Consider the following 110928-nt stretch of genomic DNA (forward strand, 5'->3'; position numbering starts at 1 on the left):
AGGTTTATGACCTTTTTGCAGGATCTGGGAGTTGGAAAACATTTGGTTTGTCCCAGGAAAAGCTCTTTTCCATCTGGGTAGTATCTGGCTAAGGATGAGAGGGAGCGCTGGCCTTTCGCTTCTGCTGCAGCCTGGGCTCTGGGCTCTGCCTTGCCTTTTCTCTTCATCACGTCAAGAATGACAAGGACCGGGCTTTTTTCTGATGTCCCTTGTGAGTAGGACAGAATCAGGCACCCAGCAGGATAAATAGAATCCTCCCAGGAGAGCAAATCCTCTAGCTTGGAGTGGGGGATGAGTTTCTGGTGGCAAAGCTCAGCAAGAGCTTCAGCCAGAGTGGGGTGGCCCAGGGCCAGAGCCTGCGCTGGGGTCACTGGGGTGGCCCTTCAGTGGCCCTCCTGAGGCTCTGAAACCCAAACTGGCCTGACCGGGCTCTGAGCAGCATCCGTCGGTGTCAGCCACGGCAGCACAGATGGGAAGAGCAGGACTTGATCGTCCCCATTCCCCATCCTGCCTCCCGTCCAACCTGCTTCCCAGGAACGAGGCTGTTTCCGAGCAATTAAAACAGCAGCTTATTTTGATGTGTTTTCATTAGCTTTTTAACTTGACCGGGAAAATGGATCTCAAAGAAAAACGTACAGTTATCATTCAATTATGGTTAAATCAGGCCCCTTTGATGCACTTTATGAACAAATGAAAACAAATCAATGCTGTTATTGCACTGTATCTCTATTGTGTACAATATTATACATTCATCTGTAAGAGTAATTTATTTTTATTACTGTAAATAAAACTGTTAAAGTGATTTGTCAAGAGGATATCCAAAAATAGAGGGAGGGGGGGTTAAAATTAAAACATTTGAAGATCTGGGCTCCTGTCCCAGGTATGTGCCATATTGTGCGTGCCTGTGTTTTTATTTCAGCTGAAGCGAGCCTAGTGCAGGTTTCTGTTTTCCCTCACCCAAGGTCTGTGTTTCCACTTGGATCACGATGAGCTGGGTGAGGATAAAACCTGCTTGAGACATTGATCGTACGGGTTGGAAAGGAACGGCTCCATGCAAAACGATAGAGGCTTCTCCATCAGCAAGTGATTCTGCCCTCTAAGCGACCAGGCGGTCAGGGATTAAATACCCATGGGAATGAACTGATCTTTGAGAGCTGGCTTCTCCAAATGAAGGGTTCTAGAGATATCACAGCTTTCTGCTGCTGCTTTTGTGCCCTGACTCTAATAGGCGTATCACAGGGCTGATAACTCACAGCAAAGGGACTCAGTGAGGGCAAGCCGACAAAAAGCCGAACCCAAATCTACTTTAACCTCTTAAAATCTTTATTATTATTTTTTAAATTATCACATGCATAAAGTGTCAACAGTTTGGGATTAAGATGACATTTTTGGAATGAATGTAGTTACAAGCGGTGCTTCGGATTGTTCCAGGTTTCCTCTCTACACTGTACAGAAGAAAGCTCGTGTTGCAACGGACGTAGTCCCTACCTTTCCGTCATCGTGTCACGATAGGCAGAACCCACAACACTGGGAAGAAACACACTTGTTCACATGTAGCAACTGGGTACGGTAAATAGATACAAGCAGCAACATCTACTCACCTATTGACTAAGTGCACATGGTTAAAAGACCCCACTAGACAGTGAACATCTCCTTCTTTTTCAGTGTCAACTATATAATAATGGAAATCAAATTATGGCCTGTAACGGGTGACCCTCCCATGGGAGAGATGCCCGTCTCCCATCAGCCGATTCTGTCAAACAGCAAGTTGAAATACAGGTAATACTTCCGCCGGTATTAAAAAATGAGCCTTTTGCAGGAGCATCGGGGTAGCCCCATCGATGCTGGGAAGCAAACCACAAGGTGCCACCAGGCTGGCACCTCCCTGTCCCCACCATGCAACCCCTGCAGAGCCAGAGCCAACCTCCGTGAAGATCAGCCTCAGCTCCAGGCTGTACCTATGAAAGGCCAGCGCTAGAAGGGGAGAAAACTGCTTTGAAAGTGCTCGGCTCGAGCCGGCCTCTCACAGATTTTATTTTAGGAGGACCAGCTGCCCCAGGGGTTCTCCCTACCTCGTAGCTGCTGCGTTTGGGTAGCGCAGAGGGTTTTTTGGGGTATCTGAGGTGCTCCCAGCCCGGGCTAGCCTGGAACCCCAGGCTGGTGGGTGCATGGCACAGGAGATGATGCTCACCTGGCTTCAGTGCCTGCCAAAATAACACTCCTGCGGTACGCGGCCTTGCCCAGGGTGCTGCTGCTCCTGCTCACTCTGACGGCCATGGAAGCCTGGCAGGGAGCTGGCTCCTGTCCTGCTGCGGCAGCTGGCATCCTGTCCTGCTGCAATCCTGGCCCTGGGCTGAGGCAGGAGGAGGAGGAGGAAGGCTCTCCAGCCTGAATGCTTGTCCCATGGTGGCAGCGGCGCAAACGCTCTGGAGCAAACCTACCAGCATGTGCGTGTCCCACAGCAAAGTGGTGACAGGGTTTGTCTCCTCCTGCTTGCCCTCCATGTCCCCGTGCAAGTTTTCCCCTGGGTTGGCCAAGATCAGAGTAAAAGCTGCTCCCAAAACTACCTGTGCACAGCCAGGGGTGTAAAACCCCCTGCGTGGGGAAGGAGGAATCCCAGCGGATACCTCAGGGTCTGGGCAGGTCCACATTTCCACCCAGGTGAGGACAGGCTGAGCTTCAGAAATACTTGGAAATGCTCTGCCCTCCCCCAGCTCGGCCAACCCGCCCACCCCGGGAAGCTCTGCAAAGCCCCGCGCTCCTTGGCCACGCAATGGGGACCTCCAGAAAAGGCACGAGGGACACGGCACAGCCAAAAGCGGAGGGGAACAAAGCGCCAGCAACGCTTCAGCATCAACGCAAACTCACGCTGGGGATATCCTGGTTCAGATTCCCCCCGGCAAGTCAAGTAGCCCCAGAATGAAGCAAATGAGGAGCCATCAGCCCCAAAACACTCCTAAAAATGCATTTTGGAGAAAAAGTTTTCTTTTTAGTGGGGATTTTCTTTCTTTTTCCTAATCTGCTTTGAGATGAAAGGCACCACAAAGAGAGGTCCCATTTGTGGAAAACTGGCCAGAACTAAAGGTAGATCTGAAACATCTCAGTATTAAAATAACTTTGGCGGTGGTGGTGGTGAGGGAGGTTGTCGATGCTCATAACAGTATGATTTTCAGAGACCTGGCAGGATCACGCCAAAGATGCTCCTGCTGCCAGCAGGAAACAAGCAAGTCCTCAACGTGTGTCACAGTAACATCAGCAGGCTCAAAGTCCTCTTCATTTCTTATGCAAGATTTTTATGAGGTTTTTTTCACACCAAGAAGTGACTTTCTATGGCAGTAAGTGTTCCCAGCTGAGGCATCAGGCATACACAAGCACTGGTAATGGGTGAAAATCAACAGGATTTGAAACACTTGAGCTGGGGTGGGACCTCCAGGGACAAAAGCACTTCCTACAGTAGCAGGAGCCCTGTCTCTTTGTTGCCCTGTGGGCCAATGTGCTGCTTGCTCTGTTCTCAAGCACCAGTTTCTTAGAGAACTGATAGCTGCTCCGTTTTTTGGTGGCTAGCTGGGAAGCAATGCCAGGTCTGACTCTTCCTCAAGGTCCAGGGGAAGGAGACAGAACAGATTTTTCCTTTTGGAAATCACATTTAAGTTACTTCTTGCTTGCTTGTTTGTTTTCAGTTTGGTGTTTGTTTTTAGATTCCTGAACTGAGCTACCCCAAATCAAAGGGTAACTTTAAAATTGCTCGCCTTGATGTACCAGCATGGTTTACACAATACAGTCTGTGGACCATGAATGGTCTGAAGGAGCAGGCTGCTGGAGCTGTTGCCTTCTCACTATTGAAATACAGTGGTAACAGCTGTGTCCCCTGGTTTTCTGTGGTTACTTCACATCCTTCCCTCTCAGGTGTTTATTCTGCAGTACATTTTATCTTTATTGTATTTAAGGCTCAACACCTAAATCAGAAAAGGGGCAGCAAAGCTAAGGGAGAGCACAAGCAGCCTGCCCTGGCCGATGGGCAATGTTTTGGGACTGTAACCTGCCAGGACAGATCTACAAGTAGTGGTGCTGCTGAAGGAGGGGATGAGGCAGAACTACAAACACACCAAGCTGGAAGAGATGCCCTGTGGGCACCTCCACCATCCACGGGGCCAACACGGGCTCCTCTCTGGTCTTTGCCTGCCTGCTTCTCCAAGACCTCCCATGGTTGAGTCCCTGTGAGCCATTTCAGGGTTTCTTCATCCTTACCTTGAGAAAGCTTGCCCTGAGACCTGATTTTACCCCTTTCTGTCACAACTCAAGCGTATGCTTTCTACTCTAGTCCAACACACGCACAGAAAAATGGGTTTATTCTCCCCACTGTCCTTTGTGGCTTTGCACAGGTTTTTGCCAACCTGAGATTTTTCCCATATGGAGTGGTGGGAGCACAACCAACCTAAAATGCCAGGCTATTTTCTTTCTGTCTTGTTTCTTCCTCTCTGCACTCTGAACACTTTCTGCACAGCTAAGCACTAGAGCTACCTTTGGGCTGAAAGTCCCCCAGGACCAACGCAGTCCCCTGGTACTGCCATCATGGGAGAGGGGTGCAGGGAAAAGCTCATATCAAGCACTCTTGGGCTTGCAAGCTCCCAAACACAATGACCAACAGCAGATTTAAGCCTGTTCCTGCTAAAAGACCACAGAGGGGTCTGTGGGTGCAGCTCTGCAAGAAGATGTCTATTAGGAGATATGCCCATGGGAGGGTGAAGCATCGGTGACCTACCATCATGTAGTTCTATGGAGATGTCTGTGACCTCAGGGCCCTGTACCAACATAAGACAGATAATAGTGATAATGTCACATCAGCATAGCCTTCAGGGGACACCATGGCCAAGCATGGCCAATCCAGGTCTCAGCTGGGGATTTCCTGCAGCAAGGGCCCATCCCTTGCTGCAGGCTGTGCCTCAGCCTAGGGACACCACCAGGATGCTGTCCTCCTTTGGGAACACCTCGGTGCCCTCCTCCCAGACTGCCTGTGGGCGCAGTACAGAAGGCTTTGGGACAAACCCCTCACTGAAGTTTGTGACTCTGGTTATTTCTTTCACTCCCCCAGCAAAATGCAGGTGCAGTTCTCACCTGGAGAAAGCAGAACTTGAGAGAGTGATCCTAGAAAACGTGGAGTCTGTTAAAAGAAGACCAGTTTCACACACACGCACACCAAAGCAAAAAAACCCTTTGACTCTCAAAAAAGATTGAAATACTTCCAAACCTAGGCTTATGTACAGGTGCTTGAAGGAGGACACTTTCTATGAGCTAGTAGGGCATCGTATATGTTGTGTGCAGCTCTAAGTGTTGGCAGGTAGCTGCAATGGTGCCCCTGGGCATGTTTCCTATCACATGCACGGACATCCCAGAGGAGCAGAGCCCTGAGTGACACGTGTGGACCATCCTGAGGGCATGGCGACCCGTTCAGAGACAAAACCAGCATGTCTTGGTGCTCCTGTAGTTTGCTCAGGCACTTTTGTGTGGGGATAGTGGAGAGGGGCAGGAGAGCCCCACCGCTGCCACCAGCAGGGGGATGCGGTCATGGTGCTGGTCGTGGGGTCACCTAAGGAAGGGACAACAGTCCTCAACGTGCTGCTGCCCAGTTGGGGGTAAATTCATGGGTGGGTGAGCGTTTGAGGCTTCTAAAGTGCAGTGCAGGTTATATGGTCTTTGATGTAAACTCCTCAGGACAAAGTCCTTGCCCGCCCTTTTATTTTTTTATCTGTAAAGTGACACGCCAGCTGAGAAAACCTTACCCCTAAATAACAACCACTACTACAGGAAAAACAGGAATCATGGTAGAAGGAACAGCCTGTGCTCTCCTGGCCAGCATTTCACGATGGGGAACGCTTCCCACAGCCCTCCATGGTCTGTCCCTAAGAGACTGGCATGGTGCTCCTGCCAGCCATGCACCTCCAGAAAGCACCCTCCAAAACACCACCTCCAGTGCTACAACCTGCCTCCCCACAAGCAAAACTTCCATTCGCCCTTAAAGCTGAGGTGTTAATTCAGGCTCTGTTTCCAGGGGAGTCTGCAAAGCTTCTGCTCAGGCTGTTTCGTGTCTTGAAAGGGAGATAGAGATGGAAAAATTGCTGGGTGGAAATTTGAGGGCTCTTAGGTGACGGGAGCTCTCTGGAGAAGCTGTGTTCAGTCTTAAATTCTCACTAGAGTAAAACCTTCCTGAGATCAAGTAGCTGCAAAAACAGGCCCTCTCATAGGATACGACGCTCACACCTCTATAGATCACTGCCCAGGGTGGAAAGTTAGAAACTACCCAATTCCTTTTTCCTTCAGGACAACGACCCTCTAAGAGCCACCAGTGCCAACTGCCAGCTCCAATGTCCACTCAAAATCAAGGAGACACTGAGAGTGCAATGCCAGGACGTGAACACTGCTAGACTTCCGCCAACCTTCACGAAACTTAAGCAAGACCAGACTTCACATTTGGTGTAGCATTCACAGGCAATAACTGGTATATAATGTGCCCAGTGGTGCCCATAGCGTTCCTTTTCAGATAAATCGGAGATGTCCAAGAGGTTCCTAATGGACCCCAAGGACTATAGCCTTCTGTTAATTTATCTAAGCAGAATCAAACTGGCTTATTTACTCTTCCACTGCCTCTGACCCAATTCATTTGTATGCACACAGAATATACTTCCTCCTATTTGCAGTCATATTTATTATTTTCAATCTATGCCCATAAATTGGCAAGTAGGAGAAAGCAGATAAAATGGTAAGAGAAACTCTCAGGAGATCAGTTGGGCTCATTAAATGTTTGGCACTCTGTGATTATCTGTTGGCAATGAAATACCGCTGCTATATTTTAACATGGAATGGGATGCCTTAATGTACAAGAGAATCTCCTCAGCCTGATTCCGGTATGCTTGAGAAAGAAGAAATTAAATCATCTGTGACCTGGATTGTATTTTTAATGGCTGCCAAGCTAGATAAAATATTTAAATATTCACTTTTATATCAGCCCACGTGGGGATTTGAGCATTTCAGGTTGTGTAACGCACCATGGCCTACTTTTGGAAGAGTACAAGGAAATAGGCACATATATACAAAATATTGAGTACACAGCATATGGGTCAGCCAGCCAATGTTAATTAGTATGGCTCAACCAATTCCAGCAGCACTAACCCAGCCCAGACCAACCAAGGAGTTGGTGTCGCTTGTGTTGGATTTCAGAGGTCACCCGGGCAAAAAATAGATGAATGCGCCTAAAGTAAGATGTTCATCCTCAAACATGGCCGAGTCCATCAAGCAAAGGCACTACGGATGTTGACCAGCAGAGCTGGCCTTGCAGGAATGGCTGTATCATGACACTGGGGCTCTTGGTGCCACCGTGTGCTTGCCCACCTTGTGATGTTGTCAGGAGAGTTGGGAAGCAAAAGGTGCACCACGATCAGATCAGAAATGAGTGTCTACAGCCCACACTGACTACACGTTACTTCTCTCTGCCAGCTACACAAGAGACCTGAGCAATGAGCTCTGATGTAGACATCTCACTGTGGGGAGGCTACCCGTGGATCAGCCCCATCCGGGGTATCAAGACAGCTTCAGTGGAGCCGAAGCAGTTCAGATCCCTGGAAGAGCTGGATCGTGATGTCTTTAAGCAATGGGCAACACCAGGAGGTTATGGTCCTGCTGACTTGCTTTGGAGTTGAGTGTTTGAAATGGGTTTGTGTTACAGGGGCTGGGAATTTCCTTAAGCAGACTGTAAATGGTGAGGATGTGCTGGGATGTCCAAAGGGGAGAGGATGGCGTAAGAATGTCAAGGTGTGAGGAAATGGCGATGAGCCTTGCTCCCTGCATCCCCAAGGCTCCCAGCTGTGCATCTGCTCTGCAGATGTGGCTGGTGCACAGGGCGGGAGAGGCTGGAGTTCCGTGATTGTCAGGCGCTTTGCCATGCAACGGCATTGACCCTGCTAGCGGCAGGGCTTGACTGACTGCTGCCAATCCCAAGCAGAGCAAAGCTGCTGAGAGGTGACAGGGAAGTGGGAGGCTACAAGGACAATCCTGACACACCAACGGAGTCCTACCAGAATTATTGCAGATTCACGTGACACACACAAAGCAACTAGTGCATGAGAAGAAGGGACCCAGTCTTCTAGGGGCACTGGGCTCCTCTCCAGTTCCCATCAGGATCAGCTCAGCTTTGCAGAACTGGGACACTCACAGACCCAAGGGACAAACCAGCTCTGCATGTCCTACAGCTCCTTCACGTGCCGGTGGGACTCACCGGCTCTGTCCAAACCCCAGCTGGGTCCCTGCAGTCAACTGCAGCCCTTCGACCACTCTAACAGGTAACAGCAGCTCCGAGAGCCCACTGTTAGTCTCTCTTTCTCACAAAGCACCGTTACTGTTTCTAAATTATCCACATAAACCAAATTTCTCTTCACATACAAACAGTATTGTGATTGCGTCTATATTAATAACACCCCACAATAAATACCACGAGATGACTCTCAAATGTTACTCTAAATTTTTGCAAGCCTTTCTTCTGAACTTGGTCCAGCTCCAACCCCAGCTGCCTGGCCAAGGACAGCCCATTGTGGGCACCGCAGGGGCTCTCTGCCTGCGTGGGGACACCAGGCTTTGGCCAAAAGCTTTTGCAGGCAGTTCTCTACATCTCAGAGGGTTGATGTCAGAACTGACAACTCTTGGTGGGCACCAAGAAGCAGGAATTCCCTGGGTACCTACAGGACAGCATGTGTCCCTGCCTCCTTCGGTCAGTCCTGTTGCCTTGGGGTTTGCAGATGAGCTATTCGGTGGGAGCTGGGTGAAACGGGAGGCACAGACCCCCCCCCGCCAGACTCCCGGGATGCTGACGTGGGAATTGGGATGGATCCGTACAGCTCATCCCGTACTGCTGGGTCTTCCTCACGCTGGGAGAGGCTGCTGGAGCAGGACGAGCACCCGAGCAGCTTGAACAGCATCAGCGCTGCCAAGATGAGGAATTCTGGGCTTGAATCCGAGGATTTTATTTGCAGTTCCTGCTCCAACAATCAACACCGCTGAAGGTAAGAGGAGCTTTCCCTAAGGGGGACCCAAGCCAGGGATACGGCCCATGGTAGAACACTCCCTCCCGAACCCTTCCCCAGCCACCCCTGCTCTATCCCACATCACGCTGCTCCTTCATTCCAGCCTCCCACTCAGCACCACAGCTCACAGCCCAGATGCAGAGATGGAGGAGGTGTCACATCCAAGGGACAGAGACCATTTTGTATCAGTCAGGAGAAGGGAGGGGACCTGGGGACACCTCTCAGCAGCTGGGCAGGGGCTTCATCGCATCTCGCCATGAGGAGTTTCTCACCACGGGGAAAACAAACAAATACTTTGGGCATCATTCAACACTGGCATTTCTCAGGGTGAATTTAAGCATCAGCATTTGAGCCTTTTGGCTCCCAGCCGTATCCTCCCACCTCCTTTACAGGTCTGGTCACTCCTAGATAGTCAAAATACTATTTTTGCAGCCATCACACACATGGCTACTGGGAGGGCCGGAGAGGTGGGCTCAGAGCCCAGTTTCTCCCCAGAAGAGATGCTACATGGGGTTTCAGTTTTCCCCCATTCAGGGACTTGTGGTATATGGGAACACAAGAGAGAACCTCAGGACAGCATGTTGGGCAAGTCCATGGCTGATCCTGGCCCATTTTCTGCTGGTGGGGAACCTCTCCCAGCTCTCTGAAGGCTTTGACTTTGACTGCGATATTTTCAGCATTCCCCACCCCTCTGCTCTGCCTTCTCGTGCTTCCTCCCTTCGTAACTGTGTAAAAAGCCTTTGATGAATCACGCTCTATTTTGATGAGCAAAGCAGAATTTTTGGCACTGTGGCGGGGGACCAGCTCTCCAGGACCCCCCCTCAGCACTCACTTGCGGGGTAAGGGATGGGGCAGGGTCAGGCCAGGAGGCATTAGTGCCTGGGTCCAAGCTGATCCTAACTGTACAGGCGCAGTTCGTGGGGCTGCAAAGTGCAAATCGAGAGTTTACCTAAAAGCAGCATTTTGTATAATTGTTTGGTTTTGTTTGTTTGTTTGTTTTTTCTCAAATAACACTGAAATGGTGTAGCACTAAGGCCAAGGAGAGTTTGGCTTGGGGAAGCTCCCTGAACAGCTATTCTCCCTTGCTGGCAGCCCCTTTCCCCCCGCCGAGGACAGCCCACATTGCATCTAAGTGTCTAAGCCAAGACAAGCACTGCATCTCCCTGCCAGCTGCACAAGCCTTGCCTTTACCCTTTTGTCCCATAAAACCAGCCCTAAGAATGGAAATGGGCTCAGGTCACCAACACCTTGGTCGTCTCCAAGGAGTGACAGCACGATGGTGACCATCCCTACGCAACTGCTGCGAAATGCGGTGCATTCCTTTGCGGGAAGGAGACTCCTGCCCACACACAGCTTTTGGATCTGCTGATATTACAAACACAGGCAGCAAAGTGTCCCCAAACCCAGTGCACGGCCACCTCTGCGCACCTGTGCCGGCACTGGCTGTGCAAACAGGCTTCTTCCCCAGGAGCTCCTCATTAACACAATTAACACCTAGCTGAAAAAGCACCACTGCCTCTGGGCTTCCCTTTCCTAGTAAAGTACACTCAGGGCCAGCCTCTGGTCTTGCTGTAGGTGTAAATCTGGAGTAATCCTATTAACCTGCCTTCGGAGTATTTTTTGAAGTCATTAAACATGAAGGTGCTGCTAATTTCTGGTCTCACTGCCTCCGAGGTGTATCCTACCAGTGCTGCCGCCGCCTGAAGGGTTTTCAACGTAGTGTAAAAGCAAAGCTCCTGAATGAGCGGGGCCGCCCGCGCTTGTTGGCATCGACGTTGGGGAAGGCGCCTGTACACACCTGGGACGGAGCTGGGGAGCTCCGCGCCAGCCCAGCCCTGGGGCCCCTCAGTCTGACCACTCGTTATCGTCCAGCTCGGAGTCATCGTCGGACTCGCTGTACTCCACCGCGATCCGGCGAGACAGGATCGTTGCCACGTCATTGCCCACGGGCTCTTTTTTGGCCTCTTGTTCCCATTGCTCCTGGACTTTCCGGAGTTGGATTCCTGCAGTAGGGAGGGGGAAAAGGCTTTAGGGGGCAATGTGCCCAGCACCCATGGGTGCACCCAAGGTGCAGCATCACCCCCTACTTAAAAGTATTGGCTCAAAGGGAGTGCCTGCAGCCCCTTGCAGGAGGATGCACACAGTTATAAAGCTATATGAGACAATAATGTAATGCATGTGATTATAAAGCTATATAGCACAACAAAGCTCCTCCTCCGCTTGACCTGAAGAGGCTGAACTTTCCTGAAGGTTAAATCTGCCATTTGACCTGAAGATTTGCAGGAAGGAGAAATGGGAGAGACCTTGGAGCACATTCTCTGCTACGGCCTGGAAGGAAGCTACGCACACAAGAGCTGCCAGGCATCCCTGTGGGGCTCCATCCCGCCTCCAGCCGTGGATTCCTCCCTCCAACACCCTGCATTACTTTTCTTTCCCTCCCCAGGTCCCACCTGGATGCCACCATCTTCATGCACCACCTGGCCACTTGAGGCTTGTCTTATACTCAACAAAGCCAATGCCACACAATGCCACACCGAGAGGTATTTTGCCACCACGATGGCAGTGCTGGGGACCCGTGCCCCCCCTTCCCGCTGCCACCAGCCCTGCTCACCCCTGCGGATGGCTGCCAGCAGGTCGCTGCGGGCGTCGCTCATGGGCATCAGCGGGATTTGCGGTTTGCGGGGCTCCACGGTGGGGGCCGGTGGCGACGCCGAGTGCGCCGGCGAGGCGGCGATGGCGGGGGGTCCCGGTGGCGGGGGTGGCGGTGCCACCGGGGGTCCCATGGGGCCAGCCTGTGGCGGGGAAGCGGAGTAGGGGCCGGGGGGTGCAGGGGGCGGTGAGGGCGCGTAGGATGGGGGGGCGGCCGAGCTGGGGGCCAGCGCAGGGGGAGCCGAGATGGGGCTGTCGAAGGCCGTCTGTGCAGAGGGGATGACGGGCGGTGGGGGCGGCGGGGCGGGCGGCACAAAGTACTCGGCCATCGGCACCGGCTGCGGGCTGCAACGGGAGGGCAAAGCCGTGTCAGCAGCATGAGGAACAACAGCACCCACCACCCATCCCAGGCACCCACACCCATCCTGGGCAGCGACCGGCTGAGCTGTGGCTTGGTTTGCTCTGGACTCCCGTGTGAGTTCTGTCCCACGGTCATGGAGATGGGGGGCTCTGCCAGCGTGATGAGCCACGGGGCACACGGTGGTGGGAAAGCAGCCAACATCCCAGGGGAAAACAGTCCCCTCCATCTGCCTTGTCCCCTTATCTGGGATGAGGTTACCCCAAAAGTGCTCCTCACTGACGTGGCCTCAGGTCTCACTAGTAGTTTCAGACCACGGCAGCTGCAGAGGAGGGCTCTCCCTGCTACATCAGCCCAGAAATGGGGGTCAGCCCCCAACCAAGCTCCCCTTCCCATGGGCAAGAGCCAGGCTGAAGCCCTACCCGTAATCCTTGACTAAGTGAGGTCTCGGCCCGTTGAGGATCGCCTCGGGGGGCTGCGGCACGTGGGGCTGCTGGAGGCGGTTGAGGCTGTTCTGCCGGCTGCCCGCTGCCGGCGCCGGGCGGTAGACGTGCTCCTGGGGGGCGACGGCCGCCAGCACCCCCTCCTTGTGCTCTGCCGGGGCCAGGTGGGACGTCGGGGCCAGGAGCTGCGCGGGGTGGTTGGGGCTCGCGGGGTACGAGTGGTCGGCTGCGTCTGATGCGTAAGATCTACGGCACAGGAAAACTCAGTGGTCGTACTCCTGGGAGGGGGGGTCAGCTGGGTGGGAGGGTTGGGGGGACATGGGTTTGAGGTTATTTTGGGGTTAAGACAACAGAACAAAAAATGGCCTCAAAAATATAGACGTACAAGAAAGCAGAGGGATAGCGGAGGGGAGGAGGACGCCAACACAGCTGGCCCAGTCTCGTCCCTTAACTGCTAAATGGAAAGCGCTCCGAATTTATCCCAACACCGGGGCTGCTCCTGAGGTCCAGGACGCAACCCTGGGGGCACCAGCTGCCCATGAAGCTACCATGGGTTTATGGCTTAACATCCCGACCCTGCTGCAAGCAGCACATCCCCCAAAGACGGAGAAGAATAGAAAAGCAAAGTAGAGCCGGTGAGCTAACACGTAGTAGGTAAAACCTGCCTATTATCTGGGGACAGTGATCCTTCCGATGATGCCATGTGATAGGGGGATGGTGAGAACCTGTTATCGGGTCGGAACTCTTTATCATACGCCATCATATTCCACTCCAGGCGCCGGTTGCGGGCTTTCCTCACTTTCTTCACCTCCCGGGTGGAGTCCTCCACCAGCCGCTGCTCCTGGGGGCACACACAAGCTGCAGCTGCATCTCCAGCCCAGCTCCTCTGGACCATGAGCAGTACCCAGGGAGCATCACCCAGCCCTGCGAGATGCACCCACCACAACAAGGGGGAGCAGCCGGTGTCCCCCGCCTGCCCGTTACCTTCTGCCTGCGCTTCTCCTTTCTCTTGTCTTCTGTCGCCTGCAACATTTTCTCCTTCCATAAGTTGAAGAAGTAGGAGGGGTCAGTGTAGAACTTGAGGCCATCCTTTTTGTCATCCCTGGGGAGTTGGGGAGGGGGGAGAGGGGGTTATCAGCCACAGGATAAGATCCCCTTCCCCTGCACAGTGGGGTTTGGTACAATCACAGCCATAAGCTGTTGCCCCACCATGAATACATCCAACAGAGCAGTCACTACCGCTGCATGGGGTCACGTCGTTCCTATGCAATGGGGATGGTGGCACAGCAACCAGACAGAACAGCCTCTCAGCTCTTGCCAAGCAGCAAATGGGGCGCACCCCCCCCATGCCTCTCCTGGAAAGGACCCCAAGACCCCCCTGGTCTGCCCAAGGAGCAATGCACCAGCTGCCCTACCTGTAGGGCGTGAGGATGTTGAGCGGCGGGGGCTTGTCACAGCGCTGGTACATCTCCATCACCGGGTTGGGGATGGAGTTGCGAGACACGACCTGCTGGTTCTGCACCGTGGAGCTCTTGAAGGCTTTCCGCATGTTGATGTCCTGCAGCGAAACTGGGGGCGTGGGAAGAAGACGGGATGTAGGGGTGGCCTCAGCTCTCTGAACCAGGCATGGCGGGTGGTCTGGCCCCAAGCACGTGTCTCCCACCCACTCACACCCCAAAATAGCATCAGCTCCTCACCTTCCTCCACAGTGGAGTCCAGCTGCGTCACCTTGATGACCAGTAGGTCCACCCTCTCCTGCAGCGAGTTCATCCGCATGTAGAAACTGTTGGCTTCATTGAACAGCTCGCCGAAGATGTCCTCCGCGTGCCTGCCTGGCAGAGGGCAACGTGCACCCGTCACGGGCAAGGCTGGCAGGCAGAGAGCCCTCGCCCAGCCCATCACCTGGACCACTCCATGGGGCCCTCTCCCCAGCCCTGGGTTTTTGGGAGCTGAGCCTCATCCTTTCCCAGACCTGACAAAGTGCTGAACGGAACGAGGAGAGCACAAACCACTCACCCTTCTCCTGCCCCCTCCTCTGTGCACGAGCATCCTTTTCAGTGAGAGCGGTACCCATGGGAGGCACTGAACCGCGGTGGCTTCTGCCCCAAAAAGCCTTTGGATACACCTGGGCAGATGCAGCCAAAGAAACTACCAAGACCTGCAGAAACCCAGCCCCGAAGGCAGCGAACCGAGAGCAGGGCAGCGAGGGGACTGCTACAGCAAGGAGAAGCCGCGATTTGTTTCACTTCAGCAGTTATTTTCCTGCAGCACTCAGTGCGTCGCTGCAACAGCTCTTTATTTGGGCTGTTACTGTCACAGGGCTGAGCGGGGCTGGCAGAGCATTGCTGACACCTGCAGGCTACAGCATCCATCCCGTCCCAGCGCCCACCCCTACCCAGCGCCCACCCCATACTGGCACAGCACCTCAGCTCCTCAGGATTTCCTCCAAAACCACATATCAAACGGCTCCCGAGATCAAGGCACTTTTGATATCTGCTTGGCCTGTCACCCACTTCAGCCTTGTGTATTTGATTGCCTTTTCCCCAGACGAAGCAGCCACAGCCTGAGCACCCATGGGTGCTGTTCACGCCGGCTGCGGCACTTTCAGCAGCTCCCTGAATATAAGGTTTATTTTTCTGAGAGTATTTTACAGAAGAATCTAGTTCTGGAGGAGGAAAACAGAGGGGGAGCCCTGAAGAGCCCATGCTTCTCTCTCTATTTTAAGTCAAAATGCAGCAGTGAAACAGGCTGCCCTTATCAAACCTTCACATTGGCATGTGCAACGCTCTCGTTTTCCCCTTTTCTACCAAAATCCATCCCAGGGCAGGAAGACAGACGTGGATTTAGACCTTTTATATAGACCTCACTTTCACATAAAGCTCTAAAGATGAAAAAGAATAGGTTGGGTTTTTTTAATCTTCACCTGACATTCCTATTTCTGGCCAAGCCCAGAAGCGAAAGGCTCACCAAGGCTTCCTGCCTCTCACTGCACAGACCGGCTACAGGAGGAAAACAGGTCTTAAAAATGTCACCAAGCCTCACTTTGAGCTTGGCCCTGAGCAACCTCCTTTTTTTATTAGCTGGATAATTTCCACTGAACTAGGGGTGGCTGCAGCCTGCACAGCTCTCACATAGCCCCTGTTTCTCTGGGACTGGAACCAGAGAAAGCAAGCGCAGCGTCCCACCAGCGTCCCACCAGCGTCCCACCAGCGTCCCACCAGCATCCCACCAGCATCCCACCGCCCTGTCGCTGTCTCATGCTGGGGTCACTGCGCCGTGACTTACTGAGGCTGCCCAGCTGCTTGATGATGGCGGCCAGCGTGCTGTTGGTGACACACTCCAGCTCACTCGTCACTCCCTCGGGAAGAGCCCCCCGGCAGAGGTGCCGGGGCTCGATATTCCTCTTCACCAGCGGCATGCTGCCGGCGAGCCCTCACGCCTCTCCTGGACAAAGGAAAAGGAAAGAAAAAAAGAAAATACACCCCTTTTGCCTGTTTTTTCTCCCCTTTCCTTCTGCACTTTCTCCAGGGGACTTGTCCTTCCCTCACCGGCATACGGAGGATGCAGCCCCCATGGTGGCAGCAGGGCTTTTTCACACAGGGGACACTCCATGGGTGCAAACCTCCGGAGGCTGGCGAGTACGGAGATGCCAGGATGGAGGTGAGGACCGTGCCGGGGCCCTGTCCCTACCCTTGTGTTCCGCTGACAAGCCACCGTGCCTGGGGAACATTTCCACTTACCTTCCCTTGCTGTACTCAAACCAACAGCAAACCCTCACGTGCTGCAGCCCTTCAGCCGGCCCCGAAAAGCCTCAGCCAACCCAAACAGCGGCCAGAAGCGAGCAAGCACTTGTAATGCCATTATTTCCAGCTCAGTGCAAAGCTCTCCAGGGTTTGATTTGCGCACATGCTGCACCAAGGCAAGCTGCCGCGGCCGGCTCGCCCCTGCTCTCTGCAGCATCCCTGCATGGCCCCCACTCCGCTGCCATCCCTGTCTGAATCAGGGATGGCTCATTTTCTGCGGGGCTCAAGGGAGATATCCGCACCAAACAGACCCATCTCCAGCGAGAGCACCCATGGGAGCTGGTGAGGGCGGACAAAGGATGGGCACAGCGGTTACCCCGGGCACAGGTTACTCCACTGGCATAAAGGGTGAGTGGTGTGAAACAGGCTGAGAGAGGAGAAAAAAAAGGAGCATTTATTAGCCAGGGTGGTGTCTCCTGGGGCGCTGCAGCCTGGGACAGGGACACCGACAGGCACAAAAAAGGCAGTGACCCGCAGGCTGGCACAAGGGGGTTTTCTGTGACACGAGTGCATTAGGCCTCAGCTCCGCTCCCAATGCAAAGGCTTTAGCATTGAAATCGCTGTGAATTGGATTCTGGTCTGATAAGGACCGGAGAGCAGAACAGCCTTCCCAGCTCCCGAATGCAGCGAGCTGAATCCCTCCCGTTTCACATCCCGGTCACCCCCACCCAGCCCATCTTTCACAGGACCCCGCTCTGCGTTGGCAGCGAAGGAAAAACAGCTTCCAAACGGGGCCATTAATAGCTGGGAGCGGAGCAGCCGGGCACCGACAACAGAGCCAGCAATTCTGACCACAAACGGAGCCAGAAATCTGCAGACTTCACATTTTTTAGCCCCGGGAGCATTAGACAGAACAGTTTCCCATTGATAGCACCCGGCCAGTGCTCCCGTCCCCCCGTCATCACCACCAGCTCCTCTGCAGTTTTCAAATGCAAATGCAAGCTCCCTCCATGAAGAGTCCAAAAATTGTTTCTAAATCATTAATATGGAACTTCCCAAAGGGCTGATTGTGCTCCCAGAGCTGTAAGCACAGCCCCAGGGGAATCGGCGCACCCTGGGAAGGACCCCAGCCCTGAACCCTCCTTAGGGCTGCATGATGCTTTGGGCTCAGAGCAAACTGTGTGTCCTCCGGTGCTTCCCAAAGTCACTGCACGTGGATGGTGGGGCTGGTACTGTCCCTGGCTCCCAAAAAAACCCAAGAGGCTCCTGTCAGCTGGTCATTTTTCAGCTGAGAAAACGTGATGGAGTTTGCGGGGGAGGCTGAGGATACCTGCTGATGGACAGCTGCTCTGGCCATGTACAACTCCCCTTTCTGAGCACCCCCTGAACCACCCCCCCAGGCTGTGTAGAGACAAGCAACGCCGGCAGCTTCACCCCAAGCTTGCTTTGAGCCTCAGTTTTCTGTGTCAACCCAAAATCTGAACACAGAGACTGAGCCTGGGCACATCCAAGCAGGGGGGGGTCCCCACCAAGTGGCAGCTGCAGGGACAGGGCACCGGGCAGAGCAGTTAATGAGCTGCTTGGGCCCAGCAATTAGAAACAGGGAACAAAGAGCCATTCTCAGCATCCGCCTGGGACACGGCCACCGGCACCCGGGGCTTTTTGTCCCCGTGCAGGGGACCTCCCTGTGCCTCCACCCCCCTGGGGACCCCAGAGGGGAATGAAGGAAAAAAGGATTTGAGGTCTGAAACTTCCTAGCAGGGAAAGACCTATGCGCTGGCAGAAGGTGGGTATGTGGTCTGATAACAGCATTTGAGACTATGCCGTGGGAAAGCACCCCTAGAGAAGAAAGATGCCTTTAATCTCCCCCCAGAAAAGCCCTAACAAGACTCAGGGCTTACAGGAGAAAAAAACACGGAGGAGTGAGGTACATACATTTAGGTTACTGTAGCTGGGACAGGCAGCTTTGGCTGAGCCACAGGAGAAGCTGCTTTTTAACCTCCCCAATTAATGGCTGCTAACAGGAACTCGCGGATCCCCTCCTGTGACAAGTGCCATCTCAGCCTGCTGTAACAGCATCCCTCGTGCACCAGTGGCACCAAACCTCTGATGTCTGGGTTGAAAAGCCGACTTCTGACCTAAACCCCACCATCTCAAGGGACCAAAACACTTTGTATGGTGATGGGCTACACATGACAGCAACTTAATTTCTGTCCTCGCAGGCATGTCTTGCTCACACCCACCAAGAGGCTGCAAATAAAGCCTGAGCGCTGGTGGCTTGGCCCAAGCCCCAGCAAAGGGATGCTCAGTTCCGTCCAGCACTGCTCCTGCTTCTGCTCATATTTTGGGCTATTTCCAAGCAATTTCCAGGGGGTGATTTTGGTTGCAAGTCGTCAGACCTTCCGGAAAGGGCTCCCAGGAGCAAGGATCCACTGGACCTGGAGATGACTCCCTGGTGCAACAGGGAGAAGCTCAAATGTGGACAGAGTTTGGCCAAGAATAATTCATGATTTCTTCCATACATATGGCCATATTGGACCCCACCTCAGTGCTCCACACCACGGGCCATCGCCAACATACAATGTGCGCCAGGGCTGGCAGTGACTGTTGTGGCACCCCCAGTACAGCCCAGCTGGGTATTGCCATGCAACCAGTAAAGCCGCATCTGTGCAGCTGCAGGGCCAAACTGGCATCTTACCATGAGCACTACTAGCCCTTGATGGCCCAGAGCAGCCTCACCTGGGACCCAGACCCCACCCATGGGCCCAGTAGGTTATTTAAGCTCAGCTGCTAGTCTGCTGCCCTGCTGGACCTCACCCCTGCAAGCAGCTCCTACCCCAGGTAGGTCCCTTGGGTGGGTGCTGGCACTGAGGTCAAATCCTGGGTTTGGCACGATCTTCAGGGTGAGTGTTGGATCTGTGTCGCAGCTGGTGGCTACATCAGCGCTGTTGGGGGGAGACTTGATCCAGGGCAGGTGGGATGTCCAGCCTTGGTGTCTGTGCTCAGGTTGGACATAAGGAAGAGTTTTCCACCTTGCCTGGCTGCTGTAGGTTTGGTGGAAGGTGTCTGACCTCATGCAGGCAGCCCTGGGCTGAGCTCTGCTGTGAAATGCCCGTTCTGGCACAGAGGGTGTGGAAAGGGGTTCCTAAAGCCCTCCCTTGGGATACACGTGTCTGTCTTGCTGGTGATGGATGCCTGTAGGTGGGCATGAGCTCTTCTCCTGCGCTGCTCCTGTCCTCTTCTCCGATGGCAGCTCAGAAGATGTGCCAGTCCTTGAGGGTTCAGGTATCTAGCGTGGTTCTAGGTTCAGGTATCTAGATGCAGCTGATGGCTTTGGGGCTGCAGGGAGACCCCTTTAGCTGTTTTGGGATAAATCCATGAGGCTTTGTTGTCTCCTGAGTGGAAGTGAGGAGCCCTCGGTGGGATAATGCCGGTGTCAGGCTGCAGGAGGAGGAAAATGGGAGCCACAAAACCAGCAGGAATTTCCTGGAAGTGGAAGGCAGGAGGAGTGGGACCAGCCAGGGGCTCCCCAGGAGCTGCTGCCACAGTATGGACACGCTGTGTGGGCTCTCCCACCACTCGTCTTCTCTCTCTGACTGCTGAAAGAGTCAATAACTTTAAATCTTGTTGCACTGGGCAATGTCGCAGGTGAAAGGCAGTGGTGACAGCCTCATGTGTCAGGCAAAGAGAAATGCGCTGCTGCTGATAGTAACTGGAAAGCGTTTGCTTCTCCACAGCACGTAGCTGCTTCCTCCCAGGGTAGGACGTTGCAGTTTCCATAATACATCTGTCAAACCTCCTGAGTGTCTTGCTGGGGCAGCAGCACTGACCCCCTGAGCTGCCCGTGCTCTGGGAGATGCTGCTCAGCCCAGTTCCTCCAACACTCTGTCTAGCGGGGGCAGCTCACTGCAGCCAGTGCATGGGACTGCAGCCAGTTCACAGCCCTCTGCAGCCTGCAATGAGCCTCGATGCCTCCCTATGGCCACAAATCCCCCCCAACATCTGCTGTGTCCTACCCAAGCTGGGAATCAGCTTGCAGAGGTGCAGCCTCCCACCTGCTTTCCAAGCCAAGCAAAGGAGCTTGGAAGGAAACTGCATCCAGCTCACCACTGCTTGAGCAAAGGCCAGATGAGATGCTCAGGCAGGGGAGGTGATGAGACAAGAAACAAGCTTTATCTTCCGCCCATACAAGCTGATTTCTCCCAAGGAACAATCAGCCAACTGACCACAGCATCCCAAACCCCGGAGCTGCTGGTCCTGCTGAAGAGGAGCCCCTGCTTTGCCAGACCATGCAGGAGAAGAGTGCAGGAGGGCTGGAGAATAAGCGCTGCCCCAGAGCACAACTGCCCAGTCCCTGCAGACCAGACTGGCAATGTGATGTGCCAATGCTGGCTCACAGGTGACCCCTACAGCTGGCTCCTTCCAGATGTCATCCTTCATCTCAGCAGCCATCGCATCTGGCAGCTTAAGTCCTTGCGGGCTGTTGGGGCAGAAAAGCAGCTCCCGTTTTGCAAGAGGGCCCAAAAAATGGAGTTTTGTGTCCAGCCATTGCTCCTTACATTCTTTGCAACAGCTTTTCATGTATGCAACTGCTGCACCCCCAAACACAACTCTCTCTCCCACTGGGCAGGGGATTGAGGCTGTGACTTGCCAAGCCAGGCTGGACTCTGCCAGAGGGGTTCAAAGTGGCCTGAAGGACCATGCATGCTCTGGATGGCCCTGCAAGGAGGGACAGGCTGGGTGACAACATGCTTCTCGGGTGCTGGCTAATCCCCATGACAGATGTTTGGTTTGGAAAGTGCCTGGTTAGCTGCCATCTCAGCCCCAGTGCCCTGCTTCATATGGCATGAGAGAGGAGAGAGAAGTCCCCCTGCTGCCACCCTCCTTCACTGGGCCAAGGTGGGACAGAAGGCAGTTCTGGGGGTTTCCATGACTGGGTGCTCCCTGCAGGAGAAACCTGGATTGGGAATGGAGCTGTAGCAGAGCTGGGAAGGATGTCTATGTTGCACACCACTGGCTTGCAAAAACACATCAGCCACACAGGTATCTTCAACACCTTTGCAAAGGTATCAAAACACGGCGCCCAGCCAGTTGGATGGCACGTGAAGCAGCAGCTGAGCTTGTACAAGGCGGCCACGGGAAACTTCATGCACCGTGTGTCAGACGGCTGAGACAAACCCTGAGCCTGGATTTGGGGAGAATGTGGGGGAGCGTGCAGTGAGCGCAGCCATGCCAAAGCCCTAAAAACTGGGAGTCTGGGTCACCCCCACTCAGCGAAGCTCAGTTCTGGGCCAAGCTTTGGGAACAGTCTGTTTGCCTGGCCCTTGTAATCAAATCTCTTACCCGAGCTGTGCTGCCCAGGGCACTGCTGAGCCCTGAGGGCCAGATGCTGCCAGTAACCAGAGGGTTTTGCAAGAGAGCAAAAGCTTTGGTCAAATGTCAGGAGCCAGAGTAGTGCAAAAAACCAAAAGTGGTATATTGAAAATCTATCATGCTTGAACAAAAGGCAAAAGAAGTTTACAAATGATTATCCAAAGAACGAGAAGCACCAGATCTTGCAATGCCTGTTCAGGACAGCAACCTGTGTCTTGGTGCAGATACCCTGGGAATGGCGAGGTGGGGAAGGGCTGCAGGGGCAGGAGGGAGAAGGAGATGCAAGGCAGTCCTGAAATATTGAAAGGAGGAAAAAAGAAAGCGGACTCTGGAGTAAGGAAAAGGACAAGAGGCAGAGGTGACAGTCAGCTGGGCTCATAGGTGCCTGAAGGAGCTTGTCCTGTGGAATTTGGCAGGACAGATCTGGCACAGGAGAGAGCTGGGAAGGATCTCTGGGGTGTGCAGCGTTTCTGAGCAGACAGAAATAAGTGGTAGCTGCAAAAGCAGCGAGCTTTTGAGCTGTTGATTTGTGGAGTTGTGCCACAGTGTGTGCTGGAAATTGGTGCAAGAGGGTTCAAGGAGCAACAGGACAAATATGCAGAGGACAGAAGGGGCCACCAGCAGCTACCTAATGGCTGAGAGGGCGAGCTAAGGCTCAGGTGGCCCAAAACTGCTTCTTGACCTCAGATGTTTGGCTGATGTGGGCCATGAACATCTTCAGGTGAGAGAGCAGAGTCTGTAGCCTATAGGGGCTGGAGCTTTGGTGTCTCTGAAAAAAATCAACCAGCAAAAACTCTGCAGGCAGCTCTCAGCAATGCGGAGAAACCTGCTTGCTAGAGCTGGACCAGATATGCTGATTGACTTCACACAAAATGAAGTGTGATCTGCACCGCAAGGACTCGTTGCTCTAATTTATGAAGTGCATCTGCGACCACTTTTTAATTTGTTGCTAGCCCAAATGATTGTGAACACTACCAGCATGACAAATGTCATTGTTTTGTGCAAAGCTGATAATCACTCCAGAGCTCTTGTCCAAAGGTTAATTAAATATATTAAAGCCAGCTGGATCTCAAGCATTCCCCTGGCTAAAAATAAACCAGAGGGCAGATCTTCAGTGAGACTAAATTCTCTTGATTGCACTGAGGCTGGTGGGCATGGGAAAAGCAATGCCACTGCCTGTTCCCTCCTTGAGACCTCTCCATCCAGAAGGAGTCTGGCTTTACAAATGTCTGGGGTCACAGAATGCATCCCAGTCCCATCCTGAGCACGAAGGGTTAGCACATTGCACAGCAAAGCATCAGGTAGCAAGACGCCTTGGGGATTGAAAATGCTGCTTCTTGTCCCCTATGTGTAGGCTATCAGATTGCAGGGGGGGATGGAAGTTGGGGCTGGGGACTGGCTGCTCCTGGAGCACATGTGAAATGAGTTGAGAGGTCTCAGCCCTGCTCCTGGGTGGCACAGGATATTTGCTGTTAGCCAAGAACTGATTGGGGCTGAGCTGCAGGGCCTCCAGCCAAAGGGAGGACGGAGCTGGACGTCCGGCTGGTCCTGGGGCAGAGCCGCATCGCTCTCTGGGTTGGGGCTGGACCGGTGACCGGTGTCCCACCAGGAAGGCACATCGCCCGCCCTGGCTGGGAGTGCTGCCCACGCCTCTCCTCCGGTCCATCTGCAGCTCTCCTCCTCTGCAAGCTCAGCCAAAGGCAGCTCTACCACAGCTAACAACTGCCAGGAGGCTTCAGCGAGCAAACACTTCACAGCAAAGTGCAACATAACGTGAAATCACAGCTAAAAATATTCCTAAAGAGTTTTATTAGTAAATGCCACGGTATTTTTTTTTAACTTCTACTGCAGAATGTTACAGCTCTAGGAACAGCACTTGACTAAATTGCCTCTAAATCACAAACGCCTCTGAAGGCTGGGCTCCGCAACACCAACCTTTGCCAAAAAGCCTGCTAAGGAGGATGCTGTAAATGCAACTGCCTCGCTACCTCGGGGTTAGTATAAAAAGCTTGTGCTGCTGCATGTCTGGTTTAAAACGAACAGGCTCCTTAATGTTTTTTATCTAAATGATGTTTCTTTACAGGTATGCAACTAGCAAACATGGTAAATTGGCAAGTGGGTTTTCAGGCAGTTGTTTCCCTTGGGTTTTAGTTGATGTGGGGTTTGGCTCAGTCCTTTGATTTCTCAGAAATCGGGAGGCCTCGGTGCTCCCCAGTGCTGGTCAGGGAGCTAAGGGCTATTTCATCAGGTCTTTCCCATCCCGCCAAAGCTGCTGCCAGCCCCCAGACAGACCTGCCACCACCACCACCTTCTGGCTTCACCTCTGCTTCTGACACAAGCTAAACCCATGCAAATGCAACACTGATACTCTAATGCTGATGGGAGAAAGGAGTGAAAAAAGGTGCAGATGAAACTACACGTGATCCTCCTCCGTCATCCCTCGGCTGCTCGGTGCGTGGTTCCTGTGCTAGGACCGCCTGGGAGCAGTGATGCCTTGATCTTCGGAGGAGGAGTCAGGGAATGGGGCAGTGGGAACAGCAGCACAGATCCCAGCTCTGTTTTGGCTGGAAAAGATCCCCGCTGGCCTGGAATCTGTGTTGTTTTTAATGACTCTCTGTTGCCAAAGGAAAATCTTCAATGACATTTTTTTCCTTTTTGTGCTCAGCTCATTAACAGAAGGATCTCTCTCACTTGCTGTGGAGGTTTGTGTGAGCAAGACACTGCTGAACAAACCGGCCTTTTTCTCCCTAATATAGAAGGCTCTTTGATAAACCCAGGAAACCCTCGGCGAGCAGCAAGGGGCCTTCTGGAAACCCGGTGCTCGCTGCCTTTGGGAACAGCTGCAGGACCAGCATCTCCAGCCACAGAGCGCTCCCAGCCAGCTCCAGTCGGTTCCCTGCCGGGGCTGCGCCGTGTGCCCGCGTGGTCCTTTCCCAGGCAGACAGCACGGCTTTGCCCACTGGTGCTGTATGTGCAGCCCTGCAAAATTCCGGGGGGACCTGGGGGAGCGAGGGCAGCTCCTGCCTGGGAGCTGGTTGCATCCCCTCTGCTCAGAGACCTGCAAAACGCTGCGGCTCTTGCCTAAGGGGTGCAGCCCAGAGGGTGGCTTTTTGGATGAGCAGCTCTGCAAAAAAAACATTATCGGGTTTTAGGTTCATGTCTTTTTTAAATTTTATTTTATTTTAACACTCTTGGCTTGAGGGCTGTTGTTCGTAACTTGTCAAGATCTTGGCATCCACGGCTGATTTGTCATCTACCATAAAATGGAGGATGAGTATCTTTAGTTCAGAACTGGGCCAAGGGAGATGACAGCTCGAAGCAAAATATGCTCCATCTTGAGTTTTCTCTGTGGGCTTCAGTTCCTCGGGAAAGGAGCGGACATTCGGGGTCTAAGTTGCATCACAGGCATTTTGTGTAAGAGCCCTTAGTGTGCTCTGCGTTTGCAGCAGAAGAGCACAGTGCATGTTAACCTTCTAGCTGGCAGATGAAGTTTTGCCAGACTGATGCTGTCTTCAACCTCCCCAAATCACCGAGCTGTTCAACCTGTCATAGTGGATGCTACTGAGATATAGAGATGCCATGAAAATACCTTTTTTTTTTTTTTTTTTTTTAAAATGAAACTAGCAGCATCTCTAAAATCCAGGCCATAAGATGCAGCAAATGAGGGGTGTGCCTTGGCACGCTGAAGTTTTGAAGATGAATTATTAATTCTGCCACTGCTGGTCTGCCCATACATCCAGGTCCTGCGCTCCCTTCCTCCGGCTCGTGTCCGACAGCGTATCCGGCAACCGGCTGCTGTGTGCCAGGCAGCCACAGACAAAGCAGCCACAAACTACACGAAAAAGCATCTTAATCCATAGGTATTTTATCGCGCTGACACCACCACGAGGCAGCAAGAACTCGAGTTCTAAGCAATAAAATTAAAGCTCCCTGTAAGTAGCTGAATCACCGAGCGCGGAGGCCCGGGCTCCACGCCTTTGGTGGGGGGGGTGTGCGCCTGCCTGCGAGGGTACCCTGGGCTGGGGGACACGGGGCAGGCTCCAAAGCCCAGAGCGGACCCTGGGCTGGGTGGGCGTTCTCGTATGGCAGATGCCACCAGGCTTCTGCCCTGCTTGGCCCTGTTCCCTCTGCCTTCCTGCTTCCTTCTGCTTCGCCAGCCTCATGCCAGGCTGCAGCACCCCATCCCCTCACGCCCCCCACATTCCCCAGCCAGGGCATGATGAGCCCTGCCCAATGCTGGGTAGAGGTGCCTCTCCCTGCACAGGTGACCGCAGGCCCTGCTTATCCTCCACAATGATCTAAAAATTAAAAGCAGCAAAGGATCCTCCCTCCCCAGGATGCAAGGGTGTAAAGTGATGCCCACCTCCTAGTGCAAGAGTGTGAAGCAGCCAGGTACCCCTCCCTCCATGCAGGAATGCAAAGTGACAGCACCCCCCTACACCATGTGAGTGTGCAAGGAGGCCTAACCCCCCCCACACACCTTGCAAGATTGTAAAGCTGCTAGGGCTCCCCCATACATCTGCAAAGCAATGCCCACCCCCATGCAAAGAGGCCCAGAGAACCGTGATGCAAATGTGCTAAGTGATTTGGGATTGCACACCCCCCCCCCCATGACTAGGTGCAAAGCAGCCTGACTCCCCTCCATGCATTGGTGTAAAACGGTGGAGGATCCCCCACACGCTCTGTGATGAATCAGTGCAAAGGGATGAGGGACTCCCCCCATGTAAGGATGCAAAGCAGCTTGGACAACCCCTTCCCAATGCAAGGATGCAAAGCGACATGCACCCACCCCCCCACATGCACAGATGCAAAGGTATGGGGGACACCCCTGCAATCCAGGGATGCAAAGCAGTGGAGACCCCCCCCCCTTTAGCAAGGATGCAAGCAGCCCGGCACCCCCTCCCCACCAATGCAAGGATGCAGAGCGGTGGGGTCTCCTTCTCCACGCAAGGATGCCTCCCCCGCAAAGGATGCAAAACCTTGGGGGACCCCAATAAAAAGCCTGCAAAACGCCGGGGACGCTCCGCGATGCCCCGCGATGGGGTTCCCCCCCCCAAACTCACACATTCCCGCATCCCCCCCTCCGCTCACCTCCGCCGGGTTTTTTTTTTGGAGAGTGGTCTCCCGGCGGCGGCCCCGCGGGGCGGTGCAGGGCTGCAGCGTCCGCTGCGCGCCTCTGCGCGCCTCTCCGCGCCGCTCCGCAGTGCGCGCACGGCGCATGTGCCCCCCCCTCCGCCGCCGCCTCCGCCCCGCTCCGCCCCGCTCCGCACGATCGGCCCCGGTGCGCGGGGTCGGAACGGCACCACGCACCGCGACCGCCTGTGCGGACCCCAGCTCCCTTCTTTATAACTCTGAGGGGTTTTTTTGTTATTTTTTTAATAAATAACTAATTTTCCATACTTTTGCAACCTGGTGCAACTGCTTGTAAGGGCTTAATCTCATCATTCGGGAGGGCGGGGTCTATGGGAATGGGGCTGGAGGTCTGACACTGCTGCTTCCAGAAGAGCTCCCCATTTTTCCATAGCCTATGGATGCCACTTGGTCTCGGACCAGCTCCAAACCTTCAGCAGGAGCTACCAGAAACCCAAGCCTGGGTGTCCAAAAACGACCCCACCCCAGGGTTCTGCCCTTCTCAGGCCACTCCAGCCCACCAAACCCCTTGGCTGGGCGCTCTCCACGCTCCAGCCCTGGATTTTCAGCAGTGATTTTCCAGGCTGGCCAAGGAGGGACACAAATGATTTGCTGGGGACTGTGGGAGAAGCGCACAGCTCTGCCCGTGCTGGCTGCGCATCTGTGCCAACTGTTAGAGAACAGGCTGCCCTTAGTTTATTGAATTATTTGATATACTATGTCTTATAGAACTTGTTTAGAAATTGCTTATATAGAACTTGCTTAGCATGACTTGCTTAGCATAAGTAGGTAACTTTGCTTAGGCCACAAGCTGTGAACTTTTGAAATTTCTGCCTCATTAAGCAAAGAAGGGCCCCAGAGTCTGTTCAAGCAAGAAAATAAGGGACCTTTTGATCATCAGCAGGAGCTGCATCCCTAGAGATAAGTAAAGGAACAGAATGGTGCATCTAAAAGAAGACAAGAAACAGAATGTTTTGGTTATTGCCAAGGAACAATTTTTCTCACCAGCTGTGGGTGCAAAATAGCAACCAATGGTCAAGACCTAGAACTGACATCCAGTCCGGTCAGTAAAACACAAACAACTATCTGCATAGGCAAGAAACAGCCCACCTGACAAAAATGAAGAGATTCAATGAAGAACAGGGAGACCATAGACTATAATTTTACAATTGGCCCAAATTGATGTGTGAGGGGTGGGAGGGTTAGACTGTAAGGGTGTAATTGCCCAGGGTTGTCTTTGCTCAGGGTCCCTCTTTTGGAGGTGCCCAACTCGAGCTGCTCTCTACACTGTGCTTCACAAGTTATTTATTTAAGAATTTCTGGAATCCATGCCTGAGTCAGTGCTGTGGGAAACCTGGTGGAAAAAAGAAAAAAACCCAAACAACTTCCTTAGTACAGGCATGGCTGTGGAGCCAGGGCAGGCTCTGGTGCCCCCCTACTCCCTCCCCAAACCCTTGGCTGTACCCCTGCCCAATGGGCAGCTCCAGGCTGGAGGTTGGCGGTGCAGCAGAGCAAGGCAGGACACAGAAATAGCACATCACCATAAATCCAGCCACTACTAGAGGGCAGAGTGAGCCAGGCGAGACAGGTTTTTTAGCTGTGCGAAGAGCTGGGATGTGGGAAACCGTGTTTGCTTCCCCTTCCTCTGAGGCATGTGGGGGAAGAGGGAGAAGTTCAGCAGATCAAGGGATGGTCTGTGACATGGTTTGAGGTTTGGAGTGGGATGACTCACGCTTTGATTTTTTTTTACAGAGTGCTCCAGGGCTGGATTAAGCTGTGTGTGTAAGGAAAGCACCGCAGTGAGCACTGTGGAGGCAGCCGGGCCAGCCTCTCTGTTCCCCAGCACATGATGCTGCTGCACCCTCAGCCCCAAGCGCTGCTGCGACTGCTCCTGGTCCTCGTCAAGAAGAGAAAACAAGAACAGATGCATGGTGAGTGCAGGATTGGCACAGCCTGTGTCAGCACCACCTCGTCACAGGGACAGGGATTCGGAGGACTCATCTTCAGCCAAGAGATGTGAGCAGCCCCCGTGCCACGGCCTGTTGTGTTTGAGTGGAGAGCTGCCCGCCCCCGCCTGCAGCCGTCAGTCACGTCCAGCCCTTGTTGGAGCAGCTCCGGGGCTCTTTGTGCTGCCAGGGCTCACAGAGCAGGTCAGCACATCATGAACCTGCAAACCGTCAGGAGCAAATCCAGCGGGTATCACAAGCTCCTCAAGCCTCAGCCCCAGGAGCCCCTGGACCACCTCCTGGGGGAGTGTGCTGACAGCCCGCCTGGGGTGCAGGCAGCGAGCAGGCAGCGTGCCTGGGCCGCCCCATGCAGCTTGGCCATCTGGTCCACACGCTGCAGGGATGGGCAGAGAAAGGCAGCGCGCTGCTCCTGACGGCAGACAGACGGAGAGCCAGGGAGCGTGAGCTCCGCTCCTGTGCGCGGGGACCTTTGCTGTCTCACCGCAGCCTTCAGGTGGTGGCCAGGCCACATGCTAAGGGACATTTTGGCAGATGGTCTGTCAATGAGAGGTCCTTGCAGCTCTTCTCTGCCTCTTTACTAACTCTAAAGATTAGGAACTTCTCTTTCCGTGCCTGCCCCGGAGCTGTGGGAGGAGATGCTTTGTGCCTGGTATCTCTGCCAGTGCCAGGGGTGCTGCCGCATGGTTTGGGCAGGGTGCAGGCAGGCAGCAGCACCCGTGGAGCTGAGCAGCACGCTCAGCCTGGAGCCAGCCTCTGCCCAGGCTCTCCCCGGCTCTGCGCAGCACGCGTGGGGGTTTTACCCAAGCTTTTTTCCTTTCCCTCTTGCAGGTTGGGTCTTAGACTGGCCGTGCTCTCCTGCTTGAGCTCAGCTGCACAAACCGGCTTCACCGATGCTCTTCTGCTGCCGGAGCGGCTCGCCCTGGAGATGTTTGCACTGACTTTGCCCTGGGCCGTGGGGCAGGAGCAGGCGGCCCTCCCGGCCGCACAGCTCATGGAGATGCTCCCGGCTTGCTGCAAACAGCGTGGGGCCAACCTTGTGCCATGCTGGAGCTGAGATGTGCCCCACAGCCTCCAAACCAAGGAGCTCATGGGGAATTCACTCTGCCCCTGGATAAACCATACAATTAACAGTTGCTACCACTAATTAAGGAATCGTGGGAACAACTTATCCTGGGGGCACATCCACAGACGTCTCTGCTAACAATGCCCTGAACACCTCAGGGTTTTAACCTACCTGGAGTCAACAATGGCTCCTGCATCAGTAGCACTGGGGACAAATAGGCACGCACTGGCGTAAGCACCCAGCCAAAAACCCTGCGACTCCAACTCCGCATCACACTCAACTTGGCAAACCAAGTGCCATGCATCTGGAGTCAGATGCCGGGAGGCTGCCAAAACCCAGCTGCTCCTTGGTTTGGGTCGTGGCCCCCCAGCCGGCGCAGGAGGAGGTGCCGGGTGCCGTGCCGCCGCACGCGCTCGCCTCCCGCGCAGGCTCCTGCAAGGGGTGAGGTAATCCTGGGTAATTCCTGACTTCCATGGAAATGCCTTCGGGCCACGATGATTATCACTGTAATTAGCTTCTCTGATTTTTCTTGGTGTTCTATAAAATATTAATTTACAGCTGGATCCTTGCCTCCTTTGTGCACCAGCTTGAGCTCTTCCCGTCAGCAGAGCATCTCTGGCACCTCTCGCCGAGGTCCTGCGGGGTTACGCAGCAGAGCTGGGTGGCCGCTGGCGGCTGGATGGTGGTTGGGGTTGGTGACTCTGGCCAGGAGCTCCCACTTCCTCGCAGGAACGTGTCCTTGTAGCTCTTATTTCAAAGGAAAGATGCAAACCCAGTGAAGCGCTCTCAGAAAGCACCCTTCACGCCTCTTCATCTGGACACTGAAGGTGAGCAGGCAGGTAAACCACTCCAGAAGCCCTTTAATACAACACAGATCCATCCTGTTGCTTTGTTTGGGCCAGAAATGGCGGTTTTGCTCAACTGCATGGTAAATCTGACAGGGCAGTGGCTGTGGCTGAGCCAGACCACGTTCCCCACCCAGCCTGCAGCCGCTGGAGTGAACACGGTGCTGTGATTTCCAGCACTGAAACAAAGCCAAACGCAGAGCTCGGTAGCACACCGTGGCCTGAAAACCCGCTGCTCACACCAGCACTTTTAAGTTGCCTCATTTTTCAGCCGAACTAAGTAGAATTGACTTTAATCTTGTTAACCAGGCAGAAAATGCCACCTCTAATATTTTGATCCCAGGCACTGGGAAGGTCAGGCAGAGAAAGGGTGCCGCGGTGTGCGTTTTGCCTTGGCCGAGTACAAGAGGCAGCAGTCCCGCAGTGCTGCCCGCGGGCTGGCTGCTGCCATCGGGGTTGCGATCTGTTGAAGGCAGTGCCGGCAGCACTGCGAGCCCCGGTACTCTCGCTGTCTTCTCACCATGACAATCCTTGGGTGCCAGACCCCGTGTCCCCGCATCCCTGCGGTGGGTGACTGCTGCCATGTCCCTTCAGGCTGCCCCCGAGTTGTTTATTCTTCTGGGATAATCTATTTATTGTCTTTGTCAGGCCAGATGTAACGGCTGTCTTAACTATGGCTGAAATCTGAAGAGAAAAGCGTTGCTAATGACGAGAAGGGGTTGTGCCCAGCACGTGAAAGTATTTGCCAGGAGTTGTCTTCCCGATGCTTTCAGCCAAGCAGCAGATGTTGTCAGCGATGTTATCTCCTCAGGACAGCCCTATGTGTCCCCATGCCACTGTGCAACACCCACCAAAACAAAGCCAGGTTGCAAACCTACCGGGAATTTGTGTTCTCCTCCGAGGCCGCATCCCACCATGACACTTCCCAAGGTGCTTGCATAAGATATTTCCATTCAGTCACTTGTCCCCTTCCACAAAACCAAACACACACATTTTGTAGCTGCCAATCCCTTTGGCAGAGGCGCTACATTTCGGAGACAAGCAACAAGCTGCTGACAGTCATTCTTTACCTGGGCAACGAGAGACCCATCAACTGCAACACAAGGCACTGCCAGCTCCCCAGGGACATCAGATGCAGGTCCTGGAGAGCCCAGCTTGGCCACAGCCATCCACCACATCCCTTACTGAGCTAGCAGGCTAGGGGCTTTGAGGTCAGCCAAGCCACAGACACAGAGGGATATTTCCTCATCAAGTGCAACCAGAGAAGAGCAGCTTTCTCTGTTTTTTTCTCTCAGTATTTTATTCAGCATGTGATTACAGAGCTGCAAACACTTTGGGTGTGATGCTTCAATCTAAATAAAAGCTGGTCTTACACCAGTGAGCAGAGCTGTTTCTGCCTGACGATGCCAGAGCTTTCCAGGTTGCAGCTCCCTCCTGGATGAAGCCTCCACCAGCTCACTCTTTATTCCCCCTTCACTTATTGTCTCCTCCATGATTTTACCCCCCCGCCCACTGGAGTTGTTCAGCCCAGCCCAGAAAGCTGCAGTGATGCCTGGCACAGCCAGCACCAGAAAATGCTCAGTCGAGACAGCGTGCAGCAACATCCAGGAGAGGTGCTGCCCAGTGGTTTTGTGTCTGGCTCAAGGTCCAAAGTAATATTAACTCCCCACTTCCCGCTCCACGAGAGCCTTCTGCCTCTCTGGAGGGGAAAGACCCTGTGAGATGATGTGTCTTACGGCAAAGGGCTCTCCTACCTCTCTCTCTGCTCTTTTTAATCCAGCCCCAGCTCTGCTGCTGTGAGGAATTAGCATTTCGAGGTGCAGCTCCCCTGTGCACAGCCCAGAGTACCCCAATCCCCTTCTCTCTCAGATCGCTGGGGTTTAACAAAATAAAATCAGCAGGCCAGCAAATCCAGTTGGCCCTATGGCAAAATGGTTGTTAAAATTCAGCGCTGTGGCTCTTCGTGTCGGCAGAGGGCAGTGGAAGATGCTCCCAAGCCTCTCCCAGCCGTGCTGCGGAGATGGGGATCCGGGGAGGAGACTCCACCAGAGAGGAAGAGAAATAAAAATGCAGTTCCTCCAGCAGCGAGGCTGACCAGAGTGCGGCGTTACCGCCGGCCACCCCGCCGGGTAGGGAGGATTTGGGCTCATCGATCAGCGTGGCAGCGAAGTGGGAAGGCGAGGGGAGGAGGCCACTTCTCTGCCTCCCACCATTGCACCCCTCTGGCTCGGGTCTCACCAACCCACACCCAGGCCGCTGGAAGCTGGGGAGAACCAACCACTGCTCATTCCCTGAGTGGGAGGAAGCGGATGGCAATGGAGTAGTCCCAGATCTGGCAGTGATTTGCAGTCAAGCACAAGCAGGCAGGCCAAGGAGAGGCTTTTCTGGCTGTAGCAATGTCCTAGAGGGTCTTCGCCAAGCCCGGCGAGCCACAGCACGTAGGCAAACGCATTCCGAGCCTGCCTGCCCATGGCTGGGTGCTGCTCTCCAGCGGCAGGAGAAGTGGGGAGAAGGTGCTGGCGTGGGGGCCCTGCCTGTCACCTCCCCTCCGGCTCCCCAGCCTGCCCTGCTTGGCGCTGGTAATTCATACCCCTGGAGGTAAAGAAAGAACAGCGTGAGGCTGGGATATATTATTTTACTCTGATAGGAATCTGACACTGACACAGCCATTAGGGTAAAGAAAGAATAATAGCTTAGACTTGGCATATACTAAAGTGTAAATACCTTCAGCGTGTGAAAAGACAGGCTTTAATATATTGGTGGGTTTGTAATTATTTATTGAAAGAAAAGGCAGAGCTTATTGCAAAACGTGAGAGAGGCGAGAGAGCAGCTCCCTGCCGAGTTTGTACGGCCACCACTAGCTCGCCCATCCTGCTCGGCGAACCCCAATGCCGAGGTGACATGGGGTGACCCACAGCCCTGGGGAACATCCTGCTGATGGGATTAAGCTGCAGGCTCCTCGCCTTGCCACCCCGCAGCAAGAAGCTTGTGTGGCTCTGGGCTGGTGTTACAAAAACGGTCTCAAAACTTTTCAGGATCGGGTATGCTGGTGAGCCAATAATCCCACCTGCGAAACCGGATGAAATGAAATAAAACGCCGCTCCTGGGCTGCGTTTTGCCACCGGCCCGGCCTGCTCCTGGTGCTTCGTTTACCTCGGCCGGGGCAGGGGGGGAGTAGCATCAGCATGAGCGCGCCGCGGCCATCGCGGGGCCCCCCTTGTCCGTCCCAGCGCTTCCCCGCCGGGCAGTTTCCCCCCGCGGGATGCTCCCGCAGCCGGGGAGCCGGAGCGCAGGGCCGGGGCTCTCCCGGACCGGGAGACAGCGGGGACGATCAGCGGGGACGATCAGCGGGGACGATCAGCGGGGACGATCAGCGGCTCCGGCGGCCCGGCCGGGCCCCGCGAGGGCGGTGCTGGCGGCGGCCCGCCCCGGGGCTGCGCCCGCTTGCAGGATGCGGCGGCGGTGCGGCGGCCCGGCGGGCGATGCGGGGCCGCGGCCGGGCCCGGGGACGCCTTTAAGGCCCGCGGGCGGGCGGCGAACGCCGTTGACGTCGGGGAAGCGCCGCCCGCGGCTGGCTCTGCCCGGCGGAGGGGGGGGGCACGGCGGGGGAAGGGGGGGTTTTGTGCGCGGGTGGCCCCCGCCGCAGGTAGGGACTGAGCGGCGCGATGGAGGAGGAGGAGGAGGATGGAGGCGGCGGAGGGGAGGCGGGGAGTGAGGCTGCGGCAGGAGGGGGCGGGAGGGGGGGCCGGCCGGGGGGGGCGGCGGGCATGTGGGACCGGCTGCGGGGCAGTCGGGCGGCGGGCGGCGGCGGGAGCGCGGCTGCGATGGCGCAGCGCGGCGAGAAGGGGCCGGCGGCGGGCGAGGGTGAGGGCGAGCCGCGGGATGGGGCCGGGGCAGAGCAGGGACCGAGCGGGGCTGCCGCGCCCTTCCAGCCCCCCGAGGGCGGCTTCGGCTGGGTGGTGGTCTTCGCCGCCGCTTGGTGCAACGGCTCCATCTTCGGCATCCACAACTCCTTCGGGATCATCTACATGATGCTGCAGAGCGACCTGGGCGACGGGGAGAAGGACCCGGCGCTGGAGTTCAAAACAGGTACGGGCTCCCCGGTCTCTTCTCGGCCCGAGCAGGGGGAACAAGGGGTGCCCGAGCACCGCTCGGGGCTTGTACAAGCGGAGCTGTCAGCCCCGGGGAGCCGCCCGGGGGAGCGGGGCCGCGGCGGGGGAAGGTGCAGCGGCTCGGCCGGCTCTGCCTCCCCGAGCGCACCGGGGAGCTGGTGCGGCTGGAAGCTCCTTCTCGGATGCGTTGAACCGCGATTACTCCCTGCCCCCTCCATCCTCGTAGTCGTGGCTATATTTATCTCCAACAGCATCATGTGTTTCTAAGCTCCTATGTACTCAATTAAAAGTAATTCATCTGAAAAGCATGCCCGTAGCTTGTCCTGCCTGGTGCGTTTTGGAGTAAGGAGAGCAACGCTGGTGAATTAGCTGACGTGTGTAAGCCACCCCCTTTATTTTTTATTATTATTGTTGTTTTGTTATGGGTTTTTCAAGCTGTATGTCTGTTTGTCTTATCTGCCGGCTCGCGCTCGGGGTGACTGCAGGAGAGCATGCCTGGCTGACATGCTTCCTCCGGGTTGTATCCATTTGGTGGGAAAGCCGAGGTAGGGCAAGTCTGGCAGCACTGCCTGCGTGGTCACACCGAGGGTGGAGCGGGGTCTTGAGCAGTCAACATCGTTTAGTAAACTGCACCCAGTTGTGTGTTTTGGTAGGACCTACAGGCTCAGGCAGGATTAAGACTGTGTAGTGTTAACATGGAGAAAAGGGACATTTCTTGCTGCAAAGACCTCACTGTTTCAGTAGACTTGGTGGAGGGACACCAACCTGCCAGGGTGGCAGTCCCAGTGGGTCCATGGCAGACACCGGAGTCAGGAGGCCCAGCCTTGTCCCAGGTCTTGGTATCTTCCCTGAGAAGATAGTGTCCATCCCCGTGATGGACACCCATGGCTGACCTTGCTTTTATCAGGCAGGTAGAAACAAGCACTTGGCACTGAGGGAACCTGCTTGTGGTGTTGTCCTGACTCCGGGTGGGATGTGGGCAGCAGTCAGAAACCCCAGTGGGGGTGTGCTGTGGAGAGAGGCAGTGCTGAGGGGTGCGGGGGGACCTGGAAGTCTCGTTTTGAGGACCGGCGTTGCCCACGTTCCCTCTGCTCAGCTGATGCATGACTGGTGATCGCGACAATGAGTGCACCAGGATGAAATCCATTATGAGGTACACTACATCTCCAGACCACTCATTAACTCCGCGATACTGTTACCGGAGAAATGATGTGATCGTGTAATCATGGGCAGTAACGGAGTGCCCCAGAGAGCTGTAGACATGTGGCCATTTGTAATTAGGATGATTGATGGGCTGTACGAGTGTGTGTGTGTGTGTGATCCCCAGGAAGCTCATCGTGTAGCTGTTTCCTGCTCCCTGTGATTATATCTAGAAAGCCTAAGGCAGAGCTCTAAAGGTAGAAGCGGCAACAAAAGAAATTAAATGCTGCAAGTTCTGGTGGTTTAAAGGCTCCGTGCCCAAGACAGAGGTGGTAGGAGTCAGCATCTGCCTCTTGTTCCTGCGATCTATTTATTTATGGCTATGACCGCACAGAGGCCTCAAAAAAGAAAGGCGTGTGGGTGTGTGAGGTGAACCTGGGCTCAGTAATTAAATTGCCTGGGTGACGAATATATGCATTTTGGTCAGGGCGCTTAACAAAGAGGCCGTTAATAACCCCTGCGCTGTACGACACGCCGGCTGAGCGCTGCCTTTATGCTGGGAGTTTGCGGTGCAGGGGCTCCGGCGGCAGCGGGGAGAGGCGGCGACAGGGATGGAGCCCATCTGCCGTGGGGAGCGCGGTACCTCGGGGGCTGCAGCTGTGCTGTCTGCGGCCAAGAGCAGCGGGGTGCAGTGCGGGGGCCCCCTCCAGCCCTTCCTCCCTCGCTCCCACCCCTCCCCGCTCAGGGTTGCATAATTTCCCCGCGGCACTCGTTTGCGTGCAAACATAATCAGGAAAATATTGTAGCTCCTTTCCAAGCGCTAAGTGATATGGCCTTCCTGAAAAGACCGGGTCTGTCTGCTTGTCCTCCGGTGTCGGTCTGCTCCTGCTGGCGGCAAGCAACGGCAGGACCCCAGGGTCCCCCTTGTCCTCCGCCAACCAGGAGAGCAGGCTGGGGGGACGAGGACCCGCTCCCGGCTCCGACACCAGCATTCAGCACGGCCATGGGCGCATCGCTTAGCCCTGTGGCTCTGCTCTTAAATCTCCCCTCTGTTCTCGGGAAGGTGGGTTTGTACCAAAGAGGGGGTTTGGAGGCAAAATGGGGAGTAACGTTGTAAGCCAGTCAGGTATCTCTTTAAAAATAGGGTTATGTTTATGCTGAAGTGGGTACTAGTGTGCACTAAACAATAGCCGCCCCAGCACACAGCTATAATTATCAAGGTTTATTTCTTGTTTGCATTGGTCACGTTTTCTTGCGTTTGATCTTGAGAAATGCAGGATCCGTGGAGTTCAGATTTGGGGTCAGGCTTTGAAAACAAACCCTCTCGCAACAATGCATTGAATGCATAGGCTCTTTTGTTTAAAGAAATATACTGTACTGCATATGTCAACGAGCAGCGCCGGGCTGAGGCGGGCTGGCTGCTGGGACCACCGCGTGCCCCTTCTCAGTGGGACGCCAGAGGCGGGACTTTTGCAAGGCACACTCTGTGCTTTCGGGTTTGTTTTCTTTCGGGGGAAGTGAAGGCCTAGGGGGGATTGCTGAGACTGGGATAAAAAAAAAATAATATACATATGAGCACTCAGCCAGGAAAAAAAATATCGGTCTCCTCTGCTGGAGAGGTGTTGAGTGATGCTTGAAAGTGTTTGCTGGGAGATGAATGGTGGCGTTTCCCTCCGGTTGTACAAGGCTTGTTCTGGTGCCAAGGGATCCGTGGGGCACGGCCGCTCCGGTGCCAGGCCTGCCAGGCATGGGCTGACACTGAGCCGAGGGACAGATGAGCCATCCCGGTGTGTGCTTGTCTTCCCCAGCTCCAAAAGCCAATTTGAGTGGCTGATCAGTCCTGGTAAGTATTAACTGAGCGCTGACCCTCTCAAATCGATATCTTCTCTGCCGCCGCTTGGATGCTCTCCCAGCCTCGGGAGAGGTGAGCGCAAGGTGAGCCTGTCCCCGGCCGGGGCTCTATGCCCAAGCCACCCGAGGGTCCCGGTGGGTGCTCCGGCTACCTGGGGAGAGCCAGGAGCGCAGCACTTCTCAGTGCATCTTGTTCCTCCAAATGCATCCTTGGTGCCATTCTCGGAGGTCTGGCAAGCGCTGGCAGGACAGCTTGGAGACACACATTGATTTTTGTTTTTTTTTTTTTTTAAATATTTATCTTTTTCTTCTCCCCTTCTCTGCTTTGTGTCAATATCCCAGGTATAGATTAACTCTCCTTGCTTAATATTTAATGCTTTGGTTGCTGGGAATGGGAGCTGCAAGCACTCGGAGAGATGGCCTGAGGAGCTGGTCTGGTTTGGCTGCAGCTCCTCTGAATTTGTCCGTGTGTCTGGCAGCATCCCCTGGTCTGTGTGTGAGAACTCGGGGAGCAGCTTTCCCCAGGGAGCTGGAGCTGCCAAAGTGCCCCATGCCAGGGGAAGCCAGACTGGTGCATGGACCACAGCCCTGGGCTTGTCTTTGCCCGTGCAGCCAAGGCATAACTGGTGTCATCTTCACCCCTGAATTCCCATCTGTTTTGGTGGGGAATTTCTTCCTGAGCCCTGATTTCACATCCTTAGGACAGATGAGCTCAGCTGGAGAAGGCTGTTTTTACTCCAGCATCATAATGGAAGCTTGCTAAGGAAGAATGAGTTTGTTTCTTGGAGAAAATAAAGCGTTTCAGTGCTAACATAGTGAAAGATGGGGAGGAGAAGCCACGGACAACTCTCTGGACTGAAGAAGAGCTCCAGGGCTCATGAGCATGGCTGGAGCACTGGGACCTGAGAAGGAAAACTCCAAGGAGAGCATAAATCACAAGAGGTAGCTCTTGGAAAGGGTCCCAACTAAATTTCAGCAATACTCTGTGGCCTGGGTAAGGCCAAATAGGGGCGGCTGCCACGAAACTGCATTTTATTTACCCTACTGCAATGAAAGGCATCTACCCCAGGTGTTAGGTTTGGGCTTTGGGCAGAGTGAGGCCACCCTTACTGATGCTTTTAAATACAAATTACCAACCAGTGATATATCCGAGAACCGTGATGGGTGTCATCGCCCAGTGCTGGCGCCCGGGAGGCTCCTGTCTCCTGAAAGTGACATTGTGGTTGTCACCTTCTTACCCAAATCTGCAGGATTCAGTGCTTTTATTAATTGCCGGGGAGCTTCGCTGGCCCCATTTCACAGATGCTTTGGCTGAGAGCACTGGACCTCGGTGTTTCTGGGGGCTTCCCCACATCCATCTGGGTCTCCAGCCTTCTTCTGCATTTCCTAATCCTGCGGAGGGATGTGCTGTCACGAACAATATTTACATAGCCTGCATGGGGATGTAAATCCCGCAAGAAGATCCATAAAAAAGCTTATTATCACCCAGCCCTGCTAGCTGGGGAGTGTAAAAGGCGCCACGGAGCTTTCCCAGCTTTACTGGGGGTTTCTCACGGTGGGATGCTGGTGTGCCAGCACCGGGCTCTTCCCTGGTTCAGCTCCCACCGTTTTGGGAGACGGAGCTTGTGATCACAGAGGAACAGGGCCAATTGCAGAGGAACTGGGTTTTCATCTCTTGAGCTGAGTGCAAAGTGCCGCAAGAGATAAAGCAGCCTAAAAAGCAAACAAAACGTAGCTGTGTCATTAAACCTGGTTCTTGAGGCCATCAGTAGTGATTAAGGTTATTAGGAGGCTGGAGCACGGTTTCTAAGGGAGGTGCTTGTTTTTAAAGACTGCAGGGACACTTGCCATTTTAGTGTTTTTTAGTTTATTTTTAAGTGTCCCCCACTAGCCAGCCAAGGAGTCTCAGTTGTAATTTCTAGTGGCCGTTGTCCTTGAGTGGTGGCAGCTCCCGTGACCTTGCTGCAGTATAGGAAGAAGCAGCACATGGGGTTGTGCAATTGGTTTGGGGTTCTTTTTCGGTCCTTTCAGTTAAAACAAAACAAATAAAACCACCCCACTTTGCTGGGATTTGATTGTAGTTTAAACTTTGAAGGCGCCGGGTTTCAGCTCCATCACTGAAGAGGAGGGATGGGAGGAAAAAGGGGATGGATGCTGCAGGGTGTGGGGCTGGGATGGATGCGGAGGTGTGGGGTCGGATCGACATGAAGTGGTGCAACGCTGTGCGTTTTTCAGGGTCAGCAGCAAAGGAGCAGTTTCATTTCACCTTTTGAGAGGAAATCTAGGAATTTGACAAGACACCCTTTAATCCCCTTAAAAACCCTCAGCAGCTGGAAGATGACCATCGACTGTAGCGTTTGACATCCAGCACCTTAAAACAGACCTAACCCATCAGGTTGGGCGAAACCCTGTAGCCGCGAGGCACCGCTGACCTCGCGGGCAGTGCCCATTGGGCTGGCTGTGCATAGCTCACGTGGGCGTTGTCACCCACCCCGTGTCCCCAGGGCAGCTCCTCTGCCTCCCTCCCTCCGTATCGCACGTGCTTATGGACACATCCATCCATGGGACTCATGCCATTTGCGGGGCAGCACCAATGGGTTCCCTGTCCCACTGTGTCACCAGACGAGTGGTGGAAGAAACCATCTTCCCAAAAATGGCGTGATGGAGACCACCAGACCAGGTGGACATGGAGCTGGGGCTGTCAGATCCCCCGTGGGATTTGTAGGGATGTTTGGGGAAGGAGGAGTAACCTGGGTTTCCCCCATCCCAAGGCTGTGAGCCCACCGGCACTGGCAGGACCGAGCGCTGTGACGTCTGCAGTGCCCTGCTTGCTTTGGAAAGTGCCCAGAGGGATGTCTGCAGCCTGGTTCTGTGTCCTGCAGTGTGCAGGGAGAAATTCCTGCGGGGGGCATGGGCGGCAGTAAACAAGCCCTGCTCCTGCCGTGCTAACAGGGAGCTAATCCTGGTGGGAGGGTAGCGGAGCACCGGTACCCACTGTGCCCAAGGGAATTTGGATCAGTCGGCAGCATCTCAATATAGGGCCTGGGTAACCTTTTGCTTTTTTATCTCGATGACTCCTCGGGACCTCTGCCAAAGCAGCCGGCATGTGTGCCAGCAGTGGAGTGACAGTGTGGCTGGGCGAAGCAATGTGCAGGCTGACGGGGACCTCAGCGGCATTTGGGTTGGTGCCATGTGCGCTTGCTGTTCCCCACCGCCCCCCATGTGGGCTCCCAGTACAGTCTCCCCTTGCTGGAAATGGCTGAGGCTTCACCCAATCTCAGTAATTGGGGTTTTGCTCACTTTTGGCTGGTGTCCAGGTGCCGTAGGGAGTTTTCTGGCATGTCACCAAATACCTTGGTCTCTCCTGCTTGCTTTTTTTGGGATGATGACCCCTCAGGGTTTTCCTACAAGCCAGGCAGGGTATGCAGGAGGATGCCAGCATTTCCCAAAGGGGACAGTAGCTGTGCACACTCCTCTTGCAGCCAGCAGTTTCCCTGGGGAATCACTTTTCCCCAGCTTTCCGCAGCCACGAGCCTGTGGGTCCGTGGTGTAACCATACCTGCTTTGGCAATAGGGGCAAGAGGACTAGGCACCCCCCATATGTTATAACGCTTGCAAAACCAGCGCTGTACCCATTACAGCAGGGATTTGTTCTGTTTTCCCTTCCTCTTCCTCGAAGGATTGATTATTCCCCATCGCAAGGGAAGGAGATGCTGACTTTTGTCATTCATCCCTGCAGAAGAAGCCCCGGTGAAGGGGTGTGTGCCAGGCTGGGCATCACCTGGGACCCTGCTCAGCTTTTGTGCTGGGGCAGTGCCGGTGCCCGCGGTGGGCATGGGGGAGCTCGGTTCATTCCGGGCTCTTTTCCGTTTATCCATCTCGAGACAGTTGGGGCGGTTGCAAAACCCACATGACGTGTGCTGGGAATTGCTGCAACACGCTCACAGACGCAAGCCATTCCAATCTCTCCCAGGCACCTCGTACAACAGGTCCTGCCAGCTGCCCCGGGCAGGCGGGACGTGGGGCTGCCCGCAGCGCCCTGCCTGCACCGCTGCCTGCCTGCGTCACAGGCTGCAGGCAGCAAAGCTCCTGCTGCCGCTTCAACCTCTGTCGAGCACACCCCATGGGGCAGGGGCGCAGCCCATTTTCAGGCTTTCCGCCCGCGCCCCCTCCCCGCCTTTGCCCTTTTATTTGAGATCCCTAAAGAAACACTTGATGCACAAGCTCCCTGCTGCCCCCAGCACGTCCCTTGAGCTGGAGCGGGGTGAAATGCAGGGGAAAGCCCTTGGGAATGGCTGCCAGGTCGCAGCCCTGTGCCCGTCATGGGTTGCTTCGCTGGGACTCGTCTCAGGCATGCCTGGCAGCTGTGCCGTGCCGCCCGCTGTCCTCCACACGAGGAGCAGCTTAGGCTGCTCTGAGCAACCTCCTGGGCTCGCATGGGACTGATGAGATGACAGGGGTGTTGTGCTGGCAGCTCAGCCCCGTCACCCCTTTGCACCTTTGCTTTGCACACCCCAGGGGAGCTCCAGGCTGGAATATCCCGTACCTACATCCCTGCATCCCGCAGGGTGCAGATGGAAGAGCATTGCACCACACCGCTGTAATATCAACTCCCGGCGCTGTGTCCCAGTGCAGGCACGTCAGTGCGAGATGAAGGCAGGATTTGGGAGCATCTGGTCTCCAGATGTGGTGGAGAGGCGAGCTCACCGGACTCTGTTTCTCCCAGTCTTTGCTGTATTTTTGGCTCTGGGTTTGGATTTAGCAGCTCAGTGATGGTTTTTAGCTTGATTGCCCTGATGCAGAGCACGGTGGGGTCACAGCCGACGTTCCCGGGGCGGGGAAGCCCCGCGTGCTGCCGGAGCGGTGCGGGTGCTTGCTGCGTGGGCTGACTTGCTGGGGTTCGCCCCAGGCAAACGCTGGGGCCCTCCTCAGGGAGGAGAAACAATCTTTCTGCAGCCATGGATCCTTCTTTGAGCACCCACCTATCACCCTGTCCCCAGGGACCAACTGGGATGGGGGCCCCCCGGGCATGCAGGCTCCCCCCTGCCATGCAGCAGCATCCCCAAAAGCCCCTTTCTTGGCTGTGGTGCATGAGGCACCAAAACAAAGCTTATTTTTCAGCCTCTTGGCCTTAATCTGTCCACCCGCGGATCCTGTGCGTAAAAGAGGGTTGAAATCCTTCCCTCTCGGGGGGATGTTGCGTGAGCGGGTGTGTTGGTGCTTGCCAAGGAGTCAGGCGTTGCGGCCGGAGGGTTTGCACAAACCTCGTGCGAAGCAGCAGGAGCTTGCCGAGGTGGAAATCAAATCTAATGACACCTCCTTTGCTGAGGGTTGTGCCTCCTGTGCAGCCTCTGAATTGGGTCCGATGGGAAAAAAAATCATCTGTGATTAAAGATCGACGGTAATTACATAATGGGTATGCACCAGATGATGCCCGGACAAGCTCCCTCCTGGGATTTCCCAACTTTCGGAGTGTTTAACTTTGCAATAATCCTGAAGTGCTCCTACCATGGGGGGGTAATTATTGATATTACGGCAGCAGCCGGTGCGATTGCACAAGGCTCAGCAGCAGCACTGTGGCCGCTGGAGCCGGGCTCCTGGGCAAACCTGCCTCCTCTGATAGCCGAGGCAGCTCCTGGGCACGGTCAGGCACGAGGGACGGATCTCCCCTTTCCATACCCAGCATTGCAATGGCAGAAAAGAATAAAGAAATAAGAGATAAAAGCTGCTTTTGGGGTGTGTCAGCAAAGTGAGCGGGGCGGCCGGGACTGTGTGCTTGCTCCATGGCCAGCTGGTGACGAAGAGGCGACGTCAAGATGTTCTTGATGGTGGGCCAGCTACTAATCCATGTATTTTAGCAAAAGCCAGTTTATTTCTTAAGGTTTGTGTAAGCAATGGAATCGGGGAGCGCTGGGGGTGGGGGGAGCTTGCTGGGATTAAATTCTCCTGAAAGCCAAGCATGCCAAGCTCGTGAGCCCAGGGAGAGCTTAATTAAAGTCAAAGGAGAAGCATATCCAAGAAAATAATACAGCGTATTTAAATGGGATATTTTTGTTCTGGGCCCAGAATGTCTCCTTTCCCCCTTCGGTGTCAGGTTTAATAAAACAAAATGAGATCTCCAAGAAAAACAAATTGCAGCTCTTAAAAGGCGCTGCGGAGATAAAAATCAGTAACACTGTTGCTGGTAACACCTTGGGTTATTAAAACGGAAAGAATGCTAACGATGCGATTTGCATGGGCCTTTCTTGTGGCTTCGCCCGGGCGGGAGCGCTCCCGCCCTGGCAGGGGGTACGGCGGGGCCCGGCAGCCCTCCCCGCGGCCGCTGGGCTGGGGGTGCGGGCAGCAGGCGGCCTCGCTACCCGGCCGGGTCGGGGCGTATGTGGGAAATGGTCACGCGGGGGGGATTTTGGAGGGCTTTATTTTTCTTTCCTAAGGCCGATGAATAGCGCCCAGCTGAAAGCTTGCAGGGCGAGGAGTGGCGCTGAGGTAAAATACCGAAAGACTTGAAAATATGGCAAGAATCAGGATACAGGGGACACCAAACTTTAAAAAAAAAAAAATAAATCGGGGCTGTTCTTGTTGGAAAGGATGCCATAGCCCGTGAGAGCTCTTTCAGAGGTGATGAACGTGTGGCTGAAAATCCCAAGCCGCATTTATTACGGCCTGAGAGCTGCTGGGTGCAGCTTTGCTCAGCATGCCAAGATACTGGGCTGGGGAACTGGGGTCACCTCCTCTAAAACCAGTGCCCCGATCTGGCTAGTTGGCTGCGTGTGCCCGATCCTGGACTGAAGGGCTGCTCTCCAAGTGCCCTGGCCGCTGGCCGGCTCTCCCAGCTGCGTGGCCATGGGCTGCTCCCCGGGATGCTGAAGCAGGGAGGGCTGGGGAGCAGCTGGTGATGTAATTTTGCACTTTGGTTCCCTGACCATCCACTTCTACCTTCCCGCAGGATGAGTGGATTAAAAGCTGCTTTTTCCTTTTTTTCCCACGTGCTTCCATCCTGGCCAGAGCCGACCGTTCCCTGGTTGGAGGCCACCAACGCCTTCCCTGGGTACCACTTGAGGTCTGTGGAGATGGAAGCGGGGTAGCACAGGGGTGATGCTGCTGACACAGGTTTGGGGAAAGGAAACCCAGTGCTGCTGTGGAGTCCTGATGGTCTGTCTGTCTGTCTACCAAACAGAAGGATGCTTTTGGACAGGGTGGCTTTAAAATGCCCGATGTGATGCCGTCTGCCCTGTAAATCCAACTCACCCCTGCCAGCGGGACAGGGGTGTAGAGGCCAGCTCCGGCTTTGCTGCTGTGCCCAGCTCTATCAGATAAGGCAATTATAGCTTTATCTCTTAATTGCAGGGTATAATAATAGAGCGTTATCGAGATAGGATGTTGCCAAGGAGTGAATATATCAGGTGGTGTTGGGATTTTGTTTTGTTTTCTTTTTTTTTGAAATAAACTCGGTGTGGCATCATCGCTGTTGGAGGTAGGACGTCTTCACAGGGTTCCTCCTGCCTGTACCACGCCATGTGCCCTGCCTGCAGGGAAATTCAGCATCACATAAAAGCCATGCCGACCACCCCGATGCCAGGGAAGCTCACCCGCAGTCGGGAGAAACCAGCCTGGCAGGGGAAAGGGTGAAGACCGACAGGGATGGTGTCCACCGCTTTCTGGATGGCTTTTCCCTTGCACCTTGGGAATGTGGTTTCCATCCCTTGCAGGTTTTTCATACCTGTAGCTCTGCTTGTCTCTGACCCATAGGATCCCGGCTTTCCGCTGTCCCCTTGGAACCTCGCGACTGTTGAGGTGGTTGTGTGCTCCCAGTGTCGGGATTTGGAGCATTTCCCTGCCTAGACTGGCCTGGTAGGGGATTTTCTGCCTTGAAAAATCAAGATTTTCAAGACCCATAGTCATGCAGGGTGGGTTTCTCACCAAGAACTGGAGTTTTGCTGTGTTTGTCCTGACCTCTGCAGGGTAGGATGATAAAAACTCAGGACATCTGGGGACAAGGGATGGTGTCTCAGGCTTTTGGCTGGAAGAGCCCGGCTATTGCAATATGCATTTTGAGAGAGGGCTTTATTAAGGGAGATTAATGTAAAATCAAATGTGCTGCCCAAAGCTAATGAACCGTATGTGGTCATAGTATGGGCAGGTTTTTTGTTGTTTTTTAAAATTTTTATTTACTTATTTATTTATTTTCTTCGAAGCTGTTAAACTCTGCCCTGCTTCAGTTCACCAACCAAAGCATGATCCAAACAGCGGGGAGTGGAGGTGCTTCAGGTCCTGATTTGACCTCTGTGGCTGGCTGTTAACCCTCGCTGGCCCGTCCTAAGCTACACCCAGAGATAAGATTAGCCCCAGTCTAGATTTTGGAGCTTGTTTCCCTCCCTTGGGACAACATTTGCAGCCCCCACCACCATGGTTTGTGCCCCATTGGCTCCATACAAGAAAACATGCTGCAGAAAAAAGCAGAAAGACGTTTTTACAGCAGAGTGGCAGGGAGTTATTCCGCTCAATGAAGGTGGTTGCTTGGATTTTTATTTCAGGACGAAGATTAAATGGGGGGGTTGGGGAACCCACAACAAAAAGCTGTTGGGAAGATGACGCCAGGCAGTGCAGCATGAAAAGCAACATCTTTTAGGGTTTTAATATTTTCTCTGCTTCTGAAGCAGGAATTAGCTCTTGCAAAATGTCAGGCATTGACAGATGACATTGACTCCCCGGCCACATGCTGGCACTTTTTGCAGCAGATAGCCCTTTCTTCTGTCACCTAGGCCACCCGCCACCTGGCTATGCCAGGGCAAAGCTCACGTTTCGTCTGAGCATTTGAATTTGGGAAGATGATGAAAAGCTGAAAAAGCACGATGCTGGGGCCAGTGTGCAAGCAGCAGGTTGTTGGCCGTTTTCCCCGTTAGTCAGAGCTGGTGACAAGTTGATCTCCTTTTCCATTTTCTTATGAATGAATCAGTTTTGGCTCAGCCTGATGGTCAGACTGGTTAAGCGAGAAGCAGCTGGTATTACTCTCATTAGCAATCAAGACAGGAAGGAGCCTCTCCCTGGCTCTGCAAACCCTGCGTGATCCCCAGCTGACCCACAGCCACCACCTTGGAGCCCAGCAGGACTGGCAGCAGCACAGGAGCCCCTCGAGCCATGGTTCGGGGGATTCAGCTTCTCCATCACCCCATTCCCTTACACCTCCGTGCCCTTTCCAGCTCCTCGACACACTGAAGCCTCGTGACCAGGTCAAACCAAGTGGTGGATGCAAATAGGGCTCTGCATCCCACGCTTTCTGCTGTCTTAGTGCATCTATCCTTGGTCAGTGCCACAGCACAGATTTTTTTTTGGTGGGGGGGGAAATTTCAGCTTCTGGTTGCCTGTGATTGCTACTCAGCTGCAGCCGGGGAGCACAGCTCGGCTGCATTTGCTGCTCCAGCCCCGAGGCTGCCGCAGTTCAGAGTTGCTCCTTGGCCAGCAGAAAGGGCTTGACGTTTTGCCATGACTTCAGCTGTAGCAGTTTGGATTTGGGAGACATACTTGCTCCGGGAAGGGCTACATGGGCAGTAAAGAGCTGTTGGCTGCCTCTGCTCAGCCCCATGGCTGCAGAGCCTGGGGTGCAGATTTACCCTGGTCTCAGCAGTCTTTCATTCGTTGCCGGCACATGGCACAGACACTTGGCCCCGTGGTGGCATTTGGCACCCTGGCCCTGCTCTGCCCATCCGTAAAGCCACTTGCAAAGCCAGCTCAGTGTGGCCAGGCATGGCTTGGGAATGGAGAGCCCCGTGTTTGGGTCATTGTAGAGGCTGAGCCTTCCCTGAGCAATCCTATGATGCTTCAGTGAAGAGATGCTCATGGAGCAGCTGGTGGACTCGTGTCCACCTGCAGATCTCCACAGTCTGGTGCTGGGGTGAGCAGCAGGGTTAGATCCACCCCATGCTGGCGGTCTGCATCCCAGAGCTGCCCGTGGCCTCTCGCACCCTTCTTTACCCCCAAATCATGGGGGGCTTTGGCTCTGCGCCGCTGAACCTGCTTGACCTCTGCTCTTCCCTTTGCCCCTGGGCATGGACGGGCTTTATGGGAAAAATCTGAACTCAGGCGCTTGAAAATGAGCCCAGGGACTGTGGTGTGTGTTACCCACAGCAATCCCACGCCTGGCAGCTGTGGAATCAGGGTATTTTGAATTCCTACCCCAAAATGCAGTATTTCCATGGCTCCCTGGCCAGGAAGGTATGATGCATGGTTTCTAAACCTGAATCACAGAGGGACCAAAACCTACCCAGTAACTGATAGAAACCTTCATTAACCTGCCCTGTTATTTATTCTGATTTCAAAGGCCTTGATGCAGCAAAAAGCAAAAGCATTTCTCCGGGGAAGCACATTAATGTTTCACCGGGCACTTTGCTGCCGAGGCACTTTAAATGATACGGGCTGTCCCCAGTTCCCCTCAATCTCGTTAAACATTGCGGGGCTCTGGGGAAGCCACCCTTGTGTGGGCTAAAAACCTCAGGGGGTTGCTTTTTTAATATATATGTATATGTGTGTGTATACATAGATGCATATGGGCATATATATGCACATATACATATGTGTGTGTGTATATATGTATTATGGATCCCCATTCAAGGTGCACCGACAGGAGCTGGAGGGCTCAGGGTTGGGTTCCTGAGATGCTGATGGGAACCGTGGGGCTGGGTACCGTCCCACACAGGAAACCCTGATGCTTCGGCCGTGGCTTTTCTCCATCCGCCCAAAGCATCAAAGGGCAGGGCTGGCCCTTCCCCGCACTGCGGGGTGGCTGCCGAAGCCACCCGGCGTCTGAAAAACTTTCAAATGAGAGCAGGTCAGCCAAAAGTAACAGCCCATTGGCAAAGGGGTATAACCTGTTTCTTGTCAAGGAAAAAGTCAAATAAAATATTGCTGCTCTTCAGTTTCCTTTAGCTATCGGATTTGCTTAATTACAGCATGGTCTATTTTTTTGAGATATCCAGGTGTTCTCAAGTGTGTGCTTTAATGTAAGGAAACTCCAAGAGATTAAAATCACATGGATATTTCACCCCTCTTTTGGCCCCTGGGTGTGTGGTTTAATGATGATACACAAGTCTTGCATTGTTCGGGGATTTTTTTCCCCCCATCGGCAGGCTTCAGGAGCTCTATCCAAAGGTGGTAGTGCCTCCATGCTGGAGACCCAGGGAAAGCTCTTCTCCATCAGAGAAGGAAATAATTTCCCAATGACCATCAGGTTTTGCCACATGGACACGGCTGGGCAGCCTGGGATATTGCCCTGGCTGTGTGCCCACTCGAGGACTGTGCTCGACCTGCTTACAGACAGCTTTTCTTAGTTTATTTTGATTTTTAAAGAGATTCGCTCAAGGGAGGAGACTCCCTGGTGGGTCCTCCACTGCGGTTGGTCATCACCTTGTGCCATCCCTTGCGCTGCGGAGGGTTTGGGCTGGGGATGAGCAGTGGGACCAGCCCAAGGATCAACCAACGTGGTGGGAGAACCCAGACAGAAGAGGCCATTGCAGGGAGGTGTTATCTCCTTTGTGAACGAAGCTTGGGGGCAAAACAACTTAAAAGCTGACTTAAAAGCTGACTGGCACAGCCTGGAGAGGGGCCTCCCTTCAGAAAGCGCCCGCAGCAGCTGCCTAAATTTTCCCTTTCATACTTCTAGCCCTGTCTATAGTCTGGTATTGGGCGGACTTTGTTTTCGGGGAAGTTGGGGCCTTGTTGGGTGTAAGCGAATAAGTAACATAACTGAAATATTTTGATAATATTTGAGCAGACGGCTCTGCTCGTGTGCCGTGGAGGAGGCGTCGCTGCTGCCCCAGCGCTCTCTGTTTCAGGGCGCTTACCCCAGGGTGGTTCAGGCTGAGGTTGCTGCAGCATTTTTTTCCCCTTGGAGTTTTGGGGGGGTCCATGAGGTTTATACGGGCTGGGGGTGATGGGAGGATGCTGTGATGCAGAGCCAGCAGCACAGAAGCCTGGGCTGGGGTTGTTCCTGCTAGAGGAGGGAGGTGCATCACTGCCTTCAGCTCCCTAAAAAAGTTGCTGAAAAGGTAATAAGCTGCTTTCTCTGTCTGGTGAGGGACAGGCTGCAAAGTGATGCTTTGAAATTTTGCAGCAGGAAGGGTGTTGGTTGGGAGAAATACTTGGAATGCAAGAAGAGCCAGCCCTTGTCTAAGGAAGGTTAGAGATGCCTGTCACCAGAGGGTTTGGAGAAGAGGCTGGGCAGAAGTCGCCAGGCCTGGGAGGAGACTGTAGATGTCCTGCAACGGCACCTTTTTGTCTGAAAAACGGTGGTTTAAGTGGCTGCGCCGGATGGAGGAGCTGTGGTCAGGGCTCTTGGGTTTGGTCTCAAGCATGCTATGACTCTCCCCTTCATGGTCAGGGTCGCAAAGGACTGGAAGTATTTTTCTTTCTGAGTATCCCTTAATTAACTGAAAGAGGAGGCTGTCAAGTACACAAACCAGAAGGGAAAAAGATCTTCATGAGCGTATGACCAGCCCAACATTTCGCCTCCATTTATTTTCCCCAGCCTCTTTGTTTTCCCTTTGAAAAAAAGGGTGTTTTTCTCTTTCCCTCCATTTAACTGCTATTTATTTGCTGGTAATTGGAAGGAATTCAACTGGGATCAGCCCGGCTCCTGCCAGCAACTGGAGTTGAAAAAGTGTCTGTGAGGGAGATGTAACAACAGAGCAGGGGGGTTGTTTTCCACCCGTTGCCAGTCCTTGCTCTGCGGGTCCCTGCATCATGGCCAGCCAGGTCAGGTGGGTTTAATTCTCCTTTTTTACTGGGATGTTGACAGTTGCCCACGGGACTTGCAATGGGAGGAGCACAGACCCAGGCTTGAGGGTTTCTTCTCACCATTGATGGGAAACAGAAGATGGCTTGGGAGAAATTTGGCAAAGAGGGAAACTTTTCTGTCTCTTCCAGCTTGGAAAAAAGCATCCTTTCCCACCCCAACCTCCCCGCAGAAGGCGGAGGGTTCTCAAATGCAGTCCAGGCAGGGTTTGCTGTGGGGGGAGAGAGGAGACAAAAAGCGCCCGGTGATTTTGCAAGGGATGGAGCAGTCTTGGGCCACCAGCTGTGTTTTGGGAGGGATACCCAACCTGCCTCCTTTTGGGGGGGCCGGGAGCCCTCCCATCTTCTCCCTGAGGCATCAAGGAGTTGGGATGCCCCAGGTGCTGGAATAATGTTGGGTTTTTGGGGGGTTCCGCAGCCATGTCTTGGGTATAATATCATCGTATAGCTGAAGATGCGATGCCAGCTGTGGCGGTAGGGTTGCACTGGGCGGAGGCACCCGTAGGGATGCACACAGGGGCTGTGCCTGGCCGCAAGATGAACCGCTGACCTTGACACTGAGGGTCCTGTTGGCGTTCTCTCCTTGGCTGGGCCCACGAGTTATGGTGCTGCTTTGTCGTGTGATGTGCGCTGGCCAGGAGCCACGACCTCTGTGTCCTGGCGGCATATCACGAATTCAGCCAAGCTGCCTCAAGCCAGGAGAATACCGTAACAGCCACATGCATGGGATGGCTGGCAGGATGCTGGGGTGCAAAGCGAGCATGGGGTAGGGGGTGAGGTGCCTCCAGAGTCACCCTCCTGCCCTTTTGGGGTTTCAGGTATTCCCCCCAATAGTGTCAGTGCTCATCGGGTCCCAGGCTGGGAGGTGGTGGCTGGTGCCACCTCTTTGCATCCTCCCTGCCCCATTCGCAAACATGGTGGTTTTTGCCTTGGATGGACAACCATGTTTTGCAGAGCCATCTCTTGGTGCCGGTGGTCTCCAAAGGGAAATAAAGCAGTGGGGTGAATTCCTGAAGCTACTCCATCCTCATCTCCCAGCTGCACTGTCCTCCCAGTCATCTGTGTACTGCAGGAACTGGTTACCAGTACAAGTCTGCCAGTTAAAAGCAGCAGCCACAGTGGGGATTTGGAGGACATGACTTGTTTTTGGGCTCGGGGAAGAGGAACGGTGTCACCACTGCCCTGTCAAGGATGGGAGGATGGCGGTGGCAGGGTGCGAGTGCTGAGCTGTTCCCAAGTGAGCCCTTCACGCACTTGTACAAGTGACTGGAGGAGTTTAATCTTAATAAAAGCCTGGTGAAGTTTGGTCAGGTCATGGATTTTCCAAAGGTATAACATTTCTGACATGCAGCAGCTGGTGTCTGGGGCCACAGCTGACCTGCACTGTCCTGCTGGAGTTAATCATTTGCATCGGCTCCAGGACCTGCCTGGCTCCAGCAGTGGGAACATTCCCCAAAAACACGGGGTGAGGAGGCAGCACATGGGGCCTGGAGGAACCCCTAACCTGCCAGGGTACATTGGGCTCGGGAGAGCCGGGCCCCCTAAACCTGACCCTAAGCCTGACCATAGCCCTGACCCTAACCCAAACCCTGGCTCTGACCCTCGTCTTGACCCAAACCCTAACACCGACCCTGACTCTAATCCTGACCTTAACCTTGACCATGACTCTGACCCAAACCCTGACCCTTTACTCGCTATCACTTTATAAGGCAGATATTGTGTTTATTGCCCTGTTGGAAGCAATGTGGTCGCCCAGAACGGGGCAACCTGGAGCAGACGCTGACATCTGCTCAGGACCCCCCCGCGCTCCCCACTCTCTTTGATGGGCCCCATGCTGCTGTCTGTGCTTGGGGCTGGATGGGCTGGATGGGAGGGGACCCCTGGTCCGTTTCGGTCACCCAGTCCCCGCTGGGATGTCCCTGGGGGCTGCTGGTCCAGCCCCGAGCTGCTGCACCAGGAGGTGTGGCTGCTGCGTGAGGGGAGCATGAACGTCTCAAATTGCTGCAAATTAAGCCCAGGAATCATGAAACTTGGGGGTCTAGCCCTCATCTATTTGCCTTGCTGGGGGTAGGTTCTCCAAAACGGGGCTGGGGGCTGGTGATGGTTCCCCAACTGTGCTTTGCCCACCCAGTGCAGAGCTGCCAAACGAACGCGGGGGCTCCTGTCCTTTGGGTGAGTGACTGCGTTGCAGTGGGGACATCTGAGAGACATCACAGCTGGGGAGAAAAGTTATATTAAAAAAAAAAGGAAGAAAATCAGGACGAAAGGCTCATGGGATTGGCACGGTGTGTTTGGGTGAGCACTGGGAGCTGTGGGGCAGCCAGACCCCCGGCTGGTGCCCGCGATGCTGTGCTCGCTGCTGGTGTTCCTGATGCCGTAAGGGTTTTCTTTAATATATATATATGTATATATATAAAAATACTTTCTTCTCCCAGTGGGTGTGTTTTGAAAAGGGGCTTGGGAACAATGAGGATTAACAAGCAGATAGAGAATTAAATGCAGGGTTTGAGTCTTCAAATGTGTGCACATTTCAGAGTGCGTGTTTGTGCCAAGATAAACTCCGTCAGGAATAAACATCGTTTTTACATGAAAGGCTAATTACAGATTGGCACTCCGCGGGCGGGAGGAGGGAATTTTCACCAATTAAAATGGAACCTTTCTGTTTTTTGTAAAATTGCTGTTTTAAAAGGCAGCCAGGGGCTGGTGGGGTGTTTGACAGTGCAGTTCAATGAGGGAATGCTCGCCCCTGGGATGTGGTTTTTTTTTCCTCCCAATATTAAGAGGCTCTGCCAGTTCATTCAGGCAGGAGCTGTGTCAGGGCACTGGCTTTGCCCAACAGCAGTTGAACCCCAAGATCTGCCCTCTGGATGTGCAGCCCTAGGCTCTCACCTGGGGAGATGAGACACAGGCAGACTTGGTCCAATCCAACATCCCTTGGAGTCACCCAACAGCAGGAGAGACTGGAGTAGCAGCATCTCCAGCTTCCTCAAGGGTGGAGGCCATGGAAAGATGTCTGGATGGGACGTGATGGATGGGAGCCCCTGTTGACATGAAGTTGTTGTGACCATAGCTCCTATTTGTTGGGTAACTTTAGTGTGTGGTAGGTGAATCATCTCTCAAAAATTGTAAGCCAGAAGGCAAAGCAGAGAAGAAAAACCTTCCTGTCCTGATGAGGGGAATGCTGGGGAGAAAAATCCAGCCTGGGCACATGGCGGGGGGTATCAGCTGCAGAGCACATGTTGCCTTGTTGCTTTTGGATGGATTTCGCAAGAATTTGCATTTCTGGAGCCTCTGAGGCCAAGCGGGAGCTGGGCTGCGAATGGGGAGGACGTGATGCAGCTCAGACACAAGCTCTAACGCCATGTTGCTCTAAATGGGGTTGAATTTTATGGTTTTGGAATTAAATGGTGCGTAATGTGGCTAGGGCTGAGTTTCTCCAAGATGTTCAGTGCAGGAACCTCAGGCAAACACTCCGCACCTGCTGCTTGCCAAGCAAAACCACAGATTTGTCTCCATCTCTACTTAACGTGGCCACAGGGCGGCTAATATTGGGACTTTTCTCTCACATAAGCTGATGTCTGTCGTTTAGTGGTTACAAGAGGTGGCCTGGGCATCATCTCTTCAATGTCTCCTGCATCCTTGAGAGCGAGGGAAGGCAAAGAAGCCTGATCACGAGAGATGTGGTGGATTTTTAAAGTGAAGTACCTTCCCAGCCTACTCTGCTACAGTGCCCTATGCTCACGAACAAGTTAAAAATTGATTTTTTTGCAAGTCTCCTATTGCAAAGACTGGATGGACACTTGCTGGGTCTGGTCTCTTAGAAGCTGTTGTGTTATCCATGGTTATGAGACCGTGGCCTGATGACAGTAGCTGCCAATTCTCCTACAATATTCACATTTTTCCTTACTCTTTCCTAATACTGCCACACATGGGACCCTGAAAGGGTCTTTAGTCAGACCTGGCCTTGACTAATTCCTCTGAATAATTCCATTTATTCCAATTTTCAGGCTATTTTGGAATTGTTTTCGAAAGGAGGGAGCGGGGAGAAGTCAGCCAAACCTGATAAAGGAGGACTTTGTTCTGAAGCTTTAGGGTATGGTGCTAAGCAGGGCTTGCAATACAATTAATGAGTTTATCTGGCTTTTAGCTGCACGTGATGCACAGTAGCTGCCACTACACCGCACCACCACCTCCCGTCCAGAGGAGCCCGGCTGCTCCCCAGCTTTGGTTTGCTGCTCCTCAGCTTTGGTTTGCTGCTCCCGAGCTTCGGTTTGCTGCTCTTTAGCTTAGTTTCCCTTCCTGCTGTGCGTCGTGGTGACCTCCTCAGATGTGGCTTTGCATCTGCCTTTATTTAAGCCTTGACCAACCCTCCCCGGGATGTTCTCGGTCTGCGGGGGGTGTTGAGGACATAGGGCTGAGCTGTTGGGAGCAAGTCAGGCTTTACTTTGAGCAAGCAAGAGGATGACGCAAATTGTGTTTTATGGGCACAAGATGAAACAGCTGTTTCATTTTCACTGCAGATGTGCTCCGGGCAGCACACATTAGCTCCGTGAAATGGGAGTCACAGCTGACCCCTTCCCCACCGTGTCTGCATGGGCAGGGCCACCAGTTTGCTTGGGCTCCCAGGCCACCTGAAAAGGGAGCCAGGTAGGGCTGGGAAGGGCTTTGAAGATGTGTGTTGAGGTTTGTCATGGCAGCAGAGCTTCCCTGGCACCAGAATGCACAAGTCAAGGAATGACTTATTTCTTGGAGGAGCGGTACGGACGGGGAGATGGAGGCGAAATACCTTTGGCTGCCCCATCTCTCCTCCAAGAAATGCCAAATGCCATGGTGAGGTGACACTCTGCAGCATGTCCCTGTCCCCTCCAGTAGCCGCCCTGTCCTGGCCGTGCGACCTGAGCAGGAGAAGCCGCGGGAAGCAAGGGAAGACACTTCCTCCAGCGGCGGATCTGAGGTCACCTCCTGGTCCTTGATCACTCCAGCCCAGGGTATTTGGGTCAGCGGGGAAGCACAGCTGAGAGCGGCGTCCCTTCCTTCTCTCTCCCTGGAGATACATTTTTAAAGGAACAAATAGGTTCAGCTACAAGTATTATGCAGTATGACTTTTTAGTGATGTTTTTTGGAACAATGAGCTAAATTCTGGGAGCGTTTGGATCTGCATCTTGTAGCAGGGACATTTTCCCCTGCTGTTTCTCACCTTGCTCTGCTCCACAGCGCTCCAAAATCTTTTTCTGCTCTGGAAAATACTGGCAAGGAAGGAGCTTTTCATCCTTTTGGGGACAGACTTTTTAGAAGGGCCTGTTAGGATAGGACAAGGGGTGATAGTTTTGAACTAGAAGAGGAGACATCCAGGTTAGACATGAGGAAGATATTTTTTACAATGAGGGTGGTGAGAGCCTGGCCCAGGTTGGCCAGAGAGGTGGTGGATGAACCATCCCTGGAGACATCCCAGGCCAGGCTGGACGGGGCTCTGAGCAACCTGAGCTGGCGAAGATGTCCCTGCTCGTGGCAGGGCTGGCACTGGATGAGCTTTGAAGGTCCCTTCCAACCCAAACTATTCTATGATTCTATGCTTCTTTTGGGATGGCCCTGCTGGAAAGAAAGCTCATCTGGTGTCTGGCACACAGGACAGGGACCCTGCCCACCTCTTGCTGCCATGAACATGCAAACGTGGTGCTCGCAGCCCTCCCTGGCCCCTCAGCATTGCCAGCCCCATTGCAGGTCCTGACCCACTCCTCTGCCACAGGGTCCCCAGCAGTGGTGTCACCCACAGCCAGGAGGACGTGGTGGCTGAGGCACACCTGGACCCAGAGCTCCTCCATCATGGACATAGCTGGATGGTATTGAGCTGGTGGGCAGATGCGTCACCTACCCGGTTTTCACTCCGTCTTGAGCCCAGAGTGAGCAGTGCCGGGGAGGACAGCTCAGCTTGGCCGTGTTAACCACATCTACGCTGTTCTCCCTGGAGATCTTCAACCCTGTCCACGTTGAAGCCCATGTTGCTTTGGATCTGCCACGGGCCAACAGTTTGGCTCTCCTTGGTCAAACTTTCTGCTCCAGTGAAGGGGCATCAGCCCTATGCTGGGCTCTTCCCATAGCCCAGAGCATCCTCAGGAACACCAGGAAGGTCCCGTCAGCTCTAGAGGAATACGGGGCTGCGGGTGGCCTGGGCTCAGGTGGCAGCTCAGGCTGCTGCCATCCCCCAGCCCCCAAATCAGAGGTCATCTTCACTCCCCCTCGCAAAAGGAGAGTGCTTTGAATGCCTCTTTTTAACTAAAAAAGCATCTTCTGAAGCCATTGGTGTTTCTGTACAGGCTTCCCTTGGAGAGGGGGTTTCTTGGCCGTTGCCAGCGGAGTCCCACTGTGGCACCTCCAAAATCAGCCCCTTCAGCTGGCACTTGCAGGAGGTGGTTGGAGTTATGGCACCTCAAGACTTGATCAAGCCTTAACCCGACTCCTGTCCAAATTCTGCACAGCTCTTGAGCTCCTTCCAGCCCCATCCTCAGCTGGATTCAGTCCATCATTTCTTTTAGGATCTGCTTGATCACACCGCGTGGCTGATAAGGCTTCGTGCCTCTTGTGGGGGCTTGTCTTTTTGTATTTCAATATCGTACCCAGGTTATCAGCCACAGAGGGTTGCGAGGTGTGGCTAAGCTAGGAATTAACAGTCTCATCCAAACCTCGTGGAAATCAGAAGCAAAGATTCCCCTTTTTTGTTTTTCCTCTGGGTTTTAAATCAAGTTGTAACTTCTCCAGCATCTGAAGGCGCTGCCGAAGGGAAGGCTGACTCAGGCTGGTTAAGCCCTGTCTGGTTTCCACTGGAGGAACAGCTGCCTCTGCCCTTCACGTCCAGGAAAGTCCAGGAGAAACTTCCATACCACGTTACATGGGTTGCCAAAAGTAAACCCTCCATCCCCTGGAGCGGATGCAGGGACTCCAGCTCCGTGTCTGGAGGGCAGGTTTGGGTCTACACTTCACCTGGAGCCTGTTTTTGTCCCAACCCATGGTTTTCTGCCATGGCTTTCCTCCAGCCTTGCCCTGACCCAGGGGACAGTAGATAACCGCCGTCACACTGGGGCTAAAACAGAGGGGTAAATTGTGCTTCTCCAGGGGCTGTTTTGGGGTGAATCGCACCGGGACTGGAGCCGGGGGCTTTCTCCTCCCCCAGATTTTGCCAAGGTTTCCTCCCAGTGCTGGAGCTCGCCCAGCCCTCCCGGCTTCCCGGGGCTGCACTGGGAAGTGCTGGGAAGACAAAACCCCGCTCTGGAAGTGAGGCTATTGTTCTTACTAATTTTAACTTGATGTTCTTCCCCAAGCCTATTTTTATTCATTGCTTGTGGTAAGCCCTTTCTTTAAGGTAGAGCAATTTGCCACGAGACTCTTTTTTTGGTGTGTTTACTGATTTTAATTGAGTGATATCTCCTTTTTACAAACCCAAAGCTAGAGGAGCTTTTAAGTGCCCGTTGCTGAGCCTCTCGCCCTGGGTTTGCTTTGATCTCTGCAGGTGAGTGTGCATTTTTGGGGCCAGAGATTGATACTGCTTATTTGCATGTAAATCCCCAGGTTATTAAGATCAGAATCTAGCCCTTTAAATTTAATACTTTGCTTTATGCTTTTATTTCCGCATTTCTTAAAGTAATTTCCAAAAATAACAAACTTCAAACATGATGGGGCCATCTAATGTTTTACTGCCTTGGCTGGAGTAGAAGGAACATTTCTGGAAGTATATTATCCAATTTAACGAGCCTTTCCCATCTTGGCTTTACTCCCACCCCTCGCCCTCTCTCGGAGTTGTTTTGGACGGCTCGTTGGAGCCGTGCCACCTAATCTTGTTAGAAGGACTTACATTACACTGTGCCTTGTGTTTATAACCAAGAAAATCAGCCAGAGAGGGGGGCCCTGTCCCTCTCCCTCACCCTTTTTCATTTTGCCTGGTGTCGAGACGGGAGCCCAGAGAGTCCCACAAGGTTCCTGCGCAACCTCTGCTTTCCTTCTTATTGCTCCGCTCTGCATTTATTAAGGAAGACTTCGGAGTAAATTGGATCCTTGCGAACTTATAATTAATTTGCAAGGGTCAGTTCTTCCCAGGCTAGCAAGGCCTTCTTTGTGTGGTCCTTTTTTGAAAGGCAGAAGTTGGAGAGGCTGTTTCATAGCTGGGATTTGCTTTTAATAGGGACCTGGCTATTTTCTGAAAATCTCACGACTCTTGAAGGATGGGTTGTTATTGTGCAGCGCTGTGCTAAAAGGGTTTGCAGAGTGATTGCTTTGGGTGAAAAAAAAAAAAAAAGGGGAAGGAATAAAAAAAGCAAGGAGCACACGTCCTGGGGTCTGTGTGGGGCAAGTTGCACTTGGCAGCCAAGAGACAGTGCCTGTAGCTGGGAGATGCTCCAGGAGGTGCCTCCAGTTGGCTGCCAGGGTAAGACTGGTGTCCACTTGTCTGTCCATCCATCCCGCTGTGCCCCATGCACCACCGAGGGGACCTCTTGCTTCTCCTCAGAGCTGGTAGACTGACATTTGTTTCTCAGAAGATGACAGAGAAGACAGGCTGAAATAATCTGCAAATAACAAGTTTCCGAAAAAAGAGAGCCAGCCAGGCAGTGGTTTTCTCCAGAGATGGGTTGGAAGGAGACATGATATCATGGTCCTACTTGGGCATCGCCTGGCAGGGCGAGAGATGCAATCCAGGCTGGCACAATGAGATGTGCCCGCTGAACGCGGGGTGAGGGGGAGATGAGGCTGTCCCAGCTCTGGGGAGCAGTGACGGATGAGTGTGGTACTGGGAAATGCAGAGCTGTAACTCAGGATATGAAACTCTTCACAGCCAAAGCCAGGGAGCAGAGGGCTCTGAGGAGTTCGGGGGGATTTTGGTCGTGGAGACACCCCTTGTGGAAGCAGCATCAGTGGAGGCATCATTACACGCACAGCAAGGGCCGTTAGAAAAAAGCGTTGAAAATTCAGTGACTTCCCTAGGACACATATGAACCCAGTGGAGGGGAACGAAAGGAAAACCCGGCCGTGCCTCCATCACATGGGTGGACAGCGAGATGCTGCAGATCGCGCCCTGACCGTGATGCCAGTGGGCAGCACGTGTGGAAACCATGCTATTTATTAGCTGCACTGTTAATTAACGGTGCGATGGGGCTGCTTCCCTGCTGAGACCACCTTGAAAGCTGGAGTTGGTCCCTGGTTGTTCTCTTCTTGGCACCCGTTTGTTGTCCCGCCCTCACTGTCACCTTTTTTCTCTCTCCCTAGCATGGGTCGGCTCCTTGGCCATGGGCATGATTTTTTTCTGCTCTCCCATCGTCAGCATCTTCACCGACCGGCTTGGCTGCAGGATCACGGCAGCCTTGGGAGCTACCATGGCCTTCATCGGACTCCTCTCCAGCTCCTTCACCAAGTAAGGCTGCAGAGTCCAGCTCCTCAGCGAGCTCCTCTTCCTCACTGTTCCCTGCAACTGCCCCGTCTACACATTGCTGCCGCCTTTTGGGGCAAAGCAGGTGGTTTCCATCCAGATGGGAGGTCTCCTGGCATCCCTACAGCTCATGTGCTGTTCACGTGTGCTCAGCTTGTCTCTCCAAATTGATCCAAGTTGTTCCTTTGTCCTTATATAACAAGAGAGTGAATTTTACCTGAGCAAGGGACTTTATTTTATGGGATTTCAGCCCTCGTGTCCTTCATTTGATCTTTAAAACAGGCAGCGAGAAGTTGGCGTGCCTCTTGCAGGCAGCTCCAAAGAGACGCTCCTGGACAAAACCATTCTACTTCGCAACCAATTTCACATTTGGTACTGAGAGTAAATGAATGCTTAAAATAATATTTGATGGATTACACCTGGCAAGAGTCAGTTTCCATGCAGGGCAGACAGGGAGGGGAAGGCAGACGAGGTTTGGAGCAGTGTGTGCTGTTCCCGGCTCGGATGTTTGCGGCAGCACAGGGCGATGGCTGCTCCTCATTTTCCGTGGCTGATCCAGCACCATGAATTTCTGCTGGCAGGCGCTTGCTGATGTGCATTTGGATGGCAGGTGTACCTGATTCACTGTGAGAATCTTTCCAACCAAACATTTGCATCTTTGTGGGAGCAAAAAGACGTCACCTCTGGGGTCCTTTATGCAGCACTTGTTAAATGGAGTCTCAAAGGCACCATGGAGACACCCTCCGAAGCATCATTTTCCCCAGTTTTTCTGAATAAAAACATTGGTTTGGGTTGGGTTTCAGTTAAGATCAATATTGTTTTAATTAAAATGCTTCAAGAAGCGGGTGTTTTTTAAAACAAATGCTAGTTTCCCAGAGGGCAACTTGCCTGCGCTGTGCTCCTCCCTGCCCGCGCTGGGCAGCGGGACGCCAGCTCCCTCTTCCCCTGGTCGATCATTCTTGCCCAACCCCAGTTCCCTGTGGATAATGCTGTGTGATGGGTCCCTGAGTCCCCAGCTGTGGGACCCCTCCATCACATGGAGCAGGGGGCAGCTTCTGAGCCTCCTTGCAAAGCCCCAGGGACCAATTGCGGCCGGGGGACTTGGGATGCTAAAACATCTCAGGCAGCAGCACAGGCAGTGGTGTGGAAGAAACCACCCTCTGAGACTTCCTCCGCGGGTGCTACCCCTTTGTATTTCGCAAGATAACAGTAATCGGAGAAAGTGCAGTCGGTCCTGAGGGAAGGTATGCCTGTGCTCCTGGCAGAGCAGATCACAGGCACTTCCCACGTAATTTTGCTTTCCTTCTAATCAACAGAGTTTGGACTTTCCCCCCACCATTGTAAAATGTTCGTGCAAAGACAAAGAGCCCTTGGGACCACATCGCTGCTAGCGGCTTGTTGTGTTGGGCTTAAAAAAAACCCCCATCGAACAGTACAGGCAGAGAGGAATATTATTTCCAGGAGAGCTTGAGAGCTGCAGTCCCCATTTCCTGCCTCCTCGCTCTCGGTTCACATTCCTTTGGCTCCTTTTAAGGCAGAAAGGAGCCCCTTTGCAGCTGGACCGCAGCAAGGGACGCTGCTGCCTTCGGCGTAGCCCGCCCAGCTCGAGGAAGAGCAGCGGGGCTGTGGGATTTGGCAGCAATCCATCTAGATGTCCCAAAATTCAGAGCTAGCGGCTTCTCTCACCCAGAACAATGGAGAAGGGGTTGGGTTTTTGGTTGTTTTTCTTTTTGCTCCCCCTTGCCGGCTCCCTGCAGCTGGAGATGACCCACCCAGCGCCGCTGCAAAGGGAGCTGCTGTTCATCGGCTGCTGCTGTAAAGGGAGATGCAGCCTCAGCTTGGTGGGCTTAGGCAGGGCTGGATCAAGGCTTAGCAACCCTTTATCTGCTGCTTTCTCTAAAATGTGTCTGCTTTGTCCAACCAGAGGAGCCGTGATTGCCAGCACCGCACCAAGCTGATCCAAAAACCCACTGAGCTTGCACGGCAGGACCCCAGCGCCCAGCTCGTGCTCAGTTGCCTCCTACTCTCAAAATATTTGGAGTTTTGTACGAAAACCACTAAATAAACAAGATATTCTGAAAAGCAGCGCTCTAGGGAAGGCTGAAGTTTTCTGGATGGGGTCGAGGCGAGGCTTTTCCTCACTTTGCTGCCTTGCACTGGGATGTCTCCTGTACTCTTCAGCAGCTCAAGCCGCTGCAGATCTTACGCACCCTCAGAAAGAGAGAAATCTCAGTTGTGTTCAGGCTTCAGCATCCCTCCAGTTTTAAGGGGGAAGGTTTCAGCATGAGGAATGGGAGATGGTGGCCAGTTCAGCAGGGCTGTCTTCATATGCCCGCCGGTGCCCTCCCAGCCTTGCTCTTCCTCACCGTTGAGTGTTTTGTGGTGGGGTTTTGGTCGCTTTTCATCTGCCTCTCCTTCCCCGCTGCAATTTCTGCTCCGTTTCTCCCGCAAAGAGAAATACCTCAAACCTCCCCCAGCTGAGCTGAACCAGGGCCATTCCTGTTGTGAGCTGTGAGAGGCAGCTTTCGGAGAGACACCTGCTTGTCCCAGGAGATGTCATTAACCGTGGGAGGTCTCGTTATCCAAGGGAGACAGTGCCGCCCTTCCTGACGGAGAGCAGCTGGCTGATTCCCAGCAATCAGGGTGGGAAATCCTGGCTAAGAAGCAAGGCTGAAAGGAGCCCCTGCTTTGCTACGCTCATCTGGGGGTGTCTTAACATCCACGGGGAGCAGATGGGAACCTGGGCATTTGTCTCCACTTATCCAACATGTCAGCTTAGCAGCAGTACCACAGCTGGTGTGACCCAGCTGAGATGGCCAAGGCTGGTGCATGGGAGGTCAGAGACAGGCTGTGTAGCCCAGCTGCTTGCCTGGCTCCCACGGAGGGGTTTTCTGATGTGGCTTCTCTCTGGAGGAGCTGGAAATTGCCTTTCATGACAGTCATCTGTCTTGGAGCTGTTGGATACGGCAAGCGTGTTGTGCTTTCTGCTTGGCTAGCCAAAGAGAAGAGCGTGTAATGGAAGAAATGATGTGCTTGGAAATGTCTTCTCAACTTCAAAGTGCTCTGTTAGATCTGGGCTGCTGTCTTCTCGCTTGCTACATGAGCAGCACTCAGTATTTCACACAAATCGTTCTGAGTGTTGGAGTAAAGACCACGTTTGTGCAACATCGCCTGCCTGATGAGCTGCCCAAACTTTTCCATCACACTCTCCTCCCATGCAGTATTTCGTGTGCAGACTTTTGCAGCTGAATGTATTGCACTGGAATGAAGGAAAAAGCCTTCATCTGGAGAGAAACACAACGGGTTATTTGCACCACCTAACTTTAGGCTCCTTTCTCAGCTACTCCTGCTGGGAAAACCGGGCTGGCAATTGGGAAGTGGCTGCTGCCAAAGGCTCTCAGGACTTTCCACCTGTTCTGTAGAGCAGCCACTTCATTCCCTCCTCAAGTGCAGCCACCAATGTAAGGAACAAATGAGACCTATTAACTGTCTAATTGAAGCTCCCAGAAGAGCTTAAAGAAGAATAACTTAATTAACCAGCCTGGAGCCTGGGCAGAAATGCAATGTTCCCTTCCTAAATGCCTAATAACTAGTGGGGTTGGTGCCTTCTGCTTTCAAACACTGGGTGCAGAATGTTTTCGATTAGTCCTTTCAGTGGAAAAAAAATGGATTTCTAGCTAAAAATAACCCACCCTGCCTACCTTAGAAAACCTTGCTTGCTGTAATTTAAAAAACGTTCGAGTTAGGTCAGCTTCGCAAGGAGGGCAGGTTGGCTACTGCCTTCTCCTCTTTGTAGAAAGCGCTCGCCAGCTAGACTCCATTTTCTTGGAAGATTTAACATGTCAGCTGTGAAATGAGGATAATCCTTACTTTGGCTAGGGAATAAGCTCCTTGAGGTCAGACTGTCTGTGTAGCACCTGTGGTGTGTGAGACCTGCGTCTTGGCTCCAGGTTTTGCAGGACTGTGATAGAGAAGGCTTCCTCACCTCTACGTAACGTAACCACCTCGATGTTTGGGTTTTTGTTTTCCACTAGGTCTCTGGAAGTTCGTTATTTCACGTACGGGATCCTCTTTGGCTGTGGCAGTTCCTTCGCCTTCCAGCCCTCGCTGGTCATCCTTGGTCACTACTTCAAGCGCCGCCTTGGCTTGGCCAACGGCATCGTGTCCGGCAGCAGCTGCCTCATCTCCGTGCCGCTCCCCTTCTTCCTGAAGATGGTTGGGAAGGCCATTGGGCTGGCACATACTTTCCAAGTACTCAGTGCCTTAATGTTCATCCAGATATTCTTGTCCTTCACGTATCGGCCCGTCTTGCCACCTTCTTGTGACTCTCAGCACGGAGGGCAGGACAAGCTGGGCAGCCGGAGTGTGCGGCAGCAGTGCTGGTCCCAGACGCGCAAGTATTTCAACTTGAGGGTTTTCCGGAGAAAGACCTATCGGATTTGGGCCTTTGGGGTCGCTACAGCTGTCCTGGGATATCTCGTACCTTTCATGAACCTGGTGAGAGCCTTGGCTGGGACTGGAAGGAGAGGGAGGTGACTTTGCCTGCAGTGAAATGTCTCCTCCGTGCAAGCGGTGGAGATGGGCAGTTGGGACAGAGCCACCAAAAACCTTAAAGCTAAGAAACTGCCACAGGCACATCCTGTAAACAGGAATAGTGATGGGAGACGACAGCTTTTTAATGCTCCTATGTGTCCCCTGCGCCAGGGTGGGTAGAGCCTTGGCTTTCCACAGCTCCCAAGGACAGGCATCGGTAGCAGGAGAGGAGGGGGCTGTTGGGTTTGCGGTGGGGACAAGTGGTGTGTGCAGGTCAGCACGGTGCAGACATGAGGGTCACACAACCACCCCCAAAGCCATGAGCCTTCTGTGGGAAGCCTTGTCCCTTTTAGGGATTAATTTACTGAGGATTCATGTCCTTGCGTCCTTCCCTCTATCCTAGGTAAAATACGTGGAGAAGCGATTCCAAGAGACCAAAAAGGACTGGATCCTCCTGGTTTGCATCGGAGCCATGTCAGGGCTGGGGCGCTTGATTTCGGGCCGCATTGGTGACTGCATTCCTGGGCTGAAGAAGATTTACCTGCAGGTACATCATGTCTGCACCTCTGCATAGCTGTTGGCCACTGCGGGTCAGGGGACAGCACCTCTACATCAATATCGACACTCGGCTTAATAACTGTCAACCGCAGATTGCAAATCCTTTACCAGCCTTTACCTAACACCCTTGTCTGCTGTTGGGGTAGGAAATTTATTATAGAAAAGTGTACAGAGAAGTTACACACTCAACCTGAGGTCTTGGTGTCCATTCAGCAATCAAATTCTGTGGTCTCAGCTCTTCCCAGACTGCTGGACACCCGCTCACCTTCTTGTGGTTTTTGAAAAACTGCTGAAATCTAGCAGCTAATCCATCAGATAATCCTTCCTAAAGCTTCTTGAAAGGTTATGCTTAAGGACCTCTCGGAGACGAGAGCGGCGGATGGATGACATTACTGGGTCCAGAGGGACGGGTGGTGTCGTTGACCTGTTCAGCGCCCTCTTCATGACACTTCCTGCTGCTCATCCCCACTCATCTTGCACCTCAGTTACATGCCCACTTTTGTCCCCCCAGGTTGTGTCCTTCCTGCTGTTGGGCATCCTGTGCATGATGATCCCCCAGTGCCGAGGGTTCGAGGGCGTCATTGTCATCTGCCTCTTCCTCGGCCTTTGCGATGGCTTCTTCACCACCATCATGGCCCCCATCGCCTTCGAGCTGGTGGGGCCCATGCAGGCGTCCCAGGCCATAGGGTACCTCATGGGGCTGATGGCCGTGCCCATGACGGCGGGTACACCAATAGCAGGTTGGTAGCGCCGCGGTGCTGAACCTGGACCCAGTGCTTGGGAGGGAGGAGGTGCCTGTAACGGCTTTCACCTGTGGTTATATTTTGTTATGAGAGCAGGCATATGGTTTAGAATTTTCTGGCTTATTGTCACATAGATGTTGAAGTACGGGTGTAGCACCATTCCATGCTACTTCTTGTAGCATCTCAGGGCCTTTCTCCTGAAGTGAAGAAAATTCACCAGTAGGGGAACAGTTAGAGTGACCCAAGATCACATTAGCTGGTTTCTGTTTGAAGCTGAGCTAAAAATTGGCAAATATTAGTTTTCTAGCAGTCCTTTTAGATATCTAGAGACTAATTGCCAACTGGTAAGTTCAGCCCCTGGATTGTTGAATCAAAATTAGAGATGGAGACACCTGAGCCTCTGTCTTCCCCAGACTTCGGTATGTGTTTAAGCGCAGTCATAACCACAACGTCCTTAACAGCAAGCCCTGTGCCAAAGCTGGCCCTTGAGCAGAAGAATGTCTGCAACAGCAATCGCTAAGCTAAAGCTGTATAAGCACCTCTGATCTTTCTGCTTCTGGCAGCAAAATTCAGTTTAATGCCCTTGAGAAGGAGCGTGGGGGTTGCAGACGTCTCGCTGTTCGGGTGCTGCTGCAGGACCCGCTGGGCTCACTGGTGCAGGGCTGGGCGAAGGGTCTCGTTTCGTGGACATAATCCCCAGGCAAGCGTCTACACAGAGAAAAACTCAGCGGGGTTTTCCAGCACCAAGGAATGGTAGTGTGTTATTCTCTGCGGGTGCCTGGCTGTGTCAGAACTTGCTGAACTAACACGTGCAGAAGCGAATTGGTTTTTAAGGGATCGGTTATTGTTTATAACTGGCAGCATGTATTCTTCCTCTGACATCCCCAGGTAGATAAAATACCCGTAAGCAAAGCAGGGCTTCCAGATGGTGGCAATCTGCAGAGGAGCAGCCTCTGCCTGCTTTTCCTATTACGTCCTGGCCAGCAAGGCATTAGGAAGAGCCACCTAAAGTGTCAAGTCATTGAATATAGTCTCAGCTTGCATTCGGGATTGTTTGAGATGTGTCTGATTGTCTCCTGTTCTGGTTAAATAGGAAGGATGGCTGGGGCTTTGCTTCTCAGCTGTGCACATCCAGGCTGTAAAAACTCCAAGGAATGCAATGGAAAAAAAGATTGTGTTAAAACCCCAAATCTCCCCAAATCTGGTGGTTGAAGCAAGCTGCAGCTCTCACTTGAGGGAGAAGACAACTCGGTATTAGACTGACGTGACTATAACTGCCGTTGTTCTTCTCTTTCAGGATACCTCAATGATTATTTCGGGAATTATGATGCAGCCTTTTATTTTGCCGGAGTCCCCCCCATCATCGGCAGCTTGGTGCTCTCTGTCGTCCCACTGGTGCATCAGAGGATGCTGAAGAAGCAGCGTCTGGATTCCGGCAAAGACAAGATGCTGGTCTCAGAGACCACCGTGAACGGGGAGCTGCTGCCGGGCTGTCCTGCCTCCGAAGCGCACATGTGACAAGTGACATCTCCGCTCACCGACACTCGCTGTCGCCACCAGCAGCCTCTCCATAGCCCAAGCACAGATCTTTTTCTAGACGGACTGTAATTCTCAATAATCGCAAATGCACTATGTTTGTAAAGGAAAAAACACAGAAAGTTCTTCTACTTAAAGGCTTTTAACTGGCAGAAATGCTCTCTTTCAGGACAGTTTTGATTTCAAAGCCACAATTTTTTTTCCTCTAACCATTTTTCTAAGGAAAACTCTCACCAGGATTTAAACTTGATCGATCTCCCGCTCGTCTCTCCAGTTTTCTATACGTCACAACAGAAGTTTACAGCTAATAAATGCCTTTTTAAAGCAGGCCACGGATGGAGTATGTTGAACCTTGCAGCTGTCCAACCTTCTCCTCCGGTGTCACGTCCAAGCGAGACAGCCCCCTCTTTGTCCAGCACTAGAGGCTGTTTTGGAGCCAGATGTGAAGGAGGAAATGCTGCTTTAGTCCGATGCACTAACCAAACACATGGTCACCAAGTCCTGTATTAATCTTCTCTCCTTTGCCACTGCTCTCCCGTGCACCCAGGGAGCTGCAGCGGGGACGATGGGGAGCTTGTCCTGCTCCGGTCCTGCTGCCCTCCTTGGATGGAGCCACACAGGAGCATCCCCCTCCTGCGAAATATGCCTTAAAAACGCAGGGACAAGAGCAGCAGGTCCCTCAGCCACTTTCCACCTCCGTTTTCTCACCCGGTGACTAACGATGGCGCTTTTGAGGTGCAAAAGAGAGGGGCAGCTGGCTCTGCAAGGTGAAAACTGCAGGCAAGCTGCTGAGACGGGATTTCAGAGGCATCAAGGCACACGGGGTTGAGACAGAGCCCCACGTGTTGTGGGTTCACTCCGTGCTGGGAGGCGGCTTCCCTGCGCCAAGGGCTGCAGGGATGCAGCTGGCTTGGGGCACAGGGTACCACTGCGATTTTTTGGGGCCGGTTGCGTATTATGCAGCAATAACCACGAGTCAGTATTTGCAGGGGAAGCCTGATTTTTCCAAAGGGTATAAAAGCCCTGGCAGCATTTAACTTGCAGCCTGTGCGTTGCCGTGCAGAGCCGGTGCAGTGTCAGTGCTGTCCCCAGGGGGAGAGAGTTCAATAGCACAGCCCATGGTACCCACCGCGTGGAGCAAAAGCAGGGCTCAGCCTTGTGTAGAAATTCATTATCTCCAAGTATCGCTAATGACTATGGCACAGAGCTTCTGCCTCGGTGAGTCCCTGTGTGGATAAGGGACCAGGGTACCTTTTCCTGGGAATAATAACTCAGAAGAGGGAAAGAAACAAAGCTCGCATTTATCCTGGTTGCAAAACCATCCTTCATTGGATTTTCATTTTATTCACGTGCCATTAAAAAATGAGAAGCCCGAACAGCCACCCCTCGGTCCCCAGGCGAGTATGGGGGTTTGTAACACCAAGACAAGTCTTTGCTGTGGAAACTTGGTTTCAGTGGAGACCCCCCCTCCCGCAGGCAGCAGTGGGACCTTTGTATATAGGCTCAGGATCCTGCATGCCCCTCTGGCCCTGTTTTTAATCCACATTGGCTAATGCATTGTAAGGTCTTGTGGTCTTGTGGCCCTTCTGTCCCCTTACAAGCTGGAAAACTAACTGGTGTGTTGTGACATGTCTGTTTATGACTGTAAAACACGATGTCCATTTGTCTCTTTCTTCGATACTCTTTTCTGTGACTGGTATTACTCTTCATTGCCTGTATTGCATCAGCTGCTATGGCTCTGCTGGCCCGTTGCTTGGTTTAGGAAGCCACGGGCGGCAGCAGGAGCTGCCCCGGAAGGCAGGACGTGCAGGTACCCGTGCATTGCGGGGAGCCGAACCACGGTGCCTTTGCTCCGGCGCCGGTGGAGTCTGCCGGGCTTAGCCTAGGGCAGGGCATTAAAGTGATGCTTTTCAGGTGGGAGCGCTGGCAGTGGGGCATCTTCAAAGCCGTCTGACAGCTGAAGGAAAGAAATAGGTTGTATTGTAACTCCTTTCATGAGTTTTGAGGCTCTTATTCATATTGGAGTTTAAGTTCTTTAAATCATGTTTTTTATCTTAATGCCCCCTGAAAATGCTTATGAGGGATTTAAATTCAAGAAGTAGCTTCTTCAGACCAACAAGAGGATGGGCAGAGCTGCCTCAAACCCACAGCTCTCAGCTTTGCATGAGACTTCGTTGCGGTAAAACCTCCCTGGCTCGTAAGGCAATTTATGGTTCAAATCCCAAATTTCTACAGATTTCCACTTGCCTTAAATGCTCTGCCTGCCTGCAGAGGTCATAGCCCCTGGAGGAGTCTGCATTCGGTGCAGTGGGTGCTTAACGCTGCAGTGGCATCCGACCAGCTCTGTGTCAGCAGGAGCCAGTTCTCATCCAAGGAGGGATGGTGGTACCCACGTTCATCCCCCTTAAATTTTGGTCTTTGCCCATGACTTTCTACTCTCTAGATTTTGAGTGATGAGGTGCATTCATGGGCCACCCAAGTTTGGTTGAAAGAATCCACTCCTCATCCAGCTGGTACCAGCCTCCCAAACCCACTCTCAGCATCTTTGTCTGGTTGAGATCCTGCCCCTGGTCAGGACAAGGACAAATTCTGCAGTGGGGAAAGAATGTTTGAGTAACAGCAATGAAAGGTTCACCTCGTCTGCAAACACAGATGGGAATGGGAAGGGCAAAGGTTGGAGTCTGTCGACACAAAGGGAAGTATTTTGGGGGTTTGTTTATCAGTTAAATGGTGCTGCTGTGTGTTTAATTTGTCCTTGATTATTGGGCAGCTTGCAAGAATTTTTGCAGACTTGTGGCATGTGAGAGGAGGGATTGTGACAGTCTGAGAATCTATAAGCAGGGAGAAAGTGTATTGCTCTCTGAAACATCCTTTTAGCCTGTTATAGTCCGGTGCTGTGATGCCAAATAGGTCCCTACCTGGTGCAAAAAGTTTCATCCTAAAACATCTGTTTCTCCCCATCCTGGCCCAGCACATCCATGTGCTCCTCTGGGCGGGTGAGGGCTGAATGGGAAGCAGCGTTCATGGTGAAAACTACCTTTTACTCAGTTTTCTGAGTAAAAACATCAAACTTCTTTGTCTCCTGTGAGTGCCGGGCTGTGATTCCTACCCTGCTCCCTTGCTCTGGGAGGGGAAGGTGGAGCCGGACACTCCAGGCTCGGCCATTTTTGGGAGCCAGCGAGGGTACGAGGATGGGTCGAGTCCCTTGGTGGGAAGGGGGTGGAAGGCAGCGGGGAGGGATCAGCTTCACGCGGTGCCTGGGGTGTTTAGAGAGCTGCGGGCACGCGCGCAGCTTGGTGTAAGTGCACAGCAAGCACGGGACGTGTCTCAGCGGTGCCCTGCCCGGGGCTTGGCTGGGGCTGCCTTCTGAATCCCTAGCTTGAGGGTGTTCAAAACCAAGTTGTTGTCTTTTCTTCTTTTTCTTTCTTCTTTTTTTTTTTTTTTTTCTTTTTTTACTGCTGCAGAGTGAGGCGTCGGGTTTAACTCTTGTCGCTCCGGCTGAGGGATGGAGCGGGACAGCCCAGCTGGGAGGGCAGAGGGGGTGGCTGTGCTTGCAGCGCTGGGAAGGCTGGTGGGGCAGCGGCTGCGGGACCTGCCCGGGGAAGTGCCGTGATTCTCGGCTGAGAGCTTTTTCAAGTTATGACACAAAACGGGAACCATCTCCGAGAGCTGCTTCATTGTAGTGCGCCCTGCCCTGAGGTCCTACAACCAGGGAAATACATGTTTCTAAGTCACATAGCTTAAACTTAACAAATTCTGGCTATTCATTGGCTGGGCTTGAGGTTTCCTAACATTTCCCCGCTGTGGGGAGGCCACATCCTAATTGCCATCAAAGCTTGAGGGCTGTTGTAGGTCTGCTGCGGTACCGTGGGGTTTGGAGACCCCTCGTTTCAAGATGTTTTTGGCTCTGCCTCCCACTATCATGGTGGCTCGGGGCTGCCAGTTTGGCCACGCCGGCAGTCGAGGAGCTTCAGAACCCTCTGGGCTGGTGGCCTGCAGCTGGGCAAGGACATTCCTGTCCTTCCGTGCGTGACAGTGCTGCAGGAGCGTTTCGCACAGCGAGGGGCTCTTTTGGCGTTGGTACGTTGGTGCTAAGAGCGATTTGCTCTGGGCAGCCTGATTCGGTGCTGAGGATCTCATCTGCGCTTGCTCACATCGCTCTGGTTCAGCATCTCGGGAGACTTGGGGTGGATTTTAAGCCTGGCTGACATCTGCATCTGTATGTGGCCATATAGTCCTCAGAGTAACACCTTGCATAAAGGTGAACTTGGACCAAATCCTCTGGATGCAGAAGGGGACAGATCCAGCTGAGACCCTTGCCATCCCTCCACTGCAAACCACTACCTGGCTTTCACGTGCCTCTGTACCCAACAGAGTTTTGTTTGGAAGTTACCTTGGTTATTTTAGCTTCAATAATTTTCACACTGGCAGAGTTTGCTTCTCCTTATCCAGCTGGAAGCAGAAAACTGGAATGACTTTGAAAGCCCCGGTTCCTTTGCCAAGGCGAGCAGCCCCTCCCGCCACTGAGCTGCTGTTTTCTGCCGCAAAAACCCACACTTGGGCAGCTCTTGCGGGCACTTTTGTTTAAATGTCAGCCGCCCTTGTAACCTTGCGGGAGAGTGATGTGATTGACAAGTACTCCTTAAATACCCCTCCAACATCCTCTGCATAACACCAGGCGGGGGTGGCCCCGGCACCGGAGTGGGGCCGCACTGGCAAAGCAGCAAACCAAAATAAAACTGTATCCCTTCTTTTTCCTTGGAAGGAAAGCAGAGGTGGGGACGGATGGAGCTGCCATCCCCGCACAGCTCCGAGTGGGCTTGGTGGCTCAGGGTGGCTGCAGGGGTGACCTTCCCCATGGCCAAGGGCAGAGCATCACTCCGGGTGCTTTATCAGCTTGGCACGGCGGCTCTGTGGACTTTAGTCCTGGTGACAGCGAGATTATCGCTGGGCTTTGGCAGGCTCATCCTGCACAACCCCTTTCGGGGGGTGTTTTGTTGCTTTATTTTTGCAAACATTGCAATGCCCTTAGTACTCCCACCAAGGACAGGCACTGTGGTGCCCCCGTGTCTCCTCTCTCCACCACCACCGTGCCAGCGCGGGGGCAAAACACCGGCACCGCTGGGAACGGGGCTTGGGTCCTGCTCCCCACAGAGCCGAGCCAGGAAAGACACACGGTCCCTCCTGTCTTCTGCAAACCACAGCTTTGGAAGGAGGTTCTGTACCTCCAAAGTTTCTCCTGTTTCTGTAACATACTTCCCAACGCTCACCCTACATCACGTCCAGCCAGCAAGGCAAGCGTAACTCTTAACCATAGGATTAGAGGCAAGTCTATTTTACTAAGGAATTAAGCTTTTTTTTTTTTTTTTTTTGGTACATTTTTAATCATGGCATGTAAGACAAGTTGTTTACTGGAGCAAGCTTTTGCATAGCATTGATGCTCTGGTCAGCGATGGCCAGTTTGCCTGAATGCAGTTGGGTTTTTGGCTGCCAAGTGCATTCAATCCAATCATTTCGGGAAAGGACACAACTTCTCGAGGCCTGAGCTTTCCCAGCATATCCTGTTTCAGCCATTCGAACCCATTAAAGCAGGAGACAGGACTTTTTTGGGGAGGCTGAGGGCAGTTAGGAAATTACCCTGTTCTCCCTCCCCTGCCCTGAAATCCAGCAGGACAAAGGCAAATATTTGCTTTCAGATAGGTGGATTTTGGAGCCAACTGCACATAAGAGCACCAGGGTGGAGGCTAGAATTTCGGCCGGTTTGGGTAATTCATGTGGCAGCTTGTTTGTGAAACGGGACCTCCAAACCTGCTGCCATCACCCCCGGTCCGTGGATCCCGATGCTGTGCTCCAGCCCTGGGTCAGCACCAGCTCCGTCGCTGATGGAAATCGCAGCGTTTTGGGCTGGGATGTATTGCTTTGCCGTGCCAATGAGCTGGTAATGCTCACCCTCAGGGTGTCTGTAGCCCCTGGAAAGACACTAAAAGGCTGCAAGCACTGTTAGGAGCTTTGCAACCATTTTATTTTTCCAATCTAGGGTCTATGAGGGGCCTGGAGCTGCAAAACCAGCAGCCTGAAAGCAGCCGCTTGATTCACTGCAGAAGTCAGGCCCCGAAGTCTAAAATTATTTCATTTTTTAATTTTTTTTTTTGCATCTGCTCCTTGTAAGCGATTTGTATTCCCTTACAATTTTGTATCTGGAAGTAAAGTATTTGAACGTGTGTCTTAAAAGTTTGACTGTCCTTTCAAAATGTGAATTTCTGATTGTTGGTATACAAAAAAAAAAAACCAAACACCAAACCAAACCTAGCCCATACTAGCCCATTTTTGTAATTACTGTTTTATGAATGTTGTTTTAAAAAAAAATTGTGTAGAATAAAACCAGTTTAAAAAGAAAAGAGGGTCCATGCCTGTGTCTTTGGGGGGCTGCAGGTTGCCATGATCTTTGCTCCTGGGGGCTCTTGCACACGGGCAGCACCAGGGCTTTTAAAGAAATTATGAGTAGTAATATAATTTCTTCCTTTTGGCAGTGGTTCGGGGGCTCGGTGAGGTCTCCTCTGTATTAATGCTGCTCACGGGAGAACTAATGTTTTGTTGAGAAGGGCAGTTATCGGAGGGTTTAGGGTGGGAAAAACTTGGGAAAATTATTCATAAGCGAGGTTACCATGGGTGTGAGATACTGAAAACAAGGCTTTTATCAAGGGCTTTCTGTTACTGATTTGTTTACGCTAGGTGCTTTAATTGACACTAGATGAAAGCTGACATATGCATTAGTTTTATTTAGCTCAGGCTTTTTTTTTTTTTTTAATGTGTATCTTAACCCTTTTTCAAGTTGGGGATATTTAGTGCAAATAGTATTTAAAAAAACCCCAACAACCAAAGAAACAAAAAACCCCCCACACCTGAGCTAAGAGGTGGTAAATAGAGACCCAAAGGGAATGAGAGGACTTGGTGCGATGCAAGCGGGGACAGAGCAAGGAGAGGGAACGCTGCATCCCCGTGCGGGGAGCGGAAAGCACCGCGCAAACATGCTGAGCTGCACAGTGCCGCACTGGCAGGTAGGAAAAAAAGCAACGCTGGCCTAATATTACAGCAATATTCTTGGGACAGCTGCAGTTTTGGAGGGGGGACTTAAGAGGGAGCATGGTAAAAGTGGGCTGCACCGCCGTGGGGACACCCAGACAGGCAATGGGAGCCCTGCCCAGCTGCTCCCAGCATCGGCTCATCACAACCCATCTCCACAAGCTTCATAGAAATAAATAAATATACACGCATACCTATATGTGTCTCGATAGGTGGGTTTGTACACCAAAAAAAGGGGAAAACGTATTTTGGATCAGAGCAAAACCCTGAGTTTTTCAAGATAAAGGCTGCAAACAAGAAAAGACCAAACCAGACAATGACAACGAAAGGATGTTTTCATTACTGTAACACAAATGTTAAGTATTCATATAGCTAATCATACATTAAAACTGAAATATCATGCATTTTAAAAGCTGATTATATATAGTTTTAATTTGCACTTACATAGTGCAAAATTTACATGTATGATATATATGTTATGAACCACAGGTCAGTGTTTTATATTAGTTTAATACTTATAAATTACATATATGTTTTAGACATATAGATATGAATGACGTATATGATACTTATAGTTATATTGAGGCGGTTTATATATATATATATATAAACACTTGCTGTGCCCAGCCGCTCCTCCAGTCCTCTCCCTGGGGGGCTCTGGGCTGGGCTTGTTTTCTTTCATTGTCTTCTTCTCCATCTGTTTTCTTTTTGCAGGACTTCAATATTGTAATGCTTAAAAAAAAAAAAAAAAACCACCAACACGAAAAACCAATACAACTCCATCTGCAAATGCCTTTGAAGGACTTGAAGGGTGCGCTGCTGAGCGGCAGAAGCTTTTCACTGAAGGGGAAAGGAGGAGACACAGGGTACAGCTGCGGAGAAGCGCTGGGGTGAGCTCGGGATGCGCTCGCTTGCCTTCGGGTTGTGTTTTAGGGGGTTTTTAAATGCAATATGGGAAACCACTTAATACTGGCAGCAGGGAAAAGCAAGGGAGGGAAAAAAAAAAAAATATAGATATGCTTAGATCTGAGCCAACCATAGTGCAGGGGTGGGGGAATGAATGAGGAAAGGGCAAAAGCAGAGCAAGAAGGTGTGTGCGGCTGGGAGGGAGAGGAGAGAGCAGGTTCCCCATGGTCCCGGTGCCGGCGACCTGCTGACACCAAAGCTGATGCTGAATCCCCACGACAGGCTGAGCCTGAGGGAATGCAGCAACACCATGGGCTGCAAGAAGCACCCATTGCTTTTGGACCTGTTTGCTTGTGCGTGCTTTATCCTGGCTGAGGCTTCAGGGTATGCTCTTGTTATCTTTTTTCGGCACGAGAGCTGCATCAAACAAGTCCCTCCCAAACACCCGTAGCCCTGCTCCATCCCACGTTGGAAACACAAGCAGCATTCGGGGCTTTTTCAGCAGGTTGTGTAAACAGCACAAGTGTGATTGGGAGCGGCTGAGGGAGCTGGGGGTTCAGCCTGGAGAACAGGAGCTGAGGGGAGACCTTCTGATCTCTGAACTGCCTGAAAGGAGGTTGAAATGAGGGGGGTGCTGGTCTCTTCTCCCAGGTAACAAGCGCCAGGACGAGAGGAAACGGCCTCAAGTTGCACCAGGGGAGGTTTAGTTTGGATACTGGGGAAAATTTCTTCCCAGAAAGGGCTGTCGGGCTGCCAGGGCAGTGGTGGAGTCACCATCCCTGGAGGGGTTGGTTCAACAGACACATAGATGAGGTTCTTAGGGACATGGGTTAGCGCTGGACTTGGCAGTGCCAAGTTAACGGTTAGACTCGATGATCTTATAGGTCTTTTCCAACCTAAACAATTCTATGATTCGATGACTCTAAATAGCCCCTCTCACGGCTGCGGGGTGGGGTGCAAGTGGGGTCCTACGTGTGTCCCCCTCTCCGACCTCACAGGCTCCAGCTATTGTTCTGGCACGCACCTGTTCTGCCCAGGATCGGGATTTTACTGTTACGAAGCTGTTGTGGTCTCATCTGGAGCATCGTTCAGGCTGGGCCAGCCCCGGTGCACACAGCCAAGCCCGCATGTCCCCAGCAGCACCTGCTCTCCTGCCGCTTGGCCCCCAGACCACGGTCCCCAGGTCTCTTCTTCTGGACCTGCTCTGCGTCCTCGCAGCCAGACCCTGAGGATCTCCGTGGTTTTGCTCCCACCCGTATTCTTCTTCCACCTGTGTTGATATTTTACCAGTCCCACTCAGACGAGCACAGTTCAAAAGCCTTTTATTTTTTTACCCCTCCTTACCCCTTCAGTTTAACTCACCTCCTGTTTCCCTCCCCCTCCTCTGTCCTTCATCCCTTTCCATCATTTCCCACCTGCCCACCTTTCCCTCCTGGCCACACCGCACGCGCAGGGAAGACCGACGAGCGGCACTACTGACGCCAGCCGACAGCAATCATCTTTCGGGGCATCTCCCAGCTTTCCCCCCCTTCCCACAAGTATTTCAGTTTCTTTAGATCCATCTTGACAAATTAAAGCAAGATCACTCCAAAGGTGCCAGTAGCAAAGGCCGAGTCATTTCCAAGTTTATTTAGGATTTATTTTGCGTATCTAGAAGTCAGCGCTAAATAGCGAGCTGAAACTATTTCTTCCACTGCGTATTCTCCTGCCTTTCAGCTGCCCGGTGCTGCCTCCCCCTCGGCCGACAGCGAGTGATGCTCACAGCAGCAGTCCCCATGTCTCAGCACAGATCCTGGCTGTGGGGTCAGGAGATGAACCCCGTGGGCTCCCGAAATAGCTTTGTTTCAAGAGCTTTCGAATCAATAATGCTCTCCAGTACCCGCAAAACCACCAGCCAGCCTGCAGGTAAGGTCTGGCTTGACAGACACAGGGCAAAACGTGGGGTTTCTGTCTGGGGTGGCGTCATCAGGGCTGTTTCACTGCTGTGAAAGGAAAGACTGCAGCAGGTATTAAAGCCAAGAAACCAAGCCAGGTGTGTTCTGCTTCGTGGCATTTTGTACGAGACCCATCACAACGGGCAGAGCTGTTGCTCCAGAGCAAAAAACCATCAGCCCCAAACTTTCAGCCTGGAGAAATCACATTCTGCAAATCCCTCCTGAGAAATCAAACCAGTGCAAAACTAATTTTAAAAAAATCACCTCTGCTGGCAACCAGCATCCCAGTCAGCTCCTCTCTGGCGCTGCACAGGGCATCGGGAGCTTTTTCCTTGAAAAAAATGAACCCTGATGGTATAGGGTGCCCAAACTCAAGAAACTCTCAGCAAATATAGGATGGGTCCTATTTTATGAAGTAATCACTGTTGAGGGGACTTGACGGCTGGATTTTCATATGCTCAGCTTGACAGTAGATGTATTCAGGGAATAGCTGGAGCATGCAGCATCAGCATCTCATTAGTGTCAGAGACAATGCCCCAGTTTAAGACTAAAAAGTGGGTTTAGTTTTCCCTATACAACTTTAATTTAAGAGCTGAGTTTAGATTCACCATATTAAAAGCCCCGAAACAGGTTCAACCACACTTAGAAGAGCCGGGAGGTCAAGCAAGCAGGAGCAGCCTGTGCTTTTCTTCCTGCCTCTCAGTTCCCAAACACTCAATCCCACCACGGAGCGGTCAGCAGAGCCCTTTTGGAGAGAAGAAGCCCCTCAATACGTGGTTATTCCTGCACCCCCATCGCTCTGGGATGGACGGGTTCATCAAAAACAACCTTTCTTTTAGCAAAGCAGCCAAACACATTCCCCTGTGAAGGTCTGGATCTGCCACAGAAACATACCCTGAGGGGAGGAGTAGGACAGTGCAAGAGGTTACAGGGTTTAAGCACCGAGAGGGAGGAACAAGGTTGTATAAAGTTTTACAGGCCAGAACAAAGACCTCAAATATATTAAAGAAAACAAACACAGGGATGAAGTCAGCCACACACGTGCTCCAAGGTTGGTTTAGACTCCTTAAGCAATTTGGGGGCTGATCGACAGCTTTGAAGGAACAAATACAGGGCTGCTCAAACCGAAGGGCTTCCTACGGGGAGACGTGGGGCTAGAGTTGGCAAGCCGGCAAAGAGCTCCTGGTACCAAAGTGTGGGAACTACTTTGCGAATTAAGTCACCAAAGTAGAAGTTAACACGTATGTTAAAGACTCAATTTCAGATTGCACTGCACACCTGCAGAGCAAGACAGGACATGGAGCTCGACAAGCAGCTTGTGGGAATGGGGGCAAAAAACCTGCTCTTATCCAAGAGCCCACAGAGAGTGAAGCCGGAGCACAATCCCGACTCAACGCATCCCTGAAGAATTCCACGACTTTCCTCCTCGCCGAGCAAGAGCATCACTCACAGGGCTGCCAAGCATTGACCTGCTGCTGAGGCACCCAAAACATGGGGCACTGCTTGTTTTCGAGCCACACATCACCTTCCTACCCCTGCTTTTGCTTCCATTTCAGCACACCCCTCCAGGCAGCTCGAGGAATGGAGCTGAGGTGTGGGAAGTGCCGGTAATACAGAGAGCTTCCCACTCAAGCAAGCATTTGCACGTACATCAGCTACTGATTTTAGGAAGAAGCTTTTAGCCACACGTGGGAGCTTCCCGTGAAAGCCACTGAATTCTGCAAAGTGTATTTCTAGAGAGACTCAGCCCTGCCAGCCCCGACCACCAGGCCCTGGTACTGACGGGCACCTAGAAAATTCACAGCTACCACTTGAAAGAACTTGCAGACGCTGCTTCAGTATCCCACATTATCCACTGACAGATTTACAGAAGTCTAGGACATAGATTTATTTCTTCGGTTTTACATACTAAGGAGCAATAAATTCTTCCGAGAACTCTGTACCATGCCAGCTCTTTCCTTTCTGCCCAGCCTTATAGAAAAAGGTGTATGGAGGAAATAAATTCCTGCCACATCCACCATCATTTTTACTCCAGTGCATTCCCTCTGTAAGAATAAACCCAAGGAGTGATGATCAAGCACAAAACGAACACTTCATGCATTTTATTGAGTCTATTTAAATTTGCATTATGACATCTTACATAGGGAACAAATGCCTCCTAAATGCTAGCTATTGATCAAATCTGGTCAAACTGTCACCCAATGACCTCAGAGTACCATTTGGTATTAAACCAGTCCAGTAGACAGGTGTAAAGTACTGTAAAAAAAAAACCAAAAAAACCAAACCAAAACAAACCAACCAAACAAACAAAACCCCAACAACAACAAAAATCGGATACATTCTCAGTTGAATTCAGGGCTTCCCAACCAACAGCCTTACTAGCAGACATTCAGGAAGGGGTCTCAATTATTTTAGCTTAAGGGAACAAAACCAAAGAAATCAATCAAAACAAATTCAACGGTATGTTTCCCCATAAGAAAAAGAAGGAAACAAAAAAAAGGAGATATCGCATATCAAAACGAAGTTGGGAAGCCCTGGTATAACAGATGCAAACTTCTTTCTTAACACAACACAACCTATATGTACTTTGGGTAAGTTACTGTTGATTCTGTCTCTTCACCCTCCTCCTTCTTCCCTCCCTAGTCAAGGATAAACAAACAAAAAGCCTGGTGTATGTAAAGGTTGGAAACATTCCTTAATTTGTTATAAATTCCCCATACACGGCTCCAAGCCAACCCTGATCCAAAGCACCTCCTGCTGGGAGCAGACAGACATTTCCACAGCGACCGGCCACCTCATCAGCTCCGGCACTTGCTTCCATACCCTGAACGAAGCAAGGCAAGCTCCTGCGGTAGGAGCGAGTTTGAGAAAACCAAGACACGGACATGTTAATGAAAAGGATTCCAAACTAAAGAGGAGGCTGCGGCTTAAGCCAACAAGACAAAGCTTTGTATTGCGGCATGACGCTGAGGATCACACCGGGAAATTCAGAAAGGCCCTCACCGCGCTGCTTAAAGTCAGAGCCCGACAGTCAGCCTTCACCGCGGTTCTTGTCACATCTTCACCTCGTTACTATGAGACCACTGGGAAGCTCCTCTTTGTGTAGGCACCAATTCAAGATATAAACACCAGGGAAACGGTCCCTTGGACTCCGTGCATTTGCATAATGCAGACAAGTGACAGGAGACGGGAGCGACAGTCATTATGGTCCATTGTGGCAACTTTGGTGGGAAACTGCGTTCGTCTGCGAGTTGACACAATGGACAATTATGGCTCCTTCAAAATGGGGGTGTATCATGTCAGTGCAGCTGCTGTGCCTGCACATCAATACTTCCTACAAAACGTCTTGAAACTTTTAATGAGTAATTTCTACGCATGCAGTACCTACACTAATCAAATAATTCTTAAAACAAGTCAATTAACTGCCTTGAAGGTCTTAGCAAAAAACCCAACTTGTTCAAAGAAATAAAAAAGTGCACGTGAAAGGGAAATCTAACAAACCCCAGGAATAACTCGTCACAGTCTTTTAATGGATAAAGCCTCAATTAAAAAAACATGAAGTCAGCACCCTCAACTCTGTATCCATTCATAATCTGAGTTAAACTATCAAATACACTCCTTAAATAAAAAATACTGTGTGTTCTTCTAGGTTTTGGCCTTGCGACTGCTTTAATTGCTGTGCACGGAGGTGGATACAGGTCTGTCCTGTCAGAAAGGAACTGAGCTCACGCACCAGATATTCACAGCAGGAGCCTGGGTGGTTTGTGGTTTGAAAAAATCCTACACGATAACTACTGAGGCAGGCAAGAACAGGGAACCTCCTTCAAAAAGAAAAGCAAGTAACAACCTTCAATGCCCCAGAGAGCATCTGCTCACAGCACAGAGGCCAGCGCTGTCCCGGCTGTGGGGACACTGAGGCTCCCAGGAGGTGGCACTGTGACCCAGGCAGCTGAGCACAGGGTCCCGCTGCCTCCTCGGACTCATTTCTGTACAACCAGCCTGTGGCAGCGACAAAACCAGCCAGCATCGTCCTCCCATCTGGCTACAAGCACAAGTTGAGCGGATGCATCCCTCCCGTAGCGCTAAGAAAAGTGTAAGTGCGCACAAGTGCCCAATACCAAAATGATTCACAAACTGTAAATTGGGCTAATTGTGAACCTTGTTAGAGTGTCTTTCGTTCTTTGTTAGCAACTGAAGTGTTAATATTGGCTTTTCCTAATCCCAATCTAACTGTAAAAGAATAGAAACTGAATAACCAGAGGCTGACAGATGACTCAGCCACTTGAACAGGTCTTTGCTGTATCAGCAATTTCATAGCAGCCAACTCCTCCAGACGTCAGGCAATGAACCCCCAGCACCTTCCGTACGCTCAGTGTTGGAAAAGGTGTGTATCAATAAAACATGGAGAACATTTAAGGTCTCCTGAACTCAGGTTAAATTATTTGTTCTTGGTACCATTTGGGAAACCTCCAACATTTTATTAGTTGCTCTTGTTACAGAAAGATATAATGTTAAGGCATGCCATTATTAAGCTATAACAAAACCGTAAAGTTGATTCCACCGTGAACAGTTACTGGAAACTCGGAACATTCAAAAGAAAGCGATGCTGAATGACACCTATTGCAGCCGTGCTTCACGTTAATTAGCACTAGTGGGCTCCTTTCTCGCTGGTCGCCAGCGTTAGTCCTCAGAGATGTAAGACTTTCAAAGCCTAACAGTATTAACGTAGAAAGGGTTTTTTTTCCTTCTAGTTCTATGCTCCAGTAAGTCAGTAAAGCTACTGGAAACTGCAATTGATAGCATGTATTTGCCGTGCTAATGTGACTGGAAGAAACTCAGCACTGTTATTTTGTTGAGGAAATTTTGGCAGAGATTCCAGCACCTGAAATTAAGAGGTATCTTCCAATTTTAGGGTGATGTGTGTCAGAGGGAAAAAACCGCAAAAAACATGAGCTTATTTACTCTTCTGTTGAAAAAGAATACACGTATTCCCTTGGCCACGACGGTGTGTCCCACCAGGAGGAAAGTGAGCTCAAAAGCCAGTCAGGGCTTCCCACTGAACCAAACACCACAAAATGCACACGTAGAAAAAAATCTGGAATTTTGGGACATTGTGGAATCCTTAACTAGCTGATGAGATGTTAAAAAGGGCTCAAGAGTAGAGACTAGAGCTTATGCAACCACCACTATAAAACACCAAAAAATGTGTTTTAATTAGGAAAAAAGAGACAGGCCAGCTTTGGTTTTGTCATCTGAGGAACAAGCCAGATTTCCCACCTAGCCAGCAAGAGCAGTTCATATCCCTTCATAACTGCTGCCCTGGAGCCAAAACAAATATTGCTGTCCTTGTTGCACACATAAGCTAAGGGGAAAAAAAACCCAAAAAAACCCACCAAAAAACCCACCAAAACACCAAAAAAAAACCCCAAGAACCAAAGAATTGGTCATTGAGGGTGAAGGATGTTTGCCCCTGACACTGATGAGTCAAGGTACATTCTCTGATTCTTGATTTTGATATGTCACACACATAATTTTAGAAGTAAATCCAACTCAATCTGTGCAATACAAGCATAAAGAGTTTGTTGGGTTTTTTGTATGTCATTCTTAGAATTTGCTACATTTCAAGTGTGCTCCCATAATCAATTGCAATTTTAAAATTTAACCTAATACTCTAATAATCTGTTTTCCAGTTAATACTTAAGTTAATGTTCAGTGGCACTTGAGCCACAGGCTACTAACACTGGCCATAGCAGCATGTTCACTCAACAGGTCCAGAGGTTACTCATATAGTTAAAGCTGGTGGGGAAGAAAAAAAAAAAAAAAAGCCCCACCAAAACCTGTCAATACTAGTCTGCTGAATAGTTACACAGAGTTGCCCCAAAAATCAAAAGTAAAATTCGATAGAAAAATTGGGCATAAACTTCACTGAATGAATCGGTACATACTGGTTTGTATTATTACATATTAGCAACCATACCAAGAAATAACCAGCCATTAGAGCAGTTTCTAATTTTTATCACCTTTTTTGGTGGCATTACTGAGCCAAAACACTGCAATTATAACATTTCATTTCTGATTTTTTTTGTTTTCTTTTTTAATGCAATTCAGACGTCTAATTCAACTGTTTTTATATTACAGTAGCTGTTCACATAAATAGTACAGATATGCACTGCTCTTGACAGGTACACAGTTACAAAAGCAGCTCTCTCGTATTTGCACTCTGTGTGGTGGGTTTTGTATGAAAAGCATTCTTGATTTCTAAGCATGGTACAATTTTAATTCTTAATGCGTTAGTACAACAGTGCATTGGAAAAGTACTGAGCTTCTACAAAAAAGCTTTACAATTTTAAAACAGATTTTTTTTTTATTTCAACAAGCATAGGCAATTCTTATATTTCCACAACAAGATAAATATCCCAATTAAGCTAACAGCTCATCCTACAGCGTGCCATAGTGATGGGGAAAGGGCTAACATTAGTGTTATTTACACAGCCATGTCCAATATTAACCCAGTATGAAAATTAAAAGTATGTTCAAGTGTGCAATTAAGTTCAGATTATTTTTCCAGATACTTGGATTTCTTGCAAAAATTCCTCTATGACTCATGTACATTTAGCCAGGATGACTTCTCGAAGAACTCCTCATAAGCACAATCTTGAGGACAAAATGTTTATTAGACTGTGATGGCAGGGGCTGGGTGAGGGAAAGAACTTAATACCCTTCACAAAGAAAAAAAAAAAATTTTAAGCGGGTAGATGTCTTTGGACAAGTGAAACTTAACACCCGAACTGACTAGAACTTGAAAACTCTAATTAAAGAAATTTTCCAATTTTAAAAGCTTGAATGCAGAGAAAATGCTTTCATGATGGAAGATTCACTCCAAGTCATTACTATACATTGAGGCACCACTCAAAAAGTGGCCATAAAGGAAGTGACTTCTTTGCCCATCACTATCACACTAGCTGCTTGGCCAAAATTCCGATCGCATTTAGACAACACTCTCTCTGTTACCAGAAGCTAAGACTGCTCTGCGACAAATGGGACAAGTAGAATTTTCTGATAACCAGCGATCAATGCAGTGGACATGATACTCATGTGAACAAGGCAATTTACGGAGCTTGTTGCCTTCTGTGTACTCTGTGATACACACACTACAGGTTTTCAGAGCATCGCTCTCACCAAAATTCCTCATCGCTAGGTTGTCAATTTGTTCTTTGGTGAGTCCTCTTGGTTGGTCATCGTCATCTTCGTTTAGTAGGAAAAATTGTGCTAGGCTAAGGAATGGCAGAGAACCACTTTCTTCAAATGTGACTGATCCCCTCGTATTCCGACCTTCCCGTCTGGCACCAGATGTTGAACCACTGTCATTACCACCTTCGTACACCTCCCCTGAGCTAGCATCTGTACTTTCATTGCTTGAAGTACCACCACCTCCATTCTGGGGCTCAGAAGCATCCATGTTCTGATTTGGAGTTGGGCCACTCGGATCTGCATCACTATCGCTATACATAAAGTAACTCAGCTCTCCAAAGCCTGTCATTATCTGCCTGAGCATAGTCTGAATAGCAACTGATGTAGTCTCGCTCAAGCCTGTGTTTAAGATCCTACGGATCGGAATCCTAATCGTACTGACGTAAGTTCTCACTCCAGCCCGTTCTGAACGTGAAAATGTGCGCCTAAACCCTCCCCGTTCACTTTCATATGTGACGGTGTTGTTGGGTGTCTGGGACCTGGACCGTGTTCTGTTGGCTATGCTGTCTCTTTGCCGATATTCTCCTGGCCGAACTCTTCTCACCTGAAGATCAAGTACTATGGTAGGAGGCCTCTGCCCAGGGGTTGCGGTCTCACTGGTGCCATTGGTTTCTGAAGAACCTGCCGCTTGAGGAACAGGTCTTGTTTCAGGGGCTGAAAACAGAACTGCGTTTTCACTTGGCACCTCAGTTCCCACTGTGTGCTGCCTTAATGTCACGTGCTGCCTAGTTCTAGAGCTTCCCTCAGCTTCATTCACTGAGGAGTGGTCAAGCGTTTGAGATGATGTATTGTGATGAGACCTGCGAGGAGTCTCACTCACTGGATTAATAGGTGACCTACTTCTATCAGTTCTAGCCCGTGTTCTCCGCTGTTCTGGACTCCTGCTTCTCGCTCTCCTCTGCCCTCTAGGAGGGGAAGCTTCCTCAGTTGTCAGCTCCTCTGAAGTGCTCCTTTCTGATCCAGGCTGCCTTACAGATGGTGATTCAGACCTTGGAATTTCAGAGTCACTTTGGCTGTTTTCCAAATCCTCCCCACCGGAAGGCTCTACAGATGGCTCATTCTCAGTTTCTGGATTTGTGTTCCCATTATTACGGTTGACATTTATTTCCAAACTGAATCTGAAGTCACCACTATTTGGGTTAGTCCTGCTCACCGCTCTCCAAGACTGGTTTCCTCGTTGCCCGCTTCGTGTTGTATTTCCAGTCTGTCGGACTGAATTAAGCCAGTCTATTATAGAATCTCCATTTGAAACATCTTCTGCGGACTCTGCACCTGCAAAACGACAGGGAACTACCAAAATTAGAGTACTGAGCTAATTTTGGAGTGATCTTTTCCAAGAACATAATTGCTTAGTTTAACAAGTGACAATTTAGAAGTGCTTAATCCTACCAAGCACTATTGTGGTTTCACATGTAGCATCACAATTCTTATCTACCAGAGCTCTTTTAAGGGAGTGGGAGTGGACGTTTTTCTAATATGTACAGACAGACTGCAGCCGTCATGTAGCAAACAAGTCATCAAAATAATGCATACTGTTTATCATAAGTAAATGGAAAGCCACACTTCAGGTGTCATAACACATCAATAATCTGTGTTTTCCTTTCCAAACAATTAAGCGATCTATTGACTGCTAAATAGAGAACTAAGTTTGTCCTGACCCTTCACTTGAGGAACACCTTTGTAGCAAATTTACCTCACTAAAGAACGAACCCCAGTGGCAAGCTCCAAGCATCCTCCACTGATCTCTATAGAAGGGTGATAACAAAAGCAATACAGCATCTTTGAAAGGGAAGAATGGTGAATAAAAAAAGAGGGATTCCAAAAAGCATCCCAGAAGGGAGCAGGCAGAAAGGCACCTTAAATAAAAAACAAACAAACAAACAAACAAAAAACCCCCACCACATATCACCCTAAATTTGACTTTATCTTGACGCAAGTAACAGATTTGTTATGAGTGAAATCTGTCCCAAACTGACCTCTGCAGCAGATATCAGACATAACGTTTGCTTAGTTTTGAAACAAAGCTCACCTTGCACCTGCCTAGGCTTAACTTGTTCCACTCCTGCACTCAACTTAAGGTCCGTATGGGGTGCTAAAGTTAAGAGTTTTCACAAATACTGTATATACCTCTATTCTCATCACTGTTTTGCTGTGGCGGACCTTCTTTAACTTGGTGTAGCCTTCTCAGCAACTCTTCTTCAGTAATTTCACCTTAGAAAATAAGCAAAATTTTCCAAAAATATTTCCAAATCACTTGTATGGCAAGCATTATTAAAAGCGTCTAGAGAAGGTACAAGCCACTGCTTGTCTTATTTACTAATTAAATCCTGCCATAAAGAGACTGTCAAACAGGTTGCTAAGGGGAAGTTCGGACACTTCAGCAACACTGTCCCAAGTAAGTTTTACTGAAGCTGAAAGATGCCAACAGTTTCAACCTATTCAAGACAGATATGCTTTCTGGTTCTATAACCTCTACAGCTTATCAGCAATTTTCATCATCCTATACCAATTAAATAGCTGTTCAGAGTGAAATATTTAAGGTAACCCCTTCGCAAGCATGAAAAAGGTTTAAATTAGTTGGAGTCATGTCTTAAATTAGAACTGATTTGAATTAGGTATCACCCTACAAAGAGTCAATTTAAAGTATTAAGTCAATTGAAAACTGATATAAAAACGCCCATGCAGAATCTTGCACCAGACTATTTATTCTAGTTACAAACCCTTAACCTCATCAGCACAAAATTTTCACACAGGTGCTTAAGGGAGGTTTACTTTTCAATCGAAAGTGTCTAAGGACCCATAACTGAAACTGGGTCAACTCTGGGTGCACATCATCCTAGTTACCTCTCTACTAGTCAGGGGACTGCTCAAATTTGAGTACGCACAAATGAGCAAGAAGCTACTTCGAGCATTGAGCACAACTGCAGCACACAAACTATATGGGGGAAACAGCTTCCGGAGAACAGAAAATGACACAAATTGCCTACAAGCAATTCGAGTAAGCTGGTACATGCCCAAGCATTACCTACCTGGTGTTCCTAGCAAATTGTTATCTCTCATAAGCCTGTATTCCTCTTCACTCAGGTTGTTTACAAACTGATAGAAAGCTTCCTCTCGATCTAACCGATCTAGTTGACTCTGACGTTGTGCTTCTGATTGATCAATATTTCCTTTATCACTAGAATCTGAGCTTTCCATCTTGACGAGTGGAAGAGTACCTAAAAGGAAGAAAACAAACACTTCATCCAGCATAGTGAAACATGGCACAAAATGCAGGCATGTTTAACCTGTACGACATTCTTCACTGTTATCCTTAAATTTGGCGAAGGGTAGTAAGTTTGCTAATGAAGCTTCAGTTAAGATAAGCTGCATAACCACAGGGATCACAAATGAAATAATTCTCAAAGCATGAACCTCTAAGAAGTACAAACAGAATCTATACCTATTATCAAATACTCAACAAAGCGGCAAGTACGAACACGTGGAATACTATCAGCCATAACCCTTCATCCATCTTTATATTGTTGACGTGTCCATGACTACCTGCTTTTTAGCGTACAACATTCCTAACACTTGCACACAGCATGCCTTGCAGTGCCACACAACAGTGAGGTACAAGGCAGAAAAGCAAACCAGCCTTGATGACGCTCTCTAACTCTAAACGAGCGTGGGATTAAGTGTCCTTCACTTCTTTCTGCCCTGTTACATAGAATTAAAACATATAAACCAGAAGATGCCACGGATACTGTGTGTGAGTAAAGAAAAAAAACAAGATGACAACCATACTATTAGTTTCCACAAAAAAAAAGGAGGTTTGGAAAATCAAATTTGTAGTTTTATGTCAAGAGAAGAATTTGTTTGCAAATTTCAGCATTTACTGAATTACTGATGTTGAGGACTGTAATTTCCAGGACAAAACTCCACAGTGTATACCAGGTATAACTTCTGCTATAAAACACAGTCTTACATCTTGTGTATTTTTTAGTACAATCTTCTCATATTGTTTTTCATTTGCATGATATCCTTGACGATGTCTCTCTCTCAAAAAAAAAAAAATCCACGAATGCCATGTCTATATAAATATTATAACAAAATATATGCAAATGTGGGAGACGTTCTGGAACTAGTTGTGTCATGCAAATATATCAAATGAAGTTAAAATAATACCTAGTTTCCTTAATCACTATGCCTTGCCATCAAGAATTTTCCTGTACAACTGGTAGAATTTACTCAGAGAGGTGATTAGCAAGCTAATCCTCTGCATGCTAAAAAGCTCTGCAATAATATTCCCCATCAAAAAACATTCCTTTCATTTAAACCATACTTCATGTGACATGAAAATGCTGGAAGAATAAAGCTTTTCTGCTTCTCACTGGAAAGTTTCCAACACTTAGACATCTGTCTAGTGCAAAAAACATCTTTTTTTGGTTTGTCAGCACAGCTGTCAAGTCAAGACTGCCCACAGTTTACATTAGTGCGTCCCCACAGAAAAGCAGCATTGTGTGATCTCTGGAGGTAGTTTAGTTCAGCTGCTATTGTGAAAATTAAAGTGCACTGACAACCTCAGTGTATAACAGTAGAAAATTCCACAGGATAGGACATCCCATTATTGCAGACTTGCAGATGAAAAAATAGCTACTCCAGCCCTCTTTGTCTTGAATTCTGACGCAGCAGAATCTGTTTTTAAGTTAGTCACATTAAAACACAAATTACTTGTTGCCGCTCAGTAATACAGCATGCAAGGCTACTGGTATTATTTGGCTCTGTGAATTTCTGCCATGTTACCAAAGAAATTAGGCCTATTTTCCACCTTTTCATCAGTAAGCAGCAGCAATCGCCAGGGTTACTACCATTTCTAATGGAAGCCTATCAGCTTTCTCTGCATTGCTAAATCTCTGGTGCAATCCAAAGACTGCATGGCCTGTCTGAAGACTTGCATGTGACATGTTGTCAAATACAGCAATAAACAAACCCATTCACAGTGAGAGTTGTGCAAGGGTTTCAGCAGATACGTTTAACTCGGACCGGGCTCAGTTATGAAATCTGTATGTCCTTCAAATGTCAGACATATTTCTAATGAGAACATAGCGTTGTTTGAAACTCAAACAACTTTTAACAAGCTTTCTGTAGCAGAATGACGACTCCAAGTAACTTCACTTAAAGATATATTTCTGGTATCTTCTCTAGAATATAAAGACAGCTGTTTTTAAAAGAAACATCTGAATAAAGCCTCAAGTAGAACAAGAGACTTGCATCCAAAATAAAACCTTGAAAGATACATGAGTTCTCTGGGGATACACATCAAAACTCCAACCAACATTCCATTTTTTAGGACAACAATGAAACAAACTTGACAGTAAGATTAAGAAAATAAGGGATTATAATAAGATGCTAAGGGACAGGTGCAGCATAAAGTTTTGTAAAATATTTTCCCCAAAAACACCTGACACCTTGGTATTTACTGACTTTAAAACACATAGAATGTCTTCATAATGGTAATATTAACATATTTGTAAGCATTAGACTAATTCTACAACAGCTTTTAAAAAAGAAAACCGCACTATGCATACAGAGCATGACACTTGTTTACTGCTTATACTTTGAAATTTTCCTTTTAACTGCAAATGCCAGTGCTTGCAGGCACCTTAACTATATAATACCTATTTGATTCAAAGACATTTGCCCATTCCATTTCAGAAGATGAAGGGGCATCATTCTTGGTCAAGGAAAAAGGGAGAGTCAAAACAAGTGAAGTGGGGGGAAAAACCCAAATAACCTCTTCTTTGCCAATAGACTGATATACACTTGGAGAGGTGATCCTTTAGGAAATGCTCAGAATAAGTCAAGTCAGTCTTATTTCCAGGTTTGCTCCTCTTTTCTCCTCCATCATCTCATATCTTCCCTCCTAAACCATAACGTCAGTTACTGGTCAAAACCAAAGGGATGTTAGTGCTAAGAAGAAAGCCTCAGAGGTGGGATCTTGCATTAAGATTTTAGCCGACATTAGGCCTATTTCTACCAGTGACAAACTCGCTGTATTTTCCTATCGCAAGCTACCGTAACAGATTACACTAGCCTGTTGTACCCCAATTTCAGGCTGTGCAGCTTAAATGTCCTAGAAATGCTATCTATCTACATGGGATGTTTACACTGATGGAAATACAGATGGCAAAGAAATGCATAAATGCACATCAACACATTCTCCCTGCCTTATGGTTGACAGAAAGTGGGACGATACTCTTCAAACTAGAGCTCTGATATCATAACTAGTATATGGAAAACAGGATTTCTGCTCCAAGGCTCCTGTTACTTTTGTCTCTTCACTGTCCACTCAGCTCATTGTCCACATTGTCCATTTTAAGCTTCACCTCCCACACCACTGCAGAGCACTACACATTACCAGGCTGAACTTACTAGAATATTTAGACTACGACTGCCTCAGCACGACTCCATAGGTCCCATCTGGCCATACAATAGGATTCCCATGGTAGCTACTATGTCACCTCACTCCTATTTCAGCACGGTAGAGTGTTGTAGAAATAATTCGCAAACCTGTTCCTCAAATTAAGACTGGTTTAAGGAAGCTGACTACGGAAACACAGAGAAACCTAATGAGAGAAAACCAAGAGGTCTACTATTCAGTTACAACAAAAACAACCAACATTTGACTCCCTTATAAACAAGTACACTTCGACTCCGTTAAAAGATTCAGAATTCCCTTCTTTAGTGTCCTCCCTTGCCAGCACTGAGTTGACAAAGGGTGGGGAAGGGCACATCTAAGAGCAGGAAGTTCAGATCTCTTGATTAACACCAACTTCAGCTGAGATATCCAGCAATTAAAATATCTTTATGGGAAAACGGGGCAGGGGGGGATCACCTGAAGGTTGCACAAAATAACAGAATAAGAGGCAGAATAAACCACTTTCTCCTTTTAAAAAAAAAAAAAAATTCTTCAGCAGCTGAATATCCAGACACAATAACTACAGTGAATTCTTAATTGGTGTTCCCATCCTTCCACAAGTCAGTGAAATATCTTCCCTGCAGTTATGCTTCAACAAGCTCAGAGATTTCAGAGCACAAGTGATGAGCTGTCTCTCCACTGCTGCTAGAGACCGCAGGAGCAAAAACTGTAAGCCCACAAAATGTACTGTTTGTTATATTGTTTTATTCAAGAGGAAGTAATATTATGCTTCTTTGGATAGGAACAATTTAAGAGTACTAGGTATTCCCCCAATAACACAAAGCTATCGTTTTTACAGCAAAAGATATATTTTACGTTTTCCCTTTTGCCAAGTCATGTGCAAACTAAATCTAATCAGTCAGGAATTTACTACTGCTTAAAAACAACCTAGTGGGACAGCAGCTAGCAGTGATAAAACACTTGCATTGTCCATTTACCTTCAGCAATAACACTGTATCTCCCTACTGCTTAGCACTTATGGACTACAGAATTATTCCTAGAAAAAGTACTAATGGACCATAAGGCACAGTGATAAATCACTAGCTCTTCCTCCTTCACAAATGTGTACTATCTCCTGACATTAGTTATCTGTATTGAACACCAAGAGACACCTTAGCCTGAATTCCTGATTTTTTTAAATTAAAAAAAAAAACGAACCATAAAACATTAGAACTCTCATTAAACTAAGTAAAACGTAGATCTGACAAATTCAGACATCATTCATTTGCAGCGTTAAAAGAAAAATAAATACCTTAAAGTTATAATAATCTTCATTAGATTTATGGGGCAAGTCTTAAATTTTAACAGAAGAAAGGCACTGAATTAGTTAAACTGCAGAAACAACAGATGCTCATGAGCTAGCTGTGCAACAAAAATTTCCTCAAAAATTCCCCCCGCCCAGGTGTTACCGGTATTTCAACATTATATGAGAACGTAGTGCCCTGTATGTTAGGAACATTTCCTGAATTAACTCACGTCCCAGCAACATAATTAATACCTCTGTACAAACAAAAAAGGTGATGGCAACATGAATAAGTGTTTCATAGATGTGCTCAGCAGAAGGCTAATTTCTCATTTATGATTCATAACCTCATCTTAATTAGGTACTTTGACCGGTAGAACACCTAGCTTACTTCCAGTCTGCAAAAATTATCAAAGCCTTTGACTACAAGAAGTGACTCAGTAGTAGAAGCCAGAAATACTTATTTTCTGGTTTGGGTTGTTACAGATTAACTATTTTTTCCTCCCCTACTTTGACTCATCATACCTCAAAGACATTTTAGCCCTACAGCAGCAGTATAACACAGCTGTCTGTTCAAAGCGCTTTCCACGAACTCTGACTCGAGCAGCCCCAACACACCACCCCGTTTGGCAGGACCAGCCCCAGCCACAGTCTCTCCCATTCCATTTCTCAAATGACACAGGAACAGCAGCCAGAACAGGCAGTTCTGTTACCCCAGGTTCTTTACACACAAACAGAATCAGCTTCACATGCGGTATTCATCTGACCCACCCCACCTCCCAACCACCAGATTTTCCTAGAAGAATTAAAAGTTGAAAAATAGTTTCCATGCCAGTCAGTATCCAACGTTCTCAATACTCAAAATTAGCAGAAACACGTAACAGAAACTACACTTTCTTCTTAAATATTTCAACATTCAAGTCTGCAAGCTCAAAAGCAGAAGCAAGAACTGTCAATGAATCCTGTCATTAAAGGAAAAAGACCATAAAACAGTGAAATGCCACAGGTCTCTGCATTATACATGGAGCTTCATTATGTCAAGTTTGGTATTTTTTCCTTTTTATCCAGGTGCACGTGTTTCCTTTTGTGATCACCCCAAAGGCTTTGATAACAACAGTACAAATCACTCATCTACATCTTAGAAGTGGTAACAAGTAACAAACTTTTCTAGTTTTCAAAGTTGTTTCATGAATTTTGGATATACTCCTCTTTTTTTTATCTGCTATCCTTGCTTTCTATTGACACTGAGGAACAACAAATCTATGCTCTTAATAGATTTCTACTAAACTTACCACAAATTTTAAGCACCCGAGAACTCTATATGTCCTCTTTGTCTCAAAAAATATCATGGAAGATGTATGACTTTTGGAAAGCTGAAAGAAAAATTTGTCTTCTATGAAGCATTCCATGTAAACCGCTATAAAGTTTATATGCCAGCTTAACAAGGAGTGTTAAACATCAATTCTGCTATTTCACTATCCCAGCAGATTTCAAAGCAAAGGCTGTAAACCAAGATGTCATTCTGAACACAGATTTTAAACAATAGAAAGCAGATTAATACTTTTGCAGAACAGCTGCAGAAAAATCAACGGAATTAAAAAAAAAAAAAAAGGAAAACATTCCAACAGAACCAACTGTTGAGATGGAGAAATATCATTAGATGTACTATTGACTTCTGAGAAGTCAGAGAGAAGTGAAGGGTACAGAATTCCTGCAGTTTCCAAAAGCCCTACAGTATCTAAGGCAGAGTAACCATCTTATAGTATAAATTCCCAACTCAAAGAGATCTAATTAAGAAAGAAGCAAAACTCATTAGTTTTCCAATGTTATCTTCCATATGAAAGAGCAGAACTTAACAAGTCCAGAATACCGAGAGCACGTGGAATGAAGACGGAGCTCTGAAAACAAAATGCAGTAAGAACAGCCAAAACCCAGAACTTCACATTTTATCATCTGCACTTCCTAAACCAATGGTTTTTACATACAAGTTGAAAAGAAAATTAAGATAGTACTGCCTTTTGCCCTCAAATTCAGATATCCCAGAAAAGAAAGCTTAGCGTATACAAGGTATAACAAGTTTCCAGCACTAGAGTCCCATGAAATTATGCTTTTTTTCCCCCCAGAAGTGAGGTTGCTGGTGGGTCAGCAAGCAGAAAGTGCACTCTGAAGCTCAAAGGACGAAGTAAAGCTGCACGCAAGTAACACTGAAAAGACAGCAGTATAAACAGGATTGATATTCAAGGAAGTTGTACCCGCAAAACTACACGATGACCCTGAAGAAACAGAACTTCTGGTTAGTGAAAGCATTAAGTCAATCATAACTCACTGAATTTCAATGAAGAAAGAAAAAAACATCTTTAAATTTACTACCGAATCTCACTGTCTACGCTAAACTGCTGCTAATACAGCAACTACTGAAAGTAAAAGGCCAATACAACAGTAACAATCATTACAACCACAACCCACGCAGGAATTCTGCTACATGGATTTTCTGTTGTTTATGTCTAGTGCCTAACAAATATAGAAGTGGAGAATAAAATCAAGTAACATTTATCTGAACGTAAATAGATATCTGTAAGACTAGAATTCCATTTCTAATGATATACCAAGGCAGGCAAGCTCAAGCATATTAACGAGACTATGTGCACGTACATCTTACATATTGAATTTAAGAGTGCTCTACGCAAAATGCTTTCAAGTTGCTAAATTAAGAGAAAATGTGTGCTGACTTCTCCTATATACTCAATTATCATTAGATGGTTTTATGAGACAGTACGGCTCTGCAGACCACCTTTAGTAAAAAGCTAAGCTTGAACACAGCACATCAGCAAAATTTACTAACGAGTACCTCATTAATATAAACCTGAACAGTTGGAAGGAGACACAGGCTCGTGTGCTTCTATGGTCTCTAGTGCAGCCAGGAACCTGTGCAAAAGCAAAACAGAGTCTCTGTGATGCTTCTGGACATGCCTGCTCGCCACACCAAGGTCCTGGCTCTGAGTTATTACACTGCCACACTGTTTAGAAGTATTGGTTTTGAGATAAATGAGATCACCATAAAAATACTTTGGAGATGGAGATGTTCATGTTTGGTTTTATCCCTTCAAAATTAATTTTTGTAAGCTCAAAAGCTGATGAGTTTTCATCAAGACTGAGATTAAGTCACAAAAACTTGGATAAATACCCAATAATCTTGTTTGAATTCAAGCGTTTTAATATATGGAAACTGAGATCTCTACCAAAAAAATTTAGAACAGCCTAGTAACATGTTAAGCTAGATTAATTTGAACTTAAATGCAATCTTTAGACTCAAGTATAGAAAATCATAACATTATGTTATGGCTATAAAAAAACCCCAACCAACCAACAAGTACAACACCTCCACTGCAACTAGAAACATTCTACTAAGATCAAAGAATTAATTTCGATACATTCCCATAGGGAAGAAGAATAAAGGAACAAGCTAGGCAGGCATATCAATATGGAGATGTTTTAAAAACATTTCCACTTAAGGATCACACTATCCATTCCCCTAAAAATACCAGTACTAATACTAATTTTAAAAGACACAGAGCAGAGACCAGTCACTTGTAATGCTGTTTTCCAGTATACTCTGGCACATCTATGAATTCAGTAATACGGAAAATAAACATGATAGAGATGACAACCACTACTTGTTTGAAAAACGCTGGTGTGGTTATTTCAGCGACAAACAGTTACATAGTCAGAACTGCTGGTGAGCTGTTATGCTTTAGTGGTCTAACATAACAAGAAGCCCTTAATTTTATAATGTGTGGTGTGTTTTCCCTTCTCAGGAATGGGTGAGACGTAATTCCAAGCTATAATTCTTTTAATTCCAAAAGGGTAGACCTGGAGAGGGAATACAGTAGTTTAACTGCTACTTGACCACTACAACAAAACTAAGCATCTGACTCCCAATTAGCATAATTAACTGCTCAAGAAGCGGCCAAGTGTTTATTTTTTAAAAAGACCTGACAAGTCACTGCAATTAAAATTCACGGACAAATTGGTGTCAGAGCTTCTTTAGCATTTTTACAACGATTTTCAACTTGAAATTAACCCATACTGCCAAAATGGACAGGGAAAACAAATTATATGTGTGACAGTACTGTTGGGTACAACCAAGTCTGAATTCTTGTTTACAAGCTTCTCTGTATAGACTCCGCCTTCCTGAAAAATGGTGAAACAAACAAAACTATTATAAATAAAAAATAAAAACTGAATATTTTGCTGTGAAACCTTTTGGCAGGCTCCTTCTACTACACACTAAAATCAAGACACAGAACAAACCTTAATAACTACATTTTATATATGCTATTATATACAACCTGATATTGCTCCTACGTTAAAGCAGATCACTGAAAATAAAATAATACATACATCTACCTGGACTTGACAATGGTTTTGAAACACAGTAAACAGAAACCTTAAATGTCGAACAAACAGTATGAAAAAGGGAAGGATGAACTTGCACAGGAAACTAAGGTGGCAGAGCAATGATGACGTGATTAACTAGAGAAAAACTAACAGGATAGGAATGGCAAACATCACCGGTTTTAACAGGTCACAAGCTGATCAAGACCCTTGCAACAGACACAGCAAGATGTGAAGAGCTCCTCTTCCCTGTCTGCCACAACGGGGCTTCTTGTCACAACTCAGGTGAAGAACAGACTGAAAACACAGTCTTAAAAGCTGCGATTACTTAAGCAGACACTAAACTGTATGGCGAGGCCCAAGATAAGGGCTACAATTCCCCACACTCCACTACTCCAAAAAGGGGCTGGTTTCAACTCCTCTAGCCCAACCGGACACCTGGAGGGTGAGGGGCCCGGCAGTCCTCCCCGAGGGGGAAGCACAAACTCTCCTCCAGCTCCAAATGGAGGAACAGGTTCGCCCCGCTCCGGCGGGAGAAAGGGGAAAAGGCCCCAGACTGACAGAGCCCGGCCCATCCGGGGGCCGAGGATCCCCGCAGTGCCCGGGCACGCCCGCCCGCAGCCCGCCATCACCGCCCGCAGCTCCATCACGGCACCCGCTCCGCCTCTGCCGCGGGGCGGCTGCGGCCTCCCGGCCTCCGCGGAGCCAGGAGCCGCCCTGCCCTCCCCGGGATCCCGCACTCCGCACGGCGGGGGCCCAGAGCAGGGGCAGAGCTGCCCCGCAGCCCCCAGCCGCCGCCGGCTTCGGGCGGAGGCCGCCGCCGCCGCCGCCTCCCCTGGGCCTGGGCCTCTCCCTTCTCCGGGCCATTTTGAGAGTCCGCCTCCGGCCTCGATACTCACCGCCCGCCGCCTGCCGCCGCCTCCCCAGCTCTCGGTCCGCTGCTCTCTCCGCTCCTCAGGGGACTCGGTCCCGGCTCGCCCCGCTCCGTCCGTCCCCAAACAGCCGCAGCGTCGCCGTCCCTCCCCTCTCAGGCGGCCATTTTCTGCTCCATTGTTACCAAGGAACGGGGGCCCGGAAGCGGCCGCCGACAAGCGGAAGTGTAGGCGCACGCGCCTCTGCGCAGGCGCCGCCACCGCCACCCCCTCCGGGGCAGGCGGCGGGGGCGGGTGAGAGCGCGGCCCAACGAGAGGAGTGTGGAGGACCCGGCGGGTAGAGCGGCCCCGGCGCGAGGGGGCGCCGCCATTTTGAAGCGGGGCAAAGGCCGAGGGCCGCTGGCGGGTGTCATGGAGACCGGGCGGCTGCCGGGGCCTTCCCGGCCGCCCCTCCGCCTCCTGCCGCCCCGCGGTGGTGCCGAGGGACCCGGGGCTCAGCGGTGCCCGGCTGCGGTGCTCCCCGCAGGAGCCAGGCCTGTCAGTGCGGGGGCCATTTCGTGCCACCTCACAGGGCGTGCCAGGCGGAGGTGCCAGCGCTTGAGGCTGGCGGTGGCCAAAGGCTGAGGGAAAAATTGTCAGCGAGAAGCGCTGTCTGTTGGGGGGGACGTTCGCTCTGCTCCCCTTTGAACTGTGGCCGCGTTTCACCTCATGCTGGGTTTTTGCTGTTGCCAAAGCTGGTGTCGTGTATTAAAGGCAACTCGTACGCTGTATAAAACATAAGACACACCTCTTTTCCAATATGAGCCTTAATTAATTGAACCCCAGGCTCCCCATGTTCTCTAAGTCCTGTTCCTAGGTTAAACTTCTCTGCAGTTCTTCCCCACTCAGTGAAACTAAATCGCAGCTGTTACCGCCGGGCTCAGACCCGCTCCCACCCGGCGTTCGGCAGAGACGCGAAATCTGGAGTTTTTAAGACACAGTGGGAAGAAAACTGTGGCTGAGAAAGAAATAGGCGAGAAAACCGAAGAAACTTGTCTCAGTTTTGGGGCTCGTGCCGGGCTGAGGGTCAGTGTAGAGGCTGGAGGGGTTTCCCTCAGGGTTTGGAAAGATCCCACTGTACTGCCTGAAAAGTCTCCCTTGAAAAGGACTTTAAGGAAAACAGAGGTGATTTCCAAGAAAGTCATCTTCATTTTCAAGCAAGATCCTGTGTTTAGAGAAAAAACATATTTCTGAGGACTTATGTGGTTTCAGAAAGCCAACAAGACACCTTTGTTTCACCTTTTGGCAGTTTATTATCATGTTAGTGAGATTACCATCAAGCTAAGGGTGGGTTGCATTTAAAGTGTGTTGAACCATAAATGGGTAGAAAGATACAAGCCCAGTTTTTAATGTTAATGAAGTGTTTTCAGATATTCACAGTTCAAATTTCCTCCTTCAGACTTGAGAACTTAAAGGCAGCTACAGTGTTCATGCTGGAGAGAATGGAGGGCACAGGTATAGGGCATATTTCTCATCAGTTTTACTTGCTACAGCACGGGACCAGAAACGGCAGAGGGTTAGAAACTCATGGAGCTGAAGGCCATGATAGCAAACTAATGAGTAATGTGGAGCAGAAGCAGTCCCAGTTTTGTCTGGAGCAGATGTAGGTTCCCAACTATATTTTGGTTAAATTAACCAGAACATAAAGCACAAAAGTTTATTCCAGCTGCAGAAGGACCGATGATACTTGATACAGCATGTAGTTGGAATGACGGAGAGGTGATACCTAATCCAGCATAAAACTTGCTTGTGAAAAGCTAACTGTTATGTTTTTAAAAGCAAATTGGAGTTGGGAGAGCGAGTTTAAATCAGATCAGTCCTTTGCATCATTACTGCAATATAGATCCTGCATTGCAGGTGGTTTTACTGTAGGGTCAAACCATGACCTAACGTATGGTTTGAGTGCTCAATGTGAGTAAAACTTAAAAAAAAAAAAAGAAAAATCGGAGAGGGTAGATTTAATGTCACAAAGGACTTTTGTGGTTTTAATGAACTAAAATATTTGTCATTGGGAAAAGCCACCTCGTTCCTGACCCACAACAAACAAACCGCTCCCACCTCTGACAGATTCCAGGGGCTGGAGAAAGTTTTTCCCCCGAAGAGAGAGACCCTGTGGCTGACAGTGTTTGTACATTTGCGGTTTTGGCAGACGTCTTTGAAGCAGGCAAACAATTCCGCTGCCAAACATTGATAACTGGGGAGGCAGATGACTGGCACACAGTTGATCCAGTTCATCATGGAAAGCCTTGTGCCAACAATTGGTGATACGGCCATTGAGTGTGAATATTGGCAATTAGTAAATGAGCAGGATGTCCATCGGGGTGCTTTAGTGGCAGACCTCAGAGAACTGAAGAAACAGGAGATGATGTGACTGCGACAGAGTGATTTATGCACCAAAGTGAATCCTGTTTTTCCTCCCAACCTTTTGTGAATACCAGGCAAGAATAAAAGTGGCTTTGTTATACACCGGTAACCTAAGCAGGGATTATTGAGCAAATGGGAGGTGGAGCATACTCTACTATTTGAACAGAGGGATAAGATGATGGCCTGTGCTCCTGGAACAACTTCTCAGTATTTTATGACATCTGACAATAATTTTGTTTGTTTGTCTCCTTCTTTTCCCCTCAATAAAATACTTTTATTTGATTATTCTTCCCGAAAGTCTTTAAGACTATCACATGGCAAGCAACAGAGGAATTAAAACGTTATTCTTTACCTCCATGGATGAGTTCAGACTCTTCAGGCAGATATTTGCCATTTTGCTGGGAGATGAACACCCAGCGATGCACAGAGATGGCAGCGGGTTCTGCTGATTCACGCCTTCCTTCGGTGGGAAAAACCTGCAGCTGAGGAAAAGTTCCTCCCTTCGTGTAGTTTGGTGGAGTTTCTTTGCAAATGCCCTCACAGGGTCGATAAGCGGCAGAATAAGCTCCGATTTTGCCAAGTGACTTAGTGGATTTCAGTATCCAGTTGACATTAATAACAATTAATGGCCTGTGCACACATATGTCCTTAAGAGCTTTGAAAAAATCAGGATCGGTGTAGCAGTGTATTTCAAAAAGCTTGTAGGAGAAAATATATATGCGTAGAGAACTTCACAATACAGGGAAAAAAATCCAAAATCTATAGCAAAAGCATGGTGTAATTCATACTTAAGTGTTTTCAGTTTGCTAATGTTTGTATAGCTAAGGAGAATTATAACACTTTTCCATGGTAAGTTTAAAGTAATTTCTTTCAATCAGGCTAAATAAATTTGCTTTAAATCCTCCAGGGTCTTAAAAACTGGTTATTTGGTATGCAGTGATAGATGACAAAAATATTGGTGGTTTTGTTTTTCTAAAAAGATATTAAAATAATTTATTCACAATATAGATAAATAATAATCCAAATGCAGTGACGTGAGAAAAATCCGAACCTCTTGGGAGCTTCTAAACCTGAAGCAATAAAATAAAATAAATAAAAAATAAATAAAAAATAAAAGACCCGATAAACTCAAATCCTTATATACTCAAAGTATTAGCAGAGCCAAGTACTGAGCAGGCAAATGAAGGTAATTTGCACTCCTGTGCCAGCCTGAACAAACTTGAGAGGAAGCCTAAGGATAAAACCATTCCTAACAGCCCGACTTTGCTCTTTTCCCTGTCTCGGTTCTCTGCCGACGCTGTACCGTCTCTTCTCCTCTGGTAGGGAGAGAAGCCCAGATTTATGTCTCACCCAACCAAGTGTTTTGCATTCAGACAGCATCTCAGGAGGTTATTCCAGCTGGTTATTTTTAAATCAGCAGGTCTGGTGTGCTGGAGTTTTAAACAGATGGAGAAGAATTTTGCACCTTCACGAAGCATTTTTCGTAGTGTGCAGTAATTTGCTAAATTCTGAGCTTGGTCTTGTTTGTCTGTCAGTGCTGCGCTCTTGGGAGAACTTAGATACTAATGTACCGTCCCTCCACGTCTGAGCTTTTAAATTCCCAGGCTGCTTGAGGAGCAGGCAGAATCCTAGAATCATTTTGGTTGGAGACGACCCTCCAGATCATCGAGTCCAACTGTTAACCCAACCCTGGCACTGCCCCATGTCCCTGAGAACCTCATCTCCGTGTCTGTTCAATCCCTCCAGGGATAGTGACTCCACCACTGCCCTGGGCGGGCTGGATCTAGATCTGGAGAGGAAGGCGGCAGCAAAACCCAGCAGGAGATGTACAGGAATTCAGCACCAACAGAGGTGCTATTGGTGCCTTTGAAAACTCTGAGTTCCTTGTTCATGACACCAGGGAGCTGATTCGGTGACTTTCCGTGTCTCCCTGTCAGCTGAGGTGTGTGTTTAAGCCGGGAGTGGCAGAGCTGTGTCTGCAGCCGTGCGGATTTACAGGAGTTTTCTGAGCAGGCTCTTGGCTCCGTTCTGGATTTGGTTGTTTCCAGCCCAGTTCTCTCGGTGCCGTTTCTCTGCCGAGCGGCAGCAGCAGAAGAGCTGCCGAGAAGATCTGCAGGCGGCGTCCCTGCCGGCTGCAGCACCGCTCGTTAGGTGGCACAGAAAATCAGGTTTTGTCTTCTAATTATTGTTAAAACATGTTTGTATGATAACTCAGCTCTCCAGATTTAGAAATAGCTTTAAAGGTTTCCAAGTAACTTACTCAGTAACTTTTTGTGTGATTAATTATGGCCGATTTTTCCCTTTTGAAGCAGCTCAGCCTCACTTGGTTCCACCAAACTCTTGCCCAGGTAGAAGCAATAAATAGTTTGAGAGCTTCCGAACCACTTCAAATCAATGTTCACACGTCAGGTTTTTGAGAGCTTCGGAATGAAACAAATACAAAAGTTGTGTAAAAACGAGGCAGAACAAAAGGTGGATAAAATGCGTGTCTGATGCCTGAACGAGCTCCATTTTGTTCCCGTCTGGTTACTTGAAAGAGATTTCCCTGCGCTGCACCGGCACTTGTCCCGTTGGTGTTCAGGGCAGTCGGGAGGGTCCTCTGCACCCTGTGACCGATGCGGGTGCAGGAGCCGCGGTGCAGGGGGTGCAGGAGCCGCGGTGCAGGGGGCGCAGGGGGCGCAGGGGGTGCAGGGGGTGCAGGGGGCGCAGGAGCCGCGGTGCAGGGGGTGTCTGGCCTGAGTATGTGGAGCCTCCATGTTCTTCTCGGCAGCATCTACACGAACAATCAGATCCCTGTGGGGAAACTTGGTGGTTCCCAAAACACGGCTGCGGAGATCCTTTTGCTGGGTGCATTATTGCAGCTGATGCTGCAAACACAACTGCAGATGAGCTACTAAGGAGAATACACTTTTCCCAATCAGTAAAGGCTGTTAACTAAAGATCTGGGCAGCATAAAAGCAGTAATTTACTTTAAAACCTGTTCTTTTAAACCTAGGCTGCTATTTACTATTTAAATTGGCTTTTTTCCTTAGCTTCTGAAAGAAAGTTGCATACAAGGAATGTGATAAATGCAGGATGCATATAGCTCTGTCGAACATGCTGGGGAAATATACTGGAAAAAACCAGCAATTCCTCAGGCTGGCTGTAGTCACTGCTGCAGGTAACAAAAGAGAGAAAGTTTTCAGCCGAGTGCGGGGTCGTTGTTTTAACGTGCAAATAGTCCTTTAAGGGGTAAAATCCATTTCCACTTCACTGGTGCAGAATGGATCTGTACGGTGCATTGTGGAAAAGGCCCAAAGGATTTCTCTCGTGATGTTTACTGCCAGCCTCTACCTAGCTAGGTGCTGTAAATCCAGTCGCACCCAAAAAATTCAGGCTATAGAAGGATTAATAAATTACATTAATAAATTAATAAATGTGGTGCTGACGGAATGCTTTACAGAGATCAATGAAGGCTATAGAAGGATTAATAAATAATTTATACCACCCCAACGTTGAGATGCTTGACTGTGGGCTGACGGCTTTGTTATAGTACTTGATTCACTGGTCAGGCAGTAACGAACCAGAACTAATCTAAGTCAAGTATTTCCCCCTTTGGCCAAAAAGATTTTTAAACATGCCCTCAATCAACTCAACAGTAATAAAACGTAGAAAAAAAATCCCCTTGTAACATCATATAGTCATATCCATTTGTTCCAAGTGTGTCAGTCTGTTCCGAAATACTTCTGTCCAAAGTGTGTTGGTGCAACAGGACGAACTTCTGTAGTTGAAATGATGATGATTTTGGGGGAATTCCTGAATGATCAATTTGGCACCTTTGGAGAGAGGACAAAGGCCTCGACTCACCGTGAGGTGTGGAGAACAGGCTCAGCAGGATGATGACGCTGGGTTGGACGCCGTGTTCTACAAGAACTTTGACAGCCTCAATGACAGTGTTACCAGTATCCAGAAGGGGTAAATGTGAGATTTTAAATGGTTTTTTTTTACTCCTTTGGTTGAAGAACTCGTCCTGGGCCACCTGAGAATACCCATGTTAACGTTGGTGTGTGACTGAATGATGGTCCGGTCCTTTCCCACTGGGAAACGATCACCTCTGTGGGTATTAATTGTAGAAAACTTTGGCCTCCCAATGAAGGAATTTCATCTCTATCCTGAAACAGCCAACGCTGCCAGGTTGTAAAGCACTGAAGTCGGTGGATTTTATTAAAGCCCTGAGGCAAGAAAGCTCATCTCAAATAGTAAAATGGCAATTAAGAGCTGCATATGTAGAACCAGAATTAAACCTTACACTGGAAAACTTACTTCATCCTGACAAACTTACCGCGCTTAACAGAGTATTTATTTTTTGGTAATATTAACCATATTTAATGTTAAAACAATTTACTCCTACAATTTAATATTAACCAAAAAAAGTCTTTTAAGAAGATGAGAAAAATACTGAGTCTTTTCTCATGGCAAAATTTTAAAATTTAATTGATATCAAGTCTTAATGCTTCAACCTTTCTCACAGCCCCAGGCGTGCCCAAATGATTTGCTCTGCATTCGTGCTGGTGCAGGCTGACTAATACGTATTCTGGCGCAGCCTGATAAATTCCCTATGTCACCTAAATCAAGGAAAAAAACCTAATCCAAGGCCCTGAAATTTGGAAATTTTCCTTTAAATTCAGTGCACTCCCTGTTCAGATGGGTCGAATGGTACATAAAATGAAAGACTCTTACTCAGTATTGGGTACATAAGAAGAACTTTTCTCCTGTAAATGTCTGGAGGAAACTTGGCATAGTAGACTTTCGCTCTTTGCGTCTCCTCGTCGCTCTGGATCAGGATTTTTCCTATGCGGATTGACCGGCAGCAGTCTCGTAAACCTTGTTCCATTGCCTCTCCTCAAAATGAGCAGCAAAAAACCCCAACAACAAATGGTTACGTGCTAAGAAATGGCACAATTAAATAGACAGTCCCCAGTCACTGTATTGGTGAGGAGTTCTAAAAAGGAGATTTTTTTTTTTTCCTCAGTTCTAAGTGTTAAAAACACTTGAAGCTATTTTCCTTTTTCCTCTGTTTAGACAGAAAAATGAGTCTGCCTGGTATAACTCAGCTTATTGTTGCTACACACCAGTGCTGAGCTCTCAAAGGCGAGAACTGGAGACAACAAAACAAACGTGTGGGGTTTGGGGAACATCTCTGAGCTCTGCCCAGAGACACCCCGGTGCAAATCACAGCGTGGAAAGCTGTGGAGCCGCTGATTTTACATCACAGACACAAAGGTTTCCACAAAATTGGGCAAAATGAACAGAGACTCTACCACCACTGAGCATTTTGCAATAAAGCCAGGCCCTACAAAAGATGCAACTAAATGCTGAGCTCATTGGGATGGGGGTGAAGTGAGGCATTTACTGGAGCAAACGTGGTGTCTCTGTCACGCTGACCGCAATGCCGAGCAAAATAATACGGAGTAAGGTAGGTAAGAGGCCTCGCTAATAAATCATTTCAAGAAGATGCTGTAACATTATGAAAAGTGGGCTTTGTCGTGTTAACCAGATACTTTCCTTAATGTCATGGTTTAAAGTAGTAGTGCCAATAGAATAAACCTTCAGTTAGTGAGACATCTGCTTCTCATCTTTCACGATATTTTTGCTTGAGAAAGAGGAATGAGGTAAGTCAATATGACAACTATTAATTGGACTGAAAACTCACTGATAGGTCTCCAAGTGTAACTGTAAGCAGAAGCAGAAGCATCGTCTCCCTTCCCGTTGGTTCTTGACCCCACATCACTTAATGTGTGATCAGTGACCTACGAGAAAATATAAAATCATTACTGGTGATCTACAGGTGCACGGAAGTTGGGGCAGGTTGCTGATGCCAGACCTAATCTGGATCACTTAATGAGCTGAGCTTAAGTAAACAACATGTTTTTCAGTGCCACCAGATGTAAAGTCATCAGCCTAAGAACAGAGCGGCAGCTGGACTACGGGGTGGGTGACAAAGTCATAGAAAACAGTGATTTAGAAGAGGCATAATCAGCCGAACATGAGCTCCTAATGAGATGCTCTGCCAAGAGGAGCTAATGCTTCTGTGGAACCAAAAAGGGAGACACCAAGGAAGACAAGGGAGGTTTTAATACCTTGGTTGTGAGCCCTAGGAAGACACTTTAAATGTGGTCTCTAGGAAGGCACATGGCAGATTTAACGGGCAAAGTGGCGTTTGGGAGCTGGACATCAAAACTAGGTTGCTGTGTGTTTTTAGCAGCGGGGAAAGTTGTCCCCTGAAACAGTCCACCCACAATTTGCCGACTACGGCAGAGTGCCCATCACCGAAGGATCACAGGAGTTACTTAATGCAATTTCGTTTTGTTTTGTTTTCCAAAGGAAACACTCTATTTTGAGCAAGAATTAATTCAGAGGAAGCCGGTGGCCTTCATTAGGCTGGAATTGGGAGCAGGTTATTAGAACAGCTCCTGCTAGATTTCTTCTGAATAAAACCAGAAAGGCTGCAACTGCAGGCAGGGGCGAAGGGAAGAGGCAGGCGCAGGCAGCGAGCAGTTGCACGTGTGCGCTCCTAGTTAGGTGCAAAGGCCATTTTGAGTCATTTGTCCTCCCTTTTCAGGTTTAGGACACATCTGTAACAGGCTACAACTTTCCAACACTTTATTTTTGCCAGTGTAATGTTATGTGTGAGCCACAGCTGCCCCGAGCAGCACCAGCTGCAGGGCAATCAGCATTTGCAAAAAGCTACCAAAACGTGCCTCTAACAGTGTTATTGCTGTGTTATTGTTTAGGAGAAGCAAGGACCCTGGGCAGGCTTTGTTTTTATCATTTGTGTTGAAAAACCAGAATGGAGGGGGGTTTTTTAAGTGTCAAAGTCCTTAAGAGAAAAACGGGGCAAAGAGAAAGTAGGAAACTGAGGATGGGGTTGGATGGGAGGTCTTTCAAAGACATTTTCTTGTTGAGTGTTGATGGTCACCCCCTTATTTACATCCCAAACACAGTCTTGATGGCCACTCACCAATCCTTATCTTCAGGTGTCATTTCTCACATCTCACCTGCAGCTGGAGCGTGTCAGTGACTTTGGGTGCTGCCATCTGGTTAATCACAGGGCTAGTGGGGGGACCCACAGTGGGTTTCTGCATATTCTTTTTTTTGCAGCTGTTTCAACAGCAAATGCTAATTCCTCTCTCTTTCTGGGAATTCAAAAATAACTTGCCTAATGAAGCAGTGCTGAGCAGCTCATATGTCCAGACAGATAGGAGTGAAATGCTTCAGTTCAGAAAGCAAAGTCATCTGTGGTGGCAGTGCCTTTGAACAAGTTCCCCAAGGCCCTTTTTCAAATAATCTCAGGACTGGCTGAAATTAATGCAGGAAGAAATTCAGAGAAAGGGGGGAGAATCACGTCAAAGGGCCTGGGACTTGGGAAGATGTTTCTGGGTGAGCTGTAATCAGTCCCATCCTATGACATCCCTTTAGCAGTGCTGTTTAATTACTCCATTACGTGCAGGGTTTGATGTATGTGTTCTATAGCAGGGACATCCAAAACATGAAAGAAAAATGTGGTGCTTACGGAATGCTTTACAGAGATCAGTGAAGTTCCCTGTCCCTTGTTAGAGCAACGAGAAGCTGAGCACAGTGACAGAACTGCCTGTCTAAGGGGAGCAACCAAAGCACAAGCAGAGATACTTACAGGCTATGGCAGTTTACAGTTTCTCCCTCAAAATCACCTTGCTTTGTTACTCATCTTTGGTTTTCTGTCCTCTGTACCCGGGGATCAGCATCCCCATTTAAGTTCACTCTGCTATGAGCACATCTGCCTCATAGGGCAGGACATGTGAGAACCATGAAGGGTGAACGTCCGTGTATTTCCAAGCACAGCTGCAAGAGTTATTACAACAAACAGTTGGGCACGGTACCCCGGGAAGCAAAATTGCTACGGAAAGGCAGACATGGGGTTCAAGGAGATAACCTGGCTTCTTACTTTGGGCCAAAGCTGGAGTCAGAAAGCCTTCCCCTACCCAGTTCTAGCCTTCTTAGCCTTTTGGATTGGTTTGCAACATTATTGTTTTCTTGTTCTTTAGAATTGAATCATTTACAGTGCAAGTCCTTGAGGTTTCAGACTTCTGTGAGTGCCGTAATGCTTATCAGAGAGTAAACGTTCCTCTTTCTAATATATCAGCAGCATTTTTTTTCCCCAGCTAGATGAACGATTATCATGTTCTTCAAATCAATTATGATTTTTCTTTAATTGCTTCTGATGCCCTTGGCACTGTGGAGTGACAGGGTCTGCACTCCAGCCCAGGAGGCTACAGGGGTAACTCAGCGATCTCACCTGCATGGGAGGAGATTATTGATGCTCAAAGGCTGGTGGTTTCACCTGGGGCAGAGGGGATGAAGAAAGCATCTGTCAGAAGAGTTTGCCAGGCAGACACTCATGCTACTACCTATGTTAAGCCTACAAAGAATGTAAGAGCTCTATCATATCCAGAATGTCCACATGTTTTTATTGAATTGTCCTTAGGAAATGCCAGCTGTAGAGTGCAATTCATCATTCCCTTGAATCTTGCATCAAAGATGCCGTACTGTAAAAGGATGAAATGAAGCCAAAACAGGAGGATTGTGTGTTACTTGGGCTCTGCACTTGTGTCAGGGAAATGGAAGACTTCCACCACTGGGATGCAACTGCTAAAAACCCAGGAGCTTCTCTCCCTCTCTACAGAATAATGAATTTCATCATCACTGTTCATCCTTCATCCTTCAGCCAAGATTCAGAACAATCCGGGCCACAGCATGTTTCTTGTAGGTTAGTAGACTTTCCAGGCTTGGCAATAAAGGAGAGATTTGTACCTTTCTGTTCTCAAATCCTAGCCCTAATTTCAAGCAACCTTGAGCAAAGCTGTACAGTGACTGTCTCACTTGCACCGGGAGCTCCTGGGACTTTCAGATTCATGATAAAATTTAAACTCTTGGTTTCAATAATCCTGACATCATAACCCAACTGAGACTGGAATTTCCCACCCCCCAAGAGAGAAACTCTCTTCCCTTCTAACCCCAAAACCCCTGAGGGTGTTAAGCCTGTTCATAGAGAGGGTCTATCATAGTACAGCCCGCCCCCGTTGCATCAGGGCGTATTGTGGAGGGGTCGTGCCAAGCACCCACCTTCAAACAGAGCCAGGGCCAAACCAGCAAAGCCAGGGCCCACCTCACAGCCAGGAGCAGACGATGTCCTTGAGGGGCTCGGGTCGGTGCTACACCTCTGACACAGCTCCGGGTGCTGCCGGACAGACTCTTGCTGAACACCACGCCAGGGGCTCGCTTCAGAAAGAAAGATCTTAAATAGTCTCCTTAGCCAACACCAGCATTTTGCAGCGTTATCCGGTGGGAGATGAAGGAGGGATAAATTCCTTAAAAATAACCCTCATAGTGTTAAGTAGTATGATTAAGCAGGCTGCCTAATTCTCCTTCTTGGTGTTAAACTGTCCTGTTTGTCACTGGTTCCAGCTCTGCCCCCTCCTGCCCGGTCCTGTGCACCCTCCTCTGCTGCAGCTTGGGGCTGGCGTGACACACCACAGTGTTAGCAGCTGCCTGCCCTAAACACGGGCCCGTATCTCCCAGTCTGCAGTTTATGCTCAGTCTCTATTTTCCTTCATGTACTCATCAGACATTTCTGCGTTTCATCATGATAAATAGCAGACTGTTGAATCTCTGGGGCTGCCAAGAAATGCATCTCAGCATAGCACAAATAGAGCTGCCTTTTTTTTTTTTTTAATTCCTCCCTTTAGTTTAACATTTATTCCTGCTATTGTTGTCCTTAGAAGGATAAATAGGGCTGCATCTTGCTAGCAAGTTGCTCCAAATACATTAGATGAAAGAAAAAATAACATGATGTACTGACGGCTATGAAGACTAAATATGTTATATTGAGATAGTCAAGCAAAGGATGTGATAATGTGCTATTCATTATACAGGTGCACCAGTGCTCACTACAGGATAAAATTAGATTGACTCGTGTAGGTCACGTACCTTATGCTGCTCAGAATTGCAAGAGATTTTCTTCTCTCTGTGCTGGTGGTGCATTCAAACAGGAGTACGGCAGTCGTACCCCACACTCCAAATAAAGGTTTCCCTGATCACACTGTATTGTAGAGGAAGGCACAAAGGATCCTGGTCATCACACCTCTGGTACCACATCTAAAGACAGCTTTTCCATTTCCACTTTTTAGATGCCATAGGTTTCCCTTTCCCCTCCTCTCAAAGAGGAAGATAGAAGATGTGCACGTTGCGAAAAGATAAGACAGACGTGGCATCTGATAGATGGGTTGGTTTGTCAAGCATTACCCAGGTTATTTGCGCTAGATCATCATCTGAAGGTACGTTCTGTGATGCTGAGGGACTCTCTGAAGTGGCGATACTTTGACAGGCAAAACCAACTCGCACAAACCATCTCTGCTGCTGCAGCAACTCACGCTGTGGTTTCAGATGGCAGCACAGGCTGAGCTCAGTGTGGTTCTCTGTTTACTCTTTTCCTTGGTTCCCACACTGCCACCATTCTGGAGACACTTCTGCCACACAACCTAGCTATAAAATGCTTTCCGCGCCAGAGACCACATCACTTAAGTACTTTTCTCTTTGCAAGTGGGTTTGCTGTCTGAATCTGCCTTTATAGCCACCCACCCCTATTGTTATTTCCATTTGAAGGCTGGAAGCCTGAACTTGCATAATCATGCAGTCTAGAAGATCTCTAAATGAATTCCGATGGCGAAGAAAAAAAAGAAGGTGCGGGTATAGACAAGAAGAGGTAGAAGTGTCTATGCTTTGCGCAGGAAACAAAGAGATGCCAGATTCAAAATTCCACAGAAACTCACTTGCGTTTGTTTAAGTCTTTCTGTCCTCCACATTCAGGCACTGCGCTGAATGCTCCTGCAGCTAATTGTGGTCACTACAGGTAATTACGGGCCGACCGTGAAGCCCTGCCATCGTGTCCCAGCAGGACCAGTTGGCCGGAGCACACCGCGATCATTTCCGTGAGGCAGCAGCCAAAGCCACGGCAGGCTGTGCTCTCCGTCTCGGCTACCTGCTCACAGCC

At 50.1% G+C, this 110928-nt stretch overlaps 3 protein-coding genes across 5 annotated transcripts; 1 reads left to right on the forward strand and 2 right to left on the reverse strand.

Annotated features, from left to right (window-relative positions):
* Positions 1-10916: 10916 nt before the first annotated feature.
* Positions 10917-15939, reverse strand: LOC135993562 (actin-binding protein WASF3-like). The gene is made up of 8 exons (XM_065643504.1): positions 15807-15939; positions 14219-14353; positions 13937-14090; positions 13506-13623; positions 13187-13362; positions 12501-12767; positions 11683-12065; positions 10917-11074 (listed from the first exon to the last, which is right to left on the reverse strand). The coding sequence occupies exons 1-8, from the start codon at positions 15937-15939 to the stop codon at positions 10917-10919; spliced, it is 1524 nt and encodes a 507-aa protein (XP_065499576.1).
* Positions 15940-34307: 18368 nt separating this feature from the next.
* On the forward strand, positions 34308-68991 carry SLC16A2 (solute carrier family 16 member 2). The gene is made up of 6 exons (XM_065643301.1): positions 34308-34731; positions 59784-59928; positions 63978-64440; positions 64880-65023; positions 65546-65774; positions 67075-68991. The coding sequence occupies exons 1-6, from the start codon at positions 34308-34310 to the stop codon at positions 67293-67295; spliced, it is 1626 nt and encodes a 541-aa protein (XP_065499373.1). The 3' UTR covers positions 67296-68991.
* Positions 68992-79066: 10075 nt separating this feature from the next.
* On the reverse strand, positions 79067-97678 carry RLIM (ring finger protein, LIM domain interacting). Of its 3 annotated transcripts, XM_065643350.1 has the most exons (5): positions 97485-97677; positions 95039-95115; positions 87517-87705; positions 86615-86698; positions 79068-85759 (listed from the first exon to the last, which is right to left on the reverse strand). In XM_065643350.1, exons 3-5 carry the CDS (start codon positions 87683-87685, stop codon positions 84225-84227), a joined length of 1788 nt encoding a protein of 595 aa, XP_065499422.1. In that variant the 5' UTR covers positions 87686-87705; positions 95039-95115; positions 97485-97677; the 3' UTR covers positions 79068-84224. The 3 variants fall into 3 exon arrangements, with proteins under 3 accessions (XP_065499423.1, XP_065499422.1, XP_065499420.1); XM_065643348.1 differs by lacking the exon at positions 95039-95115 and having other exon boundaries at positions 97485-97674; XM_065643351.1 differs by lacking the exons at positions 86615-86698; positions 95039-95115 and having other exon boundaries at positions 79067-85759; positions 97485-97678.
* Between the last annotated feature and the right edge of the window lie 13250 nt (positions 97679-110928).

Source organism: Caloenas nicobarica, chromosome 12 (genome assembly GCF_036013445.1).
Source record: "Caloenas nicobarica isolate bCalNic1 chromosome 12, bCalNic1.hap1, whole genome shotgun sequence".
Taxonomy (NCBI): domain Eukaryota; kingdom Metazoa; phylum Chordata; class Aves; order Columbiformes; family Columbidae; genus Caloenas; species Caloenas nicobarica.

Excerpts from the sequence above, each read along its gene's own strand:
- LOC135993562 (XM_065643504.1), bottom strand. The coding sequence starts at position 15,939 with ATGCCGCTGGTGAAGAGGAATATCGAGCCCCGGCACCTCTGCCGGGGG. Across the intron at positions 13,624-13,936 it reads AACATCCTCACGCCCTACAG|GGATGACAAAAAGGATGGCC; the intron begins GTAGGGCAGCTG and ends CCAACTCCCCAG. Across the intron at positions 12,768-13,186 it reads TCACTGTCCCCAGATAATAG|ATCTTACGCATCAGACGCAG; the intron begins GCAGGTTTTACC and ends CCTGTGCCGTAG.
- SLC16A2 (XM_065643301.1), top strand. The coding sequence starts at position 34,308 with ATGGAGGAGGAGGAGGAGGATGGAGGCGGCGGAGGGGAGGCGGGGAGT. Across the intron at positions 34,732-59,783 it reads GGCGCTGGAGTTCAAAACAG|CATGGGTCGGCTCCTTGGCC; the intron begins GTACGGGCTCCC and ends CTCTCTCCCTAG. Across the intron at positions 65,024-65,545 it reads TGAAGAAGATTTACCTGCAG|GTTGTGTCCTTCCTGCTGTT; the intron begins GTACATCATGTC and ends TTGTCCCCCCAG.
- RLIM (XM_065643350.1), bottom strand. The coding sequence starts at position 87,685 with ATGGAAAGCTCAGATTCTAGTGATAAAGGAAATATTGATCAATCAGAA. Across the intron at positions 86,699-87,516 it reads CAATTTGCTAGGAACACCAG|GTGAAATTACTGAAGAAGAG; the intron begins GTAGGTAATGCT and ends TTATTTTCTAAG. Across the intron at positions 85,760-86,614 it reads AAACAGTGATGAGAATAGAG|GTGCAGAGTCCGCAGAAGAT; the intron begins GTATATACAGTA and ends GTCGTTTTGCAG.